The sequence below is a fragment of the Periophthalmus magnuspinnatus genome, chromosome 23 (assembly GCF_009829125.3).
Source record: "Periophthalmus magnuspinnatus isolate fPerMag1 chromosome 23, fPerMag1.2.pri, whole genome shotgun sequence".
Lineage (NCBI taxonomy): Eukaryota > Metazoa > Chordata > Actinopteri > Gobiiformes > Gobiidae > Periophthalmus > Periophthalmus magnuspinnatus.
The window spans coordinates 8,838,436-8,982,614 of record NC_047148.1 but is presented as its reverse complement, the minus strand read 5'-3'; the positions used below and the strand labels follow the sequence as shown (position 1 = coordinate 8,982,614).

The following is a 144,179-nucleotide window of genomic DNA, read 5'->3' as shown; positions in this document are numbered from 1 at the left end:
TGGCCACACAATAATATAATACATGTATTATGTTACTGGACCTCAGGTTACTTTGCCCTGAAACAGGGAGTTCTAATTGATACACAAAAATATTTTTAGTGTTAAAGTTTGTCAGAAAGTCCTGCATAATACACCTTGCATTTACTTTGCTTTTCTGGGCATAGGAGGTTTAGAGGTGACAGTGTGTTTTATAGTACTTAGTAGTACAACTACTTATGACTAATTAGTATTTGTGTGACACAAAAAAGACCAAAAAAAATGCTGCAGTAGTAGTAGTCAGATTACATTAAATTATATTACCAATGCAGCAGTTATTTTGAAGAGTCCAGAGCGTGACTGGCTTTGGGGTATTCTGACCCTGCTTTAGACCCCACCAGCCCAGTGCAATACTGACCTTTAACCAACAGCTACCACGGCTAATGCAGCGCCCCCTTCTGATGGACTGAAGCTAATTCTGCTCAAACACAGGCAGTGAGGCCATATTCTCGACAAATATCTTGCATAATAACTGAGTGAATAATAATAATATATAGAGATGTGACTCTGTTCACTAATTTTCTCCCCGTTTACATTGTGTTCAAATTGCACTGTCTGATGGTAACGTGCCATTTCAAATACAATAGGCATTTTACTGTAAGCCTTTGTAAACCGTCTCTTTGGAGATTGTACATATACTGACTTGTACTGCGATGAATGATTGAATCTGGAGATGTGGGTTTGTTCACTGACTCACCGGTCAGTGGGACACTCCCTGCTTCTCGTCTTTTTGTTGCTGTGTTTTTTTTTGTTTTTTTAATGGTTAATTTTAAGCCTTTGTAAACAGTCTGATTGTAGACTGTTCAGAAACAGTGAATTTAATTGTTTTAAATGATTGTATCTGGAGATATGGGTTTGTTCAGTGACTCACCGGTCAGTGGGACACTCCCTGCTTCTCGTCTTTTTGTTGCTGTATTTTTTTGTTTTTTTAATGGTTAATTTTAAGCCTTTGTAAACAGTCTGATTGTAGACTGTTCAAAAATAGTGAATTTAATTGTTTTAAATGATTGTATCTGGAGATATGGGTTTGTTCACTGACTCACCGGTCAGTGGGACACTCCCTGCTTCTCCTCTTTTTGTTGCTGTTTTTCTTTTGTTTTTTTAATGGTTAATTTTAAGCCTTTGTAAACAGTCTGATTGTAGACTGTTCAGAAACAGTGAATTTAATTGTTTTAAATGATTGTATCTGGAGATATGGGTTTGTTCACTGACTCACCGGTCAGTGGGACACTCCCTGCTTCTCCTCTTTTTGTTGCTGTGTTTTTTTTTTGTTTTTTTAATGGTTAATTTTAAGCCTTTGTAAACAGTCTGATTGTAGACTGTTCAGAAACAGTGAATTTAATTGTTTTAAATGATTGTATCTGGAGATATGGGTTTGTTCACTGACTCACCGGTCAGTGGGACACTCCCTGCTTCTCCTCTTTTTGTTGCTGTGTTTTTTTTTGTTTTTTTAATGGTTAATTTTAAGCCTTTGTAAACAGTCTGATTGTAGACTGTTCAAAAATAGTGACTTTGATTGTTCTGAATGATTGTATCTGGAGATATGGGTTTGTTCACTGACTCACCGGTCAGTGGGACACTCCCTGCTTCTCTTGTTATTGATTTATTTATTATTTACATGATGGTCACATAGTGAAACAGAAGCTGCTTTTGGATGTGTATGTCTTAACACGTGTATGTCTCTCTTTCTGTGTCTTTAAATGGTGACTGGTTTGGAGGGGCCAGTTGTGGTCCTGTGATCTGCTGAAGCTGACGAGAAGAACCATGTCTCCAGAAAATTAGGAACAAGACCTGATCATAAACATGAGGTAAAAAATAATAATTCCATAAAAGTTACTTATGAATGATTACGGTACTCAGTGTCTTAACATTGTCTCTTTCTGTTTTTCCATGGTGACCGATTTGGAGGAGTCAGCGGTGATCCTGTGATCTGATGAAGATGACAACAAAAAAGTAAGAAAATAATAATAATGATTCCATAGATGTTGCTTCTGAATGTTTAGTCAGTGTCTTAATATTGTCTCTTTCTGTTTTTCCATGGTGACCGGTTTGGAGGCACCAGCTGTGATCCTGTGATCTGATGAAGCTGACGACAAAAAAAACGTAAGAAAATAATAATAATAATTCCATAGAAGCTGATTTTGAATGTTTACTGTCTTAACACTGTCTCTCTCTTTCTGTTTTTCCATGGTGACCGATTTGGAGGGGTCAGCTGTCGTCCTATGATCTGATGAAGCTGATGAAAAAAAGTAAGAAAATAATATTAATAATTCCATAGATGTTGCTGCTGAATGTTTTCTCAGTGTCTTAACATTGTCTCTTTCTGTTTTTCCATAGTGACCGGTTTGGAGGGGCCAGCTGTGATCCTGTCATCTGATGAAGCTGACGACAAAAAAACGTAAGAAAATAATAATAATAATTCCATAGAAGCTGATTTTGAATGTTTACTGTCTTAACACTGTCTCTCTCTTTCTGTTTTTCCATGGTGACCGATTTGGAGGGGTCAGCTGTGGTCCTATGATCTGATGAAGCTGATGAAAAAAGTAAGAAAATAATATTAATAATTCCATAGATGTTGCTTCTGAATGTTTTCTCAGTGTCTTAACATGGTCTCTTTCTGTTTTTCCATGGTGACCGGTTTGGAGGGGCCAGCCTTGATCCTGTGATCTGATGAAGATGACAACAAAAAAGTAAGAAATAATATGAATAATTCCAAGCTGATTTTGAATGTTTACTGTCTTAACACTGTCTCTCTCTTTCTGTTTTTCCATGGTGACTGGTTTGGAGGGGCCAGCTGTGATCCTGTGATCTGATGAAGCTGATGAAAAAAGTAAGAAAATAATAATTCCATAGAAGTTTGCTTCTGAATGTTTACTCAGTGTCTTAACATTGTCTCTTTCTGTTTTTCCATGGTGACCGATTTGGAGGGGCCAGCTGTGGTCCTGTGATCTGATGAAGCTGATGAAAAAAGTAAGAAAATAATAATTCCATAAAAGTTTGCTTCTGAATGTTTACTCAGTGTCTTAACATTGTCTCTTTCTGTTTTTCCATGGTGACTGGTTTGGAGGGGTCAGCTGTGATCCTGTGATCTGATGAAGCTGATGAAAAAAAGTAAGAAAATAATATTAATAATTCCATAGATGTTGCTTCTGAATGTTTTCTCAGTGTCTTAACATTGTCTTTCTGTTTTTCCATGGCGACTGGTTTGGAGGGGCCAGCTGTGATCCTGTGATCTGATGAAGCTGATGAAAAAAGTAAGAAAATAATAATTCCATAGAAGTTTGCTTCTGAATGTTTACTCAGTGTCTTAACATTGTCTCTTTCTGTTTTTCCATGGTGACTGGTTTGGAGGGGCCAGCTGTGATCCTGTGATCTGATGAAGCTGATGAAAAAAAGTAAGAAAATAATATTAATAATTCCATAGATGTTGCTTCTGAATGTTTACTCAGTGTCTTAACATTGTCTTTCTGTTTTTCCATGGTGACTGGTTTGGAGGGGTCAGCTGTGATCCTGTGATCTGATGAAGCTGATGAAAAAAGTAAGAAAATAATAATAATTCCATAAAAGTTTGCTTCTGAATGTTTACTCAGTGTCTTAACATTGTCTTTCTGTTTTTCCATGGCGACTGGTTTGGAGGGGTCAGCTTTGGTCCTGTGATCTGATGAAGCTGACGACAAAAAAAACGTAAGAAAATAATAATAATAATTCCATAAAAGTTTGCTTCTGAATGTTTACTCAGTGTCTTAAAATTGTCTCTTTCTGTTTTTCCATGGTGACCGGTTTGGAGGGGCCAGCTGTGATCCTGTGATTTGATGAAGCTGATGAGAAAAAACATGTCTCCAGTAAATGAAGGACAAGATGGAGCTGACCCTGAAAGAGTGTCTGGAAATCTGTCAATAAAAGGGAATTTTTTTGGAATTGTCTTTTGGAATTTGTTTTTTTTTTTTTTTAAGAATTATACGAATGTAAATATTTTTAGTACAATTTACTTTTCTGGTAGGGAGTCCGCTACATGGTTGTCTACTGGAAAGCTACACTGTATATCACTAAACTTACCTTATAAATTATGTTTTTTTTTACGTGGCATGCATTTGGGGATGTAGAAGCTAGCAGGTGGTGTCCCTTTGCCAGATTTTTTTATTTGATTTGCTTAATTGCTATGACAACGGAAGACGTTGCCTTAGTTTTAAACCATGAATATGAATACTATTGGTTATAATAAGTAATAAGTAAAAGATCGGAGACTGGTATACATGTTGTTGTTTTATCCAGATAGCGTTCACAGCCTGCTTTCTCAATCCCATAGCACCAGCCACAGTTTAACTCAGAATCATAAAAAGATGTATTGCCATTGCCATCGAACAAAATTCACAAAGAACTTGCTTCTGTGGGTTGCTGCAGAAAGTCCTCCAAACCCTCTGATGACTGTACACTGTACCGTAGGCCTGCCTCTTATCATTCAGCAGTGAGAGCTCCCTCCAGTAGACTCTGCTGAAGCGACAGTACTGAAGTAGGCCTGTGTAGGACACTGAAGCCATGCTTTTGCTCTCCTGATGTGCTCAGGGACTGCAGGCCAAGGGCTTTGGAGAAGATGAGTGAGTTCTGTGAAGACATGGGAGATGTTCACACTGCCAAAGAACATCTTTTTTATAAACTTTGGAAAATCACACTTATGGACATTTATTTGTGTTTTAATGTAGGCTTAAATGTAGGTTATATTCTAGGCCATTGTTAGATGTCTGGGTTGTACACGTATTGGTGTATTCAGTGTATATTTTTGCGTTATGATCCAGAGTATGAATATTATTAATATCACAAACACTTGTTTGAAGGGTTCAGTGAATCCTTGTACCCAGTGTGTCCAGAGGAGCAGTGCTATTTGGAGGGGCCTGGACATCCTCAACTCCCTGGTCTCCATGGTGACTGTGTGTCACCAGTGTAAGCAGCAGGGCATGGACATGCTCTCCTCCAGAGATGCTGGCAGGTACTCTAGATACTTTAGGTACTCTTGGTAGGTATACTAGGTATATATAGGCATGGACACTCGTGTAGAATTTTTACATAAAAAATTTACACATGCAATATTTAATGTTTATTTAAATATTTATAATAAACTCTTATCAGTTTTACACAGGTCCGATTTGTTCTGTATGGTACATTATATTTTCCTGGGGCTCAGTCTTCCCCCCAGTTTTTCAAAAGTTTAGGGCTCACACTTTGCTTTTGTTCCACTTCTGTGTAGCCACTGTCCTCCAGGTCTCCCTCATATACCTCTTCATCTGGAAGCACATGTTCAGATTATCACACAGGTTTTATGTCATACAAAGGTTGATGTGGTCCATTAGGTGAACACTGGCTATATCTTTGCAAAAATGATAAATTAGAGAGTTAACTGAACAATGACTAAAAAGTAAAATGTTAATTACTGTCCATGTCAAGAGTCATATTTCCTTAATGGGTGCTCATGATGAGGGCGAATGACCAACAGGACAATATTACGCCACTGCTCCCCCGTGTGACTGAGCTCAATACAACCTAAGCCTCTGTACGTGTTTGGAGGAGCAGACCAGACCCGTCCTGGCTCAGTTTGACCATTAGTTTGTCCATTAAGAAGAGGTGGATTTTTGACAGGCTCCCACTGAGAGCTCCAACCTGAGGATAGAAGGCCCAGAGCAGGGAGAGGGGCACAGCCACACACCACCTGCACACACACGCACACACACATATATTGGTACTTTGCAGCTGATGTCATCAACATTCCCTGGGGGTGTGAAGCTGTGATGCAAATTGGAGAGTCTGCTCAGCTCTGCTAGTCAAATTAGGCTTTCATAATTAGATGCAATTATATATATATTAAAAAGAATGTCCTCCTCACCCTCCGCGGGTGGTCTCATCCCCTCTTTTCCATGCTCGGGACCTCTACCAGAGGCCTGGGAGCTTGAAGGTTCTGTGCAGTATCTTTGCTGTTCCTAGTAATGTACTGTACTTTTGTGGACTGAGATTTCTGGTGTTTTTCCTGGGATCTGTTGTAGCCACTCCTACAGTTTCGAGGTCATTGCCCTGAGTGCTCCACGCCTGATGCCCTCACCTTCCAGGCCTTCTCCAGCTCTTCTTTGAGCCCCTGGTATTTCTCTAGTTTCTCATGTTCCTTTTTCTTCATGTTCCCATCACTTGGTTCTGCGATGTCCACCACAACGGCTTTGCTCTGTTGTTTATCCTCCACCACAATGTCCGGTTGCTTCGCCATCACCATTCTGTCAGTCTGTATCTGGAAGTCCCATAAGATCTTGGCTCAATCATTCTCCACTAGCTTTGGAGGTGTTTTCCACCTTGATTTATGGGGTTTCCAGTCCGTACTCTGCACAGATGTTTCTGTACACTATGTCTGCCACTTGTTTATGCCGCTCCATGTATGCTTTGCCTGCAGCATCTTACGTCCTGCAGTTATGTACTGGATTGTGCAGAACCCTCAAGCTCCCAGGCCTCTGGCAGAGGTCACGACCGTGGAAAAAAGAGGGGATGAGACCACCCGCGGAGGATGAGAATGATATTTTTTTGTATTTATTTGTTTTATGTATGTGTAACAGAGTTAAAATGCACTTATTATTATTTTTTATTTATGTATTATGTTTCTTTTGATTTTATATGTGAATTTTATCATTTTGACGTTTTATTTTGAAAAACCGGAAGTGCGCATTGCTCCCTTGGATTTTATTTTGATAACTTCCCTTCCCCTCTCAGTCGCATGTTGGAGACTGCAGAGGGTAAGTTCTGTTGCTGTGGAAAATAATATATTTTATGAGAATAATTTAATGTTAGCAGCAATACAAGAACACATGTTAATTAGACAATATTTTCACATACAATTAATGTATTTTGAAATGCTAATTCTAAATTATGTAACGTGTGCCTATATGTCTGTCACAGGTATGGTTGATTTAAGTTTATTTTTTTATGTATGTAAAATAGTAACTGGTGCATTTGTTTCTAACAATATTTATTCCACTACCACACATTTAAATTCAAAATAATTTAGCTGTTCAACTCTCATTCGCATGTTGGAGACTGCAGAGGGGAGTCAATGTGAAGACATATTAACGTGTGTCTATATGTCTGTCACAGAGAGTGAATAAAGCAGAGTGGCTCCATCCTATGTCATGTTATTTGTATGTGCTATAGGTCAAAACATCATGGACAAGGACAACCAAAGCTTCTCTGTTCAGTATCTACCTTTGAGAAGCACTTCTCCGTGAGTCCTCAGGAGGTCGCTCTTCTCCACACGCTGCAAACAGTGTACAGTGAATCCCAAATAACTTACACACATTTTTCACTGACAAAATACTGAGAAATTATTTCCACAATATCGGCTATATCTGGCAATATCTGTCAATTACTATTGGTATTTTTGTCTTGAATGAATTAAGAATATCAGCCCAGTGCATCGGTTCTTTGTCACTGGTTCTGTTCATTTTCAGAAATCCTACATGCAGACAGATGGGTCAGACTTCCACACTATAGCAATAAACCTGACTCTCCATGGAGACGAGCAGCTAATGGCACCAGGCCAAGTTACATCTCAGATCTATGAAGAGGTGAGCCTGCTCACAGTAATAATGCATGTTTAAAAGAGATTATCCAGCAATAATAATAATAAAAAAAATCTGTAACAGAATAAATACAAAACATACAAGTTTAAGGCTATACTGTGGAACATTCCAGGCAAAGCAATGACATCTCCATGGAGAGAAGTAGCTGTCACCTTTCTGGTGATTAGACGTTAGTTAGTTAGTTAGTTAGTTAGTTAGTTAGTTAGTTAGTTAGTTAGACAGTAAATTTAATCAAATAGTGAGCTAGTGTCAGGGCCAGTTTGAGTGAAATGGATGAGTATGATGCAGCGTAATATAATGTAAAGTTGGTTTGATTTTAGATATAAAACGAATGTAACCCTAATATATTTGTTAAGGTGTTTTGGACAGAAGTATCTCTTCATGACTGGGAAAAATTATTCTTTACCCGGTTGAGTATTTATTATTTAATACATATTTATTTAATACAACATTTGCATGGCGCAACAGCGGCCGCACAATGTGAGCGCCATAGGGAGAGAAGAGAGCGTGCGCATAACAGACATTCCTGTCTACAAAATAAAACGCCTCTTTTACACAGAGTAAGAGTGCTGCTTTTATGAACAATACTTAACACCCCCACTCGTTGTTAACTCATTGGGTAAAACAAAATTACAATATCTGAACAATATCATAACATTTTCACATAATTAATGCCATTTCATTTCTTTAAGTACCAAATATTTTCTGTGCAAAACCTTTTAGCTTCTGCTTTGTGGCTGGTTTTGTTAAGATATCGGCAATCATTAGATCTGTAGGACAATATACCAATAATACTCTTCCAGTATTAAAAATATCTCTTATGAAGTGGTATTTCACATCAATATGTTTGCACCTTTGTCTGTTAACAATGAAATGGATAAGTTTGATAAGTCTTATAGGTTGTGACTTTCACTCCAGGGTTTCATTTCGAATAATGGTGTAGTTGGTGAAACCGGTCTAAATATATCAGCACGAGTGCAAAATCAATATTTAACATCACATTTATGGGAAATGTGGTTTGTTTTCTGGTGTAAATTCATCAAGGCTTGAGTGGTATTTTGTGAAAAAAGATGGCACCAGGCCAGCCCTTCTAAATTGGAAAGTTTAAAAAAATGCCCTGAAAGTACTTTCTGATCTCTATAGCAACGCTGTTGTATTGCTGTAGTTTGACCCTTTCATTTGAGGTTTAGATGGTTTAACACCATAAACATGAGTTAAAGAGTATAAATGTCTATGTAGCTGACTGTGAGCCTATAAACTATAAACTAGCCCAGTGGTTCCAAGTGGTTCCACACTTTCTGTAGTGGTGAACCACTGAGAGTCACGTGTCTGGTACTGCCACACGCTTGTGTTGACTCTGCACACATAAAGGCCATTACAGTACAGTGTTTTGAAGGGGATACATGTGTGGAAATACATGCAAGGACATTTTAGACGTGCAATATTAGATGTAATAAGTTTCATAGAGCAGCCTAGAGTCGTGTGCACCTGCTGTGCTCAGGGCCTCATTTTCATACAGGACAAAAAATAGACAAACAATATAAACATTAACGCAGATATAAAATGCAGACATAATGCGACATGGCCACAGCCACTGTGCACCCTCAGGAGATCGAGCCCCACATGTTGTACCCCCTACGACACTTCACATACCCCGGGGGAACCACGTAGGTGTTTAACATTGTCAAACCTGTTGCAGAGCCTGCGGACCCTGTGCTTCTTCCTGACGATGAGTCCGATGAATACGACGCAGGTGAGTTTGGGGTACGGGGTTTTCGGCCTGAACATTGGTCTTCTGATGAAGAGGACTGGAGCGATGGCGCTTGATCGGCTGATGAAGTGGACTGGCTGGGCATAGACGTGAGTTTCTCCGAAGAGAGTGAAGAGGAGGAGGCCGAACAGTTGTGGGATGTCATCCGGTTTCCGATTTTTCCGCCTTCTGGGCGTCTCCCAACCCCCAGCAGCCGCAAGCGCGCGAGAGATGAAGAGGATGAAGACCTCCAACCCAGCTCCAAGCGGCCGTGCCTCTCCTCCTCCGACCCAGGCCACTCCTCTCCTCAGCAGCGAGCAGTGAGGCCTTCTGTTGGCCTCAGAGCTCTCTTCTGTGCTGCATCCTGCTCTCGGCCTGCTTCTCGCCCTCCTCCTCCTGTGGCTCCTGCTCTGGCCTTTATTCCCCTCAGCAGACCCAAGCACGACGGATGAAGAGGATGAAGACCCCACCTCCAAAAGGCCGCACCGCTCCTCCCCTGATCCTGGCCCCTCCACCTCTGCTGGGATGTCCGGGGGCTTCTACCACCACCTCCAAGACTCTGAGTCGGATGAGGACTGAACTCAGCCTCCGAGACTTAGAGCTTGGTTCACTGGGGCATCACTTTAGCACCTTCAGCACGCCCCCACCCAATGATTTCTTGATTGATTTCTTAATTGATTGATTTTTTTTTTTTTAAAAAGGAGTAGATTGAAGTTAAGGAATACTATGCAGGATTTCATAAAACAACAAACTTTAATGATAAATACATAACTTTTACTTATTGACTTTACTGTAATTACTATTCTGAATTGAATTTGAGTATTACAGTTTTACAGAAATTCCTGCATAGTACGCCTTGTACTTTCTGGGCATAGGAGGGTCAGAGGTGAGAGTGGTTTTAGTTTAGCTCCAAGGGTCCAGGACTCTGAGTCGGACGAGGACTGAACTCAGCCTCTGAGACTTAGAACTTGGCTTAATGCGGCGACTTTACCACCTTCAACCACGCCCACCATCCATTGATTTCTTGATTTTTTGATTGATTGATTTAAAAAAGGAGTACATTGTCATGAGGCATGTATCTCTGCTCCTGTTCTGCCTCCCTGTGTGCTCTCCCCCCTCCCTCACCTGCCTGAACCTGGAGCTGGGCGGAACTCTCGGCTCCTCCCGCGCGCACCTGTGTCCCATCACGGTAATCATCACCACCTGCCGTGGATAAGAGGAGCGGGGAGAAGACACTCGGTGCCGTCCGCCTGTCAACGTATATGCCTCAGCCTAGCTTTGTATTTATGTTGCCTGTCTGCCCGTTACTTACCGGATTTCTGCTACCTTCCAGATTCCTGCTCTCACTCGTCCCTGTTCCTGCCTCTGCACTCCAGCTCCGATACAGTCCTCCTCACTGCCTTTCCTCCTGTCCCGTCTCGGCCTCCGGCTTGCTTCCCGTCTCCGGCCCTGTCTCCCGCTCTCTGGACTATCCCTGCTGGGTCTTCCCTGGCCCTGTTCCTGATCCCGTCGTGCTCTGGCCCTGGCTGTCTTCGTGCTCGCTCTGGACATCTCTGCCTGGTTTATGTATTCCCCCATTTCCTCGTCATACATTTTTTGGCTGCTATGAACATCACTTTTACAAGGCATTTATCGCATTCAATAACACTGTCATCCCGAAAGTTACATAGGTACAGAATTTCTGGTTTCCATAATATTGTGTATCCCAGTACTTCACTTATCACTGTACACACATTTTTCCAAAATTCCAAAAGTGTTGAGCATTTCCAAAGTATGTGAATGGTCAACATTAATTTCCCTGCATTCTCTAACATTTCTGAGGTACCTGTAATGATTTACTTTTTAGCTGAGGTGTAAGAAAAAAATCAAATCTTTCCAGGCAAACTCCCTCCATGCCCGAGAGCTGGTAGTTGTATGGTGGGCTCTCCACATGTTTAGCCAATTTTCATCCCCAATTTCTATATTAAACTCTTTTTCCCATTTTAACTTTACTTTTTGGGTTGCATGCTTATCTTCACATAGCATGGCTTTATATATTACTGAGATTATTCTAATATTGCTATCCCTGTAAGCTTTAGTCACTATTTGGATCACGTTGCTCTCTCCCATGGAGGGTTCCACCTGTATTTCCTTCTTATAGTATTCCCTCATCTGTAGATGGCGAAAAAAGCCATATTTTGTAAGTTGATATTTTGTGTCAAACCTTGGAAACTCTCCAGCTTCCCATTGTTTTCCAAAGCACACCAAGCTGTAATTCCTTTGATTGTCCAATTTTTAAAACTTTGATAAAATTTAGCTGGCTTGAATTTGTCGTCATATGCTATCCATTTTAATTTTTTTGCATGGTTTTGAATTTTACTTGTCCGGAGATATTTAAACCAAACTTCAAATGTGTGTTTGGTTATCTGGTCAAGCTGGCTTGTATTTTTTTCATACGCATCTTTATCTCCGAGAAGGTGTTGAATAGGCATTTTCAAGTTTTCTATTTCTTTCCACTTTTACCACTATAATATGGATTACACCAGCAATAAATGTATTTCAATTGTGCTGCTTGATAATATTCCTTCATCTTTGGTAGTGCCATCCCTCCTTTCTCTTTGGGAAGCTGGAGAGTCCCATATATCACCCTGGGTCTCTTACTCTCCCATACAAACCTTGATATGTTTCTGTCCCATGCTGTTAATTGAATTTGGGTGACCTCTACTGGTAGTGCATGGAATAAAAACAGAAACCTGAGTAAGATATTCATTTTTACACTTTCGATCCTGGAACTGAGATCTAATGTTAATGTATTCTATCTTTCAATATCTTTTTGTACTCCATGTTCCAGTTACATTTGTAGGATTTTTTTAATATCTTGAATTTTAAAAGTTGTGTCTTTGAAATATTTATTTTATACTCAGATAAATATTCAAATGTTTCCAAAAGCTTCATAAATTCAGGCAAAGATGTATTTGGTTCTTCCAGATATGCAATTACATCATCCGCGAAAAGTCCAATCTTATGATCTACTCCATTTATCTTAACTCCTTTAATTTCTCGATTTTGCCGCCTGTGCTAGAGGTTCGATAAAGATTGAGAAGAGCGTGGGCGAGAGGCTACATCCCTGTCTAGTTGATCTTTGTAAAATAATTTTATCTGTAAGATTGCCATTTATTTTTATTCTGGCAGATTGGCTAATGTATAATATTTTGATGATTTGTACAAATTTCTCATTAAAGCCCATTTTCCCCAAAACTTGGTACAAAAAATCCCAATCCATGGAGTCAAATGCTTTTTTGGCATCAATACTTAACAAAACTGTACTTCTCTTTTCCCTCTGTGCCCTTTCAATTATATGTAGAGTTTTCCTAATATTATCATGTGTCTGGCGTCCACTCATAAACCCCGTCTTGTCTTCATCGATTAAGTCTGATATGAATGTTTTTAGTCTTTTAGAAATTATTGATGTGTATATTTTGTAATCAATATTCAGTACAGAAATGGGTCTATAATTGGCACAGCATTCCCTGTTTTTGCCTGGTTTAGGAATTACAGATTTTATTGCTTCGGACCAGGAAGCTGGCATTTTATTTTCTTTCAGAGTCCAGTTTAAGGATTTACATAGAATTGTTGCTAATTCAGTCTTATATATCTTGTACCATTCGGCTGGAAAACCATCACTACCTGGCGATTTGCCATTTTTAAACAAATGTATGGCTTTCAAAATTTCCTCCTTAAAATGTATTTTTTCTTTTTTCAGTTTTAGTAGTACCTTCCCTCTCTTTCTGGAGGTAGTTAACCCATTCACATTCAATGAAACAATATTTAAATTATACATGTCTTCAGCTTTGAAAAAATCGTGTGCTCCCAGAAAACAAGAACAATATAAAAAAACATTAGGAACCAAATATGAACAGTAAACATATGACTTCCGTGGTGGAGATGCCACTAAACCTCTCCCAGTTTCCCCGTTGGTGGGTGGGCAGGAAATCCCCACTGCAGGTGAGGGCCGCCACTAGACACAGTAGTAGATTGACTCTGCACACATAAAGGCCATTACAGTACAGTGTTTTGAAGGGGATACATGTGTGGAAATACATGCAAGGACATTTTAGACGTGCAATATTAGATGTAATAAGTTTCATAGAGCAGCCTAGAGTCGTGTGCACCTGCTGTGCTCAGGGCCTCTTTTTCACACAGGACAAAAAAAAGACAAACAATATAAACATTCATGCAGATATAAAATGCAGACATAATGCAACATGGCCACAGCCACTGTGCACCCTCAAGAGATCAGGCCCCACATGTCATAGCCCCTACGACACTTCACATACCCCGGGGGCACTGTTCCCTCTAAGCTGCGCGCGTGCGCAATTGCAGTCATTCATTCTGCGCTATTTTTCAATGTGAGTCAGTGAGTGTGACCGGGGACGAGCTGCTCCAGCCAATTATGTGATTCACACACGTATTTGCGCAGTTCATCAACGTCATTGACAGGCGTCCTCATGTCCTGTTCCCAGTGTTTTAGCCGATGTGACCGATGTGGAGTGAAGACTCGCTAATGATTCGAAGTGCCGTTTAACCCCTTAACGTTCCGACGGCCCGCCCTCGGGCAAAGATCCGCGCGTAAAATTACGCACGCGTAAAATTACGCACGCGTAAAATTACGCACGCGTAAAATTACGCACGCGTAAAATTACGCACGCGTAAAATTACGCACGCGTAAAATTACGCACGCGTAAAATTACGCACGCGTAATTGCGTAATTTTACGCACTGTTTTGCAGCAGTTTTGCGTTTTAAACATGACGAAACGGACAAAAGAAAGGAAGTACACGACCGAGGACACTGTGGATGTTTGTACAAGTTAAACTAGAGGCATCGTGGAACCAAGTGAAGATCTCATGATGGACTCAGGAGCAGAGGACCTTATGTTTTGATGGACTGGATGCTGTTCCTGATCGGTAAGTGTGGTTTATTCTGCTATTGACTTAATTGTGGGTCAAATGTGTATTATGTGTAATCATTAGTATTAGCTAATGCCAATCTGCGCCCCCCGACCACCACCGATCATCACGCACACACCACTTGGGCGAAGTGTCTTGCCTAAGGACACAATGAGAGAAGTTGGTCCGAGCGGCACTCGAGCCACCAACCCCCTGTCACAGAATGACTGTCACACTGTCACATGTACAGTGTATTATTAGTTTCCAGTGTGTGTTTGTTTACATTTTGAAGTGTGTGTGTTTGTTCACTGTTTGTAGTGTGTGGTTTGTAAATATATACCACTTATTTTGAATATACAATATATTGTATATACAAATACACATTATATATTGTGTTTTGGTTATGATATGTAAATGTACAGTAATAGAGCAGCTGGGTGTGCAGATACAGATTCCTCTCAGTGTATATTGGTCATTGAAAACTGTCACTAGTTTATGAGTTGTGAAAATCAAATGATCGTGTCATATACTGAAAAAGAGTTACCGGACTGTGTCCCAGACACAGTAGGACAATCTCACTCAGTCACAGCAAAAGCTTCTCACAATGGCTTATACTCATAATACAAGTCAGAGCTTTATATAAAAATGTTAAGTGTGTTTTCAACATTGGAGTTTAACAGTTGGCTTGGTTTTGGGTTGGAAGTTTGGTTGGAATGTTTTGCCATAGTTAAAATGAAATATTTATACTTCCAATAGATTAACACACTAACACAGGTCATGAACAAAATTTTTGTCATTTTCATTGTATAAGTGGCTAAAGCACTTACGGTAATTAAAAGTCTTATAACAGAAATATAAATGTGGCAATTTGACTCTTTTAATAAACCATTTAACGATGCAGCATGACCACAGTGCGCACGTCTGATGTTGCTCACAGTGGTCCATGGGACCACTCAGGGAGTTTGTGTGTTTGCTCAGACTCATGAAAAATTAGAGGGAACATTGGTGTCCCAGCGATGGTCACTGAACGAGTCAATATAGACCATAATGCATTACAAGAGTTGTAAAAATAACAGCAGAACATCAGGTCTTTAAATGGACACATCACAATTCAGAAAGTGCTGTTTAATCACAGTCTGACCCGTGATTATTAATAAAACACAATCAAATAAACTTTAAGGTGTTTAGCACAGTAAAAAGCACGGTAATTTCCACATCTTAAAAAAAGATGTTCATGTGAGATTCATCTTGACAAAACTTGACTGACGGGAAAAGACCTGGGCCCTGTCCTGTCTGTATCGGCTGTTACAAAGAATACACTTTTTTCTGTCTTTCAAAACTCACCGGGCTTCACAAATGGATTTCTAGATCTAGAATTGTCATTTTTTCCACAACACCCCCATTCCTGTGTAAGGAGGGATTGTCTTTCCTAACAAAAACAGCTTCTTTCCCTAAAAGGAATGGTTTGAGAGGGGAGTTAAAGAAGCTATTTTAGTCTATTGTGTTATTGACTCCTTCATGTTTGTGACGTGTCTCAGTCAGGAGCTGCTCCTGCACCCGGACCTCCAGAGCTCAGACTTGATACAGCACATAGACCTGGTTCTGCTGAGCGACTGGATCCAACAGGCTCAAGACAAACTTCTGCAGTTCCTAAAGGTACCGTACGTCTGCCGTCAGATCCTGTTTGTGAAAGGAGTAGCACAGGTACATTTTAAGGCTGGATTTGTTTTAGGAAGAAGTTTCCCCTCAGTTGCGTCAGATCTTGAATCTAGAGACAGATCATCAGCTTTGTAACACTGAAGAGCAGTTTGTCAGGACCTATGTGGACGTGATCCAGGTACAACCAGGTTGTTTTGAACCTTAAGCTTTTTTGCTCATTTTAAGACCTATCAACATTATTGTTTGTTTGTTTTTGTATAAATATGTAATGGTCTGTCTGTATACTGTATGGGTTTATAATAACCCAGTCTATATGTGGACTGTATTATGATGTGTCCAGTGCATTGATGCCACTCCCTCTGCAGTTAAGGCTTTCAGTTCCTCTCTCTCTCTCTGAAACTGTCTCATCTTTGTCTGCAACAGCTGCTCCCATTCACAAAAAGGTAAATCTTATTCTATATTTAAATACCTAATATTCTGCAAAAATGACCTTTCTAAGCCTTCAATCACGTCACATTGTTTTTCTTCATACAAATATATATTTGAGTTGTGCTCACATAATTGTGATTCTGATTAGAAGAGTGAACTTAAAGGTGCACTATGTAACATTTCCGGTGGGTGGTCTGCCACCTGCTTGACTCCATGTAGATGTTATTGCATTGCCTGGTGTTTCACAGTTTGAATTCAACTTATCTACAGTTTATTATTTATGGGTTCTTGCAAATGAAAACACAACAATAAAACAAATAATAAAAAAACAAGCATTCTCCAAAGATCTTACCTGTGGCTTGGTGGCATCTATTACTCTGCTGCAATTTTGTTCTAAGGCCTAGATATTCCCCCCCCCCCCCCCCCCCACCCCCCCCTAAAAATAGCACTAAAAGAACTGAGTCCAAAGCTTAAAAATGTCTCAGTGACACACCATAATATATATTATATTTTTATTTTTGTATTTTTATAGTAGCAGCATTATCTTTGAGTGCTTTTCTTTGCAGTTACAAATAGCAGTGGTTCAAGTGGTTAGAAATGCTGCAAAAGAAGAAAATGGCTGAGAAACAAATGCTGCAGTTTTTCAGGACCCTGCAAATCTGCAAAGAACTCAAGTGAGAACAACATGACTTCATTTATAAATATTTCACTGTCTTCTGATGCTCTGATGGTGAATTGTATTGTAAGGCTATGGCCATTTCTGATGTACTACTTGAGTCATTTTTAAATGTTAAATGTAGAGTCAGTGTGATGTTTTTTTTTTTTTTTAAAAGAGTGGGAAAATGACTGCTTTGACTATGGATGGATATTTGGATGTATTTTAATTGTATTTGTTAACCTGCCCGGGGATTGCAGATGGAAAATAGCTTTAGTTGAATCTGTTGTAAAAACAAATAAACTAAACGTTGAAATGATGTTTTGTCACAGGGAGTACCTCACAAAGACCAAGTTCAGAGGATGTGCCCAGGAGGTCCAGGACATCTCTGAAGAGGTGGAGGCTTTACTCACGGAAACTGAAACATTTACCCAAACAGTTATACTGAACACTGTGGAGGTGTTTGCCAAGGTACAGAAGGTTCATTCAATTCATGAATTTTATGTTTCAGCTATTGATTATCACGGCTTTTTCCCAGAATGGTTTTAAAAAATACTTCAAAAGGAATCAGATGCTATTGCAAAGGAATCAGATGCTATTCCCCAATGACAGACTTGGAGAGGCTGTTCAGACCAGAGCTGTGGCTGTGTCTGAAGAAACACAAGGTTGGTTTATTTAGCTAGTAGCTAACAGTAGCTACACTAAATACATCACAGAGGGTGAAAAGACACAAATAGAAATGAGTAGTACTCAGGTACTACTCATTTCTATTTCCAACTTTTTAGTTTCTCTGTAGTCCCTATTTACTTCCTTTAGAGCCAGTCCTTGTAGCTTTCTTGTTGTATGATTTAGAGAATGTGTGTGTCACATTTCAGTTCTCCATGACAGACAAAATATTCTCATCACATTCAGTGTTTAAGAGGCCGCAGTGGAACAATGTCATATTGTAGCTACAAGCTGCAGTGTATAAAATGTTTATCACTGCGTTCATCTCACGGTCGACTCATACACATCAGGAAGCAGCGGTACACAGAGTTCCAAAACCTCATTTGCTTGTAAACTTATGAAGGTTGTAAAATAAAGAAATATCCAACCCCATATGAACCACTGTCCATGTACGTTGCCCACAGTCCTGCTGTTTGTGACGAGGCAGCGGTCTAGGAGTCTGAGGAGGATGTACCAGGAGCTTTGTTTATTAGTAATCCTGCTAATTATCTTCTGCCATAACTCAAGCAATGGCCAGAATGTCACAGACAAAGTAAAAATGTGACATGAGGTGAAGAGTATGTCTTGCAATGAAAATAAAGGTTTATTCAGGGATGGATAGTGGCAAATGTCATTTTGAGTCGTGTCAGTGGATGCGTGACTAGGGCTCACATACAAATGATGTTAAAGTCATTCTCCATAATAGAGTTCTCAAATGTTTATTTCTTGATATTTCTCCTCACCTGTCAATTGTTAGCCATTAGCTCAGATGCTTGTTTTCAGGCAAATTATGATCTAAAATAAAACACCTAAAGATTTACACACTCAACAGTAACTTTTAGCGAGGCTTTGACCTCACATAAATGTGGTTGATGGATTAGTCGACCCTCTGGACTGTTCCTGATTAGTGTTTTTTGCAGGCCTAATGCTAACAGCTATTGGTAAAAACTACAGAAAAACAGGGCTTTCCAGGTTTTGGAAAAGTGATGAAATTGGTCCCCTCTGGCAACCTCTCTGAGTATCTAGATTCCCGATTTGCACAGCCCCCAACAGCAGCGCTTGGTTCTGAAGTACTGTAGCTTAATTCAGATGCAGCCCTGTAGGACTAATTTTAGAAACCATGAAAAGTGCTATTCAAAATAAGTCAATGTAATTTCCCAGTTTATTCTCCATTGTTGATATTTCAGTGATGAGGAAGACTCTTTGTGTTTTCTTGTCAAAATCCCCTGGAGGGATTTTGGAGGAAAGCTCAGACATAATACTGTGGAAGTAAAGCTGCGTTTTCAACACCTGTCTTCAACCAAATATTGAATAGTTTTATGTCTAATAAAGATGTTATAGAATGTTGCGATTATCCCCTGTGAAGCTTTGAGGTCCCAACCCCTTGGTTAGGAATCACTGCCCTGCAGGGACAATGTACCTGAAGCTCAGTGACGTGACCTGTGTGTTTCTCACCTGTGGTCTTAGATGAACCTAATGTTGTCTACTTGTCTACCTCTCTGTTCAGGGTACGCTAGATGAATGCTACAAACTGATAGTGAGCCTTTATGTCAAACATGTGAGCAGCCATAAAACTGGACAGACTCAGGAAGAAGTGGAGTGAAAACGTGGAGTCGTCTGTGTTTGAGAGACGCTCGGTGCATTCACGAAATCATCTCCAACCTGGTAAAACAACCTGGCCGTATGCATGTTAAGACCATTTACGAGTCCACACTTTTGATATTAGATTTTCAAGGACAATATATAGACAGATGATATAAGGTAACTTCACTTGGATTAAAATCAAATGGCATTATCAATAGAAACAGTAGTAGACCATGCCATTCTATAATGAATAATGTCTTTTCTTTGTGCTGCTTTTGTGCTGCCTGTGGCTCTGTGCTTAGTGCTCATCCTGTGTCATTGTTGTTGACATGTGTTGTTGTATAAGTCTATGTCATGTAACTGAATGCTGTAACACGTTTCACACAGTAATATGTTTTACTTGGCTTCTCAACTTTTATATCGTCACACTATACCTTTTTTGTAATGTAAATTTAGTCTTTTGTGCTGGCATTTAAAGTTTACATCTGTTCTTAGTGCCCTGGAGTGGAAAAACTGGAACTTTCCATTGTATTTCATCAGTGATTTGTTAAAGACAGAAGACATAAACTCCATCAAAATATCGAGTGGGGACTTGTTGAACAGATACAAAGAGAATGGGTAAGACTATGTGGCACAGTGGACTGTGGATTAAACTCCTGATCTTTGTTTGTTTTCAGTCTTACAGTGGATACGTCTATGCCATTTGCCCTTCTACAGTGGAAAGGTTTGTCCCGTAGAAACATGAGAGAAATCCTGACATCTTTGCTGGATGTGGAACCAAATCTTGTCATTCCTCAGCACAGATCGTGTATTATTGCATAAAAGTGTCTATTGTTTACATTTAGCATTTCTGATAAAGTAACTGTATGTACGATTTACATTTTAAATGTCATGTTCAAATCAATATAGCTTTTACTGATAACAATTCTAATGCTAATTTATTCTTAATTACAAAATGATGTTGTATTTTGGTGTTTTGGTTCATGATGATTGTCCAATCAGAATCAGAATAAGCCTCACTGAGTCTCTCATTTGGGTTGCCCACTTTCAATGCTGAAATCTAGTCGATTTAAACCTAAAAGAACTTCCGGTATATACTGAGAATGGTATGTGTCCTCTAACCAGCAATCCAGGTTTAGTTGTGATTGTAGTACCTTTTACAAACAGGCTGCATCCAGTTCCTTTAAAGCAAACCTAATGTGCTTGTATCTGCTCTATAGTTATAATCCATGACACCCTCGGATCATTATGTTATCATTTGCACATTTTAAATCACGATATTAATCTAAAATGACTTAGTAAAAGAGGCAAGTCCATTGACATTCACTTTAGAAAACTGCGGTGGCCAATAATAGGAGGTGACGTCTCTGTAAACCTCATCACAACAAAGAGTGGGCGCCTCCTATGGACAGCTGCAGATCACACTAGCACATTTATTTATTTATTTTGGTACCAAAATGACAATGCAGCATTGCTGCATATCACCAAATAAAAGTTTAAAATTGGAGAATGAAGTAAGTACAGAGCAAGTGGCTTATGCCAGTGGTGGGGAAAACGGGGACTGGTCGACAATATGGCGTCTTGAAAATAAGTCATTAAAGATTGCTCAAACATGCATGAATCACTTCAAATACAACTTTGAGGGGGTAAATGGTGAGGGCAAACAACTGTAACATGGCTAAAGCTCTAAAAAGTCCATTTTGCAGAATAGGTCTGCTTAAAAAAACTGTTGAGCTATATTAGCCTTTTCTTCTTTTAGATGAGAGAAATGCAACTAAACAAGCACTAGAGGGGAGCCACATTTAACACAAAGATGTACTTTTTTATCACTGTAATGCCATTTTAATGCACTGTTTATTACAAGCTATTTTCTCAAGTATATTATATTTATATTTATTTTAGTTTAGGGGAAGTTGGTTTAACTTTGGTCTGACTTTTTTGCATAGATCTACTATCTATTATCATGTGACTTTTGTATAGGGAAATGCTGCCTTTGCACTGTATACTTTTAAAAGGGACCAAGCATGTTGCCATAAATATGTTGACATTAAATTTGTTGATCTCAGAATATGTTAACTAATTTCATTATTTCACAGACTCATTAATTTTGAACCCTGATATTAGTGTAGTTTTATAAAACATTGGATTTTTATAGCATCTTTCAAATCACCCAAAGTGTTTTACATTTTATTATTCATGCACTTCATACTTGACACTTCCATAGCCACGGCTGCCCTGAGATAAATCCACGAAAGTGAGGCTGCCAATTTGCACCATCAGCTCCTTTGACTGACTCCAACATTCACACATCACATTCATACAGGACGTAGCGTCTATTGCTTCTGCAACGATGAGTGCATGAGCTCGTCTGTTTTTGACGACGTTGCGCTCGAAGTGCTCATGTCCCCAAACACACTCTTTAATACAATATTTGCATGGCGCAACAGCGCGGCATAGGGGGAGAAGAGAGAGCGCAATAGACATCACATCCTGTCTACAAAATAAAACGCCTCTTTTACACAGAGTAAGAGCGTTGCTTTTATGAACAATACTTAACAATATTGTTCTCACAGTCCCTTAAGGGAGTGGGCATGGTGGGTTACAGTTAGATTTAGTATAATGTATTTTCTTGCTCTCTTCCTTGCTTAAATAGACAACAGGCAGGACAGTGTACAGCTCCTCTCTTTATTCAACAACTCAACTCCGCGCGCTCTGTGCGCGTTTGCACTTTTTTACATTTATCAGTGCGTAAATGCGCTGTACCGTAACAATAATAGGAACCAATATTATTATTAAAGTAAATGTAATTTATCAAAACATAATATAAAATGTTAATAAAATAAGTACAAAGTAATACAAAAATACCAATTATCCAAATAAAAGTTAACAGATAAAATAATATAACTCAAAAGGTTACACAAATATTGACGCACGGTGCGTCTGTGCGTCGTGCCATAGCAACAGAACGTCCTGAGCACTATATAATCAGCCCGCTGCGTCAGTTACTCACTTTTCACTTGATCGCTGAGTTGACCGCTGTACGTAACATTGGTATTCATCTCTCATTAAGCCCTGGCGGGTTTTAAAACATAATCACAACACTTTGTAACTCTCTTTTATCACTTTTTTGAAGTTTGAAAAGACTGAACAGTGAACACGATGGGTCGCGACATCCCCCGCCCGCTCCCCGACAACCTGCACCACCTCGTCGTCGCCGTCGCTGAAGGTAAAATCTATCAAATCTCATTCAGTTGTAATAAATGATGATAAATATGAATAATATAGCCCACATACTTAAGAAAAGTTTTGTCCACATTCTACGGCCGAGTTTTCAGGTTTATGAAAATGGATAAGTTTGATCATTTTGGTTGTGACTTTCACTCCAGGGTTTCATTTCGAATAATGGTGTAGTTGGTGAAACTGGTCTAAATATATCAGCATGAGTGCAAAGTCAAAAGTTAACATCACATTTATGGGAAATGTGGTTTGTTTTCTGGTCTAAATTCATCAAGGCTTGAGTGGTATTTGTGAAACAAGATGGCGCCTGGCCAGCCCTTCTAAATTGGAAAGTTTAAAAAATGCCTTCTGATCTCTATAGCAACGCTGTTGTATTGCTGTAGTTTGAGCCTTTCATTTGAGGTTTAGATGGTTTAACACCATAAACATGAGTTAAAGAGTATAAATGTCTATGTAGCTGACTGTGAGCCTATAAACTATAAACTAGCCCAGTGGTTCCAAGTGGTTCCACACTTTCTGTAGTGGTGAACCCCTGAGAGTCACGTGTCTGGTACTGCCACACGCTTGTGTTGACTCTGCACACATAAAGGCCATTACAGTACAGTGTTTTGAAGAGGATAAATGTGTGGAAATATATGCAAGGACATTTTAGACGTGCAATATTAGATGTAATAAGTTTCATAGAGCAGCCTAGAGTCGTGTGCACCTGCTGTGCTCAGGGCCTCATTTTTCACACAGGACAAAAAATAGACAAACAATATAAACATTAACGCAGATATAAAATGCAGACATAATGCGACATGGCCACAGCCACTGTGCACCCTCAGGAGATCAGGCCCCACATGTCATAGCCCCTACGACACTTCACATACCCCGGGGGTACCACATTTGGGAACCACTTAATTAGCCTATAAAAACGGGCTTGGGTCCATTTAATCATTCATTACTATATTCATAATTATTAATTAATGTAGGCATCAAATAGGCCTACATGAACCAAGCAAAATTTAGTGTAGCTTAATGTTAGGTTATTTTCAAAACTACAATTATGTACAACAACAACTTCGATATGTTATTTAAGTAGCTGTGAGTAAAAATAATAGTAGTAGTAATAGAGCTCACGGTAGTTGATTTGCTCTTTCTACAATTTAAAGGGTGTTTAACATTGTCAAACCTGTTGCAGAGCCTGCAGACCCTGTGGTTCTTCTCGATGAAGACGACAGAGGTGAGTTTTGGGAATGGGGTTTTAGGCCTGATTGGTTGAATGAGGAGGACTGGAGCGATGGCGCTTCGTCTTCTGATGAAGAGAATTGGAGCGAAGGAGCTTGGTCGGCTGATGAAGTGGACTGGCGGGCCATGAGTTTCTCCGAAGGGAGTGACGAGGAGGAGGAGGCCGAAGAGTTGCGGGATGTCATCCAGTTTCCCATTTTGCCGCCTTCTGGACATCTCCCAACCCCCAGCAGCAAGCGCGAGCGAGATGAAGAGGATGGAGACCTCCAACCCAGCTCCAAGCGGCCGTGCCTCTCCTCCTCCGACCCAGGCCACTCCTCTCCTCAGCAGCGAGCGGCGAGACCTTCTGTGGCCCTCAGAGCTCTCCTCTGTGCTGCATCCTGCTCTCGGCCTGCTTCTTGCCCTCCTCGTCCTGTGGGTCCTGCTCTGGACTTTATTCCCCTCAGCAGACCCAAGCGCGACAGGGATGAAGAGGATGAAGATCCCACCTCCAAGAGGCCGCGCCGCTCCTCCCCTGATCCTGGCCCCTCCACCTCTGCTGGTACGTCCAGGGCCTTCTTCCACCACCTCCAAGACTCTGAGTCGGACGAGGACTGAACTCAGCCTCCGAGACTTAGAGCTTGGTTCACTGGGGCGTCACTTTATCACCTTCAGCACGCCCCCCACCCAATTATTTATTGATTGATTTATTGATTGATTGATTTAAAAAAAAAAAAAAAAAAGGAGTAGATTGAAGTTAAGGAATATTATGCAGGATTTCATAAAACAACATAAATTAATGATAAAAACATAACTTTTACTTATTGACTTTACTGTAATTACTATTCTGAATTGAATTTGAGTATTACAGTTTTACAGAAATTCCTGCATAGTACGCCTTGTACTTTCTGGCATAGGAGGGTCAGAGGTGAGAGTGGTTTTAGTTTAGCTTCAAGGGTCCAAGACTCTGAGTCAAACGAGGACTGAACTCAGCCTCTGAGACTTAGAGATTGGTCCACTGGGGCGATATTTACCACCTTCAACCACGCCCACCATCCCATTGATTTCTTGATTGATTTTTCAGTGATTTTATGATTGATTGATTTAAAAAAAAAAAAAAAAAAAAAAAAAAAAGTAAATTGAAGTTAAGGAATACTATGCAGGATTTCATAAAACAACAAACGTTAATGATAAAAACATAACTTTTACTTCTTGAGTTTACTGTAATTACTATTCTGAATTGAATCTGAGTATTGCAGTTTTTCCAAAATTCCTGCATAGTACGCCTTGTACTTTCTGGGCATAGGAGGGTCAGAGGTGAGAGTGGTTTTAGTTTAGCTTCAAGGGTCCAAGACTCTGAGTCGGACGAGGACTGAACTCAGCCTCTGAGACTTAGAGCTTGGCCTAATGCGGCGACATTTACCACTTTCACCCACGCCCACCATCCCATTGATTTCTTGATTGATTTAAACAAGGAGTAGATTGAAGTTAAGGAATATTATGTAGGATTTCATCAAACAACAGACACCTTTAATTATTGAGTTTAGTGTAATAACCATTCTGAACTGAATCTTAGTATTGCAGTTTTACTGAAACTCCTGCATAGTAAGCCTTGTACTTTCTGGGCATAGGAGGTGAAACGTTAGTTTTTAAGTGGTAAAAAAAATGCAAGGATTATTATATAGGATTTCATGAAAACTTTAGAAACCTTGATGAAAAAATGTTAAGTTTTGTCATTGTCATCTTAACCATATGGCTGGAGCCCATGGCCACACAATAATATAATACATGTATTATGTTACTGGACCTCAGGTTACTTTGCCCTGAAACAGGGAGTTCTAATTGATACACAAAAATATTTTTAGTGTTAAAGTTTGTCAGAAAGTCCTGCATAATACACCTTGCATTTACTTTGCTTTTCTGGGCATAGGAGGTTTAGAGGTGACAGTGTGTTTTATAGTACTTAGTAGTACAACTACTTATGACTAATTAGTATTTGTGTGACACAAAAAAGACCAAAAAAAATGCTGCAGTAGTAGTAGTCAGATTACATTAAATTATATTACCAATGCAGCAGTTATTTTGAAGAGTCCAGAGCGTGACTGGCTTTGGGGTATTCTGACCCTGCTTTAGACCCCACCAGCCCAGTGCAATACTGACCTTTAACCAACAGCTACCACGGCTAATGCAGCGCCCCCTTCTGATGGACTGAAGCTAATTCTGCTCAAACACAGGCAGTGAGGCCATATTCTCGACAAATATCTTGCATAATAACTGAGTGAATAATAATAATATATAGAGATGTGACTCTGTTCACTAATTTTCTCCCCGTTTACATTGTGTTCAAATTGCACTGTCTGATGGTAACGTGCCATTTCAAATACAATAGGCATTTTACTGTAAGCCTTTGTAAACCGTCTCTTTGGAGATTGTACATATACTGACTTGTACTGCGATGAATGATTGAATCTGGAGATGTGGGTTTGTTCACTGACTCACCGGTCAGTGGGACACTCCCTGCTTCTCGTCTTTTTGTTGCTGTGTTTTTTTTGTTTTTTTAATGGTTAATTTTAAGCCTTTGTAAACAGTCTGATTGTAGACTGTTCAGAAACAGTGAATTTAATTGTTTTAAATGATTGTATCTGGAGATATGGGTTTGTTCAGTGACTCACCGGTCAGTGGGACACTCCCTGCTTCTCGTCTTTTTGTTGCTGTATTTTTTTGTTTTTTTAATGGTTAATTTTAAGCCTTTGTAAACAGTCTGATTGTAGACTGTTCAAAAATAGTGAATTTAATTGTTTTAAATGATTGTATCTGGAGATATGGGTTTGTTCACTGACTCACCGGTCAGTGGGACACTCCCTGCTTCTCCTCTTTTTGTTGCTGTTTTTCTTTTGTTTTTTTAATGGTTAATTTTAAGCCTTTGTAAACAGTCTGATTGTAGACTGTTCAGAAACAGTGAATTTAATTGTTTTAAATGATTGTATCTGGAGATATGGGTTTGTTCACTGACTCACCGGTCAGTGGGACACTCCCTGCTTCTCCTCTTTTTGTTGCTGTGTTTTTTTTTTGTTTTTTTAATGGTTAATTTTAAGCCTTTGTAAACAGTCTGATTGTAGACTGTTCAGAAACAGTGAATTTAATTGTTTTAAATGATTGTATCTGGAGATATGGGTTTGTTCACTGACTCACCGGTCAGTGGGACACTCCCTGCTTCTCCTCTTTTTGTTGCTGTGTTTTTTTTTGTTTTTTTTAATGGTTAATTTTAAGCCTTTGTAAACAGTCTGATTGTAGACTGTTCAAAAATAGTGACTTTGATTGTTCTGAATGATTGTATCTGGAGATATGGGTTTGTTCACTGACTCACCGGTCAGTGGGACACTCCCTGCTTCTCTTGTTATTGATTTATTTATTATTTACATGATGGTCACATAGTGAAACAGAAGCTGCTTTTGGATGTGTATGTCTTAGCACGTGTATGTCTCTCTTTCTGTGTCTTTAAATGGTGACTGGTTTGGAGGGGCCAGTTGTGGTCCTGTGATCTGCTGAAGCTGACGAGAAGAACCATGTCTCCAGAAAATTAGGAACAAGACCTGATCATAAACATGAGGTAAAAAATAATAATTCCATAAAAGTTACTTATGAATGATTACGGTACTCAGTGTCTTAACATTGTCTCTTTCTGTTTTTCCATGGTGACCGATTTGGAGGAGTCAGCGGTGATCCTGTGATCTGATGAAGATGACAACAAAAAAGTAAGAAAATAATAATAATGATTCCATAGATGTTGCTTCTGAATGTTTAGTCAGTGTCTTAATATTGTCTCTTTCTGTTTTTCCATGGTGACCGGTTTGGAGGCACCAGCTGTGATCCTGTGATCTGATGAAGCTGACGACAAAAAAAACGTAAGAAAATAATAATAATAATTCCATAGAAGCTGATTTTGAATGTTTACTGTCTTAACACTGTCTCTCTCTTTCTGTTTTTCCATGGTGACCGATTTGGAGGGGTCAGCTGTCGTCCTATGATCTGATGAAGCTGATGAAAAAAAGTAAGAAAATAATATTAATAATTCCATAGATGTTGCTGCTGAATGTTTTCTCAGTGTCTTAACATTGTCTCTTTCTGTTTTTCCATAGTGACCGGTTTGGAGGGGCCAGCTGTGATCCTGTCATCTGATGAAGCTGACGACAAAAAAACGTAAGAAAATAATAATAATAATTCCATAGAAGCTGATTTTGAATGTTTACTGTCTTAACACTGTCTCTCTCTTTCTGTTTTTCCATGGTGACCGATTTGGAGGGGTCAGCTGTGGTCCTATGATCTGATGAAGCTGATGAAAAAAGTAAGAAAATAATATTAATAATTCCATAGATGTTGCTTCTGAATGTTTTCTCAGTGTCTTAACATGGTCTCTTTCTGTTTTTCCATGGTGACCGGTTTGGAGGGGCCAGCCTTGATCCTGTGATCTGATGAAGATGACAACAAAAAAGTAAGAAAATAATATGAATAATTCCAAGCTGATTTTGAATGTTTACTGTCTTAACACTGTCTCTCTCTTTCTGTTTTTCCATGGTGACTGGTTTGGAGGGGCCAGCTGTGATCCTGTGATCTGATGAAGCTGATGAAAAAAGTAAGAAAATAATAATTCCATAGAAGTTTGCTTCTGAATGTTTACTCAGTGTCTTAACATTGTCTCTTTCTGTTTTTCCATGGTGACCGATTTGGAGGGGCCAGCTGTGGTCCTGTGATCTGATGAAGCTGATGAAAAAAGTAAGAAAATAATAATTCCATAAAAGTTTGCTTCTGAATGTTTACTCAGTGTCTTAACATTGTCTCTTTCTGTTTTTCCATGGTGACTGGTTTGGAGGGGTCAGCTGTGATCCTGTGATCTGATGAAGCTGATGAAAAAAAGTAAGAAAATAATATTAATAATTCCATAGATGTTGCTTCTGAATGTTTTCTCAGTGTCTTAACATTGTCTTTCTGTTTTTCCATGGCGACTGGTTTGGAGGGGCCAGCTGTGATCCTGTGATCTGATGAAGCTGATGAAAAAAGTAAGAAAATAATAATTCCATAGAAGTTTGCTTCTGAATGTTTACTCAGTGTCTTAACATTGTCTTTCTGTTTTTCCATGGTGACTGGTTTGGAGGGGTCAGCTGTGATCCTGTGATCTGATGAAGCTGATGAAAAAAGTAAGAAAATAATAATAATTCCATAAAAGTTTGCTTCTGAATGTTTACTCAGTGTCTTAACATTGTCTTTCTGTTTTTCCATGGCGACTGGTTTGGAGGGGTCAGCTTTGGTCCTGTGATCTGATGAAGCTGACGACAAAAAAAACGTAAGAAAATAATAATAATAATTCCATAAAAGTTTGCTTCTGAATGTTTACTCAGTGTCTTAAAATTGTCTCTTTCTGTTTTTCCATGGTGACCGGTTTGGAGGGGCCAGCTGTGATCCTGTGATTTGATGAAGCTGATGAGAAAAAACATGTCTCCAGTAAATGAAGGACAAGATGGAGCTGACCCTGAAAGAGTGTCTGGAAATCTGTCAATAAAAGGGAATTTTTTTGGAATTGTCTTTTGGAATTTGTTTTTTTTTTTTTTAAGAATTATACGAATGTAAATATTTTTAGTACAATTTACTTTTCTGGTAGGGAGTCCGCTACATGGTTGTCTACTGGAAAGCTACACTGTATATCACTAAACTTACCTTATAAATTATGTTTTTTTTTACGTGGCATGCATTTGGGGATGTAGAAGCTAGCAGGTGGTGTCCCTTTGCCAGATTTTTTTATTTGATTTGCTTAATTGCTATGACAACGGAAGACGTTGCCTTAGTTTTAAACCATGAATATGAATACTATTGGTTATAATAAGTAATAAGTAAAAGATCGGAGACTGGTATACATGTTGTTGTTTTATCCAGATAGCGTTCACAGCCTGCTTTCTCAATCCCATAGCACCAGCCACAGTTTAACTCAGAATCATAAAAAGATGTATTGCCATTGCCATCGAACAAAATTCACAAAGAACTTGCTTCTGTGGGTTGCTGCAGAAAGTCCTCCAAACCCTCTGATGACTGTACACTGTACCGTAGGCCTGCCTCTTATCATTCAGCAGTGAGAGCTCCCTCCAGTAGACTCTGCTGAAGCGACAGTACTGAAGTAGGCCTGTGTAGGACACTGAAGCCATGCTTTTGCTCTCCTGATGTGCTCAGGGACTGCAGGCCAAGGGCTTTGGAGAAGATGAGTGAGTTCTGTGAAGACATGGGAGATGTTCACACTGCCAAAGAACATCTTTTTTATAAACTTTGGAAAATCACACTTATGGACATTTATTTGTGTTTTAATGTAGGCTTAAATGTAGGTTATATTCTAGGCCATTGTTAGATGTCTGGGTTGTACACGTATTGGTGTATTCAGTGTATATTTTTGCGTTATGATCCAGAGTATGAATATTATTAATATCACAAACACTTGTTTGAAGGGTTCAGTGAATCCTTGTACCCAGTGTGTCCAGAGGAGCAGTGCTATTTGGAGGGGCCTGGACATCCTCAACTCCCTGGTCTCCATGGTGACTGTGTGTCACCAGTGTAAGCAGCAGGGCATGGACATGCTCTCCTCCAGAGATGCTGGCAGGTACTCTAGATACTTTAGGTACTCTTGGTAGGTATACTAGGTATATATAGGCATGGACACTCGTGTAGAATTTTTACATAAAAAATTTACACATGCAATATTTAATGTTTATTTAAATATTTATAATAAACTCTTATCAGTTTTACACAGGTCCGATTTGTTCTGTATGGTACATTATATTTTCCTGGGGCTCAGTCTTCCCCCCAGTTTTTCAAAAGTTTAGGGCTCACACTTTGCTTTTGTTCCACTTCTGTGTAGCCACTGTCCTCCAGGTCTCCCTCATATACCTCTTCATCTGGAAGCACATGTTCAGATTATCACACAGGTTTTATGTCATACAAAGGTTGATGTGGTCCATTAGGTGAACACTGGCTATATCTTTGCAAAAATGATAAATTAGAGAGTTAACTGAACAATGACTAAAAAGTAAAATGTTAATTACTGTCCATGTCAAGAGTCATATTTCCTTAATGGGTGCTCATGATGAGGGCGAATGACCAACAGGACAATATTACGCCACTGCTCCCCCGTGTGACTGAGCTCAATACAACCTAAGCCTCTGTACGTGTTTGGAGGAGCAGACCAGACCCGTCCTGGCTCAGTTTGACCATTAGTTTGTCCATTAAGAAGAGGTGGATTTTTGACAGGCTCCCACTGAGAGCTCCAACCTGAGGATAGAAGGCCCAGAGCAGGGAGAGGGGCACAGCCACACACCACCTGCACACACACGCACACACACATATATTGGTACTTTGCAGCTGATGTCATCAACATTCCCTGGGGGTGTGAAGCTGTGATGCAAATTGGAGAGTCTGCTCAGCTCTGCTAGTCAAATTAGGCTTTCATAATTAGATGCAATTATATATATATTAAAAAGAATGTCCTCCTCACCCTCCGCGGGTGGTCTCATCCCCTCTTTTCCATGCTCGGGACCTCTACCAGAGGCCTGGGAGCTTGAAGGTTCTGTGCAGTATCTTTGCTGTTCCTAGTAATGTACTGTACTTTTGTGGACTGAGATTTCTGGTGTTTTTCCTGGGATCTGTTGTAGCCACTCCTACAGTTTCGAGGTCATTGCCCTGAGTGCTCCACGCCTGATGCCCTCACCTTCCAGGCCTTCTCCAGCTCTTCTTTGAGCCCCTGGTATTTCTCTAGTTTCTCATGTTCCTTTTTCTTCATGTTCCCATCACTTGGTTCTGCGATGTCCACCACAACGGCTTTGCTCTGTTGTTTATCCTCCACCACAATGTCCGGTTGCTTCGCCATCACCATTCTGTCAGTCTGTATCTGGAAGTCCCATAAGATCTTGGCTCAATCATTCTCCACTAGCTTTGGAGGTGTTTTCCACCTTGATTTATGGGGTTTCCAGTCCGTACTCTGCACAGATGTTTCTGTACACTATGTCTGCCACTTGTTTATGCCGCTCCATGTATGCTTTGCCTGCAGCATCTTACGTCCTGCAGTTATGTACTGGATTGTGCAGAACCCTCAAGCTCCCAGGCCTCTGGCAGAGGTCACGACCGTGGAAAAAAGAGGGGATGAGACCACCCGCGGAGGATGAGAATGATATTTTTTTGTATTTATTTGTTTTATGTATGTGTAACAGAGTTAAAATGCACTTATTATTATTTTTTATTTATGTATTATGTTTCTTTTGATTTTATATGTGAATTTTATCATTTTGACGTTTTATTTTGAAAAACCGGAAGTGCGCATTGCTCCCTTGGATTTTATTTTGATAACTTCCCTTCCCCTCTCAGTCGCATGTTGGAGACTGCAGAGGGTAAGTTCTGTTGCTGTGGAAAATAATATATTTTATGAGAATAATTTAATGTTAGCAGCAATACAAGAACACATGTTAATTAGACAATATTTTCACATACAATTAATGTATTTTGAAATGCTAATTCTAAATTATGTAACGTGTGCCTATATGTCTGTCACAGGTATGGTTGATTTAAGTTTATTTTTTTATGTATGTAAAATAGTAACTGGTGCATTTGTTTCTAACAATATTTATTCCACTACCACACATTTAAATTCAAAATAATTTAGCTGTTCAACTCTCATTCGCATGTTGGAGACTGCAGAGGGGAGTCAATGTGAAGACATATTAACGTGTGTCTATATGTCTGTCACAGAGAGTGAATAAAGCAGAGTGGCTCCATCCTATGTCATGTTATTTGTATGTGCTATAGGTCAAAACATCATGGACAAGGACAACCAAAGCTTCTCTGTTCAGTATCTACCTTTGAGAAGCACTTCTCCGTGAGTCCTCAGGAGGTCGCTCTTCTCCACACGCTGCAAACAGTGTACAGTGAATCCCAAATAACTTACACACATTTTTCACTGACAAAATACTGAGAAATTATTTCCACAATATCGGCTATATCTGGCAATATCTGTCAATTACTATTGGTATTTTTGTCTTGAATGAATTAAGAATATCAGCCCAGTGCATCGGTTCTTTGTCACTGGTTCTGTTCATTTTCAGAAATCCTACATGCAGACAGATGGGTCAGACTTCCACACTATAGCAATAAACCTGACTCTCCATGGAGACGAGCAGCTAATGGCACCAGGCCAAGTTACATCTCAGATCTATGAAGAGGTGAGCCTGCTCACAGTAATAATGCATGTTTAAAAGAGATTATCCAGCAATAATAATAATAAAAAAAATCTGTAACAGAATAAATACAAAACATACAAGTTTAAGGCTATACTGTGGAACATTCCAGGCAAAGCAATGACATCTCCATGGAGAGAAGTAGCTGTCACCTTTCTGGTGATTAGACGTTAGTTAGTTAGTTAGTTAGTTAGTTAGTTAGTTAGTTAGTTAGTTAGACAGTAAATTTAATCAAATAGTGAGCTAGTGTCAGGGCCAGTTTGAGTGAAATGGATGAGTATGATGCAGCGTAATATAATGTAAAGTTGGTTTGATTTTAGATATAAAACGAATGTAACCCTAATATATTTGTTAAGGTGTTTTGGACAGAAGTATCTCTTCATGACTGGGAAAAATTATTCTTTACCCGGTTGAGTATTTATTATTTAATACATATTTATTTAATACAACATTTGCATGGCGCAACAGCGGCCGCACAATGTGAGCGCCATAGGGAGAGAAGAGAGCGTGCGCATAACAGACATTCCTGTCTACAAAATAAAACGCCTCTTTTACACAGAGTAAGAGTGCTGCTTTTATGAACAATACTTAACACCCCCACTCGTTGTTAACTCATTGGGTAAAACAAAATTACAATATCTGAACAATATCATAACATTTTCACATAATTAATGCCATTTCATTTCTTTAAGTACCAAATATTTTCTGTGCAAAACCTTTTAGCTTCTGCTTTGTGGCTGGTTTTGTTAAGATATCGGCAATCATTAGATCTGTAGGACAATATACCAATAATACTCTTCCAGTATTAAAAATATCTCTTATGAAGTGGTATTTCACATCAATATGTTTGCACCTTTGTCTGTTAACAATGAAAATGGATAAGTTTGATAAGTCTTATAGGTTGTGACTTTCACTCCAGGGTTTCATTTCGAATAATGGTGTAGTTGGTGAAACCGGTCTAAATATATCAGCACGAGTGCAAAATCAATATTTAACATCACATTTATGGGAAATGTGGTTTGTTTTCTGGTGTAAATTCATCAAGGCTTGAGTGGTATTTTGTGAAAAAAGATGGCACCAGGCCAGCCCTTCTAAATTGGAAAGTTTAAAAAAATGCCCTGAAAGTACTTTCTGATCTCTATAGCAACGCTGTTGTATTGCTGTAGTTTGACCCTTTCATTTGAGGTTTAGATGGTTTAACACCATAAACATGAGTTAAAGAGTATAAATGTCTATGTAGCTGACTGTGAGCCTATAAACTATAAACTAGCCCAGTGGTTCCAAGTGGTTCCACACTTTCTGTAGTGGTGAACCCCTGAGAGTCACGTGTCTGGTACTGCCACACGCTTGTGTTGACTCTGCACACATAAAGGCCATTACAGTACAGTGTTTTGAAGGGGATACATGTGTGGAAATACATGCAAGGACATTTTAGACGTGCAATATTAGATGTAATAAGTTTCATAGAGCAGCCTAGAGTCGTGTGCACCTGCTGTGCTCAGGGCCTCATTTTCATACAGGACAAAAAATAGACAAACAATATAAACATTAACGCAGATATAAAATGCAGACATAATGCGACATGGCCACAGCCACTGTGCACCCTCAGGAGATCGAGCCCCACATGTTGTACCCCCTACGACACTTCACATACCCCGGGGGAACCACGTAGGTGTTTAACATTGTCAAACCTGTTGCAGAGCCTGCGGACCCTGTGCTTCTTCCTGACGATGAGTCCGATGAATACGACGCAGGTGAGTTTGGGGTACGGGGTTTTCGGCCTGAACATTGGTCTTCTGATGAAGAGGACTGGAGCGATGGCGCTTGATCGGCTGATGAAGTGGACTGGCTGGGCATAGACGTGAGTTTCTCCGAAGAGAGTGAAGAGGAGGAGGCCGAACAGTTGTGGGATGTCATCCGGTTTCCGATTTTTCCGCCTTCTGGGCGTCTCCCAACCCCCAGCAGCCGCAAGCGCGCGAGAGATGAAGAGGATGAAGACCTCCAACCCAGCTCCAAGCGGCCGTGCCTCTCCTCCTCCGACCCAGGCCACTCCTCTCCTCAGCAGCGAGCAGTGAGGCCTTCTGTTGGCCTCAGAGCTCTCTTCTGTGCTGCATCCTGCTCTCGGCCTGCTTCTCGCCCTCCTCCTCCTGTGGCTCCTGCTCTGGCCTTTATTCCCCTCAGCAGACCCAAGCACGACGGATGAAGAGGATGAAGACCCCACCTCCAAAAGGCCGCACCGCTCCTCCCCTGATCCTGGCCCCTCCACCTCTGCTGGGATGTCCGGGGGCTTCTACCACCACCTCCAAGACTCTGAGTCGGATGAGGACTGAACTCAGCCTCCGAGACTTAGAGCTTGGTTCACTGGGGCATCACTTTAGCACCTTCAGCACGCCCCCACCCAATGATTTCTTGATTGATTTCTTAATTGATTGATTTTTTTTTTTTAAAAAGGAGTAGATTGAAGTTAAGGAATACTATGCAGGATTTCATAAAACAACAAACTTTAATGATAAATACATAACTTTTACTTATTGACTTTACTGTAATTACTATTCTGAATTGAATTTGAGTATTACAGTTTTACAGAAATTCCTGCATAGTACGCCTTGTACTTTCTGGGCATAGGAGGGTCAGAGGTGAGAGTGGTTTTAGTTTAGCTCCAAGGGTCCAGGACTCTGAGTCGGACGAGGACTGAACTCAGCCTCTGAGACTTAGAACTTGGCTTAATGCGGCGACTTTACCACCTTCAACCACGCCCACCATCCCATTGATTTCTTGATTTTTTGATTGATTGATTTAAAAAAGGAGTACATTGTCATGAGGCATGTATCTCTGCTCCTGTTCTGCCTCCCTGTGTGCTCTCCCCCCTCCCTCACCTGCCTGAACCTGGAGCTGGGCGGAACTCTCGGCTCCTCCCGCGCGCACCTGTGTCCCATCACGGTAATCATCACCACCTGCCGTGGATAAGAGGAGCGGGGAGAAGACACTCGGTGCCGTCCGCCTGTCAACGTATATGCCTCAGCCTAGCTTTGTATTTATGTTGCCTGTCTGCCCGTTACTTACCGGATTTCTGCTACCTTCCAGATTCCTGCTCTCACTCGTCCCTGTTCCTGCCTCTGCACTCCAGCTCCGATACAGTCCTCCTCACTGCCTTTCCTCCTGTCCCGTCTCGGCCTCCGGCTTGCTTCCCGTCTCCGGCCCTGTCTCCCGCTCTCTGGACTATCCCTGCTGGGTCTTCCCTGGCCCTGTTCCTGATCCCGTCGTGCTCTGGCCCTGGCTGTCTTCGTGCTCGCTCTGGACATCTCTGCCTGGTTTATGTATTCCCCCATTTCCTCGTCATACATTTTTTGGCTGCTATGAACATCACTTTTACAAGGCATTTATCGCATTCAATAACACTGTCATCCCGAAAGTTACATAGGTACAGAATTTCTGGTTTCCATAATATTGTGTATCCCAGTACTTCACTTATCACTGTACACACATTTTTCCAAAATTCCAAAAGTGTTGAGCATTTCCAAAGTATGTGAATGGTCAACATTAATTTCCCTGCATTCTCTAACATTTCTGAGGTACCTGTAATGATTTACTTTTTAGCTGAGGTGTAAGAAAAAAATCAAATCCAATTTTTCCAGGCAAACTCCCTCCATGCCCGAGAGCTGGTAGTTGTATGGTGGGCTCTCCACATGTTTAGCCAATTTTCATCCCCAATTTCTATATTAAACTCTTTTTTCCCATTTTAACTTTACTTTTTGGGTTGCATGCTTATCTTCACATAGCATGGCTTTATATATTACTGAGATTATTCTAATATTGCTTATCCCTGTAAGCTTTAGTCACTATTTGGATCACGTTGCTCTCTCCCATGGAGGGTTCCACCTGTATTTTCCTTCTTATAGTATTCCCTCATCTGTAGATGGCGAAAAAAGCCATATTTTGTAAGTTGATATTTTGTGTCAAACCTTGGAAACTCTCCAGCTTCCCATTGTTTTCCAAAGCACACCAAGCTGTAATTCCTTTGATTGTCCAATTTTTAAAACTTTGATAAAATTTAGCTGGCTTGAATTTGTCGTCATATGCTATCCATTTTAATTTTTTTGCATGGTTTTGAATTTTACTTGTCCGGAGATATTTAAACCAAACTTCAAATGTGTGTTTGGTTATCTGGTCAAGCTGGCTTGTATTTTTTTCATACGCATCTTTATCTCCGAGAAGGTGTTGAATAGGCATTTTCAAGTTTTCTATTTCTTTCCACTTTTACCACTATAATATGGATTACACCAGCAATAAATGTATTTCAATTGTGCTGCTTGATAATATTCCTTCATCTTTGGTAGTGCCATCCCTCCTTTCTCTTTGGGAAGCTGGAGAGTCCCATATATCACCCTGGGTCTCTTACTCTCCCATACAAACCTTGATATGTTTCTGTCCCATGCTGTTAATTGAATTTGGGTGACCTCTACTGGTAGTGCATGGAATAAAAACAGAAACCTGAGTAAGATATTCATTTTTACACTTTCGATCCTGGAACTGAGATCTAATGTTAATGTATTCTATCTTTCAATATCTTTTTGTACTCCATGTTCCAGTTACATTTGTAGGATTTTTTTAATATCTTGAATTTTAAAAGTTGTGTCTTTGAAATATTTATTTTATACTCAGATAAATATTCAAATGTTTCCAAAAGCTTCATAAATTCAGGCAAAGATGTATTTGGTTCTTCCAGATATGCAATTACATCATCCGCGAAAAGTCCAATCTTATGATCTACTCCATTTATCTTAACTCCTTTAATTTCTCGATTTTGCCGCCTGTGCTAGAGGTTCGATAAAGATTGAGAAGAGCGTGGGCGAGAGGCTACATCCCTGTCTAGTTGATCTTTGTAAAATAATTTTATCTGTAAGATTGCCATTTATTTTTATTCTGGCAGATGGCTAATGTATAATATTTTGATGATTTGTACAAATTTCTCATTAAAGCCCATTTTCCCCAAAACTTGGTACAAAAAATCCCAATCCATGGAGTCAAATGCTTTTTTGGCATCAATACTTAACAAAACTGTACTTCTCTTTTCCCTCTGTGCCCTTTCAATTATATGTAGAGTTTTCCTAATATTATCATGTGTCTGGCGTCCACTCATAAACCCCGTCTTGTCTTCATCGATTAAGTCTGATATGAATGTTTTTAGTCTTTTAGAAATTATTGATGTGTATATTTTGTAATCAATATTCAGTACAGAAATGGGTCTATAATTGGCACAGCATTCCCTGTTTTTGCCTGGTTTAGGAATTACAGATTTTATTGCTTCGGACCAGGAAGCTGGCATTTTATTTTCTTTCAGAGTCCAGTTTAAGGATTTACATAGAATTGTTGCTAATTCAGTCTTATATATCTTGTACCATTCGGCTGGAAAACCATCACTACCTGGCGATTTGCCATTTTTAAACAAATGTATGGCTTTCAAAATTTCCTCCTTAAAATGTATTTTTTCTTTTTTCAGTTTTAGTAGTACCTTCCCTCTCTTTCTGGAGGTAGTTAACCCATTCACATTCAATGAAACAATATTTAAATTATACATGTCTTCAGCTTTGGAAAAAATCATGTGCTCCCAGAAAACAAGAACAATATAAAAAAACATTAGGAACCAAATATGAACAGTAAACATATGACTTCCGTGGTGGAGATGCCACTAAACCTCTCCCAGTTTCCCCGTTGGTGGGTGGGCAGGAAATCCCCACTGCAGGTGAGGGCCGCCACTAGACACAGTAGTAGATTGACTCTGCACACATAAAGGCCATTACAGTACAGTGTTTTGAAGGGGATACATGTGTGGAAATACATGCAAGGACATTTTAGACGTGCAATATTAGATGTAATAAGTTTCATAGAGCAGCCTAGAGTCGTGTGCACCTGCTGTGCTCAGGGCCTCTTTTTCACACAGGACAAAAAAAAGACAAACAATATAAACATTCATGCAGATATAAAATGCAGACATAATGCAACATGGCCACAGCCACTGTGCACCCTCAAGAGATCAGGCCCCACATGTCATAGCCCCTACGACACTTCACATACCCCGGGGGCACTGTTCCCTCTAAGCTGCGCGCGTGCGCAATTGCATTCATTCATTCTGCGCTATTTTTCAATATGAGTCAGTGAGTGTGACCGGGGACGAGCTGCTCCAGCCAATTATGTGATTCACACACGTATTTGCGCAGTTCATCAACGTCATTGACAGGCGTCCTCATGTCCTGTTCCCAGTGTTTTAGCCGATGTGACCGATGTGGAGTGAAGACTCGCTAATGATTCGAAGTGCCGTTTAACCCCTTAACGTTCCGACGGCCCGCCCTCGGGCAAAGATCCGCGCGTAAAATTACGCACGCGTAAAATTACGCACGCGTAAAATTACGCACGCGTAAAATTACGCACGCGTAAAATTACGCACGCGTAAAATTACGCACGCGTAAAATTACGCACGCGTAAAATTACGCACGCGTAAAATTACGCACGCGTAATTGCGTAATTTTACGCACTGTTTTGCAGCAGTTTTGCGTTTTAAACATGACGAAACGGACAAAAGAAAGGAAGTACACGACCGAGGACACTGTGGATGTTTGTACAAGTTAAACTAGAGGCATCGTGGAACCAAGTGAAGACCTCATGATGGACTCAGGAGCAGAGGACCTTATGTTTTGATGGACTGGATGCTGTTCCTGATCGGTAAGTGTGGTTTATTCTGCTATTGACTTAATTGTGGGTCAACTGTGTATTGTGTGTAATCATTAGTATTAGCTAATGCCAATCTGCGCCCCCCGACCACCACCGATCATCACGCACACACCACTTGGGCGAAGTGTCTTGCCTAAGGACACAATGAGAGAAGTTGGTCCGAGCGGGACTCGAGCCACCAACCCCTGTCACAGAATGACTGTCACACTGTCACATGTACAGTGTATTATTAGTTTCCAGTGTGTGTTTGTTTACATTTTGAAGTGTGTGTGTTTGTTCACTGTTTGTAGTGTGTGGTTTGTAAATATATACCACTTATTTTGAATATACAATATATTGTATATACAAATACACATTATATATTGTGTTTTGTTATGATATGTAAATGTACAGTAATAGAGCAGCTGGGTGTGCAGATACAGATTCCTCTCAGTGTATATTGGTCATTGAAAACTGTCACTAGTTTATGAGTTGTGAAAATCAAATGATCGTGTCATATACTGAAAAAGAGTTACCGGACTGTGTCCCAGACACAGTAGGACAATCTCACTCAGTCACAGCAAAAGCTTCTCACAATGGCTTATACTCATAATACAAGTCAGAGCTTTATAATAAAAATGTTAAGTGTGTTTTCAACATTGGAGTTTACAGTTGGCTTGGTTTTGGTTGGAAGTTTGGTTGGAATGTTTTGCCATAGTTAAAATGAAATATTTATACTTCCAATAGATTAACACACTACACAGGTCATGAACAAAATTTTTGTCATTTTCATTGTATAAGTGGCTAAAGCACTTACCGGTAATTAAAAGTCTTATAACAGAAATATAAATGTGGCAATTTGACTCTTTTAATAAACCATTTAACGATGCAGCATGACCACAGTGCGCACGTCTGATGTTGCTCACAGTGGTCCATGGGACCACTCAGGGAGTTTGTGTGTTTGCTCAGACTCATGAAAAATTAGAGGGAACATTGGTGTCCAGCGATGGTCACTGAACGAGTCAATATAGACCATAATGCATTACAAGAGTTGTAAAAATAACAGCAGAACATCAGGTCTTTAAATGGACACATCACAATTCAGAAAGTGCTGTTTAATCACAGTCTGACCCGTGATTATTAATAAAACACAATCAAATAAACCTTTAAGGTGTTTAGCACAGTAAAAAGCACGGTAATTTCCACATCTTAAAAAAAGATGTTCATGTGAGATTCATCTTGACAAAAACTTGACTGACGGGAAAAGACCTGGGCCCTGTCCTGTCTGTATCGGCTGTTACAAAGAATACACTTTTTTCTGTCTTTCAAAACTCACCGGGCTTCACAAATGGATTTCTAGATCTAGAATTGTCATTTTTTTCCACAACACCCCCATTCCTGTGTAAGGAGGGATTGTCTTTCCTAACAAAAACAGCTTCTTTCCTAAAAGGAATGGTTTGAGAGGGGAGTTAAAGAAGCTATTTTAGTCTATTGTGTTATTGACTCCTTCATGTTTGTGACGTGTCTCAGTCAGGAGCTGCTCCTGCACCCGGACCTCCAGAGCTCAGACTTGATACAGCACATAGACCTGGTTCTGCTGAGCGACTGGATCCAACAGGCTCAAGACAAACTTCTGCAGTTCCTAAAGGTACCGTACGTCTGCCGTCAGATCCTGTTTGTGAAAGGAGTAGCACAGGTACATTTTAAGGCTGGATTTGTTTTAGGAAGAAGTTTCCCCTCAGTTGCGTCAGATCTTGAATCTAGAGACAGATCATCAGCTTTGTAACACTGAAGAGCAGTTTGTCAGGACCTATGTGGACGTGATCCAGGTACAACCAGGTTGTTTTGAACCTCAAGCTTTTTTGCTCATTTTAAGACCTATCAACATTATTGTTTGTTTGTTTTTGTATAAATATGTAATGGTCTGTCTGTATACTGTATGGGTTTATAATAACCCAGTCTATATGTGGACTGTATTATGATGTGTCCAGTGCATTGATGCCACTCCCTCTGCAGTTACGGCTTTCAGTTCCTCTCTCTCTCTCTCTGAAACTGTCTCATCTTTGTCTGCAACAGCTGCTCCCATTCACAAAAAGGTAAATCTTATTCTATATTTAAATACCTAATATTCTGCAAAAATGACCTTTCTAAGCCTTCAATCACGTCACATTGTTTTTCTTCATACAAATATATATTTGAGTTGTGCTCACATAATTGTGATTCTGATTAGAAGAGTGAACTTAAAGGTGCACTATGTAACATTTCCGGTGGGTGGTCTGCCACCTGCTTGACTCCATGTAGATGTTATTGCATTGCCTGGTGTTTCACAGTTTGAATTCAACTTATCTACAGTTTATTATTTATGGGTCTTGCAAATGAAAAACACAACAATAAAACAAATAATAAAAAAACAAGCATTCTCCAAAGATCTTACCTGTGGCTTGGTGGCATCTATTACTCTGCTGCAATTTTGTTCTAAGGCCTAGATATTCCCCCCCCCCCCCCCCCCCCCCTAAAAATAGCACTAAAAAGAACTGAGTCCAAAGCTTAAAATGTCTCAGTGACACACCATAATATATATTATATTTTTATTTTTGTATTTTTATAGTAGCAGCATTATCTTTGAGTGCTTTTCTTTGCAGTTACAAATAGCAGTGGTTCAAGTGGTTAGAAATGCTGCAAAAGAAGAAAATGGCTGAAGAACAAATGCTGCAGTTTTTCAGGACCCTGCAAATCTGCAAAGAACTCAAGTGAGAACAACATGACTTCATTTATAAATATTTCACTGTCTTCTGATGCTCTGATGGTGAATTGTATTGTAAGGCTATGGCCATTTCTGATGTACTACTTGAGTCATTTTAAATGTTAAATGTAGAGTCAGTGTGATGTTTTTTTTTTTTTTAAAAAGAGTGGGAAAATGACTGCTTTGACTATGGATGGATATTTGGATGTATTTTAATTGTATTTGTTAACCTGCCCGGGGATTGCAGATGGAAAATAGCTTTAGTTGAATCTGTTGTAAAAACAAATAAACTAAACGTTGAAATGATGTTTTGTCACAGGGAGTACCTCACAAAGACCAAGTTCAGAGAATGTGCCCAGGAGGTCCAGGACTTCTCTGAAGAGGTGGAGGCTTTACTCACGGAAACTGAAACATTTACCCAAACAGTTATACTGAACACTGTGGAGGTGTTTGCCAAGGTACAGAAGGTTCATTCAATTCATGATTTTATGTTTCAGCTATTGATTATCACGGCTTTTCCCAGAATGGTTTTAAAAAATACTTCAAAAGGAATCAGATGCTATTGCAAAGGAATCAGATGCTATTCCCCAATGACAGACTTGGAGAGGCTGTTCAGACCAGAGCTGTGGCTGTGTCTGAAGAAACACAAGGTTGGTTTATTTAGCTAGTAGCTAACAGTAGCTACACTAAATACATCACAGAGGGTGAAAAGACACAAATAGAAATGAGTAGTACTCAGGTACTACTCATTTCTATTTCCAACTTTTTAGTTTCTCTGTAGTCCCTATTTACTTCCTTTAGAGCCAGGTCCTTGTAGCTTTCTTGTTGTATGATTTAGAGAATGTGTGTGTCAAATTTCAGTTCTCCATGACAGACAAAATATTCTCATCACATTCAGTGTTTAAGAGGCCGCAGTGGAACAATGTCATATTGTAGCTACAAGCTGCAGTGTATAAAATGTTTATCACTGCGTTCAATCTCACGGTCGACTCATACACATCAGGAGCAGCGGTACACAGAGTTCCAAAACCTCATTTGCTTGTAAACTTATGAAGGTTGTAAAATAAAGAAATATCCAACCCCATATGAACCACTGTCCATGTACGTTGCCCACAGTCCTGCTGTTTGTGACGAGGGAGCGGTCTAGAGTCTGAGGAGGATGTACCAGGAGCTTTGTTTATTAGTAATCCTGCTAATTATCTTCTGCTATAACTCAAGCAATGGCCAGAATGTCACAGACAAAGTAAAAATGTGACATGAGGTGAAGGGTATGTCTTGCAATGAAAATAAAGGTTTATTCAGGGATGGATAGTGGCAAATGTCATTTTGAGTCGTGTCAGTGGATGCGTGACTAGGGCTCACATACAAATGAATGTTAAAGTCATTCTCCATAATAGAGTTTCTCAAATGTTTATTTCTTGATATTTCTCCTCACCTGTCAATTGTTAGCCATTAGCTCAGATGCTTGTTTCAGGCAAATTATGATCTAAAATAAAACACCTAAAGATTTACACACTCAACAGTAACTTTTAGCGAGGCTTTGACCTCACATAAATGTGGTTGATGGATTAGTCGACCCTCTGGACTGTTCCTGATTAGTGTTTTTTACAGGCTAATGCTAACAGCTATTGGTAAAAACTACAGAAAAACAGGGCTTTCCAGGTTTTGGAAAAGTGATGAAATTGTCCCCTCTGGCAACCTCTCTGAGTATCTAGATTCCCGATTTGCACAGCCCCCAACAGCAGCGCTTGGTTCTGAAGTACTGTAGCTTAATTCAGATGCAGCCCTGTAGGACTAATTTTAGAAACCACGAAAAGTGCTATTCAAAATAAGTCAATGTAATTTCCCAGTTTATTCTCCATTGTTGATATTTCAGTGATGAGGAAGACTCTTTGTGTTTTCTTGTCAAAATCCCCTGGAGGGATTTTGGAGGAAAGCTCAGACATAATACTGTGGAAGTAAAGCTGCGTTTTCAACACCTGTCTTCAACCAAATATTGAATAGTTTTATGTCTAATAAAGATGTTATAGAATGTTGCGATTATCCCCTGTGAAGCTTTGAGGTCCCAACCCCTTGGTTAGGAATCACTGCCCTGCAGGGACAATGTACCTGAAGCTCAGTGACGTGACCTGTGTGTTTCTCACCTGTGGTCTTAGATGAACCTAATGTTGTCTACTTGTCTACCTCTCTGTTCAGGGTACGCTAGATGAATGCTACAAACTGATAGTGAGCCTTTATGTCAAACATGTGAGCAGCCATAAACTGGACAGACTCAGGAAGAAGTGGAGTGAAAACGTGGAGTCGTCTGTGTTTGAAGACGCTCGGTGCATTCACGAAATCATCTCCAACCTGGTAAAACAACCTGGCCGTATGCATGTTAAGACCATTTACGAGTCCACACTTTTGATATTAGATTTTCAAGGGACAATTATATAGACAGATGATATAAGGTAACTTCACTTGGATTAAAATCAAATGGCATTATCAATAGAAACAGTAGTAGACCATGCCATTCTATAATGAATAATGTCTTTTCTTTGTGCTGCTTTTGTGCTGCCTGTGGCTCTGTGCTTATTGCTCATCCTGTGTCATTGTTGTTGACATGTGTTGTTGTATAAGTCTATGTCATGTACTGAATGCTGTAACACGTTTCACACAGTAATATGTTTTTACTTGGCTTCTCAACTTTTATATCGTCACACTATACCTTTTTTATAATGTAAATTTAGTCTTTTGTGCTGGCATTTAAAGTTTACATCTGTTCTTAGTGCCCTGGAGTGGAAAACTGGAACTTTCCATTGTATTTCATCAGTGATTTGTTAAAGACAGAAGACATAAACTCCATCAAAATATCGAGTGGGGACTTGTTGAACAGATACAAAGAGAATGGGTAAGAACTATGTGGCACAGTGGACTGTGGATTAAACTCCTGATCTTTGTTTGTTTTCAGTCTTACAGTGGATACGTCTATGCCATTTGCCCTTCTACAGTGGAAAGGTTTGTCCCGTAGAAACATGAGAGAAATCCTGACATCTTTGCTGGATGTGGAACCAAATCTTGTCATTCCTCAGCACAGATCGTGTATTATTGCATAAAAGTGTCTATTGTTTACATTTAGCATTTCTGATAAAGTAACTGTATGTACGATTTACATTTTAAATGTCATGTTCAAATCAAATATAGCTTTTACTGATAACAATTCTAATGCTAATTTATTCTTAATTACAAAATGATGTTGTATTTTGGTGTTTTGGTTCATGATGATTGTCCAATCAGAAATCAGAATAAGCCTCACTTGAGTCTCTCATTTGGGTTGCCACTTTCAATGCTGAAATCTAGTCGATTTAAACCTAAAAGAACTTCCGGTATATGCTGAGAATGGTATGTGTCCTCTAACCAGCAATCCAGGTTTAGTTGTGATTGTAGTACCTTTTACAAACAGGCTGCATCCAGTTCCTTTAAAGCAAACCTAATGTGCTTGTATCTGCTCTATAGTTATAATCCATGACACCCTCGGATCATTATGTTATCATTTGCACATTTTAAATCACGATATTAATCTAAAATGACTTAGTAAAAGAGGCAAGTCCATTGACATTCACTTTAGAAAACTGCGGTGGCCAATAATAGGAGGTGACGTCTCTGTAAACCTCATCACAACAAAGAGTGGGCGCCTCCTATGGACAGCTGCAGATCACACTAGCACATTTATTTATTTATTTTGGTACCAAAATGACAATGCAGCATTGCTGCATATCACCAAATAAAAGTTTAAAATTGGAGAATGAAGTAAGTACAGAGCAGTGGCTTATGCCAGTGGTGGGGAAAACGGGGACTGGTCGACAATATGGCGTCTTGAAAATAAGTCATTAAAGATTGCTCAAACATGCATGAATCACTTCAAATACAACTTCGAGGGGGTAAATGGTGAGGGCAAACAACTGTAACATGGCTAAAAGCTCTAAAAAGTCCATTTTGCAGAATAGGTCTGCTTAAAAAAACTGTTGAGCTATATTAGCCTTTTTCTTCTTTTAGATGAGAGAAATGCAACTAAACAAGCACTAGAGGGAGCCACATTTAACACAAAGATGTACTTTTTTATCACTGTAATGCCATTTTAATGCACTGTTTATTACAAGCTATTTTCTCAAGTATATTATATTTATATTTATTTTAGTTTAGGGGAAGTTGGTTTAACTTTGGTCTGACTTTTTTGCATAGATCTACTATCTATTATCATGTGACTTTTGTATAGGGAAATGCTGCCTTTGCACTGTATACTTTTAAAAGGGACCAAGCATGTTGCCATAAATATGTTGACATTAAATTTGTTGATCTCAGAATATGTTAACTAATTTCATTATTTCACAGACTCATTAATTTTGAACCCTGATATTAGTGTAGTTTTATAAAACATTGGATTTTTATAGCATCTTTCAAATCACCCAAAGTGTTTTACATTTTATTATTCATGCACTTCATACTTGACACTTCCATAGCCACGGCTGCCCTGAGATAAATCCACGAAAGTGAGGCTGCCAATTTGCACCATCAGCTCCTTTGACTGACTCCAACATTCACACATCACATTCATACAGGACGTAGCGTCTATTGCTTCTGCAACGATGAGTGCATGAGCTCGTCTGTTTTGACGACGTTGCGCTCGAAGTGCTCATGTCCCCAAACACACTCTTTAATACAATATTTGCATGGCGCAACAGCGCGGCATAGGGGGAGAAGAGAGAGCGCAATAGACATCACATCCTGTCTACAAAATAAAACGCCTCTTTTACACAGAGTAAGAGCGTTGCTTTTATGAACAATACTTAACAATATTGTTCTCACAGTCCCTTAAGGGAGTGGGCATGGTGGGTTACAGTTAGATTTAGTATAATGTATTTTCTTGCTCTCTTCCTTGCTTAAATAGACAACAGGCAGGACAGTGTACAGCTCCTCTCTTTATTCAACAACTCAACTCCGCGCGCTCTGTGCGCGTTTGCACTTTTTTACATTTATCAGTGCGTAAATGCGCTGTACCGTAACAATAATAGGAACCAATATTATTATTAAAGTAAATGTAATTTATCAAAACATAATATAAAATGTTAATAAAATAAGTACAAAGTAATACAAAAATACCAATTATCCAAATAAAAGTTAACAGATAAAATAATATAACTCAAAAGGTTACACAAATATTGACGCACGGTGCGTCTGTGCGTCGTGCCATAGCAACAGAACGTCCTGAGCACTATATAATCAGCCCGCTGCGTCAGTTACTCACTTTTCACTTGATCGCTGAGTTGACCGCTGTACGTAACATTGGTATTCATCTCTCATTAAGCCCTGGCGGGTTTTAAAACATAATCACAACACTTTGTAACTCTCTTTTATCACTTTTTTGAAGTTTGAAAAGACTGAACAGTGAACACGATGGGTCGCGACATCCCCCGCCCGCTCCCCGACAACCTGCACCACCTCGTCGTCGCCGTCGCTGAAGGTAAAATCTATCAAATCTCATTCAGTTGTAATAAATGATGATAAATATGAATAATATAGCCCACATACTTAAGAAAAGTTTTGTCCACATTCTACGGCCGAGTTTTCAGGTTTATGAAAATGGATAAGTTTGATCATTTTGGTTGTGACTTTCACTCCAGGGTTTCATTTCGAATAATGGTGTAGTTGGTGAAACTGGTCTAAATATATCAGCATGAGTGCAAAGTCAAAAGTTAACATCACATTTATGGGAAATGTGGTTTGTTTTCTGGTCTAAATTCATCAAGGCTTGAGTGGTATTTTGTGAAACAAGATGGCGCCTGGCCAGCCCTTCTAAATTGGAAAGTTTAAAAAATGCCTTCTGATCTCTATAGCAACGCTGTTGTATTGCTGTAGTTTGAGCCTTTCATTTGAGGTTTAGATGGTTTAACACCATAAACATGAGTTAAAGAGTATAAATGTCTATGTAGCTGACTGTGAGCCTATAAACTATAAACTAGCCCAGTGGTTCCAAGTGGTTCCACACTTTCTGTAGTGGTGAACCCCTGAGAGTCACGTGTCTGGTACTGCCACACGCTTGTGTTGACTCTGCACACATAAAGGCCATTACAGTACAGTGTTTTGAAGAGGATAAATGTGTGGAAATACATGCAAGGACATTTTAGACGTGCAATATTAGATGTAATAAGTTTCATAGAGCAGCCTAGAGTCGTGTGCACCTGCTGTGCTCAGGGCCTCATTTTCACACAGGACAAAAAATAGACAAACAATATAAACATTAACGCAGATATAAAATGCAGACATAATGCGACATGGCCACAGCCACTGTGCACCCTCAGGAGATCAGGCCCCACATGTCATAGCCCCTACGACACTTCACATACCCCGGGGGTACCACATTTGGGAACCACTTAATTAGCCTATAAAAACGGGCTTGGGTCCATTTAATCATTCATTACTATATTCATAATTATTAATTAATGTAGGCATCAAATAGGCCTACATGAACCAAGCAAAATTTAGTGTAGCTTAATGTTAGGTTATTTTCAAAAACTACAATTATGTACAACAACAACTTCGATATGTTATTTAAGTAGCTGTGAGTAAAAATAATAGTAGTAGTAATAGAGCTCACGGTAGTTGATTTGCTCTTTCTACAATTTAAAGGGTGTTTAACATTGTCAAACCTGTTGCAGAGCCTGCAGACCCTGTGGTTCTTCTCGATGAAGACGACAGAGGTGAGTTTTGGGAATGGGGTTTTAGGCCTGATTGGTTGAATGAGGAGGACTGGAGCGATGGCGCTTCGTCTTCTGATGAAGAGAATTGGAGCGAAGGAGCTTGGTCGGCTGATGAAGTGGACTGGCGGGCCATGAGTTTCTCCGAAGGGAGTGACGAGGAGGAGGAGGCCGAAGAGTTGCGGGATGTCATCCAGTTTCCCATTTTGCCGCCTTCTGGACATCTCCCAACCCCCAGCAGCAAGCGCGAGCGAGATGAAGAGGATGGAGACCTCCAACCCAGCTCCAAGCGGCCGTGCCTCTCCTCCTCCGACCCAGGCCACTCCTCTCCTCAGCAGCGAGCGGCGAGACCTTCTGTGGCCCTCAGAGCTCTCCTCTGTGCTGCATCCTGCTCTCGGCCTGCTTCTTGCCCTCCTCGTCCTGTGGGTCCTGCTCTGGACTTTATTCCCCTCAGCAGACCCAAGCGCGACAGGGATGAAGAGGATGAAGATCCCACCTCCAAGAGGCCGCGCCGCTCCTCCCCTGATCCTGGCCCCTCCACCTCTGCTGGTACGTCCAGGGCCTTCTTCCACCACCTCCAAGACTCTGAGTCGGACGAGGACTGAACTCAGCCTCCGAGACTTAGAGCTTGGTTCACTGGGGCGTCACTTTATCACCTTCAGCACGCCCCCCACCCAATTATTTATTGATTGATTTATTGATTGATTGATTTAAAAAAAAAAAAAAAAAGGAGTAGATTGAAGTTAAGGAATATTATGCAGGATTTCATAAAACAACATAAATTAATGATAAAAACATAACTTTTACTTATTGACTTTACTGTAATTACTATTCTGAATTGAATTTGAGTATTACAGTTTTACAGAAATTCCTGCATAGTACGCCTTGTACTTTCTGGGCATAGGAGGGTCAGAGGTGAGAGTGGTTTTAGTTTAGCTTCAAGGGTCCAAGACTCTGAGTCAAACGAGGACTGAACTCAGCCTCTGAGACTTAGAGTTTGGTCCACTGGGGCGATATTTACCACCTTCAACCACGCCCACCATCCCATTGATTTCTTGATTGATTTTTCAGTGATTTTATGATTGATTGATTTAAAAAAAAAAAAAAAAAAAAAAAAAGGTAAATTGAAGTTAAGGAATACTATGCAGGATTTCATAAAACAACAAACGTTAATGATAAAAACATAACTTTTACTTCTTGAGTTTACTGTAATTACTATTCTGAATTGAATCTGAGTATTGCAGTTTTTCCAAAATTCCTGCATAGTACGCCTTGTACTTTCTGGGCATAGGAGGGTCAGAGGTGAGAGTGGTTTTAGTTTAGCTTCAAGGGTCCAAGACTCTGAGTCGGACGAGGACTGAACTCAGCCTCTGAGACTTAGAGCTTGGCCTAATGCGGCGACATTTACCACTTTCACCCACGCCCACCATCCCATTGATTTCTTGATTGATTTAAACAAGGAGTAGATTGAAGTTAAGGAATATTATGTAGGATTTCATCAAACAACAGACACCTTTAATTATTGAGTTTAGTGTAATAACCATTCTGAACTGAATCTTAGTATTGCAGTTTTACTGAAACTCCTGCATAGTAAGCCTTGTACTTTCTGGGCATAGGAGGTGAAACGTTAGTTTTTAAGTGGTAAAAAAAATGCAAGGATTATTATATAGGATTTCATGAAAACTTTAGAAACCTTGATGAAAAAATGTTAAGTTTTGTCATTGTCATCTTAACCATATGGCTGGAGCCCATGGCCACACAATAATATAATACATGTATTATGTTACTGGACCTCAGGTTACTTTGCCCTGAATCAGGGAGTTCTAATTGATACACAAAAATATTTTTAGTGTTAAAGTTTGTCAGAAAGTCCTGCATAGTACACCTTGCATTTACTTTGCTTTTCTGGGCATAGGAGGTTTAGAGGTGACAGTGTGTTTTATAGTACTTAGTAGTACAACTACTTATGACTAATTAGTATTTGTGTGACACAAAAAAGACCAAAAAAAATGCTGCAGTAGTAGTAGTCAGATTACATTAAATTATATTACCAATGCAGCAGTTATTTTGAAGAGTCCAGAGCGTGACTGGCTTTGGGGTATTCTGACCCTGCTTTAGACCCCACCAGCCCAGTGCAATACTGACCTTTAACCAACAGCTACCACGGCTAATGCAGCGCCCCCTTCTGATGGACTGAAGCTAATTCTGCTCAAACACAGGCAGTGAGGCCATATTCTCGACAAATATCTTGCATAATAACTGAGTGAATAATAATAATATATAGAGATGTGACTCTGTTCACTAATTTTCTCCCCGTTTACATTGTGTTCAAATTGCACTGTCTGATGGTAACGTGCCATTTCAAATACAATAGGCATTTTACTGTAAGCCTTTGTAAACCGTCTCTTTGGAGATTGTACATATACTGACTTGTACTGCGATGAATGATTGAATCTGGAGATGTGGGTTTGTTCACTGACTCACCGGTCAGTGGGACACTCCCTGCTTCTCGTCTTTTTGTTGCTGTGTTTTTTTTGTTTTTTTAATGGTTAATTTTAAGCCTTTGTAAACAGTCTGATTGTAGACTGTTCAAAAATAGTGAATTTAATTGTTTTAAATGATTGTATCTGGAGATATGGGTTTGTTCACTGACTCACCGGTCAGTGGGACACTCCCTGCTTCTCCTCTTTTTGTTGCTGTGTTTTTTTTGTTTTTTTAATGGTTAATTTTAAGCCTTTGTAAACAGTCTGATTGTAGACTGTTCAGAAACAGTGAATTTAATTGTTTTAAATGATTGTATCTGGAGATATGGGTTTGTTCACTGACTCACCGGTCAGTGGGACACTCCCTGCTTCTCCTCTTTTTGTTGCTGTGTTTTTTTTTGTTTTTTTAATGGTTAATTTTAAGCCTTTGTAAACAGTCTGATTGTAGACTGTTCAGAAACAGTGAATTTAATTGTTTTAAATGATTGTATCTGGAGATATGGGTTTGTTCACTGACTCACCGGTCAGTGGGACACTCCCTGCTTCTCCTCTTTTTGTTGCTGTGTTTTTTTTTGTTTTTTTAATGGTTAATTTTAAGCCTTTGTAAACAGTCTGATTGTAGACTGTTCAAAAATAGTGACTTTGATTGTTCTGAATGATTGTATCTGGAGATATGGGTTTGTTCACTGACTCACCGGTCAGTGGGACACTCCCTGCTTCTCTTGTTATTGATTTATTTATTATTTACATGATGGTCACATAGTGAAACAGAAGCTGCTTTTGGATGTGTATGTCTTAACACGTGTATGTCTCTCTTTCTGTGTCTTTAAATGGTGACTGGTTTGGAGGGGCCAGTTGTGGTCCTGTGATCTGCTGAAGCTGACGAGAAGAACCATGTCTCCAGAAAATGAGGAACAAGACCTGATCATAAACATGAGGTAAAAAATAATAATTCCATAAAAGTTACTTATGAATGATTACGGTACTCAGTGTCTTAACATTGTCTCTTTCTGTTTTTCCATGGTGACCGATTTGGAGGAGTCAGCGGTGATCCTGTGATCTGATGAAGATGACAACAAAAAAGTAAGAAAATAATAATAATGATTCCATAGATGTTGCTTCTGAATGTTTAGTCAGTGTCTTAATATTGTCTCTTTCTGTTTTTCCATGGTGACCGGTTTGGAGGGGTCAGCTGTGGTCCTATGATCTGATGAAGCTGATGAAAAAAGTAAGAAAATAATATTAATAATTCCATAGATGTTGCTTCTGAATGTTTTCTCAGTGTCTTAACATGGTCTCTTTCTGTTTTTCCATGGTGACCGGTTTGGAGGGGCCAGCCTTGATCCTGTGATCTGATGAAGATGACAACAAAAAAGTAAGAAAATAATATTAATAATTCCAAGCTGATTTTGAATGTTTACTGTCTTAACACTGTCTCTCTCTTTCTGTTTTTCCATGGTGACTGGTTTGGAGGGGCCAGCTGTGATCCTGTGATCTGATGAAGCTGATGAAAAAAGTAAGAAAATAATAATTCCATAGAAGTTTGCTTCTGAATGTTTACTCAGTGTCTTAACATTGTCTCTTTCTGTTTTTCCATGGTGACTGGTTTGGAGGGGCCAGCTGTGATCCTGTGATCTGATGAAGCTGATGAAAAAAAGTAAGAAAATAATATTAATAATTCCATAGATGTTGCTGCTGAATGTTTTCTCAGTGTCTTAACATTGTCTCTTTCTGTTTTTCCATGGTGACCGGTTTGGAGGGGCCAGCTGTGATCCTGTCATCTGATGAAGCTGACGACAAAAAAACGTAAGAAAATAATAATAATAATTCCATAGAAGCTGATTTTGAATGTTTACTGTCTTAACACTGTCTCTCTCTTTCTGTTTTTCCATGGTGACCGATTTGGAGGGGTCAGCTGTGGTCCTATGATCTGATGAAGCTGATGAAAAAAGTAAGAAAATAATATTAATAATTCCATAGATGTTGCTTCTGAATGTTTTCTCAGTGTCTTAACATGGTCTCTTTCTGTTTTTCCATGGTGACCGGTTTGGAGGGGCCAGCCTTGATCCTGTGATCTGATGAAGATGACAACAAAAAAGTAAGAAAATAATATTAATAATTCCAAGCTGATTTTGAATGTTTACTGTCTTAACACTGTCTCTCTCTTTCTGTTTTTCCATGGTGACTGGTTTGGAGGGGCCAGCTGTGATCCTGTGATCTGATGAAGCTGATGAAAAAAGTAAGAAAATAATAATTCCATAGAAGTTTGCTTCTGAATGTTTACTCAGTGTCTTAACATTGTCTCTTTCTGTTTTTCCATGGTGACTGGTTTGGAGGGGCCAGCTGTGATCCTGTGATCTGATGAAGCTGATGAAAAAAAGTAAGAAAATAATATTAATAATTCCATAGATGTTGCTTCTGAATGTTTACTCAGTGTCTTAACATTGTCTTTCTGTTTTTCCATGGTGACTGGTTTGGAGGGGCCAGCTGTGATCCTGTGATCTGATGAAGCTGATGAAAAAAAGTAAGAAAATAATATTAATAATTCCATAGATGTTGCTTCTGAATGTTTACTCAGTGTCTTAACATTGTCTTTCTGTTTTTCCATAGCGACTGGTTTGGAGGGGTCAGCTTTGGTCCTGTGATCTGATGAAGCTGACGACAAAAAAAACGTAAGAAAATAATAATAATAATTCCATAAAAGTTTGCTTCTGAATGTTTACTCAGTGTCTTAAAATTGTCTCTTTCTGTTTTTCCATGGTGACCGGTTTGGAGGGGCCAGCTGTGATCCTGTGATTTGATGAAGCTGATGAGAAAAAACATGTCTCCAGTAAATGAAGGACAAGATGGAGCTGACCCTGAAAGAGTGTCTGGAAATCTGTCAATAAAAGGGAATTTTTTTGGAATTGTCTTTTGGAATTTGTTTTTTTTTTTTTTAAGAATTATACGAATGTAAATATTTTTAGTACAATTTACTTTTCTGGTAGGGAGTCCGCTACATGGTTGTCTACTGGAAAGCTACACTGTATATCACTAAACTTACCTTATAAATTATGTTTTTTTTTACGTGGCATGCATTTGGGGATGTAGAAGCTAGCAGGTGGTGTCCCTTTGCCAGATTTTTTTATTTGATTTGCTTAATTGCTATGACAACGGAAGACGTTGCCTTAGTTTTAAACCATGAATATGAATACTATTGGTTATAATAAGTAATAAGTAAAAGATCGGAGACTGGTATACATGTTGTTGTTTTATCCAGATAGCGTTCACAGCCTGCTTTCTCAATCCCATAGCACCAGCCACAGTTTAACTCAGAATCATAAAAAGATGTATTGCCATTGCCATCGAACAAAATTCACAAAGAACTTGCTTCTGTGGGTTGCTGCAGAAAGTCCTCCAAACCCTCTGATGACTGTACACTGTACCGTAGGCCTGCCTCTTATCATTCAGCAGTGAGAGCTCCCTCCAGTAGACTCTGCTGAAGCGACAGTACTGAAGTAGGCCTGTGTAGGACACTGAAGCCATGCTTTTGCTCTCCTGATGTGCTCAGGGACTGCAGGCCAAGGGCTTTGGAGAAGATGAGTGAGTTCTGTGAAGACATGGGAGATGTTCACACTGCCAAAGAACATCTTTTTTATAAACTTTGGAAAATCACACTTATGGACATTTATTTGTGTTTTAATGTAGGCTTAAATGTAGGTTATATTCTAGGCCATTGTTAGATGTCTGGGTTGTACACGTATTGGTGTATTCAGTGTATATTTTTGCGTTATGATCCAGAGTATGAATATTATTAATATCACAAACACTTGTTTGAAGGGTTCAGTGAATCCTTGTACCCAGTGTGTCCAGAGGAGCAGTGCTATTTGGAGGGGCCTGGACATCCTCAACTCCCTGGTCTCCATGGTGACTGTGTGTCACCAGTGTAAGCAGCAGGGCATGGACATGCTCTCCTCCAGAGATGCTGGCAGGTACTCTAGATACTTTAGGTACTCTTGGTAGGTATACTAGGTATATATAGGCAAGGACACTCGTGTAGAATTTTTACATAAAAAATTTACACATGCAATATTTAATGTTTATTTAAATATTTATAATAAACTCTTATCAGTTTTACACAGGTCCGATTTGTTCTGTATGGTACATTATATTTTCCTGGGGCTCAGTCTTCCCCCCAGTTTTTCAAAAGTTTAGGGCTCACACTTTGCTTTTGTTCCACTTCTGTGTAGCCACTGTCCTCCTGGTCTCTTTCATATACCTCTTCATCTGGAAGCACATGTTCAGATTATCACACAGGTTTTATGTCGTACAAAGGTTGATGTGGTCCATTAGGTGAACATTGGCTATATCTTTGCAAAAATGATAAATTAGAGAGTTAACTGAACAATGACTAAAAAGTAAAATGTTAATTACTGTCCATGTCAAGAGTCATATTTCCTTAATGGGTGCTCATGATGAGGGCGAATGACCAACAGGACAATATTACGCCACTGCTCCCCCGTGTGACTGAGCTCAATACAACCTAAGCCTCTGTACGTGTTTGGAGGAGCAGACCAGACCCGTCCTGGCTCAGTTTGACCATTAGTTTGTCCATTAAGAAGAGGTGGATTTTTGACAGGCTCCCACTGAGAGCTCCAACCTGAGGATAGAAGGCCCAGAGCAGGGAGAGGGGCACAGCCACATATTGGTACTTTGCAGCTGATGTCATCAACATTCCCTGGGGGTGTGATGCTGTGATGCAAACTGGAGAGTCTGCTCTGTCTGAAGCTCGGCTAGTAAAGTTAGGCTTTCATAATTAAATGCAATTATATATATATAAAGAAAATGTCCTCCTCACCCTCCGGGGGTGGTCTCATCCCCTCTTTTCCACGCTCGGGACCTCTACCAGAGGCCTGGGAGCTTGAAGGTTCTGCGTAGTATCTTTGCTGTTCCTAGTACTGTACTGTACTTTTGTGGATTGAGATTTCTGGTGTTTTTCCTGGGATCTGTTGTAGCCACTCCTACAGTTTCGAGGTCATTGCCCTGAGTGCTCCACCCCTGATGCCTTCACCTTCCAGGCCTTCTCCAGCTCTTCTTTGAGCCCCTGGTATTTCTCTAGTTCCTCATGTTCATTTTTCTTCATGTTCCCATCACTTGGTTCTGCAATGTCCACCTGTGGGGAAGCTGGCCCGAGTGATCAAAATAGGAGGCAGACTCAAAAGAAGTCCCATTAGACACATTTATTATGATGAACACAAAAAAATAATACATATTTACAAAAATTAACGGTGCTCAACGAAAAACTAAGCAACCAAACTTAAACAACTGAGACAAAAGCCACGTGTACCCTGGCTACACTGGTGTTCTCCATCTGTTGTTGTTGTGGTTATTTCTGGCAGACTGGGCACGGTTAGTGCATTGCTGCCCTCCACTGGTCAGGAGATTTCATGTGGATTTTACTGCGTGGTGAGTGCTCGCCTAAGGAAAAGAACGTTACTTCTGAGCACTATATACTGGACAGTGCAGCATAACATGCACCACGGTCTCAGAGACTCCACACCACTCACAACAGCCATCGTCGTGTTTCCCAATGAGGAATAGCCCACTAGCCAACCCACAGCGGCCTAATCGGAGGCGTGTTAGTTTAGTGTCATCCTGGCGTGAGAGAGCAGGCCTAGAAGGGTCATTAACTGTTGGAACTATGCTGTGCATCTGTCTCCCCTTTGTTTCATCATCCCACTTTTGTTGCCACTGATTTTTAACACTGGCCTGTATAATAGATCGACACTCCATCCTGCCAAGAGGTACTCTGAGGTGTATTTCTGGCTTCTTTAGACTAGCCTTGGCAAGACTGTCTGCAACATCGTTTCCCTCAAGACCAGCATGAGCTGGGACCCATAAAAACCCCACATCATATCCAGCTAGCTCAAGTTTATACACCATTATTAAAATTTCATTCACCACATCCGGACGTCCCTTACTTCCTTCGCCCCCTTCCAAGGCCATCAACGCTGACAGTGAATCAGTGCATACTACCGACCTCTTAACTCCTGCTTCCTCCAGCCACCACAGTGCCCACAGGATTGCGATCAGTTCAGCAGAAAAAATAGACATATCATCTGGGAGCCGATGACTTTGCTGGATACGGAACTGGGGAACCCAGAAGCCAAACCCCACTTTACTATGTTCGGGGTCTCTAGACCCATCTGTGTATATTTGGGTGACCCCCTCCGACTGGTTCCCAAGATAATCTCTCACATAGGGCGCCAGATTTCCCTTGCATCCACTTTTGGCTAGCTTCTTTATTGATAGGTCAATTATAGGCTCATGCCACAGCCACGGTGGAATCACAGGCCACTGCACCAGAGCCACAATTTCACTGCTTTTAACTCCTAGTTCCCTAAAACCTCCCTCTACACGTTGTATAAAGCTATATCTATTAATTCTGCTTGCACTCTGGCTAAACTCCCAGCTTTCTTCCAGCACTCGGGTGGACAGCAGTGATTTTTCAGCCCCTTTTAATTTCACTAAATAATTGAGAGCCAATTTTTTGCGTCGCAGGGTCAAAGGTATTTCACCTGCCTCCACCAACAGTGCAGAAATTGATGTCGTTCTCATGGCCCCGGTGCACAATCGAAGTGCTCTTGCCTGCACTACATCCAACTTTGCCAATGTCGACTGGGCTGCAGACCCATATACTACACATCCATAATCAAACACAGGCCGAATCATTGCCTTATAGATCATTAAAAGCGCATTCCTTCCTGCACCCCAGGTTGTGCCGGTAAGGCACCTCATTATGTTTATCACCTTGCAGCATTTATCCACCGTTCTCTGAATATGTTCCCCATATGTCAATTTTTCATCCATCCATACACCAAGAAATTTAAACACTCGCACTCTCTCAACAGGCTCCCCATAAAATTTCAAATTATGGCACCCAATATTCTTTTTCCTTCCAAAAATGACAAATTTGGACTTAGCAACTGACAGTCTAAACCCCCATCTATCTGCCCATCCCTGGACTTTATCAAGTGCTGACTGCATCTGACTAAAGAGCAACGTTGTGTTCCTTCCCCTCTTCCAAAGGGCACCGTCATCGGCAAACAGGGACCTCCCAAACCCGCCTCCCAAAGCACTAAACATGTCATTTATCATTATATTAAATAAGATAGGACTGATTACACTACCCTGTGGGGTCCCATTATCCACACTATAAATTCCAGAAAAACATCCCCCAACTCGGACCTGTATACTCCGTCCACTCAGGAAGCTCTTAATCCAGTTAAACATTCTGCCCCCAATTCCTGCGTCATACAGTTTAATAAGCAAGCCTTCCTTCCAGAGCATATCATAGGCTATCTGCCAAAATCTGGGCACTCACGATCTCCCCCAAAACCTCTTTCAGTGTCTTAGCAAGACGGATGGGGTTAACTGAGCTGAAGCTATGTCCATTCACAAACTTAAGGAAGATTCGAAGGTCTTTATTTCCATCCACTCTCTGAATTTTAACTGTAGGACCTCCCCCCTTATTGCTATTGCTAAGATTTCCATGAGCAGCGTTACCCCCATGGCTTCCCTTTCTTTTCCTGGGCATCCTCCCTTCCTCCTCTTCCTCCATCTCTATGGCAACTGACGCCACCTAGCCAGCGGGAGTGGCAGGCTAACTGCTAGCTATCTAATAGCAAGGAGTCACTGCAGCTGTGTCCCTCTAACTACCTGTCCAATTATCTAACTAATCTCCCCCCCTAGTCTTCAGAGAAGTACTTGTGGTGGGTTGTTATGCACAATAGTCTGTAAGCCCGGTAAGGCAACCGAAGCGGCGACCCACCTGCAGCCTCGGAGTGCTCCCAAGCAGAGCTTCAGCCACTTTCCTCCCCACTCCCACCCCAGCGATTTCCACCAGGAAAGCGCTCTTAGCCTGACAGGGACAAACTTACAGCAACTTACCTTACTATCCAAGCCTCTCCTCCAAAGAGTTTTTAAAGGAACCAGTGTAAACTAAAGAGAAACAAACCACGAGACCCTGTTCCCGCCTTTTTCCTCCGGCCCACTTGTTCGTTCTCCATCTGTCTAATTACCCAGACTAAAATACTTTCCTGTACCGGAAGCCCCGCCCCCGGTCTACTCCATCTCTTGTCCAGGGGCTGTGGGAGTAACATAAGCACTATGTTCACTATAAAAGCATCTCACGGGCCCAAGTCCCTTTACTAAAAGTGTTTAACTAAATAAACTATAAACACTTAGTTCATGAAATGAAAATACACAAGACATTAACACAAAGAAATAAACAAACTTAAACCAGTTTTTCCCCCTCCACATGGTCCGGCCCACGACCCCACTCAAGCCTATAAAATGGCCGACATAGGGCACGCCCCCTCTTTGTCTGGACCATGTGGAGATGCAGGTAAGATGATTATTGGATTGAACTGAATAGACACATTTAACTGAATAAAATATATTTAACTAACAAATGTGTGGTTATTTAAACTGATTACAACTAAACAAAACAAACCCGGGATAGAAGTTATTGAAAATGAACAGACATTTGCAAAACCAAATCATAATACTATTAAAAGGGACAAAGGCCCACTTTGTCACACCACCACAACGGCTTTGCTCTGTTGTTTATCCTCCACCACAATGTCCGGTTGGTTCGCCATCACCATTCTGTCAGTCTGTATCCGGAAGTCCCATAGGAGCTTGGCTCAATCATTCTCCACTAGCTTTGGAGGTGTTTTCCACCTTGATTTATGGGGTTTCCAGTCCGTACTCTGCACAGATGTTTCTGTACACTATGTCTGCCACTTGTTTATGCTGCTCCATGTATGCTTTGACTGCAGCATCTTACGCCCTGCAGTTATGTACTGGATTGTGCAGAACCCTCAAGCTCCCAGGCCTCTGGCAGAGGTCACGACCGTGGAAAAAAGAGGGGATGAGACCACCCGCGGAGGATGAGGATGAGATTTTTTTGTATTTATTTGTTTTATGTATGCACGTGCTATAGGTCAAAACATCATGGACAAGGACAACCAAAGCTTCTCTGTTCAGTATCTACCTTTGAGAAGCACAGTTGCCATTTGACTCTCCATCACCTGCACTTCTCCGTGGGTCCTCAGGAGGTCGCTCTTCTCCACACGCTGCAAACAGTGTACAGTGAATCCCAAATAACTTGCACACATTTTTCACTGACAAAATACTGAGAAATTATTTCCACAATATTGGCTATATCTGTCAATTACTATTGATTTTTTTTTTGTCTTGTATAAGTTAAGAATATCAGCCCAGTAATGGTGCATGTTTAAAAGAGATTATACAGCAATGAAAACATCTGTAACTGAATAAATGCAAGACATACAAGTTTAATGCCATACTGTGGAAAATTCTAGGCAAAGCAATAACATCTCAGTGGAGACAATTAGGTGACAAACTCTCCACCACAAAATTTGCAGTTCATCTTGAAGTTCATCTTCTACTTTGAAATAGTTTATATTAATTATAGTCGCTACATTTGACTCTGCTGTTTGCACACTCGCCTCCTGTGAATTTGGTCCAAGTTTCCTCCTTCTCTTCCATCTCTTCCTTCTCCTTCTTTTCTCTGTCCCTCCACCTCCTCTTCAGTTCTCAGTCCAGAACAGCACCTCACGGAGCAGCACTCTCCACCGCACGTTGTTGTCCTTCAGACTGGGGTAGATTATCTTGTGCAACTTACACACATCCGAAACTCAAGTTATGTAGAAACTTAACTAATAAAATCAGTGGTCCCCAACCACCGGGCCGTGACGCATTTGCTACCGGGCCGCACAAAAACAGTAAATAGTTTATCAGCGACCGCATCTACTCCGACTCTAACTTTCGGCCGTCCCTCATGACGCGCTAATGAGCTCGTCCGTAGTGTTGTGAGGTGTGTGTCTAGCTCCTATGTGCTTTAGTTCAGTGTGGTGCGTGAGCGTGAGTGAGAGGTGACGTGCGCGTGCATGTGGCGCATAGTGTGGTTCAACCCGCGGAGAAGCGGAGAGTGTGAGTCTACAGATGCACTTGGAAAAAGACAGTGTGTGAGTTAGAGCAGAAGTGATGCGTTATTACAGTGCAGTACAGATAATAAAGCCACCAACTCTTGAGCAACAGACTGGGGTGGTCTTTGAGCTCGCACCACACTCGAAACAACTTTGAGGTTAAGAACAGGGAGTTAAACCCCGGAGGAAGAGTGACCCTTCGGCCCTGGAGAAGACGGATCTCCCCTGTGCCTCCCGACCACGGTCAAGGGACCGAAGCAGGAAAGGTTTAACAGTAGATATATAATGAAAATCCTGATAGGAAAACGCCACCGACATCTATTTGATGTAGTGGCAAGTTTATTATATCTGTGATAAATCTGCTCTTGTCTCCGTGATGACGTATCACGTATAACACGTCAGACACGACGCACAAAAGTAGAGCCACAAGAGAGTGAAAATGAGCCAAAACAAAAGTCTTTGGAGAGCTTTTTAACAAATGAATAAAGGACAACTGAGGAGCCAGAAGAGGAGACTACGACCTCTAAGAAAAAGAAAGATAAATTTAACAGACAATACCAGGAGTCCTACTTAAAATATGGGTTTGTCGCTACAGGTGACTCACGTGCAGAGTCCGCTCTGCATAATATGCAGAATTGCATTTGGCACATGGAGACTAAGCACCTGGGATTAAAAGATAAGTTTTAGAGTTTTTTGAAAGAAACAAACGTGAGCAAGAAGGAAAGAAGAAACAAGTGCAGGGCTCCCACTGATGCAGCGGTATACTGTGGTGAGTTTTATTTTTTATGCACTTAACTTATTTTTGCCATATTTATCTGCCACGCGTAGAAGGCCGGTCCGTGAAAATAAAACCTACATTGTTCCGGTCCGTGGTGCAAAAAAGGTTGGGGACCACTGCAATAGACCATATTCTGAGTTTAAGATGCCCCAAGAAAAAAATAATCTACATGTGTGAGCATGTTTGATTATTTTTCAACCAATGTTTCAGAGTGTTCTTGAAGGTTGAAAAGGACCCACAGTTCCTGACATGGGCTGGTAATGTGTTCAATGACTGTGATCCTCTGACAGATGTCACCATTTGGCCAAATTTGGTCCTGCCTCTCTGTATGTCACAGTCTCCTCTGGTCAATGCTCTGGTATTAACTCGGTCAGTCGTTTTTTTACTTATAAAATCCATTAATGGTGGAGGAGCAAGTCCAAAAAAAACTTTAAAACTTAAAAAAAATAAGGCAAGCATCCATAAATACCTGATAACTTTCAAGATCCAGAATATTATATTTACTTAAGATATTACAATAGACTGTAGAGGCTTTTTGTCCAGTGTTTTCAATGTTTTTTTGAAGAGGGACTTTAGGGGCTTCAGGACGGCCTCTGATGTATGAGACCATGTGGTATAGCCGTAAGATATGTGACTAAATATCATGGCATGCATATACGCCTTTGCTGATTCTGTTGTCAGATAAGGTCTTATATGTTTGAAGTTTGACAGATTTAATTTAATTATATAAGACATTTTTTTTTAACACGCTGTTTAAAATTTAGGTTAGAGTCAAAAACTACCCCAAAGTATTTAAATTGTTATCTCTCCCCATTGACCAACACAGATGGTTGCTCACCCCCTGCTGGCTGTCGAGAGAAAAACATAGAAACTAGATACTCATTTGAGCAGGATACTAAAAAGTCACATTCACAGGACAGAAATGAGCCTTTTCTGAACAGCTTTAGAATGATCTTGAGCTGTATCAGAACAAGTATAAGACACATAGACTAGAATACACCCATGGACCACTGTGGAACCTAACTGGACCACTGAGGGATTACACAGATATAAGGCCATGTGGGAACAGAAGACAAAGTAATACTATTTAATGCTGAAAATCACATTCTACTGTCTAAAGAGTGTTTTTATTATCATCCTTCTATTGAGTCTAATCCTGAGTATCGAAATCAAGTTTGAAATTTTAGTATCTTGACAACACCGCTCGTTATCGACACAAACTTACTAACATGTTTCATTCTGCTTTTTGTTTATTGAAGCTCATGATTTCGACAATATTATACATTTAGAATAGTCTTTAGTGTTTTCTTAACAATACATCAGAGGATTTATTATCTTGACAGGCCTGATTTACCAGGACGGGCACTGCACCCTGGTTCACTCGAACTTGTGGTCTGGGTGCCTGAAGCCAGTGAGCCCAGGGAACAGATGGTTGAACTCAGAGTTTGGGGTTCTGTTGATGACGTGTACAGGGGCCATGTATCCAAACAGGACGTCTGAGAAGCGTGACACATTGGGAAGAAGCAAGTGCTTGATACTGACGGACATAAGGGACAAAAATAATAAATTAAAGGGGATGTACTAGATTTTTTTCATGTAATAAAGTAAAATTGGTTTTGCCCCGGTACAGATATATTGGAAAAGCAGCTCTTGGAGTCAAAACTAGTCTTTTTTATTATCTGCAAACCAGGAAAATAATGGTGGATTGTGTTAGCATGCTAAATCCACACTGGTCTCTGAAAATTGTGAAAAGAAATTATAATCCCATCACAGTGAATAATTAGGATGCTACCTAGGAATGTGTTCAGAAAGTGGCGAAGACTTTGGAAATAGTTTAAAGAGCTATTTTTTCGCATTTTTAAGACACTAGAAATTAGGTACAGGGTCTTTAAAGAGCAGGTATTGATTTTTCTTTTTCTTTTTTTCCCCAATAGAGATATGTTGAATAAGCAGCTCTTGAGGTTAAAATAAGTCAGCTGTGTACTGTCTGCATTTTATATTTAATTATGAAACGTTTTATTGTCCGATAATCGAGACGTGCACGGTTAGCATGCTAATTGTTGTTAGCATTACTATAACAATAAAACTGTGGTTTGGCCTCTGAAAAGTTGTGGAAAGTGCTTATAAACTCATAGCTGTGAGTAATTAGGATGCTTGGAATGTATAAGGTGCAAACCATTTAAAATGAACTAGCTTTGTTTTTCATGCTTTTAAGACAATAAAAATATCTCAAATACTGCCCTGCTCAGTGACAACACCTCTGTCTTGGATTACATGGACACACTCACTCACTTCACCCAGTGGTGCACTGATAACCACCTGCACCTCAATGTCAGTAAAACAAAGGAACTGATCTTCAACACCCCCCGATCACAGCATTCCATCATCATTAATAACCAAACAGTAGAGACAGTGGACAGCTTTAAGTACCTTGGGGTTACAATTGACAACTCACTCACATTTGAACATCACATCACAGACAGACATTCATAAAAGAAGTCAACAAAGACTATCAGTAATAAGAAAACTCAAAGGACTCTATGTTTCTCAACATCTGTTGTTACTACTGTATAAATCTATCATTCAGCCCATCCTACTGTACTGTTCCACCTGCTTCTCTAACATGCTTACTCTTAAAAATTGGACCAAACTCATAAAAGTAACAGATCCCAGGAGCCATTGCTTTCTTAAACAACAGGCCCCGCTGAGGCATAATGTCTGTTTTGTAATGTGTTTATGTGACTGTGATGTTTGGTGTTTATCTGTCTATATGTCAAATGAGCTCTGTGTATGTGGAAAAGAATCTCCCCTCGGGGACAATAAAGTAAAGTCTAAAAGTCTAAGTCTAAGTCTAAAATGAGATGACAAATACAGCTCCAAACACAGCTGCTCAAAGCCAGGCTGTAGGTAGTCTGTGGACAGAGGGGCCAGAGCATGCCTGGGAAAACAACAAGGAGACAGTTTTTTTTTAGTTAATATATTCACTTATCGTTCAGTAAATTAAAGTTGGAACTAAAGCTGCAAAGGTTAATCAATAATCGTAGTTGTGTTTGGATCATTTTAATTGTTATATAGACTGTAAAGGGTCAAATAATTTACTTCTATGACTAGTTATCCATCCCAAGTACTACAGTTCTTCTTTTGTTTATGTATTTTTTGCAGCTCATGTTTTTGTTTTTTTACAAAATTGTACATTTTTGTAACTGTTTACTGGGATTATCCTGCCTCATGGGAATCAGTGGCCGTAGTAGTTTCAGTATTATTGTTTATTCAGATACTTTCTGTAGCAAAATATCGCACTTCAAAATGTTATCATGATAGGCCAAATTTTTATGCTGTTTACTATGTCTGTGTAGACCCTCAGTCATTCAGGTCTGATTCATAGCAAACAATGAAGTTAATTCTGTCAACTGGACAAATCTTGTAGGAGTAGCCGCTTCTTCAGTTCTGGTCAGAATACTGGTGGCCACTGCCTTTAAATCTAACTGAGGGGAGGGGCTAACTACACTGAAACTGTAAACAGCTATTGTCTCCAGTTTCAGATGAAACTACGCTATTCAGCCCTTAACGACCCTGCTATTGTTCTCATTGTTCTGGGTCTGAGGATGGAGTTGTAGATGGGGGAGAGATTATGTCTCAGGCCCCCATTTCTGTTTAAGGAAGGCCTCTCTGCTTGTGGATATTCAAAATGGGCCTTCAATAGATCTAAGAGAACAAAAAAACAGGACAACAGGGAATCGGAACCTAGAAGGAGAGGTGTTACCATCCCTTACACTGCGGGTGTGTCTGAAAAACTTCAGAGAATCTTCAGACAGTATGAGATTCCTGTCTTTTCAAACCCACAAAAACTTTAAGGCAAAAATTGGTTCACCCTAAGGACAAAACTCCGAGCCACAAACAAAGTAATGTAGTCTACTCCATTCAGTGTAGTGAAGAGTGCAGTGAGCGTTACATTGGAGAAACTAAACAGCTACTCCATAAGAGGATGTACCAGCACCGGTGGGAGAGTTCCTCTGGACCCCAGTCCGCCGTGCATCTCCATGTTAAAGGCACTAACCACTCCTTTGAAGATAGTGAAGTTCAGATCTTAGCCAGAGAAAAGAAATGGTTTGAGAGAGGAGTTAAAGAAGCTATTTTAGATAGGAAAGAGAATCCTTCCTTAAACAGAAATGGGGGCCTGAGACATAATCTCTCCCCCATCTACAACTCCATCCTCAGACCCAGAACACTTAACATCTGTCACGTTTCCATTCTGGATTTGAAATTGGCAAATCTGCGAGACAAGTACAGCAAAAACATGTCCACATTCGATTATCTGAATGTAGTCCGAACCAAGCCAATTCCTGAAACACACTCTACATTCAGACTGTTACCTGGAAAACGCCTTCTCCTTCTGGGCAGTGCCGTGGATCAACAGCTGGGACAGAAGCTCTTGTCCTGTGGACAGAGAAAGACGGATTTAAGCTTCAAATCTGGCAACCTCCATCACAGTTTGTAGCAGATGCGCAGCTCAAATTGTTTTCTTCTAAAGTCGAATCTTTATTATCGGAGTTGTCCAAGTTGGTACCAGATTTATTCACCCCATTTGAGAGTATCTCCAAAATGTCAGTGATGCCGAGAAAGTTTAAAATCTCATATTTGAGGAACTGGGCCCAGGAGAAAAGCACAACCACGCCACCTATGGTCTGGTACAGGTCATTGAGATGAGCAGTAAGTAAAGATAGCTTGGAAAACAGAAAAAAAAAAGAAGTGTATGAGTCGTTTCTTATTATACAACGAGGTGGTAAAACAATACAACATAATCTGATTTAAAAGATACAGTATGTAACTTTTCTGGTTGTCAAGAAAACTGTTCTCGATGCGCTGTTTTACCAATAAAAGACTCAAAACAGGTATTAGACTTTCTTACTCTGATCAGAGGGGATCAGAGGGAAGGAGCACAGAGGAAGAAACTACACAGACTGCTTCCATGAGGTCTTCTTCTGCCTTCTCCACCATCTCCTCCTCAAACCAGCCTTTTTATTAACAGCTTAACATTCCTCTACAATTTCCTTATTTGTCAGTAGAACAACATCCCAGTCCACTTCCCATATTCACACGGCCTTTCTGTTTTTTTAGGTTACACACCTGTTGACCCTTTTCAACTCAGTTCAGTTACTTTATGACTTGTTTATACAGACTTGTAGTTTTCCATCACATCTGGTTAGTCTTCTAACACAATAACACAATAAGCATACAATTCATTAATGATAAAAAATAAAAGCATGATTTCATTCACAGATACCAACAGGCAAATGCTTTTTAAAGTAACTAATTCATAAGTTCAAAATTAAGGCTTTAAAAGTGTACTATCATGTGTGATAGGTATCTAGTACATCATTAGTCAAACCGTACAAAGGCATAAACTACAGAAAATACTCTAACATAAGTGAGCACATAATCCAATTCAATTATCCCATTTGAAATTTGTAAACAAGTCCATACTCTTTTAGGAATGTTAACACAAGGAATCTCCTGAAGTAGTTTCTCATTTTCACGTGCCAAAGTGAAGTATTATTAGAAAAAACAATTTAACTTCGTTTAGGCCACAAAGTGCAAAGGCTCCGTTTCATGCCAAGTACTTGTACAAATTGTGTACATTCCAAAAACATGAATATGGGGCTTCGACATCATGGTGAAATCAAATTGCATTGATAATGATGATACTGAGTTTCTGAAATGTGGTCCTAGCAAACCATTTGGATAAAAACTGCTAACATAGTCATTTTAAATTATTAAGAGGAATTTCCAAAAAGTTATTTATTTTTTTCTGAGATATTATGTCACATTCTTTTCCTGTGACTTGTAACATAAAAACTTTGTGCCTAAATTATCCAAAACAGTATTACTGCTTGAGAATAGGAAGCTCCCTTGGTTTGAAGAAAGCCTGTGCCATCCCCATGGCATAGATGTACACTTTTGCATCTACTATGATCTTCTCCTTCTTAATCAGCTCTAGAGAGAAAACAAAACAGAATTTATTAATAACATTTTTAAAAACTGGTTTGTGAGGGCAATACTTGGCTTACCATCTATTTTGCCTTGAAATTCATCAAGAGCCAAGAGTATTACTTCCACAAACTCTGAAAAAAAGATAAAATATTAAGATGAAAGGCAATATACAAGAAGTACACATTGTTTAGGAAATAAGCAGACAGTTCTAAACTTTTTTGAAACAAATCAATATTTGCTTAATATTTGGAGTATCTTCAGGTGAATTAGCATAATGTATTTGGTACTTTTATGTAACAAATTGTGTAACCCCAAATGTAACTTTGCTAACAGTAAAGAAACAAAATACTACATACCTCCTTCACCTGTGCAGGAGCAAACAACACAAACAGCAGATTAGTCAATCGTTTGGTAGAATATTAAAGATGTGGTGACTATTTTGGGAACAAACCTAGCTGTTGAGTTGGGTGAATATTCTCAGAGTCATCCCCATTGATGTTTACCATGACTATCTGAGTGGTGCAGTTGGACAGTCCAGGGTCCAGACAGGTCACTACAATGACCAATGAATTAGCATCAAAAACACATTTGGCACTATAAAGTATTGGTTGTATTCAGATTGTATTCCTGTATACATACAGTACTATTGCATTTGTACAGTACTGTACAGCATAAACCTTAAGGTAATGGTGTTTTTTTCCAGTGTAGTTTGTATTGTGCCATTTGACTATTTCAATAGCTTTGCATGATTTTTTTTTTTTTTTTGGTTTTCTCTTCTGTGATGTGATAGATTTTCTCTTCAATTCAACAAAAAAGTCTTAACTACGCAACAAATAAGATAAAAATCAACAAAGTCTAACCAAATTATACAGTTAATTTCACCTGGAGTGACTCCCACTACTTCTCCTTTGTAGCCAGTTTCTTCCTTCAGTTCCCTGAGAGCAGCCGCCTCAGCAGTCTCTCCCTCGTCAATTAACCCTGTACACAAAGGGCATGCATTAATGACATGCACTGATGTCAGTGCAGTTAATTACAGCTATAGCAATAGCAATTTCACGGGTGTGTTAACATTTCAAAGTTTCTCTCTAACATTTGCTCAATGAGCTTCCACAACAAGCCCCATTTGAAATCTTATTTTGCCGCTATAATCATAATTTAACTCTAAGAAGTAAATACATATAAAATCATATGAATAGGTTTTGTATCAAATTTATCATAGTGAAAATTGAAATTGACTTGAAAATTGAAACCAAAACATCCTAAATCAGATGTTGGCCAATGTTTAAAATTAAACTCCCATAGTGGTGAACAGGGAACACACTTATCTAGATCACTAGTAAACTATTCATTAGTACTAACCTGCAGGAAACTCCAGTGAGTATGCACTCATAGGAGGACGAAACTGCTTCACCATCACAACGCAGTCTTTATGGAGTGTCCTCTTTAATAAAGCAATGATCCCAACACCTGCATGAGAGCAAATTTATAATTTGCAGTGATATGACGCTGGGGGTGTCATACATGTATTTTTATAGTGGAATGTTCATCAAGTTACCATAGAGACACAATGCACACATTATTTATTTTTTTTACTTTTTAAGCATATCCTTTTAACTTTCTGCATGCCCTTATTTATATTTGTAATTATTCAGTGTGTTATGTTGCACCAAAGTAAGTTCCTAGTTTGTGAACTGTGTTCACAGACGATGGCAATAAAAGTCTTCTGATTCTGATTAGCAAACACTGTCAAAAAGTTTTAAGATCTGTTTGTGAGTCAGAAAATGTATTCAAAAATAAAAATTGATTCAAACAACGATTTCTCAGGAGCCTGTCATCAATAAAAGTGTTCATGGTCCTGTTTAGGACTGTTTTTGACTTTCATCAAAAAGGTGAAAATGAGTGAAAAACTGTTGGCTAATACTAGCTATCTTGTGACTGTAATTTTATGTGAAACTTGTTTAACAGTACAAATAAGCTCACCTGTTGTAGTTTCAACTAAGTCAATTATTTCTGGTCAGATCGTGTTAAAATACAGCTCAGATTAAAGTTTAATATAGCTTTTGACAGAGTAGTGCCTTCAGTTAGCATCACAACCCTACAGAATGTTGATGGCATTAGCTACAAAGCATCAATTCAAGACTGCCCCACGTTGAAAGAAAATATGCTATCGTACTATGCTACTAGTAAGAATCCTACCATCTGCTTGTGTGGCTTGCCTGGTGGTCCGTTTCACAGTCTCCCATATTCTGTTGGATAAAACATAGTATTAAGAAAGGTAAGGATGTAAAAGTATTAAGAGTTTATATTAGAGACATGTTGTACCTAGTGTTACCAAGTGGGTCAACATACGTGGTCTTCTCCAGCTTCACCCATTTTCCTGAAGCTATCACCTAAAACAACAAAAGCAGTGTAAATCTTGATAATCAAAGCACATTATTAGAGCAATTCATCTGTTTTTATCCACCTCTTCTTTGACTATATGGGGTTCAGTGGTCACGCTGGGTTGTTCTCCGTTACTCATTTTTGCAACAGAATCCCTAAAGTTAAAAAATAGGCAAGATAAAGTAAAGTTACAGGTTTAGCAAGTACTCGAAACGATATTTTCAAGGGGATGTTTGGTTAGTTAACATTTAGATGGCTGTTGTAATTCCCAATCCATTATTTACTAAACCAAAATTAGATTTAAATACTTACATAATCTCAAATAAGGATATTCGTTTAATACAGCTAACAGTGGTATTTTACGCAAGATTGTAGAAGTATTTAAAAATGGTAAAACAAAATTTAACTCACGTGAAAGTCCAGCGTAGTGTAAGTTGAGGTGAAGATATGAAATGGAGGTAATGCTACCCACTCCTAGGGGAAAAATCTAATAGACCCATGGGAAATAAGCATGAGCCAAATAGTTTTGATAGTTTATTAATAGATGATTATGTTGATAAATAGCTGTAAATTGGTTAAAATAGCGATTATATAGGATGATATACAGTCGAAATTATAACGTATAATGCTTGGTGAAAGTAATTGTGCTATCAATAAACGATCTTTGTAACAAGGCAGATTTGGTCACACCTACTAGTACGTTTTAAAAAGTCTTCCGTGTTTTGTAAAATAAAAACAAATATAATACACATATTGCTTCTTCTTATAGTATTAATTTACAACATTACGGGTGTTATTTACAAGACTCAATTGCACGTGTTTTTCCTGAAGAAAATATATGTAGAGATGCGATCGTGGGGCACTATTTTGTCGTCGGACACACTTCCGTTACAGGATATTGCAGCATGAAGAAGGAGCAAGTTGTCAACTGTCAATTTTCGGTCTGGTATCCACTATTTAAAAAACATACTATTAAAAGGTAAGTGTCTTTTAAACGTGCATTTAGTGAGAAAACCAATACTACATACACAGGGGGTAAAAGACAGCTGGTCGGTTTGTTAATGTAGGTTAGCATCCAATGTATTCTATCATCACTGCTACACAGAACATGAATGAACCAGTTGTGTTTTCATCTTGATCTCACTAGTAATTTATGTTTTACACTGAAACAGGTTTTATGCTTAGAACATAAATCTTGTTTTGTGGTTTTATTATTTGTTTTGTCTCGTCTTGCAGTCTGATCCTCCCACTGCCTCAAAATGTAATAGATTACTTGCTAGACGATGGTACATTGGTAGTGTCTGGAAGGTGAGAAGAAAATATAAAATTGCAATATATATAAATATAGCAGAAGGTAACTGTATAAACCCATGCATTGCTTAACCCCTGTAATCTTCTGCTCTTCAGTGATCATAACACAGAGCAGATAAATATTAACAGTGATTTAGACACAGAAGAAGACGTCCAGGTAAACATTAAACACTCAAATTGTGTTAGCGTTCTACAATTAAAAAGATTTATTGATTTATAACATGGCTTTGTTTCTCTCTAGTGGTCAGATGATGAAACAACAACTACAGTTACTGTAAGTAAAGTGGAATAAGGAAAGAAATTGAAAAATGCAAAAGGAGCAGCCTTAGTTTACTAAGGAGCTAATACAAATGTTTGACCAACATTTATATAAAACTAAATTAGAGTTCACAAAATGAAAGATAAACTTTGAATAAATAAAATTACATAAACATGGATGAACAGTATAACATCAAGATAATGTATATAATAGGCAGCAGATTTTTAGGTAGGCCAATTTTTATTTTAGTTTTGACTATCTAAAAAGAAACATTACATTACATTTACGATAAAGAAGGTATAGTGATGTTAAGTATTAATTGTCAGTTTAGTATCAAGCCATGAATACGTAAATGTAAAAAAAAATTTAAAAAAATCCTTTTAATATCTCAAATATTAAAATGTTAAAAATCTCTGTTTACTACAGGCTCCAGAGTTCCCAGAATTCACCTCTAAAGTGTTGGAGTCAATAAATGCTCTAGGCGGAAGTGTGTTTCCTAAACTTAACTGGAGCTCACCACGGGTACAAACATGATCACGGCTATGCTGTAAAAATTACACATAAACTAAACACATTTTATCTGTTATGTTCAGGATGCCAACTGGATTGCCTTGAACAGTTCCCTTCAGTGCAGCAGCCTCAGTGACATATTTCTTCTGTTTAAAAGTTCAGACTTCATCACCCACGACCTCACTCAACCGTAAGCCTGTCTCTGCAATACACCCACACATCAATTCAACTTTCTGATGACAGCCAATATCAAAAATAACCAGGTTTTGGCAGGAAGCACTGATTGGGCTGTGCCGTGAAAAAATAACAACAGGCATTTTGCAGACAGCTCTGAGATGTGGATTTATGCTTCAGACTTTGAGCTGAGCATCACAATCATTTGACCCTCTATGATTTATTGCACTGCACAGCCCTCTGCAAATGTTTATGAGATGGAAAGTAATTTGATTCTACTGTGACTACTTTTACTAGATTTAGACATCTTAAGCTTGGGTGTGTACAGTGTTCAGGTATCTTTTTTCAGTTTCAACCAAACAACGCATAAAATCTTTGTTTCATAATAATTTTCACTGTTTACTTTTAAGATGGTAAAATTAACAGTGCATTCAGAAAAGGCCATTCATACCTACACTTTACATTTTTATTAATATATTTGTCCAAAATATGAACACAATTTAAACAAAATTTATACAAAAAATATATATTGTATAACTGTTTGTAATAAAAGGGTAAGGGCTTTATTTTTTATTATACATGCATTACATAGATCAAATTGATCTAATCCCACGGAGCTGCCATCAATATGGGCTAAACTGATCCATGTGTTTTTGGAAATGTGGCCCAAGATGTAAATATAATGCATACAAGCTATGTTCCAGTACCATACAATACCTTTTATTCAAAATGTAACTTGTGTTATTTTAAGCCAGAAATGTTTGTTTCCACTTAAAAATACATCAAAACAGCATTTCAGATTCCTCTTGCTGTTGTCTTTATAGGTTTCTTCAGTGCAGCGACCAGGACTCTCCAGATCCTGTCATCAGCTATGAGGTGCCTAAAGTTTTATGACTGGACCAGATGTTTGAGCTGTCATTACTGATCTGATTTGCTGTTGTCCTCAGCTTGTCCTCCGGAAGTGGAGTGAGCTGATTCCTGGAGGAGAGTTTCGCTGTTTTGTCAAAGAGAATAAACTCATTGGTAAGCATTGCTACACTACATTCCAGTTATCATCAAAAAGGTAGTTTGTATAATAGTGATAATGCTGTATGTTTTTTATCTCCATATTAAAATACAAATACATAATGCATCATACTTTAAAGTGACATGGCTGGCTGGGGTTCTTTTGAGTAGTAGCAGTAGTATTATTTCCTTCGTCAACCCAAAAACATGTGAAATTGGCTCATCCTCCAACTAAATGTGAGAATGCAAAGAATAAAATGTGTTTTTCAAATCATGTTGTAACACTGTGAATAAAAGGACAACATTGCTGTTTGCATCATATATTGGTTAATAGTGAATAATCGTAAAGTTGTGATGTTTCTTCACAAAATAATTGTAACAGTAAAAATATGTGACATCCCTAACATGTTGTGACTTTTTGCAGCCATTTCCCAAAGAGACTACACTCAGTTTTACCACCACATCCTAAAGCAGGAGGACATCATCACTTATGCTATTCAAGACTTCTTCAGCAAAAACATTCAGTACACCTTCTTAGACGAGGACTGTGAGTAACTACAACATAATTACAACTATGTATCATGATTGAATTATTGAGCTAGCTTTCTTTTCAGCTAAAGCTTACATTATTGATGCAGCGTATGTGGCATATACATGCTAAGGACTTTTTCTTATGCTGTGTTACAGTTGTTTTTGACGCCTACAGAGACAGCCAGGTAAGACTTTTTTCATTGGTTAAAATTTTTTCTTTAGTCGCAAAAATCCCAGATGTTTCAACAAAAGCTTTTAGCAGTTCTTGTGCATGTAAACAGGCTTCACAATTTAGCGGTAAAAACATTATATTTATGACAATAGTTCACATCAATTTGTCATCACTCCGGAAACATACTTAATAAAAATAAAATATAAATAGGGATTTGAATAATTTGTATTTTTTGCAGGGGAGAGTGTGGCTCATTGATTTTAACCCTTTTGGTGAAGTGACGGACTCACTCCTGTTCACCTGGGAAGAGCTGTCTTCTGGAGAAATCACACAGCAGCAGGTTTGCAAATGTTTAGAATGTTCAAATGTACCTAATCAGATGATGTTGAGCTCATGGTTATCAAACTATTCTAGTGATTTTATATCTTTATTTATTATAGTTTAGGAAGTATTTTTAGTGCTGTTTTAGTTGGGTTTAAAGTTAATTGAGTCCTTGTGTACACCAGATTTCAACTGGTGCAATTCTGTTTTGGATACATCATGGTTCTTCAGTTGAGTTCTGTGTTTTGAAATTTGTTGGCGGAAAAAGTTTGAGAACAACTCTAAACTGGATTTAAATATACTGTATTTTGCCTAGGAGGGCCCTGCTTTTCGGTACACCACTAGTGAAGTGACTGTTCAACCCAGCCCCTGTCTTAGCTACAGGATCCCTCGGGACTTTGTGGACCTCTCAACAGGAGAAGACGCATACAAACTCATTGACTTCCTCAAGCTGGTAAATCAGTTTGCCTACACCTGACCTACCCTTAATTTTCCTTTGGCTGGACTTAAAAATCTAGCTGGCACTTAAAGGTTCACTATGCAACTTTTCTGCTAGAGAGTTTCCATGGAGATGTTATCACTTTGCCTGAAATGTTCAACAGTAAGACATTAAATTTGTCTAGTATTCATTTCTTTACTCTTGCTTTTACTGCTCAAAAATACCTTGAAATATATGCACTGTTACTGTGAGTGGGGTCACCTCTCCTCAAGATTGACCTGGTGGTGTCACCTGCTTATCACCATGGAGTTACAGGTTTAATGCTATGCTGTGGAACATTCAGGGTAAAGCAATAACATCTCCACAGAGACAAGCATAACAGAAACAGTTTTTTTCCTATTTTACAAAGTCCTAATTTGTAAGACTGAAGTATTCAAGCTTTAACATCCGTTGGCCTGTTTCTTGTTTCTCTACAGACGAAAAGTCAACAGGAAGAGTCAGAGGACGACGAAGACGAGAGCGCTCCACAGTGAATCAAAATCTCATCTAATATTAACTTCACCCATATGCCCAATAATATGCTCATGCGATATCCACTATTTATCGAATTATCCTTGTGTTAGTTTAGTATCACACCATGTAAAATCTATTGGAACTTTTTTTTTTTTTTATTCATGGCCTTTTCTATGAGTTTGTTAACTGACCCTTTAAAACCCCTTTACTGTAAAAAATATATTTTTTAATGATTTTCTTATTGTTTTGTAACTAAGCCTGAATCCTAACTGCAAAATCCCACTACTATAATTGATCCATGTTTTTGACTTCCTTACTTACCACGAATCTTGTTAATATTTCAGCAGCCATCAATGCTACTCCATCTTTCTCAACCAATTTCCTCCGAGTGGTTCTGACACACTCATTGCTCTTCGTATTGCGGTTTTATTTTCCCATAATGCAGCACTGTAGACTGTAGACTGATTATTAAACTTGCTGTGCCTGTATCGACTGCTGCCTTTCTGTCGGGGGCTGTAAACTAGCACATTAGAAATTGATTGTGCCTTTGCGCAACACTTCTCATTAGGCTAGCAGCTAAATGGCATTGCTCTTTATTACCTTATATTTTTCCTCCTTTCAGTAGATGGAGAGAGCAATTACTGAGAGATGGAAGGAGCTGCTGTGTTGGGAAAAGTTATGGCTCCCACTTTGAAATGAGGCAAATGAAAAAACGCAAATGAGGCACATCAAGGCACTGCTGAATAGTAAATACCATTTTGAAATTACAAAATAGTTTGAGCCTTCATCTTTCAGACCTGGATACTGCATCCTACAGTGACCCATGTGTCATGAAAAGCTATGCAAGCTTGAGGTTATCAAATATTGAAAGGCAATACAGTGCAGACTGCAATTTTCTCTTATGAGCAATAAAAACCTCAAAAAGAGCAGTTTTGCTGCAGTATTATCCATGTGATGTAATGGCTTCAACAAATAATGTCATAGGAAAGCTCAGTGCAGTTCAACAGTAATATTTTAATTATGTATGGTCGCATGGCAAATGATTCTATAGTTCACAGATTGGTTTCCTGTTTCAAATCCCAGACTATTAAGTAAGCAATCAAAGTAAGAAACTGCCCAAATGAGCATCTTTATCACATCATATATATGATTTGTGGGATGTCTATTTTATTAAGTTGGAATATTCTCACTTGAGTAAAAGTACTCTATCCATTGCCAAAAAGTCATAACTTTTATGTTGACAATTTTAAGTAATTTGAACAATACCTTGAGATATTTTATGTTTTAGCTTAAATTCTCTGGAAGCTCAGATATTATTGTATATTAAAAGTGTAATTATTTTACATTTAAATCTTAAATCAGCTACTTAATACTTAAGAAGGTAAAATTATTATTTTACAACATGCATTTGTCTTCAATATTTTGTCCACATGCTAAACAACCTTTTGAGCGCTAAACATGTTCTTCTCACAAATTATTACCTCCCCATGACTGTGCTGTCTTCGACCAAAAGTAACAAAACAATAATGCTTAAATGCATTTTCAAGGTCATAATTTTTTATAATGTCTTCTTTATCTAAGCACCACCTCTTCCACCTGTCACTCACCTCGCAACAAAGCCCAGTCTTTACTAACACCATGCAAAGCCAATACCTACATTGACCTTCAGATGTAATTTTACATCTCTCCACCCCCACCTCTCTCTCTCTCTCTCTCTCTCTCTCTCTCTCTACCCCTGTCTCTCTTTTTAATCATCTTTATAAGTGGTAGGTCAAATGTGCTGACTCAGACATAAAGGGAGCCAGTAGGAGAGGAGGGAGGGAGAGAGGACAAAGAGAGTGGAGTTTCCCTGCAGTAGTTTGCAGACAGAATACTCATGAGTTTTTCAGACTGCAACAGACATGCACTACACTATCTCTCCTTTACCTCAGTGTCTGGGACTAATAGAGGAGATAGGAAAAGGGGAAGGCAGTGCTAAAATGTGGAAATGAGGTTTGTAGAGATTACGTGCTCACGGCTGTTAAGTTAGGTTATAGGTATGCCAGAATGTTGAAGCATTTTAGCAAAGACTGCTTACAAAGATGGCAATGGAAAGATACTGGAAAAGAAAACAAACATAACCGTTGCCATATACCGTAGGCCTATCATATTGTAAATGTATTTTCACCCCTAGTTTATAATGCTATGTAAAATCAATATGGTGACCCAAGTGAGGAGGTCATAGGAAAGGATCATCTGAAATTGCTAAATCTACTGCAAGCTTTAAACCCTGTGGCTCTATAGTCCAAAATTTACAGTAGATAATAAAAATGCATTTTCATGGATCAGTAGGCTGTGTTTTTACAAATGGCAAACAAGAAAAGTCAGCATTTGTCTATTAGCCCATCTTCTACCATACTTTGTGACATTTTGATAGTGTATATCCTACACACAGCTTTATGATGAGGGCAAATAAAAAGGCTATGTTTTGAAGGGCTTTTCCATTGCTCTGCCATGGCCTCTTTGCAGCTGTTCTGATGTAATCCAGGGGTTATGCGGCCTTTAAACCTGGAAACATGCCTCTGTTCTGGGTCACCTCTGATGCCAGTCCTCTCTGTTGTCAACACAGTGGCGCAATGCGAATTTACGGCTGCCTCGTCCCAAACAGGGATAGACTGTTCAGACATCAGTCCGGACAACAGAGAGGAGCTTAAACGCTTGACATATTGAAACTTGTATAAGGATAGACGTATCTAAGTGGTAAATGTGCAAAGTCAGAGGCTTAATTAATGGGCTAAATAAATTAAGACTCTTCCCATGGCTGGCCCAGCCTATAAGCGGACTAAGTAGCTGCTCCACCAGTGGACCACCAAGAACCCAGGCATTTAGATTGAAAATTATGATTGGAATGTTTTGGGTTTTTTTTGTTTTGTTTTTTTACTAAATGATGCTCAGGTGTTATACTAGCCTAGATATCCATCTAAAAAGAATATAGGTGTTTTTTAATGAAGTTAATTATAGCCGGGGCAATGCATGAAGCGGAAGATAGTTTTGGGGAAGAGTGACTTTTCAGACAGGACTTGAATTTTGTCACCACTTTACACCATAAGACATGCTGAGACAAAACAGTGGACTGCTGGACTATTATAATTATTAATTATATTATAATGATTAACAATGTTGACTATGGCAGAAATGACCTATGAAGACTCCTGAATGTGTTCAAAATCCTCATTAATATGCACATTTATGTGAAATATCTGCTAATTTCGTATGCAATTTTATGTTCCCTATGTTGAGATGACAGCGGTGTTTTATCTGTGTAATCCCTCAGTCGTCCTGATCCAGAGTAAAAACCAAAGTTTAAATCTGTCAACTGGACAAAACGTTGTGAAGACGTTTTGCTGCTCATCCAAACTGCTTCTTCATTTCTAGTCAGATTACTGGTGGACACTGCCTTATATCTAACTGAAGGGAGGAGCTACCTACACTGAAACTGTAAACAGCTATTGCCTCCAGTTTCAGTCTTAATGGCTGCAATACAACCTTTAATGGTCCTACTGGCTCATCCTATTGTTCTTTGTTTGCTTTGGGTCTGAGGATGGCGGTGTCTAAATTTGGTCAAATATGTCTACGTGGCACTGAAGCAAGGGCTAATTGTGCTTAGGGCGCCCTGAAGCCTAAGGCCGGCTCTGCTTCTTCCCAATCAGGTGGAACAATGACAAATTGTGGCAAACCAAGTAGCTCCAATTAACAGTGTTGGCTCTAGCTCAGGTGGCAGGGAGTCCTGGTTAAGTGTGTCTACAGAGTGAGGAGGGAAGTCCATGGTTTGCCTTTCAAAATAAACCAGCTAAACATAACATCATCAATTCTCAATTATTTAAAAATGTGTAATAAAGTTACAGCCTTACAGCCAGTAGTATTTTTTCTTGACTTGTTTTTAAATGCATTTTCTGAAGGCTACAGTCAATCTATTTATAAAGAGGCTTATTTGAAAATAATTGTAACTGCATTGGATTTAATTGTCCGTGGTCGTGAAATAGCACATTTTTCGTTTTATTAGGCAATTTGTATTAGCACTAAGATTGACAGGTAATGTTAAGCACTTTTAACATGGCTTTTATTAAGTCCTATGTCACACTGTATTTATGCAACGTCTGGTAGACAAAACACATCTAAATCAATCAATCAACTCTCACTTATTCACATGCGAATTCGACATTTAGTAAGACAACCCTGACAGGAACCAACCATATTTGTGTGCGTAATTTTGATGGCGTTTACGCAGCGGAGAGCTGGGGGCGGAGAGAGGCGGGAGAGCGGGCTGCAGCCGCGGGAGGAGCCTCTCGTGGTGCCGCTGCGGCTCTCCTCCACTCCTCCGCTCTTCATTCACGGACACACACCGCTCCTGTCTGTCTCCGTGTGTCTCTACCGCTGTTGCCCTTGCGCTCCCTCCCCGGCATCCCTTCACCTTCCTCCGCCGCCTCCTCGCGCCATGGCTCGGGAGAACGGAGATATCGGTAGAGGGGAGACGTGGAAGAAACAAGTCGACGATATAAAGAAGATATTTGATTTTAAAGAAGTCCTGGGCACGTGAGTACGCACTGACAGCAACTTCTGGCTCTACACTCTCACAATTACCGCATGGTTCAGTGCGCGCACGGGACTGCGGACTTGAGCGTGTCCAAAGGTGTCAGATTATGTCCCCCATCACCATAGCTCTTTAAAAAATGCTCCTTATCAAATGAAGCGAAAAATGTCCAGCTTTTATTATCTGATTTGGTATGCTTTACTCTGGCTGTTGATTGTGTAGATTTAGGCTACATATAGTGGTTAGTTTTTGAGAAATTACTTAAGGTCAATGTGGTATTTTGCTGTATTGAGTGAGTGAGCAGCCTTGCAGTCTTTTTGTGACAGAACTGTGGTGGTATGTAAAAGAATGTAAAATATAGCAAGCTGTTATTCTGTACATATGTATAATTTTGCTACTTTCTTTTCTAAATAGATTCAATTCTATTTATATACCACATTTAAAAACAAATTCAGCTTCCCAAAGTGCTTCACATAAAAAAGTCAACAAAACCAAATAAACAAATAGATGAACAGGTCCAAATCTAAGTGTAAATATTCCCTCAGATGTATGCTTATTATTTAAAGGAAAGAGGTTAATTTCAAGTAGTCACAGAAATTAACTTTATTTCAATTAAATTAAATTCATTTTTGTGACGCGCAAAATCACAACAGCAGTTTCCTCTTAGGGCTTAACAAGATCATTGATTTAACCAACAGAAAGTTAGAAAATCCAACAGTGAAACAGACATCGGTCAATAACAGACAAGCAAATTAATCAACAGAAAACAGGTAAATGGATAACTGTCCCAGAACATTCCCTGTCCTAAGACCCTCCTTCTCAGTGAGGAAAATCTCAAAAACCCCAGTGGGAAAAAGAAACCTCGAGGAGAACCACAGTGAAGGAGAGGCTGTGGACGGGCAGGCTTCAGATGTGTCCAGGACTAATGCGCATCCATTTGCACATAGAGTTCTGTAAATCTGTAAGGCCTAAGCCCACTCAAGACTAAGGGACGGAGGGGGGCTTATCCATGGTAGTGTAGGGGTCATTCTAGCCAGGTATTGGGTCATCCAGCCAGGTGAGGGAAGGGGAGGATCCAGGTCCACAGAGCAGAATCAGTATATAGGAAGGGCATCTTGGGTTCAGTCATTGCCAGGCGGTCAGCAGCCAGGCATTTGAAACAGTTGCACTGCCCAGGGGGGAGTGGGGCAGAGAACAACATGTGAATATCAATGAACAAACTACAGGTGAACTGAATAATGAATGTTTTTGACAGGGAAAGTAAGAGGAATCAGAGGATAATGCTCAGGCTGCAATACTTCCTCCAGCAGAGATCCTCTTAAGGCAGCTTTGCTAAAATTGTGGATTTTATTTCCACAAACTGGCCTAGCCCTAAGCTAATTCAAAGAGTCTGATCTTTGAATTCAAAGAGCCTGGTCTTTGAATTAGCTTTGGTTTTAAGCCTGGTCTTAATTGTTTGTGGGGGCCTCTTTAACATGAGCAGGGAGCTGATTCCATAACACAGTAGCTTGGTAGCTGAAAGCTCTCCTTCTTACTGTGCTTATAGACATTCTAGGAACCACAAGCAGTCCAGCATTTTGAGAGTGGAGCGCTCTGTTTGGCTCATATGTTACTATAGCATCTTGCAGATAGGATCGGGCCAGGTCCTTTATGGCTTTATATGTCAAGAGAGAAACTTTAAATTTAATTCTAAACACAACAGGAAACCAGTGAAGGGACTACAGAATCGGGGTGTTGTGTTATCTTCTTTTAGTTCCTGCTGCTGCATTTTGAACTAGTTGAAAGCTTTTTATAGAGTTTTTAGGGCACGCTGCTAGTAGGGAATTACAGTAATCTAGCCTTGATGTCAAAAAGTAACGCTGAAAAAAGTGTCCATGAATTTGTTACAAGATTTTTTCTGATTTTGGCTATATTATGCAGATGGATAAAGGTTGGTTTATATGTGGTGTGAATGAGAGCTCTTGATCAAATAAGACTCCAAGGTTCCGTATAGTAAAGCTGGAGGCTAGGCTGACATTTCCCAGTGTGACTACCTGGTCAGATAGAGTCTCGCAGGCCTTTTGGGTCTACAACAATGACCCAACAAGGAGAATGTTGGGTGTGTGAAACTCTCTGAAAATTGTTTGGCTTTAGAGAGATTGCGGGTGTTTGTTATGCCCCCTGATGAGAGAAGAAAGAGCAACAGTCATGTCCTGCCAGATACATGGGAAAAGTTCAAACGGTCCCAGGTGGATCTTTGCTGGGGCTTGTCATGGTGGAATGATGTATTGGTTTTCCTTTTGTTTGGTGTAAGAATTGAAACTTTACAAAATGAGTATGTCTAAGGAGAACCTTTATTAGTCCCACAATGGGGAAATTCCCATGTTGCAATGAAGGAGAATAGAAATGCAATGAAAAATAAGATAAATAACTATTGACAATAAAATGTAGATTTAAATCTAACCAATGTAACCAATGTCTGGAATATCAGAAATATACCATATATACAATAATGTTACATGTTATACAACATTGTACAAGTCGAGTAAAAATATAATGCAAAAGTATTATGTATATAAAATGGCTATGATGTTTCAGTGTAGTATGGCATGGTAAAATAAATAGGCAAAGTGAGTATTGTAGTGGTGATGATTCACATTATCTTAAAGCAGTGTTTCTCAAACTGTGATACATGTACCACTGGTGGTACATGAGCTGCTTCGGGTGGTACTTGGACAGCTCTTCGGTATTTGGGTTTGCCTAAATTAGAGTTTATTGTATCCACATTTTACTCCTCTTTTGGAGAATTTCTTGTTTAGAACTACAGTGGAAATGATGCAATCCCCTTTCAGACCTGGTTAAGCCCTAGATTAGACCTGGAATCATTCCATCATATACTTGATTTGGTGGTACTCAGAAAGGCAAATCATTAATTTGATGTTTTTTGGTTTGAAAAGTTTCAGAGGCACCGTGTTTAAGTATTGCACAATAATAAAACATATTGAAAAATGTAGAAATGCACATGGTATACGGTGCAGTGTATATAGGTGGGTAGAAAGATGCTGAGATTAGAGCTGGAAACAGGAGGTGTAGGGGAAGCATAGTTAAGGTAGTTTGTGTGAAAGACAAGGACAGTGAAATGAACCATTGAGGGTGCTCTATTTTGCTTTTACCATTCATACTACCATTTATTACTCTTGTTCATTTATTCCCAGCTCACCTAGCAATGATATTTCTGTTGAATATAAAAGCGTCTACTATTCCTTCTAATCATTCTTACAGGCGCTGCGTGTATCTCACTCTAGCCATGCCATATGAGTGCTTAGACTGGCGTTTTGTATTAAGGTGCATGCACGCTCACATAATCACTTCACAGGCTGCTACCGGATTACAGTAATCATAGGTAAGTGTAATATTGTGTTGGATGGATGTAGTGGATTTCCCAGGACAATTTTTTAAATGCACTTATCTCTTTTTCACTCTATTCAATCACGGCTGTCATTGCATTAGTGCTTTCTTGATAGGCTTGAGATCGACCAGTATGGGGTTTTCTGTGGATGATACCATTGTTTTTGAACTTGAGCATAGAGTTGCATGATTTTGGAAAATAAAATTGTTATTAAAATTTCAGTTACATTGGAAAATATGTTGGAAGTTGGGCTGTTCAGGGTGTGCATTGTATAACTCCGGCTGTATCAATATTTGATAGAATACTGAAATATGAACTGATAAACTAATACAAGGATGTGAGTATAAAGGTTTGTTACCAGATTTATGTATTGCATTTGTGGCACCAAAGTATCCAATTTTGCTTGTCCCCATGACGGTATTCAGTAATGATGGATGGATCAATGCCAAAATGTAAATATATTTTTTAAACATTGTTTATACTTTAGTTTATCTGTACATATTGTTAATTTCTAGATCATTTCAAGCTGGAGTGGAGAAAAGATAATATTGTGCCAAGATACATTTCTTTATAGTTTCAATGCACTTTAGTAGGAATTATTTTAAAGCAATAAACCTTCACTTCACAACACATAAACTTCATTTAGACTCATTTGTATTTATTAATTTGCTTATTTATTTTGAATGGACGACCTGCTTGTGACTGCAATATTATTTAAGACGGACACCACAAATCAGCTTACCTGTTGTAGTTCCAGCTAAATCAGTCATTTATGGTTAGATTGTGTTAAAACAAAACTTAGATTAAAGTCAAACTTGAGTAACAGAGCTTCAGACAGAGCAGTGCCTCACTTAGCTTCAACCCCAAGGGAATCTTAATGGCATCAGCTGCAAAGTATCCATATTACAGTTGCTATGGTTAAATAGATACATACAAATAGAGATCAGGTATTCTCAAGTCAAAGGTGTCAGTGCAGTATAAGAGGAGGACTCGTCAGGTAGAGTCAGCAGATTCTGTGTCAGGGCAGTTCGAGGAGAGGAACTGCTCTCTGGACAAAAAATGTCCCTCCTCTGTGTCCTCTATGTCCTGCAGCATCACAGTAGTGTCCAGGAAGAGCCAGGTAAAAACAACAGGAAAGCCTCTGCTAAGCCTCACGCTCACTCTGTTCTGTTGTTGTGGGCGTTGATGAAATTGTCCATTCCTTGTATTTCCTCTGGAAGATCTCAGAGTATAATTGTTATAATTCATTGCCACATTATTAATCACAAGTCAGCTGTGAAATTAATTTATCCGCTGCCAAATAATGGTGATAGTGGGGCTGGGCTAATGAGCAGACTGGACGATAAAGACAAGAACTACAACTCGAACTACATACATACTGTATATTACTATCACGTTTTAGTTAGCAACTTGTATCTGTAAAAGGTACCTTCAAATATGTCATAAATGATAGTAATCCTAATTTATGCATTTCAAAATATGTTTACAGAGGTCTAAACCACTGGTACTGGATTATTTTGTTTGTTTTTTGCAGAGGGCATTCTATTATTCATATATTTGCAGCATATTTCCATAGTGATGATTTTTATACATTGTCTGACAGCCCTGTCCTGCTGCAACAAAAATCAAAAGATGAAAAAATATCGACCACCTGCTCTATCTCTAATAGCCACTAATAGACCAGCCTGTTTGCTTTGGCAATCAAAGAAACAAATGAGCGAGTCCAGACATGTTTGTATTGATGTTTGTAATTTAATATAGGGTCATACAGTGTAAATAGGGCATCGTGTATTGTGTCCTGTGCAGCTAAAATGGCAATGGTATAATTGTTCATTGATGCTGACAAAGATGTGTTCAATTACAGTATGAACCAATGCAGAGAGTTTATGTTTACAAGGAAAAATTAACCAACATAAGAGAACCAAGCTGTGTTGTTTAAAGGAAGTGGTTCTCAAAAAGTGGCCAGAGATTTTTCTGGCGAGTTTGTTTATAATAAGGATGTTTAAGATTAGATTTTTTTGCAAATGTCATAAAATGTGTGTACTGATACCGGAATATTCGGTCTGATGATGCTGATCCAAAGAATATAAATACTGTGCTGTAATCTTAAAACATCTTTATTTACAGTAATCACTATTATTATGGATGTAATATTGTGAAAACCACTTATCATTTCAGTTCCACAGATAACTGACTTAATGGGAGATATAATCTATATTAGCCTTTAAATGTCAGATCATGAGATAACATACTTAGACAACCCATGACCTGTATGTAGACGCACATGACTGCTCCCTGCTGCACTCAATTGTGTTAGCGTAGCATAGTCACAAGGTCCATTCTGAATGTTTATTATACCACATTGTTAAGTTCGTAATGATAAATAAACTATAGAATCTGACATACAGGGGGCTTAAGACTTGATCAACATTTCACATCCAGTAGGTCTTATTTATATCGTAGCCTTGTGCATATGTGTATTATCAATTTCAACCAGGAGGGACTGAATATAGTTGCAGATAATGAAAATTAAAGATGCACTAACTACTTTTCTGCTGAAGGTCCACCACTTGTTCATATCAATTGAAATGTTATTTGTTTTGAATTGAGCTATCTCTATGGCGACGAGCAGCTAACGCCACCAGGCCAGGTTACAGACTGTATGTTTTTCAAGATATTATAGCAATAAAAACACCTGTAATGATCTGGATGCGATAAATGTTAATGCCATATAGACCATTCTATACAAAGCAATAACATCTCCCTGGATGCTGGATATGTCAGTGATGCTAGTCTAGATTGCAATAGTAGCAGGCTTTGATTGACTGACAACAATAGTAAAGGTTTGAGTAGGAAATATACTGTTTAGGTTGTCTTGCTCTTAAGCTTCTTGTGTCTTATGTTCACCTCAAATTCAACAGCACTGCTCGTTTTTCTGCTGATTTTACAGTTCAGTTGTAGTTAATGTGTGCTTTGAACATTGCTACCCAAGGGAACCACAATAACATGAGATAGTGTCAGTACAAATTTCAACTACCCAGTCCCATTCATTCACTGTTTACCTTAGTGCATGGTAAGGTTGTCAAAAGGCAATACAGAAACTAGTATGAAAACTAGATCACTCATTTGAGCAAGTGTCAATAATGGAAAAAATACATGAATAGATTTCCTAGATTGTTTGCTTGTTTTTAAATCACCATTGTGGTATCAAACATTGGCTTTGGATATCAAGCCTTTTCTTAGCATCAGAATAAAGTTTGAAAGTTTAGTATTGTCCATTTTCCTGTTCCCCAAAGCCCCATAATTCACAGTGGGTGCTACTATTTTCCTGTAAAGATAGTGCACAAGACAAATACATTTTTTCCATTTCTATGTCTTGTCTAGACCACACAAATTTGCAATGGATACTTCTGTCATACTAACCCTGTGTTTGTATCTGAACGGATCAACAGTTCCCATGATACTCAAACCAGCCTGCTATTACCAGGTCAAAGAAATTACATACACTATCCATTGTGTTAATATGGACATAAATGCACGCAGCCTGTTCAGTGCCTGCTGTCATCAAACTCCATCAGGAAAGTGACAGGAGGAGCTAAAAATACAGTCATTATTGTAGGCTCACCTGTCTGAGCATGTCCTTATACAGACATATACTATGGTGGAAATAGTGGCATTACTTTACTAGCAAGACACCGTATGGACTTGTGATCGAGTTCGAATCTTGTTTGTTATAATATAATTTATCTGTTATAATCAACATGTAGCAAAGAAATGTAACACTACCCACAGCCTCCCTGCCATGATGCCCTCGAATGCAATTCACCCACGTTGCATGGATGTTTTATTGTGAATGAGTAATTGGTAGTGGCAACTGTGATCTTGCAGAATGTCAGTGTTTACAAAAGGGTGAAGTTAGTTTGTGAACTTAACTTGAACTTAACTTTACAATTTGTGGGCCTTGCCATTAGAGAGAGTCTGATATTGATTTTTTTTTCAGCCAATACTGATATGTGATGTTTGCTGTTGTGGCTGTTAACTGATAGTTGCTGATGCCAATATTAAGCTTTTAAAATGTATTGTACAGACCAAATTTATGTCAAGTTATAGTGAAGTTTACACATGAATTTCACTTTTATAAAAATACCAACATTTTATCTAGAATATGAATTCATATTTTCACAAATTCAATCTGCGCAAAAAGACAATTCTGATGCACTGAAGACAAACTGGGAATGACACATGGGCACACAGAAATACTGAAGAAGAAATACCAATATCATCAATATCGCAGATAATCCTTACTTATATTCTATTTTCAAATATTGATTATATTCTAGTCCAGAAGTCTCAAGAGGCATGTAAACTGTATGGTTATTGCAGTTAGAAAACATACTTGAGTCATTATAATCAATCAACTGAATTTATGAATTATAAAAATATAAAAAAATTAAGCGCTAATTTCTAATCCATCAACCAGTAACCATATGTCACATTTTGGTAGATTTTCTCAGCGCAACTTAAAAATATCTTTATTCCAATGCTTACCCCCAGTCTTACTTGCCCCACCTCTTCCTTGTCCCCTTTAGTGTCTGTGCTCTCATTGGTCGTTCCCCTGCCCGGTGTTATCCTATGGGGCAGGCAGGTGTCCGGTTCCCTGTGCTCTTCTGATATGACAGTGCAGCCCGTGTCTGTGTGTTGCCTCTCAATAATTCAGGAGTAACGGCCTGTGCTTTGAGAGTGTCAGGTGAGTCGCGGCCCGCAGTGGGAGACAGGTCCTGTATGTACAAGTACAACAGGCTGCTTTAGTGAGTGAGGGGGAGAGGGTTTGGTAAGGTTAATTGGCTACTGTGTATATAAGACTTGCAGACTACAGAGGGTAAAAAGATGCTGAAACATATTACAGAGGTTAAACTATTAGTAAAGTTTTCTGTTCAAGTTTTGAGTACAGTCAAAGTAGGTGAACAACATGCATAGATTAGATGACTAAGTTAGTGTTGTCGCAATATTAAAATTTAAAACTTGATTTTGAAAGTAAGTAAAAAACTTGATACTTGATTGATATGCCAATTTCAATACCATAATGACTGTAAATTATCTTGAGTTGAGTCTATCGTCTCAAAATGTAAAGGTAATATCCTGGTGTTACCATGTGGTCTTATGGTATACTAGTTCTGATAAAACTCAAGATAATTTTGAAACTATTCAGGAAAGGTCAAATTTTGCGCTCTTTATGTGTTTTTTGTTTTTTAGTATTGATACTTCTTCATATTAATATTTTGTTTCAATTTAATAGACCCATCTGATTTTGAGACTTTTGAGACCCTGCTTTGGATGGTCACTTAAATCTATATGTAACTTTTCAGAGGGGGAAAATCTGGTTTTATTTTCTTGATGTTTCAGAAACTTTGTGCCAGTAGTCAGTAAGGTATTTCTCTCTTTTTTCTCTTTTTCTTTCTTTTTTTGAATATATTTGTGTAATTCCTCAGTCATCTAGGTGATGAAGCAAAAGAAAGTTGAATTCTGTCAGCTGTACAAGACTGTCAGTAGTAAATGTTCTGCCACTCTCCCAAGTAGCTCTGGTAAGGGGCTATCGTAAATATCTCTTATATAAGTGAGACACTTACCAGAGCTTATCTAATTTCCATCCTTGAAAAAGAATTGTACTTAATTTATAGTGCAAAATGTTATAAGAATTGTTTGCATATTACAAAATTCCAAAACAATTCAATCATAAGTAAAGAGATTTGAAGAAAGATTTGGTATAGAATTAGTATTTCAATGTGATAAAGATATCAAAATTCACAGCCGCACTGAGAGCCTGGGGAAAAATTGATATCTGTATACAGACTTTTGCAGTATCATCAGGACTCAAGATCTAGTCCAATAGGTTAGCTAGGGTCCCGACTTAGTGAAAGTTCATATTAGTTTCCTCTGATAGAAGCTGTTGCAATGGTGCATTGTGGGACATGACAGTACCACTGAGGTTACAGTGCCCTTAATTGATGCTCTACTTCTGCTGCTGGCGCTGTTCCTGCTTCACTGTTTCTGGGACTGAACACAAAGCCTTCTGTTCAGATATGTTCAAAAAGATGTCCCTCCTGCTGTCCACCCGAGGTGAGAGAAAAAAAATCTAAACAAGTTCTGCTAAAAAGTACTGGAACTTGGAAATAATTTGCTCAGCAAGAATCACTAAAACTCTACAACTACTACTACTACTACTACTACTACTACTACTACTACTACTACTCAATTTGCTGTTAATTTTGCTATTCTTTTTCTAGTAATGCTGAGCTTAAGTATATTCTTATTGAGAGGAATGAAGTCCATTTGTTCGTGTTTGTTCTTTGATCCCAGTTATAAATATCATCGTATTCAATGACAAAGGGATTTTTATTTGCAGAGATCAAAGCAGCTTCAGTGAATTTCTAAAAGTCCCGTTTTTGCTGCTGGCTGTTTGTGACACTTTTATCACCATTTGTCTGTAGTAGCAGCTCATAAATGTATGCATTGTTTTGCATTATGTGCATATATTGCCAAGTTATTCACTATTGTAAGGGCATAGATTAGCCTGCAGGGTTATTCGTAAACATGCTATTGCTTTAGTTTGTGCTTTGAACTACTGGCAAATGTGTTGCTTTTAGCTCAGCTCTGGCCACACTGCCAGTATGCAACCTTGCCATATGGTGTTTGTATGTTTTTGTTTTATGTTTTCACTTGCACTGGCATGTATTTACAGAACATGACAAGAGCATGTTTTTTTGTGTTTTTTCTTAATCAGTTTGCCAGTTTAATTGGCTTTGGAGCCTCGCGAGACATCAGCTATGAGCCAAAATTACACCTCTTTGATCCGATTTTGGGGTAGTAGCCTTAACTGGCCCATTTAGCCATCAACACATTTTAGCCAACTTAACCTCTGCCAATTTGGACATGCTATTTTAACCTCATTTTAAAGCCCAGAACCTCTTGAATCCAGTGGTTGAGTTTGTTTAACAATCTGCTATTTTTGATCGGCATGCAAAAGTTTTCAGATCACACATTGCCTAAAATGGCCAGTTACGACATGAACACATTTTTACTTAATCCAGCCAAATTCAGCTCTGCCAATATGAACATACCATATCACAATTTGCTTCATATTTAAAATGCTTAGAATTCTTATTGACTTATTGAATTCAGTTAGTCTTTGTCATTCTGTCCCTTAGTAAATTAGAGACATCCCAGTGGAACAACAGGGCATAATAGAATCAGTAGTATATTTCAATGGGACATATGTAATAGTTGGAACATAACCATGACAACAAGCAAACTCCATTCACTTAAGACTTGTGGCACTGCTGGGTTAATCTAATTGGGACATGTGCCAATATATAAGGAAATGTCAACCCTAAACATAGTAACTGTAATAGAAATAGAAAAGTGAAAAGTCTGGTGCTGCTGTCATCAAAACAAGAGGTTGGTCAGACTTTTGTTTGTCTTCTTTTGTAACAGTTCTTTAATCTTAATCTAATCTTAAACCACTCCAAATCCAACCCTTCCTATTTGCAAATACACACTGTCTGGGTCATAGACTTCTCATGTTGACTCTAAAACAAGTGGAGAGTGTACTGGAAGATATATGGAAAAATTCATAATATTTTTGGAGATATACCAAATTTGAATATTGTGTTTTGTCTATAATAAAGGCAATTTTACAAAACAAAAACCTGCCGTGTAAACTTTTAAACAAATGCATTAAGTGTTATTTTTGTACTTTTTTTTGTTACTTTTATGATTCATTCGCATTTGTGTAATTCTTGAACCTCTTTTTTTCTGCTAACATACTGTCTGTTTATTGTTCTTGTATAGCAATTGTTTGTAGTGTAGTATTGAAATAAATATCGATGATTAATCCATTGGTACTGTGGATGTTCAGAAGGAAAAAATCTTCAAGCTATTCTCATACCTATTTCTATTTGACTGTGGTTCTTTAGTCACTAAATAAATACACAAAACATGCCAAATAAGATAATAAAATCAATTTTCTAATCATTAATTCACATTCACACCATACTATTTAGATACAGTTGCTCATATTAAGAAGAATTTCAATGGGCAATTGATATGCCAGCCCCCTCTATTAATTATCCAGACATTTAACCCACCTTGTCTACATGGTGATGTAATTGTGTTGTGGTCCACTTTTCTATTGGTTTGTCCTAGGGCAGATATGGCTGAAGAAATAGCTTTCAGAGGAGGCAGAAAAGTGAATACATATCCGCATGTGTTTTTACAAGGTCAACCTTATATAAAGTAACTAGTTTGCTGACTTTGAATCTTAATTTACAAAATAATGAAATTTCTCTCCTAGAAAACTGTGTTTGGTTAAAGCACGATTTACAACTTCACTCTAGCACGATGACATTGGTCCCTATTGTGAGTGTATAGCTGGGAGAGTGATCATATCTGAGTGTTACACGTGTGCTGCTATGGAGTATTAATGATCACAAACCTGCGTCCATTATAGGATCAGATCTATTTTAAGCCTCCGGCCCTGGGCTCAGAGACAGCAGTAGTGCACATGCTGCAGTGGACAGTTCAAACACACCCCTCCTCCTCCCTCTCTTCCTCTCCCCTCCTCTCTCCAATAGCATCAGCAGCAGCAGTGGGACAGTGAAGGTGACTCAGGGGAACACTGGGACCATGTGGGGGATGCCCTTGTAGCAGTTTTATCCTGTTATTGAAGAGCATTTTGAGCATTTCCATAGCACTGTGACTATAAAATTAGTGTGCATGATTTTTTTTGTAAACATGACAAAAATAACATTTCAGCAGGTAGTCAACTGCTTTGTCAGTTTTGAAGATGTTTCATCTCTCACCAAGAGACTTTTGAAAATTATTCATTAAGTCTTATTACTGCACCTGAATGGCTTGGATTTCATAGATGCACTCGTTTAGACAGAAGGTTGGTTTGTTGGTTTTAATGACTGGCGGCATGGTTCAGCAATGTAGGTTGCAATGTATGGTGACGCGTGGTAAATGGGGCAGGTGGAAATGTCTAAAATATAATCTGTGAGACTTATGGATTTTTATATATATTTTTAAGTATATGTAGCCGACAAAAGCATGTTTTTAAAAATTTATAAAGAATATTTTCAAAATAGTTTTCCTTTCATAACACAAAAAAGAAACGGCCATAAAACTGTCACATTTTCAGCCTTCCACAACTACTCCTCAGTCCTTTAGTTTGCATTGCAGGTCAACATGTCCCGTAGTCCTGCTGTGTCTCCAGCTCATTGACTTTAGTGGGACAAACACTCCCTCCTCTTGACCCATAAACAAAGAAGTGTGCTTTCTGACCGTACACCGTGAATCTGGATGTCCACAGCATGTCAAACTGGAGTGTTAGATTATTGTGAAGAGAAACATGGCAATTTAACTATTTAAAAAAAAGAGTTTATGTTCATATTGTACATTGTAGTTTATGTTGATTCTAAATGTCTTACGATCTAATATAATCATAATTAATTTCAAAATTGATTAAAGCCAACAGCCCTAATCTAGCATACTACCCACGGACATTGGCATTTGCTGAGGTGAAACTGGACTTTCAATAGCACTGCACACTTTGTATCCTCTCTTCACCAGAAACAATGTCGGGTGTGGTGCACAATCTTGAATAGTTTGGACAGCCCCATGTGTGGCTACTGGGAAAATCAGAACCAAAGGACAAAACATAGCTTGTTTTGATGTTATAGTTCTGTATCATGGTTGTTTTGGGCTGACCCCATGGAATTGAGTCAGCTTGGGATAATGTTACAGCCATAAAAGGCAGAATCTGGAGTTTATACCTGGAGATGCAGTGGCACGTAACTATAATAATATTAAAAATAAACTTGATTTTTTTTTTTTTTAATGCAAATTGCACAGCCTGCACTAATTCACATGTGTAAACCACTCTTGTCTAATTGTGTTATGGATAAACCCAAGACATCACCTTAAGATACATTCTACTGTACTGTAATAGTCTAAAGTGATCAAAAACCAAAATAATACCTTAAAACCTAAAGCCTATACTTTTCTTTCATCCTGAGGTGATTTAAACAATAATTAAAAAACATACTGGCAGCTCAAGGTAGTGAGCAGCTAATTTTTTCTGCCAAACCTTCCCATGTATCACCACTTCTGAGTGTGTTTAGGAGGTTGATTAAAACTGGAATTTTCAGAGCAATGGCACCTCTAAAACACAACAATATAGATTACTCAAACATACTTGAATCATTCAAACTACTACTTTGAGCAAGTTAATGATTAGAGAAAACCATCATAACATGGTTAAAAGGTTGGCCCTGTTATATTCTCACATAACATCATTAGATGCTATCTACGTTACTGCTGTCTGATGATGTCCCAGCTCTGGCCTAATGGAAGAAGACCAGACAGCCCAGGTGCCCCTGAACAAAGGCCAGGTGAGAGGAGGGGGAAAAGGGGACAGGTTTCACACCTGCCATCTACTGGTAAAAAACAACAAAACAAATAGACTTAGGTCGCTTTCACATGTCTTTGTGTACTCTGTGGACCGACCCCAGTGCTCACTAGATTTAGTTCTGTTTAGTTCTGTTTACTTTTCTTTTGGGTCAACCTTGTTCACATACACATCAGCTCCCAGACTTATTTCCATGACAGCAATTCAATTAAATTGATCCAAATTTCCTCGTCAGGGGAACATGTCAAACAGCAGCTCTGTAGCGCCCATTCATACAAATATATATTCATATATACATGATCCAAGAGCTTTTTTGCCCAATTCCAAGCACTTTTACTGTCACCGAGGTCAGTGCTTTCATACCACACTCGCCCCGCTCCAGAGTGTGGTCCAGAATGCGACTACTGAGTTCACACTGGCCCAAGTGCACTGCTCTTGGCGAATTCTCTTTTACGTTGACCCAACTAGTGACAATGACAAAACGACCTTACAGATGGTATCTTTTAAAGTAATTTTTGGACATTTGGGTTGAGGTTTACCTAAACGAGATCTATTATACAAACTGTGCTATTATTGCAACAGTATTAGCTATAGACATGTTGATTTAAATTACTCAAGCACTTCTTTCTTTACACTGCACAAATTTATAAAACAACACAATGTTGTACTTTGTAAATTGAATCTCTCAGGCCATGTACAAGTAAATAGCTTAGTTTTTTTTTCTTCTCAGCTTTCTAAAAGAAGACCCACTTCTCCTTTACATTGTGTGTGCGCAATCTTGTGCTCTCTGGAGTTTAATCAGTATGCAAGAGAAAGAAAGCAATTGTCTGATGTAGTGCCAGGTCAGTAGTTTATTTCTATTCACACTTTGAGAAGAAAACAAAATTGTGATGGTTGCGATACCTGCTGACACATTGTGTACTGAAGTAACACTGAACAAAATGGTCTCAAAGAGGCTTAGCATATTTCCCCAAAGGCTCAGAATCTTCCAGCTGAGAGCTACGACGAACTGTAGCAAAATATTGAAAAAGGAGAGAGAGAGGAGTAGGAGGTATGGAGGGATTGGGAATACAAAATTATATTGAAAGGGTTGGGGCGGGGGTAGAGGGATGTATTAGGCCAAGGGAAGCTTTAGGGGGCCATAAGGCTGTCACAGAGGAGAAATATGTCACAGGATGGTTGGGTGAGATTGTCTTATGTGTGCGCTCAAGTGTTATAGAGGTGAAATGGTTTGACCTTCAATTGAATGGGTGAGGTAACAAAGCCAGTGTTTGCATAGTTTAGAATAGGTATTGGAAATGGACAGTGCTCGGGAGAAAAAAGGTCTGAATGAAAGATAAGACTGCAAGAGTAATTTTACCTGATCAAAGGAGGGCTGCATAATATTGCAATTGAATTAAGATCGCAAAGTGAGGAGACTCTATTATTAAATGACAAAGGCTGCAAATATTTAGAAAATAGAATATCATCTGTAAAAAACAAAAAGATCTTGTACCTGAAGTTAGACTTGCATGGGTTTCATGTATTAGTTTATCAGTTCATGTCTGTCTTCTATCAAATCTTAATGCTCCTGAATGTGTTTAAAATGTGCACTCTGAACTAGTGATGGGACGATTATATGATAATATCTTTAATCACCATAAAAAAAAGTCTGCAATTAATCGTTCGTGCCATTTTTTTTAATAATCGTGATGCCTCATGTTTGCAGTTTTAATACAATGTTTAGATGTTAGTTCTGGTGTTTGCCCATGAGGGGGGCCTCTATCATAGCAATGACACTTTTTAGCTTCTGTGCCTATTCTGATTTGGGGATGGTTCTTCATCACTGTCAGTCACCGTCATGGCTAGTGGGCAGGCAGTGGATCTGCATATTGCCAGCCCTAATAATTAAAAGCTTAAATAACTCCCTCTAAATTAAGACTCTGCAATTAATCCAAATAATACATTGTGATACACCCAACAATTACAAGAAAAAAACTGAATAACTGAACAACTGTGATTTCCATTATTGTGCAGCCCCACTCTAAATATTCCAGTAGTCATACGTGCTTCCATGTGATCACACAGATAAGTGATGGTGCATTGACATAGCTGTAGACAGGCCATAGCTTCACACTGTTGCATTGAGCTGTTGCCTGTCAAACTGTGAGTGATGGCTGCTCTTAATAGAAGCAGTAAGTCCACGCTCTCTCTATCTTTCGGACAGGTAATTCAGAGCAGACTGCAAGCACACATAAAATATAGACCTGCGCAATAAATGATGCAAAATACACCCACACACTGTAACATGGAGCAGGATTCAGGGACAGAAATTGCATTGCCATATTATTAGGAACACCATAGGGTTGTTTTGTCTAATCGAGATGGGGACAGGCAAAATTACCCTTATAAATATGCAGATTTGTGGTTGGAAGCACACTATATTGTTACAGAGAAATACTGCAATAAACTATGATATTGAAACTACTTTATGCCAATGATACAATAATGCAAGATAATCCCAGTAAACCATTTTTAAATAGACAGTAGTATTAAGTGGCATGAGCTGCAACAAATTAATAGCAACATGAACCAATAATTTTAAGTTAATATATGAGCTGTTAACAATTGAAAAAGTATCATATTAAATCAAAAATCCTCCCAAAGAAAATTTGAGAGCAAAAATATATTGTTTCAGCATTCATATATTGAAAGTTGATATAGTAATTATCATGACAGGTCTATCACAGACTAAACATGACTTATAAACTAATTAAGCTAAACTTATTTTTTTCCTTTTCTTTTATACATCACAAGAACATGCACCACAGGAACAACTGGCCTTTCCCTTTATCACTTACAAACACGTCACTGACTTTGCAAACATGTCTAAGCATCACAAAAGCCAATAAAGTGTGTCTTATTTTCCTCTGAATGGCTGTCGTCTGACGTCAGTTTCGGTGCTTTTCCATTGTAGACATGTTTGGAGCTCGTGTCCCTCTCAAACAGGTGTTTTGGGCCTTCTGCTCTGTTTGCTCCCTGTCTGACTGTGTGCCTAGCTCCTGCAGCCGTGACGTTAGCGCTGATTAAATGAATGTGTAATAATCTACTGAATGGGGCCAAGATACGGCTTAATGAGTAACAGTCTGTTGTGATAAAAGCACCGTAACACCCGTTTTTAGCTGAGCAAGTGTTTGTCAACTGTGAGCTGGGACAGAAACATTTAAGTACATGAGAAAGTTAATTCCAGGCTTAAGCGGTGTAGCAATGGTAAAGAGCCAACGGCGTAACCGTTAATTAATTTCCCTATAACTGAAAGTGAAATGTATTTGAGCCATTATCAGTCCCAGTATATTGTATGAGTAGCTCTTGAAGTCAAAATAAGCCAGCTGTGTGTAGGGATGGGACACCATATTTCAGTATCGTCCCATGCCTAGCTGTGTACTGACGTCATCTAATTATAAATTACCGGTACTTTGGTTGTTGTTAGCATTACCATAGTGACAAAACTTCACTTTAGGCTCTGAAAGTTGTGAAGAACTTATAAACTCAAATTGCTGTGGATAATTAGGATGCTTGGAATGCATAAGATAAGTGTAGGGTCATTTTGTACCAATGCAAACCGTTTAAAATGAACTAGTTCTGTTCTCACATTTTTTTTATTGAAATTAGGTCCAAAAAAGTCACTAGCCTCTACAGGAAAACTATATTGCCAATTGCTCGTCACCATTATAAAAAAAAAAAATTGACCTTAGGTTGACATAAATCTGTGTATATCACTGTATTAAATTTAACGATTTTTTCCCTGACAAAAGGCGCATGATTGACAGAAGAGGAAATCCACCCTGGCCACGCCCATGACGTGCAGATTTATAACAAAACATGTCTAAGCCTGCGTGTAAGAGTTATGTCGAAATGCCCCTTTCAAATGTTCTATTCTGACTAAGGAAGTTAAATATTTGAACAGGTGTGTTCAAATAAGCAACACTCATTCCATTATAATAACTTAATAATATGACTGAGTACTTACTGTAAACATTTATTGTAGCTTCTTAATGTTAAACCAATAGAGAAGCTGAATGACAGATAAGCTAAATATAAACATGTCTGCTGAGGTTATAGACATTATTGTTATTGTAAGAAAATAGTTATAAAATAATTTTTCCATTTTCTGTGACCCCGAGAATGGATATTACATATATATTTTTAGTCAAATGAAGTCAAACACATCAGATTGTTACCTCATGCAGTAGGACTATTGATCTAACCTTATTGTGACATCTATATCATACATAGAAAACATACAAAGTGCATCTTAAATTATATAGATAATCTTGCCATCCGCTTTTTGCAGACAGAAGCTCACAAATGAACTAGTATCTGTTGATATAACCTCTTGCCGACTCTTTGTATAGCAATAGTTCTGACATTTGCCCCTCCATTGCGTCTTGTCCCTGGGGGTGGGGGTGTTTATGTGCTGTGCTAGCTCTGATCTCAGCTGTTTTAGAGCTGATGGACTCCCCCCTCTGCTGACTTGTTTATTCACCTGCTCTGTCTGATACTACAACAACAGGCAGACAAACCAATCCTCAAACCTCCAAGGTCAGAGGACAAAATGCTGATTCATGCTTTTGTGTGCCATGGAAAATGCTCTGTCCCAACCGCAACAATTATACAGCTGCTTCCAATGTGACTCATAGATGATTCATGAGTAAAACAACACGTTGGTATCAGCAGAGATTAGTAGTACTGTATATTCACTGAAGTACTTTTACTTGAGTAACTTTTTAATAAAATTGTAGTTCTTGGAGTTGTTTTCACCATACCATAAACATGTCATATCACCATGCTCTTGAGTGATATGTTTTACATTGTAACAGTAGTCATAGATGAAGAACAGTTTTGGTTAGTTTAAAGACACAAAATTAGTAATTTTTCTTGTCCCTAGTCGCAATATCCATTGGCCATTGCCATTTCTACTTAGTGTTTGTCTTAGCTTTTTATATATATATATATATATATATATATATATATATATATATATATATATATATATATATATATATATATAAATATATATAAAATCTCAAACCATTGGACATCCCCACATGGCTGTCTCTATGGTGACTAATGTAAACGAAGTCTCGGGCAGGTTTCCATGGTGAATCCATATCTCCACCTCTCCTGGGCCTCCTGTGCATCGGATACAATAATGTTATGGGCGAAAACCGGAAGACCCCTCTCTATTCTCCACTCAATTGGTGGAAAAAGCATTGATTTATTCTTGTTCCTTGGTATTCACACCATGTTTCATTGGCACAGAAGTCATAAAATATTGTTGTGGAGAGAAAAAAGCAGAAGCAGTACACACATGTGAAGTCCTTACTAAAGAAAACAGCCTTGGGATATGAGTTGTATGCTATAAAACCTGTCAATAAGTGTGTACGTAAGGGTGCTTTCATGAATTTATAATGAGGCCAGAGCATGGTTTTCTTTTAGCCTTAAAGGGCCCATTTTACACTATTTTCTTATCTATTTTTTAATGTTGTTTCCTCATCAAAAATCCACTTAGCATAATATAAGAGCTTTTAATATGAGAATTAATTTGATAGACATGACACCTTTTTAACCATCTTTTCTGTGGAAAGGAAAGTGACACATTTCATTTCACATGTTAAAATGGCTACATAGTATTGCATTATGCAGTGAGCTGTATAAGTGTACATAGTTTAGAATAGGACTTAATGGATAAAACGGCATGTTAGATTAGCCCATGTCAGCTTAATCTAATACTATATGGAAAAATTAAACAATACATTTATTGTAGCAGGTTTAGGACTGTCAGTCTGTGTTAACCTGTAATTCTGTTAGTTATACATTATTTGTACTTTTGTCTGTCACAATAACGCACTCAGAAATGATTATTATACCAGTGACACAACAACTCATCTTATTATATACTACAAAACAGTCCTTATTGTCCAGAGAAAAGGTACATAGAATACATTTTGAGTCCCACAAAATATTGTTCCCTCTATCCTTTAATTCACAAACAGAAATGTGTTATCTTCTAAATAACCTTCTGACACATTAACAGTCCATCCTCGAATCCCCATATTACCCTCTCAGCTGCATGACTATTATTTTCCCAGTGACCTGAATGCGTGGGCCTTCATGTGTTTGTCTTCATGTTTAATTCGGTCCTGCTGCGCTGTCCATAGCTCCTCCATCTGCTCTGTCATCACTGGTGGGAAAACTGCCCATTCTCCCCAGCCTCGAGGTGCTGATCCTTGGATCTCTCTATCAGCAGCTACGGTTGTCTGGATTCATAGATTAAAAAATAAAAAATAAAAAATAAAAAATTTGAAGAATTTGAATAACGATTTTTCAATGCAGTTTTACAATAGTCCAGTTATCAGTGGATGTTTATTTTTGCATTGCCCAAAATCCCAACTGCAACAGCCTCACAGGGCTTAACAAGATTGATTTGAAAAAATTTTTTTTAAATTGATTTAACCAACAGAAAGTTGTCATTGGTCAATAACAGACAAGTAGATTGACCAACATTCACAAAATCTTAGCGTTATAGGTGACTAAAGCCATCTGTTGAGATTTCATACCCCGCTGTTTTTGATTAAATCCTCCTGTCAGTCACTCAGAGCATGACTGAGGCTGACCAAAGGAGTGCGGGGATAGTTGCATAATTAAACAGAGAAGACCCTGATTACAATATAACGTCTCAGATCAACACAGAGACAGATCAGTTTGATTTTATGTTCTCCTCCTCTGTCTATATGCATCACTTAATGAAAAGCAGCTTGCTATATATAGGCACCATTTTAAGTACCGGTACTTTTCACCATACATAAGATGGCAATTAACAATTAAAAACGGAATATTCTAAGGCGATTGATATGTTTGTGTGTGTGTATATACATATATATATACACACACACACATATCAATATATCAATCGCCATACACCCCCCCCCCCACACACACACACATACATATATATATGTGTGTGTGTGTATATATAGATGTATATGTATATATGTATATGTATGTATGTGTGTGTGTGTATATGTATGTGTATATATATATATATATATATATATATATATAATATATTATATATGTGTATATATATGTGTGTATATGAAGGATAGTACCAGTTTGATACCATTTGGACATACTCGCAGCTTCTTGACTGCACATGGGGTAATGGCGTGCAGTGGACTACATGGTCTTAATTGCACAGTAGACAGCATACAGTCATCTCCCTTGTATGGGTTTTATCATGTGCGCTTGGATCCACAGTGAGAATACAGGCTATTATTGGATCCTAATTGCTGCCAAGGCAACAGTGCTATTTCAGCCTGTAACAATGGCATACAGGGCACGTTTTCAAGGAGGTATCATGCATGATGTAGTCTAGTTTGATGAAAGCTTCACCTTAACTTTCATTGCCTTCTTTATATACCCCATCTGTTTTTGAACCTGCATGAGTGGGCTTCTAGTTGTACGCTAGGTAAATGGCAAATGGTCACATTTTTATATGGCGCTTTTCCACCTTCAAGGCACTTTACATCAAGGAACCATTCACCCATTCACACACCCATTCATACACAAGGTCCTCAGCTTCTTTTTTTAGTCAGTTTTATTGACGTTATTGTTCTTGGTGGAAGGTGGGAAAGTTTTGATATACTTTAGCCCTTCCCTAGCCCTTGATCTAGATTTTAGACCTGCATGCTATAGGTCTGGTGGTACCCAAGAACCCCAAATATTTTCTGGTGTGGAAGCTTGACAACAACTTCTCTGTACCACCAGAGGTACAGGGTCTTCTACAATTACGTAAGGGTAATTTTAATTTTTCATTTCTGAATAGGCCTACCAACTTCATTTGTTTGATTTAGTGATTGATTGTTGAAAAGCGTCGTAGAACTACACTTATTATTCACAGTATGGCTGTTAATGCTGATTCCTCTGTATGAAATGTATTCTGGTCTTGTAGTTTATAGTGACATTTTTCTAACACAACATTTTCATGATCTGTGCATTTTGTGTGCTGTTCCCATGGTGATTCACATTAGCAAGTTTAGCCTTAGGGAAAAAAACAGGCTTTGTGCTTTAGAAGAAGATCAGAGTTTATGTCCAGCCTGTGGGCATTAGAGACGTGATGGGAACGGGTACAGAAATGGGACTATAGATCTAAAAGTCAGGTTTAGGTCTATTTCTTTGCCTTTTGTAGGTAAATAACTTGACCCCTCTATGCACCTGTTCTCTGAGCCCTCAAATCTTTCAGGGGCAGTTGGCTTCCACATATCAACACCTATAGGGGCCTTTCTACAGATCTTGAACAACAACTGGGCCAGAAGTGACTTCAGATTAGCCAGACTGAGTTTCAGTTTCTGGTTATATGGAACATTTTGAGAACTTTTTCCCCCATTCTAAAGATATAATATTATGTTTTGAATTGTTGTTGAATTGTTGTGGCAGTGGTCCTAATTCTCATCATTCTATAGCCCATGTATTGTGCTTCTTTTAGGTTGATTGAAATTCTCTCATTCATGGAGATCAGATTTAAGTGTTAAGCATTTAATGTTACTGGTAAAATGTTCCATCTTTTGTTGCAGGTAAAAATCTAAGCATTCGCTAAAACAATATAAAAAGTAAATATTAGAGCTGTGGATCAACCCAATTAATTTTGAGTTGCTTACTACATGGGGCTATATAATTTCACAATAAGTAAGATTATTAAAGTAATAAGCCTGAGTAAAAAAAATGCGTTCTAAAATGCATCATGTGTTCCATAAAAACATACAAACTTCAGGGAACATTCATATAGAAGTAGGTTCTTGTTTTTGTTGTACTTTTCACTTCACTGTTTATGCTTTCTCTGTTGCATTCAGCCATGTATTATTACTAATGTGGGCAATGGGGGTTGAACCATCTTCCCTGTGGCTTACACTAGGTCTCATAAACTGTTATGGACAGAAATAGTTCAAAAGTTAATGAGATGAACTGTTGATAATCAGACTGTAACTGTTTCAGAAGCCTACTCTTCAATCAATTCAAAAGCCTCTCTTAAAGTCTGATAAAATATTGTTGTTGTTGCCATAGTGATGTGTGAGAATCCACCCGCTGTATATTCATCTGTTTCAGTTCAGCACGTTGGTTCACACTCTCACTATGTGACAGGGGTAACATCAGATCTGAACAAAACATGCCCCCACCAACAGGCTGTGAGAAAACAAAACCATTTAGTATTAAACATTTATTGATGATTATTTTACATCATGTGATCTGTAAACTGTAATATGGATTTAAAACAACTTAATAAAGCAAAACGATCCATTGTCTGGAATAAACAAACAAAATCAAAACAAAAAAACAAAAAAAACAGCAGAACGCATGGGTACCACCTCTTCATAGTGAAATTTCATCATTGCAACAGTGGATTGTCATTTACTTGTGTATGACCTGGAGTCTGAATATTTTAAATAATAGCAAGTAAGTCCAGAGCTGTGTGTGGTGTTAGGGGTAGGAGAAAACAGACATTTTCTTAAATGTAGGACAATACAGGATTACTCAAACATGCATGAATCAATCGAAATACCACTTTGAGTAAGTTAATAATGAAGGAACATCATTATAACCTTCTTAAAAGCTCATAAAAGTTGATTTTACGTATGTCCCTTTTAAAGAGAGGAGACGCTTGTAGCTCGAAGTGTCATGGGGGCTGACTAATCACAACGGCTTAACTACAGTTTGTCTTGCAAATTCAAAGGACATTTCTCAACTATCTCAGTCTGTAAGCTATAACTCCTCTTACCTCTTATTAACTGTGTATATTGCTAGTGCTAGGTTTGAGCAGACCAGGGAAAGGTTAATTTTCTTGTATAATTGGTTAAGTTTAAAAATAAATGAAGGTGGTGTTATGCCAGATCTAAATCACAATTCTACACTGCACCTGCCATAATGCACCTGCCACCAACAAATCCAAATCTTTGCAAAAACATATTAATTCATGTAAAGCAGCAAACGTACCGATGTTTAAACTACAGAAAACCGTTGTAATCCCCACATCTGCTTGTAGTGCCACTGTGTGATCTCAAGCCTTTTCACCTCTGCAGAAGTGAAATCTCTCTCTTTCACACCTCCACCTTTACTTCAGCAAACTTTATACTATTAATATATGTGGGAATGTCACTTACAAGTCACGGAGCAATTATATTATAAAATGTGTCAAATCAACACAGGTTTGCATAAAACTTTAGTTTCATTAATCACAATAACACTTCGAGATTTTGAATTTCAGTTTCTCTCACTAATTAAACTCTATGCCAAGTTTAGAATCACCGTGTGCGCACATGTGTGAATGCAGAGTTTTGCAAATATAGTTACAAAATACAAGTATTATAAATAGGCTTCAGTATGGGCAGAGATAGAATATTAGCAAGAGAATTTTGCAAGTCAGACATTGTATGGGTTATGTCTAAGCAAGTGTTTTCATACATCAAAAAATGATATACCATGCAGTTCCCCACCTATTCCAACTATTCCCAACTATACCTAGCTGTGTATGTTTTAGGTTGATGACACTAAGCACAGTCTAAGGGCCTAGTTGTTAGTGGTCATGCAGTAGAAGCAAAACATAGTATTGTTGTGGGGGTTATTTTAACTTTGAATACCCTTTTCAGACTTCAATCCCGATTAATGTATTTTAGTGTCATACAGCACATAATTCCGGAAAAAGTCCCAGCTACCATCAAACAGCTCACAAATCCATCATTTATTTTGTACAAATGTTTGAATTATTTTACTTCCTCCATTTTGTTCCCATTCTGTGGCTGTCATCTCCTTTGTGCGTGCCTCAATTAATGACATTTTGCTGAAGACACTGGGACAGGAGCTGTGTCTGTATCAAGCTGCAGTGGAGGACGTGATGATGTTAGCTGGTCCCTGTCTAATTGTCCTTGGTGCTGTGTCATTACCAGTGCTCTGTTCTATGAGAGTTCAGGTCGAATGGCGATTACACTCTTCATACTGATTACACACTGACGTATTTTCTTAGTAGTTTATGCCAGATATCTCCTCTTGCAATAATAGATATTTTACAGTAAACAAATATCTGTTTGAAGGGAGGAGCTAACTAGTTAATGCCCTACAGAACTCTGCCAGAATTGAAAAAAACAACTTGGATAAATGGCGAAATGTATTTGTTTATCAATTGACATATTTCAGTTTTTCTTTTGCGACGCTCCATTTTCATAATAAATCACTATAGATTTTTATAGTAGTTTTCTCTGTAGTTCCTCAGTTGTCTAGGTGATCCATAGCAAAATAAAAAAAATCTGTTCTGTTAACTAGACAAAAGTTTTAGAGTTAAGATGTTTCGCTGCTCATCCAAGCAGCTTCTAGGTGGGTTGCAGATAGACACTGCCTTATAGTACAGTTGTCAATAAATCGATACCCAGATACTGAACTATTTGGTACTGAATCAAACCTATACCTATTTGAACATATATCAAAACTTAAATTACCAATTTCCAGAATAGCAAACAACGAAGTTGAATCTGTCAACTGGACAAATCTTGTAGGAGTGAAGACGTTTCGCTGCTCATCAAAGCCGCTTCTTCAGTTCTGGTCAGAATACTGGTGGCCACTGCCTTTAAATCTAACTGAGGGGAGGGGCTAACTACACTGAAACTGTAAACGGCTATTGTCTGCAATTTCTGCTGAAACTACCCTATTCAGCCCTTAACAGCCCTGCTATTGTTCTCATTGTTCTGGGTCTGAGGATGGAGTTGTAGATGGGGGAGAGATTATGTCTCAGGCCCCCATTTCTGTTTAAGGAAGGATTCTCTTTCCTATCAAAAATAGCTTCCTTAACTCCTCTCTCAAACCATTTCTTTTCTCTGGCTAAGATCTGAACTTCACTATCTTCAAAGGAGTGGTTAGTGCCTTTAACATGGAGATGCACGGCGGACTGGGGTCCAGAGGAACTCTCCCGCCGGTGTTGGTACATCCTCTAATGGAGTAGCTGTTTAGTTTCTCCAATGTAACGCTCACTTCACTCTTCACTACACTGAATGGAGTAGACTACATTACTTTGTTTATGGTTCGGAGTTTTGTCCTTAGGGTGAACCAATTTTTGCCTTAAAGTGTTTGTGGGTTTGAAAAAGACAGGAATCTCATACTGTCTGAAAATTGTCTGAAGTTTTTCAGACACACCCGCAGTGTAAGGGATGGGAACTCCTCTCCTTCTAGGTTCCGATTCCCTGTTGTCCTGTTTTTAGCTCTCTTAGATCTTTTGAAGGCCCATTTTGGATATCCACAAGCAGAGAGGGCTTTCTCTACATGTTTCTCCTCCTTCACTTTTCACTCTGTGTTTGTAGGCACCACTTGAGCTCTGTGGTGTAGTGTCCGGATCACTCTGAGTTTGTGCTGCAGTGGATGGTCACACCATCCACTGCAGGCAGTGGCCACCAGCATTCTGACCAGAACTGAAGAAGCGGCTTGGATGAGCAGCGAAACGTCTTCACTCCTACAAGATTTGTCCAGTTGACAGATTTAACTTTGTTGTTTGCTATGGATCAGACCTGGATGACTGAGGGTCTACACAGACAATTTCCAGAATAGTTATATAATGGTCTTTATCTTTCTCAGAAGTAGTGTTGAAAGTTACAGTCTTGTGTCATTGTAGTATCAAAATGGGTATTAAGTATTGAGCCTTTTCCACTATTTTGATGTGAATACTGTCAGTGAGGGTAGAGAACCTGATGTTTGATATGAAACTGAATTGGTTCAACCTGAATTTGAATGCTGTTTTGCCCTGGCTCACAGTGCCACATTAAATGGATCTAATTATCGTTCATTACAGCAGTGGTAGACCCTGAGTTTTGTCCTCAGCTGAATGCTTTGTGGGCTGTCAAAAGGCAGTTAATGGGTAATCACTGAATTTGTTAAATGAGGTTCATTTACATGTGCATAATGACAGAAATGGCAGCTGCTAAATATGTATTTATTTCATATTGCAAAACTGTTTTTGGCTAATGTTATCATTTAAATCTGAACTTTGTATAGACACAAGATTTGGCTGAAAACATTTTGTCTTTACCCAGAATATTGCACAGTTTTATAGTAGTAGCTCAAACTAGGGGGTGGGTGATATTGACACAAATTAATATCTTAATATTTTGGATTATTGTAGTGATGATAAGCAGAACATATTTTAACAATCCACCAAGTATTGCTCAAAAAGTAGACTGTAAAATTCACCAAACAAGTGTGAAAGTTACCTTGTTACTATACAGTGGACTTGATATTAGGGCTGGGCAATATGACAAAAAAAAATTATCCAGATTTTTTATTGATCTTGATTGAATTAAATTATGTCCTATTAAAACAAATAAAATAAAAAAGTCAGGTTGGAAAGTGTGAAATTATTGAATCTTAATCTTGATAAAAATCCTTATTTATTATATCTCCAAAACAACTATTTTGATCTATTTTTCTCAAACATTGTAGTGGGTCCAGATGAAAAATGGTCTCTAACAGTCCCTTTTGTTCAGTTACGATTGTGCAAACTGACTGTAAAGACAAACAACAAAAGGGGTAAAATCCTATACAACTATCCCATACTTTAGCGCTCCCTAACTTGATTGAAATCTACTGTTGGCTCTGTGTTAATTGTGTCAGTGTCCCCTCCTCATCCTATTCTGGTCTCTTTTCATTTGTTCCCTTTTGTGTTGGATTATTCCCCACCGGAGCAGGCCTTGATGAAGAAACTCTCTCTCTCTTTCTAAACTCTAAAATCTCGATACATTTCTCTTCAGTGGTGGCCAAGTGTGACTGACACAATTACATGACTTCATATGAGAGGAAATCCAATCAGAGTGTGTGCCACGTGGGGAACTGTATCACTGGTGAGAGGTATTGACAGTTTGGCGTGTGGGGAGCCAGATGTTGTACAAACCGTGATCGAATAAAGCCTATGCAGTGATTTACTGTCGCCTGCGGTGAAAGTAGTTTGGGCTGAGTGTGTTGTTGTGCACGTAGAGCCACTTGTGCACCTGTCCAATATGCTGCTGCTAGTCATATTATCTCTCTCTACCTCTTTCTCTACCTTCCACTTGTACATTTTCTCTCTCTCTCTGTCTCTCTCTGTGCCTCTTTTTCTCACTCTCTTTCTCTCACGGTTTTGCCCTCTCTCTCTTACACTTTCCACCTCTTTCTCTATCCCTCGTTTGTACCATTTCTTTGTCTCTCTCTCTGTCTCTCGCTTAATCACTCTCTCGCTATTACCCGTTTCCCTACCTATCTGTCCATTCTACCTCTCTCTCGTATTAGCTCCATCCAGCTCTAGTACCATTTCTTTCTCTCTCCTACCTCTATCTCTCTCTCACCTCCTCTCCCTCCTACCTCTTCCTCTTCTCTCCTACCGCTCTCTCTTTCAGTAGGTCTTTGTCTAGCCTTCACTTGTACCATTTCTTGTCTCTCTCCTCTTATCCCTCCCCTTCCTGACCTTTACAATACAATCCCCTGTCTCTTCTCTCATTCACATGCAGCAGGTATGAATAATGTGAATGAGTACAGCAGGCATTTACATTTTGTGATAACTCTTTTGTCCTATTGGTGTCATTTAATTTAATGAGTCACTAATCAGGTTTATGTCAAATAGAGATACAATATGTCAAATAGAGATATACACATAATGCTTTATTTAAACACTGTGAAGAGATCTTATGGTAAAACAAGGCTGTAGGTGAGTTTTATGATAGTTAAAATTACAGAATTTGGGGAAAATAATTAAAATCAGCCTTACATACCCGCCCAAAAATATCAGCAGAGTTTATTCGCCATCAGTTTCTCTTGATGCGAAATGATCTGCATCGGCTATGAAAAAACCCATGAAGCTGTTTTATCAGTCAGTGGTTTCTCAAGATCTAACTCTTGCGATTCCTCTGTGCTCAGGTTTTATCTGAGATGTGAGTATTGTATCCTTTTTATTAAAGAAGTGGTTGTCTTAATTAGGAGTAGGTCTACCATAGCGGACACTTGTTTATTCTAAGGGACCAGCCCTTTTCAAATGCTATTTCTGCGTCTTGGCCAGGTCGTCGTTGAAAATGAGAATTGGTTCTCAACCGACCTACCTGGTAAAATAAAGGTAAAATAATAAAATAAATAAATCTACAGGTATCATATAACTTTGATTAATGCATCAGAAGAGACTTAGTTCATAAATCCACGGCCCATCTTTAAATGCCATCTGTTATTACTAATTAATTCTGCCCTTTAGGTTTTAGCAAGATTCTGTTCCTGTTTTTTACAATGTACGGTGGCATATACAATTTAGACCACCTCAACTTGCTCAAATTAATGTTAGTGTAGGATAATTAATTATTTTCTTTCCCCCCAAAATGCGGTGGGTATATCTGGCCATACCGTCAGAAGCTAAGCAGGTTTAGGCATAGTTACTATAAGAGGGGAGACTGTTGGGAATATCAGGCGCCACAGTGGGGTAGCAGTAGCTCTATTGCATGCTGTGGTTGTGTCCCCTGGCAAGACATTTCACCCACCTTGCCCAGTATGACTGTAGTAATTGGAGGGGCAGATGGTGTAGATTGACAATGCCACTTACATCAGTCTAACCCAGGGCATCTGTCTGGAAAAGCACTATATATGATTTAGTAATTATTATCTGTAATATTTTATGAATGCTGCATTAACATAGATCTTAATTTATTTTCTAAATGAACATATAGACATAATCTAGACATTTTAGGATTACATGGATTAGTCCCACCTGTTTTAATAGTGGGATTATGGACAGACTAGGAGATTAGGGGTCATCTCACTGCTGCCGAGTGCTGTCCGGTTAGATCTGCAGGAGTTTCCTTTTTTCTGAATGGATGCCCTTTCCTGCTCAAAAGCTTCAATGAACAATTGTGTGTGTGTGTGTGTGTTTTGTGGGTCCATTTTGCACGTGTGGACTGAACAAACAGCACGACACGCTAATCTTGTCTGGCTTTGACATCACTAAAACCAAAACAGCCATTATCAGTACAAGCAGGTGTTTGCTGTATGCGCATGTTATGTGTGTAGGGGTGTGTGTGTGTGTGTGTGTGTGGGTGTGTGTGTGTGTGGCAGAATTAAGGGTACACGATTGGTCTAAAAAGGAGGTCCACAGTCATCACCAGGGCAACGGGCCATATGATCAATTGTGGATGTGGAAGATGCGATGATGGTAAAGGGAGAGATGTACAGAACAAAGATATAGGAAACACTGAAGACTGGACGTTGTCAACTGCCCTGTGTTATATGTTATGGTTACCTATGGCTAAAGGCAAGGGTCCAACAACTGCTTATCTTTGTGGATATGTTATTGTGTTGCCTGGAATGTTCCGCAGTATGGCATAAACATATCTATCTTGTATTTATTCTGGTGTCTTATTGCTTGAAGAAATGTATTGGAAAAACATGCATTCTTACTGTGAGCGGGCTTGCCTGTCCTCAGATCTGACCTGTAACTTGGCCTGGCCTGCTCGTTTCCATCGAAAAAAATTGGATTTATTGCTATACTGTGAAACATTCCAAGCAAAGCAAGAACATGTTCATGTACACAAGCAGGCAGCAGACCTACATGGTTTTAGCAGTTTTTGAAATTGTTTTTATTTAGCAGTATCTTGTTATTGCTGTAATTGGGTAAAACATTTCTGATCAAAGTTACATGCTAATGTTATTTGCTCTGCCATATCTGTCTGGCACTTACTGTGTTCTCATCCCCTCTGGCATTTAAGTAGACCCCAGTATATTTTTTTTCTTTTTATCAGCTTAACAGAATGAGCAAACCTTTTCTAAAATCTTATCTTATCCAACCTTATCGTGCAGCATATTACTATTGATTGAAGATCTTAGATAGCAGCATAATTTTTCAATCTCTGTGCTGTCTTGTGCTGAATGGTGTGAAAATGCCTTCCCCCTCTGGTCTCTCTTAATGTGACAACCATTCACAAGCGCCTCCTGCTCTCCTCCACATGAATGAATACAGCCAGGGACACACAACACTACAGAGCTACACAACTATAACACACTGCATCAATGAGCAAGAAAATTTATGTCATTTTCTACATATGTGTGCATGTGTGGGGGTGTGTGTGTGTGTGTGTGTGAGAGAGAGAGAGACACGGGTTGAGGTGTGACTGTTAGTCTACGAAGATGGATATTGAAGTCTTGAAAGCAGCCTTAACGGGTTGGACAATTTATGATGTTCATTTTGTCTGAGGTAATAATCAATAATATCTTTGAATGTGCTGTGCCGTGTATTGAGCGACTGAGAAGTGTGTGCATGTCCTCCCTGATGATGTGGAGGATTCTTCTCTATTGAAGGTCACAGCCTAAACAGTCAGGTAGATTTATTATTATGTTAGCACAAAACCAATCAAGCACTGAATTATGTCTACGTGTTTAAAGGGTCTACATTACACTATTTTCTGATCCTTGTTACGATGTTGTTTCCTCATCAAAAACAAACCTGGAGTTTTTTTCATTCAGACACAAATCCTGCATATTTAGGCTGTATTGTTTTCTCCAAAAAATCATGTGGTAATACAAAAAGTGCCCCACTGTGTTTTTAAACTCCATACCTTCACTAAAATTCTCTACTGAACTAAAAGTTAAAGGTAGCTGTTAACATGAAAACTACCACTACATGACATCATGATGTGGAAACAGAGCATTTTTTTTTTTTCTTGGAGATGGACTAAATAAACAAGATTACTCAAACATTTGTGAATGAAACAAAACACAACTCCGGTATGTTTTTATGTGTGGTATTAGTTATTAGCACATAATGTATTTCGATCACCATGTTACCTTTTTATTGTTTTGAAAATGCTATATTTGCCAAAAACTGCATATTAAAATGTTTAATTCATGTTTAATTTCAGTTTTTGAGTCTTGGTTAAGAACACTGGGTATGCTAACCAGAGGGATCAAATAGTGCCCAGGAGAGATCACAAGATTACTCAAACATGCATGGATGACATAAAACTACCTGCTTTTGATGAGGCAAGAACATTGTAACATGGTTGAAAGCCTCTTTAAAGATTCTATATTATACAATGGGTTTTTTCCTTTTCAAAAACATTAGGCTGCTCAATTCTTTCTCCTGATGCCACTTTGTAGTAATCTACGAACTATAACTTAAGCAGACGACTGTTTCATCTCTCAATCACTGATAGGTGCTATGTTTAGAGAAAATTCACTTTTCATAATGCTATGCCTGATTGTGACGTTTTAGTGAAGGATTTTGCATTTCATATCAGCATACGACTCTTGGTCTAAATTGGTTGTGTATTTGCTGGTTGAAGGTTATAGTTGAAGATTCTTAGGAGAGAAAACCACGGCATGGAGGAGATAAGACGATGTTTACTCTGATGCCACATCAGTGAATCTTCAGGCTCAATGATAAAGGAGCTGCCACAGTTTGAGCAGATTAATGTCCTCATCCCCATTCAATACACACATACACCAACAGATAAATGTAACAGGCAGACAGGGCTGAATTACACATTTCAATTACCACAGAGAAAATGGTGTCATAGGATCAGTGGTTTATGTTAATGAAGAAATGGTTTTCTGCCATTACAGGATGGTTGGGTGGTTAAAATATTGCTGATGTTTACATTTTGAGTTTTGAGTGAAACAGATAAATATTAAGTTATGAAGAACAAATAAGTGGGCACATGCCTTTGAGGCTGTATCCCCCAGACTTTAGTCAGTGGATGATTGTTTTAAAAAGAAGTTGACATACTTCAAAATATTGACCAAAAATTGTTTATATGGAATTGATAGATTAAAGATAATAAGATCTGCTCTATTTTATTCAAGTCATTTCACAGTGTACATTTAAACACATCTGGGAGCACACTAATCTAACTCTAATTGAACTGAATTAAAATCTAACTGTGGTTTGAGAACACAATCTTAAACTACAATGTTGGTGCAGATGTTTTATATATGGGATGATATTTAAATAATTGTAGCCTTTGTGATTTACTCAAAAAACTACAAAAATAACTACAATTGTGGAAGGGATTTCATCTCCCCAGATGCCTCCAACAGGAAAAACGTCCCCAAAGGGACATCCATCCATTACCAAAACAGATGCCCAACACTCAGCTGGCTTCTCTACTCTCAGCAGTTTATTTCTAAGAGAGTGCCCTTGCATTTTCAGGATAGATGCAGATCTGCATTAAACTAAATGCATTTGTAACTCATGTGTTGTCTTTTCTCTGCAGAGGGGCCTTCTCTGAGGTGGTGTTGGCACAGGAGAAGCTGACCGGGCGGATGTTTGCGGTGAAGTGCATCCCCAAAAAAGCTCTGAAAGGAAAGGAGAGCAGCATCGAGAATGAAATAGCTGTTCTGAGGAAGTGAGTGCTCACACACATGTTGGGTTTGTGTCTCTTATGAGGACGTTGTATCAGTTCACATTTATTTTTAGAGTTTTTCCTCATTTCTTAAATTTCAGTACAACTACTGCTACATATTCAGTTAGTCTCCCTTCCCAGAAATGAAATGTACACATGCAACAGCATCAATAGCAATTTTTACTATGAAGTTTTTAGCATGCACTTGTCAATGCTCTTGGAGTAGCAGTCATTGCTCCTTTTGGTGGTATTTTGACCAAGGAAATATCAGGGCTAAGAAAGTCCAGAGTAACTAAAATAATGCATGGTACACATGTGGTAAACATCATTACATAATTGGTTACCCATAAGTGATCGACTGAGTCCTCACATAACTATATAAACATGAACACACACACTCTCTCTTCTCATTCACAAACGCGGAGACACACATGATGCAGCTAATACCTCGTTACCGCGGCAACCAAGCATCTCCGTCCGAAAACCCGGTCCGCCCCCAGGTCACGATCCACAGCTCACCAACCAGAGCCGCACCAGCACCAAACCAGACATCACGACTGCAACTTCAGAGCACAACATTTTTGGAACTAGAGTGAGGGAAGAGAGGAGCACTGGAGTCTATGGTATAAACATGGTATTGGTGAAAGGTTTGTCAAGATAACCAGTGATGTGTAGTATATGTGTATGTATATGTAGATGTATATGTAGATGTATGTATATATATATATATATATATATATATATATATCAAAACTAGATACTAATTTAATCTGATTCAACCTTTCTTGATAGTTCTTATATAGATCAAAAGCATTCTAAAACAGAGGCCTCATTGTAACATTAAAGAAGCTACTATTTTGTGTTGAAAATTACATTAAAGGTGTGGTTTTATCTTTGATATATTGAAATTGACATCAAATAAGAATTTTTTCCTTAGTATCGGAATCTGAGTCATGACAACACTTGTTCTTGTGACTCTCTCTGGAATAAGATCATACATGTTTTGTGGTGCAAGCATATTTGTTCTGCGTCTACAGACCTGTGTTAAATGCACAGTCCGTACAGGGAACTCAAACTGCACAGGGTGAAGAGGCTGTTAACATAATTTATTCTCTCTCTATAAACTTGTGATAATATCTCTTTGGCCTCACTCACAGTTTAGATCTGTCGGGTCTGTGTGAGCTTTAACAAGTCAATGCGATATATACCGGTATGTAGGTAAATTTATAATGGCAAATTTTAAAGTGTGATATATTGCAGAAGAAAATATAGACGATTATAATGAAACAAAATTGGTCAACTGACACAATAACCCAAAAGCAGGATTGTTCTTAGTATATTGTTATTGGATGAGCTGCAATAATTAAATGGCAGAATGAAACGCTTTAGAATTTAGTTTGTATCTATATACCGAGTCATAGAAGTTATTTATTCAAACATTTACCGCTCAAAGCTAATGTAAAAATAACTAAGAAAAAGTACCCACAATAAAGAGCAAAAAATAAATAAAATTCTGTCCACTGAACAAAAGTTTAAGAGTGAAGATGTTTTGCGGCTCATCCAATGGGCTTCTTCAGTTCTGGTCAGGTTTCTGGTGAACACAGCCTTATATCTGCTTTACATCTGAAACTTGAATTTTTCTTTTGCTTTGGATCATACCTGGACGAATGAAGGATTACACAGATACCCACAATCATCGTGACATGCTTATTAGAGGCAAGATATGCAAATTCAGAAAGAACTTAAATGTTTTAGTGGCATAAAACAGAAGTCTTGAGAGTACACCCAAGTCCAAGTCAAAGTACACCCAGGTTTAGGCCCATTACATGGCTCTAAACTTAGTAACCAATTAAGGGAGGTGCTCTATAAAAGGAGCCAACCTCAGTCTGCTCAGAAGGAGGTGCAGTGTGTACAGGCTGTTACTGCCATGCTAATTTTAAATTTTGCTGTTAATTTTATAAATATTCTTCGGAGTTGGAAATAAATGCACTTGGATCTGCACTGGACAAATCGTCTCAGCAACCTTAGCGGTTTTGACGAGCAACAGAGCAGAGCTATCCGGGGGACTGCACTTTGTTTCATTAAAATTGAACTTACATTGTAATTTGCTTTGAACCTACATTTTAATTTTGAACTGAAAATATGAATTAACAGCAGTCATATTTTAACACCTGTTGCTAAGATTTTATTGTCTTCTGTTACAAAGCCTTTTACCCTCTGTGAACATTACATATTGCTGAAATATGACTAGCCTTGTTAGTTATTGGAAAAACACTTAGCATGTTGTTTACACAGAGGAAAATGGCTCTAAAGGGGCAAAGGTCTAATGCATTTTAATATGTCCATACTGCCACAGCTGCTACAGGGCTTTTGTGAGCGATGACAAAACAGCCTTATGTTATTAAATACAGTCATTTAGCTAATTCGACTGCACTGTGCAAATCAGACAAAATGAGAACTGCTCCCAGCCCAATTATACAAATGGAAGCCATTACATTAAAATGACAGTGGGTAAGTGGATGGAGCGGCGTAATGGGTCTCTGAGTGAGCGCCACTCCCTCGTGTTGTTACAAGCTCCAAAGACAACAGTTCAATCTAGATTTATAGAAAGCACATGGTCTGAATTTAAGGGGATACAGGATACAGTTTAAAGTTGATTCAAGCTGGTTTCTGTTCCCTGGAAGTATGATGGTTGTGTAAATGTTAAATAAAACTTAAAGGCAACATAAAAAATAAATAAATTAATAAATCCAGATTTAGTCTATTTTGCACCAAGAGGGAACTTTCAGCACACTCACATATTGGAGAAATGTGCAAGGTATGTGCTGCAAAAATATATTGGCCAAAACAAACACAGATTTGGAAATTTGAATGTTACTTGAATAAACAAACTTTGATACACACAAGGTAGAATATTAATACATTTTAAGAAATGATCTCCCTTCTGGGTTTAGACTCAAGAGAAGGATTTGGGGACACTACAGTATGGGGTAGAGCAGGGTTGTAACACAAGATGATAGAGGGGAAAGGGAAAGCATTCATATGAATGAGTTGAGATGGGAGAGGGCGTTGATTGGTCATTACACAGGTTGTAGGAAGGATCAGGGTTAAGAAATCGATAATATTCCTGGTTGAATTTACACATCAAGTTGGCCTCTCTTATTATTATTATTATACTAATATAAATATAATTTACATAATGCATCCATCTTTGGACCCACGCTGCGCACTTTCTGTTCTCTCTTCATTAACAAATCACTCCTGTTTTGAAACAAGAACTTTTGTGCAGTGTTAATCATGGGTAATTGCACTTTCTTCACAATGCAAATATGAGTGATCCTCAATGCTTTTCTGCAGTGGAAGAGATCTGACAGTATGGTTTGTACATAATGCAGTCTGACAACCTAACCAGGGTTATATGAGACTGAGCCAAAGCAGTATAAAAATAGTGACTGGATATTTTGAGTTGATCATTTTCTATTTATACAAAAGCAAATATTAAAGCAAGTGGGAGGGTTAACATTGTATTTATAGAGTGATCTCACCTGCTGCTAACTTGGCTAGTCATAAAGCAAAGTGTAACATTTGTTCTATGCCAAGAATTATTGGAGCAACTGCAGCCCCAGGCACAACATGGTAGTAATTGTTTGATTGGTGTTGAACAAGTCATTTATTTAATATGATTTTAGTGTTTGGCTGCTCCAAGGTTCCATGGTGATTTATTTGGCAGATTTTTATGCCAGATGCACTTATGACCAACGACCTTCACTCAACTAATGGGTGGATAAATGCATCATTGCCTCCACTTTTAAATTTTACACTTTGCGTTACACTGACTGCTGTACCTTCCCTTAATATCTTAAATACATTTAGCATCTAGAAAGGCAGGGGATGAGGTGCAAACCTCTCTGGCTCTGCCTATGCTTCCTTATGCTATCCTTATTACTAGATCTCTCAAATCTCAGTTTGAGTCAAGTGAAATTGGTTGCTTGAATAAAGCGCAAGAAGTAGTAGCTTTTTGAGTTGTTTTTCAAATGCAGTATAAACTTGTCTCGAACTTGACTTCTCCAAGCCAGATGAGTTTGTTGATGAAATTCTTTCACAGAGTCAAAATAATTAATTTCTTACTTGTTTTGTTTTTGTGTTTGCTTTTCAGAATTAAGCATGAAAATATTGTGGCGTTAGAGGACATCTATGAGAGTCCTGACCACCTCTATCTCATCATGCAGCTGTGAGTACAACGCCTGCTCTATTCATGGAATTCAACTTCCTGTCACACGGCGACATTTTGAGGACTTTTTTAGCATTGAATAGGTCTCAAATTGCTATTGCAACAGTGCAGACATTCATCATTCTGAAATCCATTGATACCCAAACTCATTAAAAAATTTTCTTTAAATTATACCAAATATTCCTCACATTACAACTGACATGCTTTGCTCTCACATTCTATCAGGTTTTAATTTCAGTATGAATTAAGTAAAATGACCTTGGAACTCAGGTCAAGTTTCCCACTGACATCCTGCGGTGACCAGGTCTTACATAACACTTAATTTGGGTTTGGATCACATCCTTAGATTACATAATATGGCTGTATTTACTCCTTGATGACTAGAATACAACTGCTTCCAATAGTTCAATAGTTCAGCAGCCTTCATGTTAGTGGCCAAATCCTTTGCCAGTGAAATGCTGACACTTGATGAGGGTTTTTTTTTTACCATTTCCAAATTTGTTCTGATCTTTTTTGAGTAAATGTACAGCAAGCAATAATGTCCTAAGTTTTCTTTTGGTTGGCACTGAATGCGTCAAGACGGGGTCTTTCCATAAACCTGAGGTACAGCCACTCCATATACAGAGGAGAGTTGGAGGATATACAGTATACACTCTATATAGTATATACTATATAGTGTGTATACTCTAACCAGGATATAGCAAAAACATACTAATGTTTTGTTCTGGCTGCACTTTTAAAAAGAGATAACTGTAAATCCCTTTAAGTCTATTAGGCTTAAATGGAATAATCTGTGTGGCACCACAAGCAAGTGACAGACAACATGGGACTAGAACTATACTTTAAAGGGGAGGGCAAAAGGTTAAATCTGTAGCCTTTTCAATATCTGGGTTTAGTCTGTCCAATAGTAAGATTACTGCACACTGAATGTCATTATCTTTCTAGAATGTTTCAACCTCCTTTCATGGCTATAGACAAATGTATATGTATTAGATCTGAAATAAAATAAAACATATCTTAAGTGCCCTGTTATTATAGATGATGGCTTTAAAATGTCAGTATGCAGTCCCATGTCTGCAGATAAGCATAATAGTATCTATATGACATGGAGAATGTCATATAGATGGCATTGTGTCCAAAAAAATAAATACAAAAATAAAATAAAATACAAAATATATCCAAGGAGTAAATGGTGCAGACTTGTGTCCATTCAAGAGGCAATGCAAGCTACAAATGAACAACTCTGACTGGATTGCCATTAAAGTAATAAAGCTTTCATACTTCTTCCGATTACTGGATGTGAGATTGCTTTTCTCGAAAATGATTAGTTAAGTGCTATTTTACACGTTGTTGAATCTGGTTAAAGCTTGGAAACTGAATGGCAAATTCCCAGGAAGAATGAAACACTCTGAGGTGTGTGTGGATCCAGGTGATGAGAACCACTTCAGAAAGAACACTGTGTTAGATTGACTGAACTTGTGCCAACTTAAAAAACACACCAGGTTCTGTGAAGATTTTCAGATGAGTGTTTTTTGTTTTTGTTTGTTTGAATCTTGATTGCTTCTTATTGGAAATCAAATCAGGGCAAAGATAACATTAAAAAGCACTATACACGTTTGACCATACATCTGAACAAACTTTGTTGTTGATCCGCAAAGGGAATTTACTAGAACATAACAGATCAAAAACTGGCTAACATTTCCACTATCAAATGTTATGTTTAAATCTTGCAGGCAGTAAACAAAGAGAATTGTAAAACACCACTGCCCTCATTGAGTCCCGCTGATGGAGCTCTCCTAGCAGACACACTGACACACACACAAGCTTTGATAGAACTCAACTCACTACCATGTTTTCATTTTTGTGCATGAAAGTAACTCTTCATCTCTTCCTTCATTCAAACATCTAAAAGCAATGGTTTAATTGAATTCATAATCCAACCATAATGCGATTTCATGTATTCTTTGTCATGTATTACCCCCTGGTTTACTCAAAGCTTTTACGTGTTTTTGTTGCGATCTAATTGTTTTTAATTTGTGCTTTTGCTGCTACGTGCTCAGACCAGTAATGAGAGGCAAAGACTTCAGAAAGATACCCAATGTTACAATATAAACGAGGATCGAGAATAAAAGGGTTCAGACTTGCTCTCATTTGACTATTCACTGCAGGCCATTTCTCATGTATTTACTATCAAGAAGGGCTTAAAGAGTCACTTCAATCAATCAATCAATCAAACTTTATTTCTATAGCACCTTCCAACAACCAAAGCTGCCCAAAGTGCTGTACAACATTAAAAACACGATTATCACTAGCTAATCACAATCTCTGTTCAGCTCGAGTTCAGTTCATTACAGTGAACAAAAACTGTATTATTTTATGTTAAAGAAAAGTTTTTATGCTACTTTTTATATACTGCCAATTTTGTTACGACAGTGATAATAAAAGAGGCAGACAGTATTTGTAGATTTCTTAAAGGTGCCTTACATTTCTTATGCCACCAGCTTAGAATGTTCCACAGTATGGCATTAAACTAAAGCAGGTGACGCCACCAGGCCAATTTACAAGTTAGATGTGTGGACAGGAGACTCCATTCACGATAAGAAAGCACACGTTTTAATATATTTTTGAACAGTGAATGCAAGAAAACTATTCTGTTGAACATTCTGGGAAAAGGCAATAACATCTCCATGGACACAAGCAGGTCCCCCTTGATTTTAGAACATAAATCTCATTACTAATTATCAAACATCTTGGGCCATCAACCCATCGGGAAAATCACATTACTAAATGACATATAATGGCACAATTTTATATCATTCACTTGGTGTGATTGAAAGCGTTTATTCACATTTTGTCTACTTGTGTCCAATTAATCCAGGCTTGGTGAATATTTAGCGAGTGATTACAAAGTGGCAAATCAATGAGGCTTGCCAGTATCTCCCGGTTCATCACAGTTCAACTTATGTAAGCTCAGAAAGAGGAGAGAGGGGTAAAAGAGAGCAGGAAAAGATAGAGGGAGAGAGAAAAGACAGGGGGAGAGAAAGGGGGAGCTAAAGCGGGTGAGAGAATGAGGGAGGGAGCGTCGTAGAGAGGAGAGGAGAGAGCTAAAGAGACGGAGATAGACTAAAAGAAGAGAGGTGAGAGAAATAGAGTGGCCAAAGAGGAGGATTGAGACGGAACAGATAGAAAGCATATAGAGAATATGTAGGAAGAGAGACAAGAAATAGATGGGGAGATAGAGAGAGTCTGAGAAAAAGAGCAAGGAAATGAGAGAGAAGCCAGAGAGAGAGCCAAAATCACATGCAACCTTGCGTAATGTGGGTACTGCCAGTTGTGAATTCATGCGTTTTGGAAGCGGTTGCGTTTGGATGCTCAATTAGATCAACACCAGGCCAGTTAGCAGGCACAAATCTTTCAGAAAATGAGACGTGTTCTGAAGAAAAAGAGATAAGGATGCTCTGTTTGTTGATGGAGAGGATGAACAGGATGAGGGAGACGTCATTTATTTGAAGAGATAATTTTAGATTTTCTGGAGATAAAGTTTAGATTAAGATTTGCAAATGAACAGAGTGGTGTTAGAGAGCAGTGAATGATGCTGAGATTAGACATACACAAAAAAGATGCCAAAAGATCTTCTTGAATTGGAACACTCAGAAAAGTATACATTTTCATAAAACTGACGTCCTTTGTACGGATCTTGTATTGATCTTGTAAACAGTTCATCCATCCTCTCACAAACTCACCACAAAAAGCTGTCAGGGTGTGATGCAGTGCCAGATCTGCTCCAGGAGTGATGCATTCTGGGTAAATCTGGGCGTGAGGATAAGACAGAAGCATAGCAGTGATGGAGAGGGGGCCAACAGCTGTATCTGTCCAAGGCAATGTGCTGATGCAACCAAACTATTCCTGCAAACCAGGGGCTGTTGACAGACTGAATGTAATGCAAAATGCAATGGGTTATCGCAACAGGATGCTCTTTACTAGGAAGAGTGGCACAGGTTATGAAATTTAACAGTTTAATCTTCTACAAGGAATGAAAAAATCAAGGTGGAAATAAAATAAAATGCAGTTGGGTGTCAGACATGTTGCAGTTATATAGATATCATAACGAGGTGACCAGGACAAACCCGGGTTGGGATGGTCGGTATAAATAAAATTGGGAAAAGAGCATACAATACTGTCTTTTGACTAAACAAATGACATATATTGGCCAATTTACTGTTGGCGGCGATCAACTTGGTCAAAATAGGGACACGTGGGATATGTCTCGTATAAAACTGGGGCAAATCCATGGTTTTGGATGAATCTACTTGGACAGGGGACACAGGGCTCAAAACTACTGGTCACCTATATCACAGGATACCCAGAATTTTAGAAACATTATGATTTCCCAGCTCAAAATTCAATGGAAGAATTTGATGATTAATGGTCATAGAGATATGTCTGTATATACTGGGCTATTATAAAACTAGACCTGGCACAAATTGTAACATCTTTTATGTTGGCACAAATGAAGATTCGAAAAAAAGTTACGTCATTATGCAGTTATGTTGAACCTAACACATTCAGGGTTTTGGCCCAAATCCCTTGGTACTCCAGCCTTGACTGTACTTGTTTCCACTTGCTTCTCTGAGTTAATTTAAAATGGTTCTTTAAGATAGTTTTCCTGTAATTGTATACTTGACTACAGCAGCTCTCCTCCTTTCTGTCTGACCTTTTCCAGTGGTCCCAGGACATCACTGCTCTTTTTGTAAAGTCTCAAAGAGGATTAGCAGTTTATTCTGATCTTTCTTTTCTGCACAAACTTCATTAGAGTCCAACTTCCTCAAGATCTAATGTAATCTGTCACTATGGCAACGGACTCCTCCGCCTCCAAGAGACTGCCTTACGGATTAGTCTTAACACTTCTTTAATACTTGTAACCTACTATCACTGCTAGTCCTACTGTTACTACTGCTGCTACTACTACTACTACTAGTAGTATTACTACTACTACTACTACTACTACCACTACTACTACTACTACTACTAGTCTTAGTACCAGTACTACTAGTCCTACTACAACTAGGCTACTATGGCCTCACTGCTACCTTTAGGTACTCGCTCTAAGTATTTGAAAAAGTAGACATCGACTAGGCTTAATTATAACCGTAAGGTAAAAAATAAAAAATAAATAACAATAACCATTTGACAGTAGCAAAAAATTCTTTCAAACTCCTTTAATGACTCATAATACTGTCTGTTTTCCAAGAAACCATGAAACTCAAACTTGCCTATTAAGGTATTAGACTATTAGCCTATTAGCTTATTTACTGACATGCAGTGTTTGATATTTTGACCATGAATTCCACTGACGAGCTAACAACACTGTACAGTATTTTCCCACCAGAGGGAGCTATTTGCATATGCAGCTTGTAATGAACCAATGTGCAACTTAATGTGCAAAAGCAAGTCACCTCATGCTGCTTTTCTTCAATATAAAATATTAATTTGAAGAATCTGCCAGAGGGAAGAAACATTACACCTTTTTACAGCCAAATCCAGCTTATTCTCAGGTGTATTTTGACCTGGTATGCCCTCAGAAGAGAACTTTGTAAGTTGGGAATTTGATTGAAATGTTGCTGTAAGGTGTAGGCTCATGCTGTAGATCATGTGTGCACAAGATACACAATTATTTTTCTCAAGCCTTTGTTCCTATTAATTATTATTAATTAATTATTATTAATAATTATTAGAGAACTGTCTTAAGATGTTTTGCTCCTAAAACAAAGGAAACTTGACAGATTGATTTGAAGAGTTAACTTGACAATTTACATTACAATCAGGGAATACAACTCTTATTGCTTTACCCCTTGTGTAATGATGAAAGATGTCTCTGCTTTTCTCAACTATTGTGACGCTTCGTCCAATTACCTTCAAATATTTGTCTGGATATTGCACTTTTTCCTGACCACTTTCAGTGAGCGTGATCCCAGATTGAGTCTAAATTGAGTTCTGCACCATTTATCAGAGTGCTACTCCACATACCAAATTGGCATTAGCTAGGTTAACTGTATGATTTTATTTAGATTAATTTAGGGTAATTTTGTAATTTCTGCATACGTGTACACAAAATAAGAATAATAAATGTCAATTCGTCATTTTATTACAGTATAAAGCAAATCTAAATTGATAAACTGAGCTATATGTGTTTTCCCTCTTTACTTGCACCATTAATTATTTATTCACTAGGGGCACTGCTTGTCTGTTTGAAACAATTGGGTCATGTGGGATTTTTTTCACCTTTTATGTCTGCCTGGAAGCGTAGGTCAAAGGTGACGTGCTGGTGCAAGCTGTACTCGGACTCTGTAGCATGTGCCGCTCTGTTTGGTCCACATTTCTGCAATCCGCTTTAGCCGCTGCAGGATACAGGGCTGTGCAGTGTGTGTGTGTGTCTGTGTGTCTCTGTGTGTGTCTGTGTGTGTGCAGCTTGACTCATGTACAGCTCATAACTGACCAGAAACATTGACCCTGACCCTCTCCAGGCTGTTACTACTCATTGCCAGGTGTAGTGTGAAAAAACACTTGGTCTGCATGAAAGCACTTTGAATGATGCTGTTGTTTTGTCTGATTTTTTTTTTTTTTGCAGTGTGTCCGGAGGTGAGCTCTTCGACCGAATTGTGGAGAAAGGGTTTTACACAGAGAAAGATGCCAGTACACTGATCAGACAAGTACTGGACGCTGTCAACTACCTGCACAGAATGGGAATAGTCCACAGAGACCTTAAGGTACAACACCAAACTATCTACATTCACTGGTTCCATACCTAGGTGACTGCAAGAGCTTTATCTGGTCAGAAGGTCAGGTCATTTAATTAATTGTTTTTGGAAATTACATGATAAGCATTATGACTGGAAAACTATTTGAAAATGTTGAGAACTATTGAATAGATTATAATATAGTTTATGTAAAAGGTACATGTGTCAGTGCAACATAAATTGTATTTTTTTGTCTTTTTTTTCCAACATGAAATAACATATACACTAGTTACAACAATATCTTAATATAGTTTTAAACAATTTAGTTTTAACAGGGTAAAAGCCACAATTATGATGTTTTTGTTATTGCAAATTTTGAGTATAATATTGTACTGACCTGTCCAAGTCCCTGGTCACACTAAACATTGACAGTCTTATAATGTTTTCACCTAATGTTTTCTACTTTATACATTTCTGACGCAAAGTGAGTTACCGATGCAGTTAGATGATGTTCACTTTCTTTAGATGAAAGTTTCAGCAGTCATATGGATTGGCAAGATTTTTATTATTAGTATTGGGACTTGATCATATATCTCTAGTCTCAGGATCATTTTAGAATATGATTAAAGGATAGAAAATGTTTGAATGCAGTGTTCTGGATGGCATCAATGGGAGGCAGGTCCTCCACTGCCCTGTATACTATTTCCTGGTATTCATTTTGTGCTGACAGCCTGTGATTTACCACTTCAATAAAGCCCCTGCTCCTCACTTATGGTGCACTGGGGGTCAATGCAGCGTGTGGCAGATGTTTGGAGTGATCCAATTGGTCAAAACCACCTCCTCTGAGTTTAGTGATGACAGGATACTGGTCTAATATATCTTGGAAATGTCCTGTATATGTCTCTGGCAGTCAAGGTCATGGGTGAATGTGTGCGTATCCAACATGGAGATCGTAAATGTGATGATTTAGAGAGCTTTGAGGTTAACTGTTAAGGCTTGTAGCTTAATGAGGTAGTTTTAAAGTGTGGCCTCATGCCATATAGGCCACAGCCATTCCAATATGTCCAAGGGTTTAAAAACTGTTATCATGCTATTTTAGATCATTCTTTACCCTCAGTATAGGTGTGCATGTATATATATATATATATATATATATATATATTATATTATATTATATTATATTATATTATATTATATTATATTATATTATATTATATTATATTATATTATATTATATTATATTATATTATATTATATTATATTATATTATATTATATTATATTATATTATATTATATTATATTATATTATATTATATTATATTATATTATATTATATTATATTATATTATATTATATTATATTATATTATTTTATATTTATATTTATATTTATATAAATTAAATAAAACAACTATAATAAACAACTGCTAATGTATATTTTCTCTATTGCATGTTTTCTATTTGTTTCTACAGCCAGAGAACCTGCTGTATTTTAACCCTCAGGACGAGTCTAAGATCATGATCAGTGACTTTGGTCTGTCCAAGATGGAGGGCAGCGGAGACGTCATGTCCACCGCCTGTGGTACGCCCGGTTATGTGGGTGAGTGAAAGCTTCTTATTAATATGTAAACAAATATGTCAACAGTTTGATGCTTGGAACCCTTTGTTATTCAGGGCAAGATGGATTTAGATGTTCTACCTTGCCTATTTTAATGTTATAAATACAAAAAAGTAAATGAAATGTAAAGTAAAAGAGGATAATGTATTTCTTCATGTTTTACACAACAATAGAAGGGTCTGTCAAAGTATTGAACAGGTGACCCTCTAAGAAGCAAACAACTTACCGCATCACTCTCATTTTTAGATAAGAAATTGCCTATATACTATGAATCTACATGGATAAGGCACTTTACATTACAAACATTTAAATATATTTCTCAGTTAAGTAATGCCAGTCCAATTGCCATTTTTAAATTGTTTCTCATTGCGATCCTGATTCACAGAGCAGCCCTTCATTGAGTTTTCTTTGACACTTGTGTGCTACACTCTTTACCACTTGACATTACACGCTAGAATCTGTCTAATTTAAATGTAAATCAAATTGAGTTTCTGACTTCGGGCTCTAATCCCAGAGAAAACACATGGGAATTCAAATGAGCGCTTTTCTCTGCATTGGACACAGTTTTGGTTCGATGTGATCTGTCTTATCAGTGGCTTACAGCTGCTGCAGTGCTGTTTATTCATACATGACTGGCATATTAAGCTCAGCTGACCCAGAAATGATAGAAAAATATTACATTTAAGATTTTAAAGGTCTTGGTCTCATTGTTGTACAAGTAGAGATGTAGGTCAGGACACTTGGGTCAGATTTTAATTTGGGCCAGCTGTAACTCAGTTGGTAGAAAACATTTTCTGTCTAACCCCATCTTTATAAGTTCATTATGTCCAAGGTTACTACACTGCGCCCTACCTTTCCTGACTGATGTTGTCAGTGTAATCATATTATTGGTGGGCTCTTGGCACACTTTTCCAGTCAAGCCTTTTGAGTGGGAATTTAAGTCACACATTTGGAAATTTAAGTATTACAGTGGCATGAATGTATGAAAATAGTATATACTTTATTCATCTTAATGATTGATGATTAAATCTTATGACTTGAAACAAGGAATGGTAACAAGGAAAAGGAACTGGCTTGAATAGTTATCTTTATGTCAAATGTCCTCTCTTCTTACATATCAATACAGTCCATTTGCAGGAGTTTATAAACCAGTGAAACAGTTTGACTTTCACAGCTGTAATTGTGGTGTTATCAGACCCAGATGTTCAATCCAAACAGAGCAGTTATATCTGACAAACCCATAATCAAATCCCATGTAAAGACAAATAAATGCTTGACGGCTTATATTTAACTGCAGAGGTTTTAGTATTGGTTTAATGGGTGAACTGACTCACTATTTAACCTCCTCGTGCATGATCCAACAGCATCACTGCAGCCAGACTAAAAATGGTCTGATTTTTCACTGTTTACCTTTGTTTCCTGCTGCGGCGCCTCCTGTGGAGATGTTGGTAACCACAATGTATTTCTGCACCACTCAAATGTGACTGTTAAGATATCCACTAAAGTCTTCCAATCAAAATCTTGTCAAAATGATTCACAGCAGGAAAGAACTGTGTTTGTGATGTTATTATTTCCACAGCACACAGCATACGCCTGCTATTTATTGCAATATTATGGGAAGACTGCTTGAGAACTGTAGATTTTTTTTTTCTTTTATAATAACTCAAATACCCGGACAAGCGTCTGGTATTACTGTTGTTCAAAGGTTTAACATCTAGAGGTGTTTCATATCACTTTCATCATGTTTGCACCATGGTGGACAAAGGACCATGGTTACATATGATAACATATATCCAAATATACTGGTTTTGAAGTAAAAAAAAATGTTACTTAAAACATAAAGATGGTAAAATAATATAGAAATCATATAATATAATAGGAACAGATCATTTAACACTATGTTAAAGGTGTAAAAAAGACTTACCGATCACTCTGTGTATGTATATGTATAGTGCCAGTATTTTGAACCATGGCCTATTTCTCATGTATATGTGTATTAATGTGTTATAGAGTGACAGGCAGAGCTGAGCTGACCTTCCTGTGCACACTCATTTTCTTTGTCCAGTCTCAATAATGAGCTGCACAGAGTTCAGGCAGGGCCATCCCTATGCATAAAAATATAATTTGTTTTTAATTATTACTACAAGAAACTACTATTAGATTTTTACTGTGGCAAAGTTTTGAGCATTCTCTCATCATAACAAGGCAGTCCCAAGTCTGATTCCTTTACAGTGTGTTGGGCGTTTTAATGTGGAGTTTGGGTGTTCTTATTGACTAGAAATGCTACAATGTTCAACTTTAATGTGAGGGAAACAGCAAATCTGTTTGAATGTAAAGTTCATGTGACATAAATACAGATAAAAATGGCCTTTGCCTTTGAGGGTGAATTAAAATTGTCACTATTATTATTATAATTTTTGTACTTGAATTATATTGTGACTTGAATATCTACAATTATCATTTAATGAAATCATTTTGACATCCTCAATTTTGGCTCAAGCTTTGAGGAAGGGTTCGGGCACTGAACTGCGGTCGCCCACTCATTCTGACATATTACCTCAATGGCATTCAACAGTGGCTTGAAATGCAATTTATATATTGTAGCATTCTGGGATAAGGAAACACACCCATTTTTTCTGGTTATTTATTTTCTGAACACAAGGGCTACTGTTGGCGGTAAGCCAAGCCAAAAGAAGGGCAAAACAACAGCAGTCTCAACTCACTAGAGCCAGTCTCAAAAACAGACCAGTAACTCAAGAATAGAGCCTTCACATCCACTTCGTCGTTATAGCAACCAAATGTCACATACAAAAGTGGTTAACAACAACACAAACAGTTACAAGAACAACAAAAGGTTCCAAGCCTGAGCTAAACACAAAACACAATTACAACATTTTGTGGATAGAATTATAATTTTGTCAATGTAAACTATAACCAGTACCTGTGACTACTTTGCATGTTCATTGGTTAATTGGTCATCCCAGGTTTTTACAATTTGAGTGCGCATTTTCACCTGCATCAAATTATCTGTGATTAGCCAAGTAAAAAAGGTGTGGCTTTTCTTCACTTTATAGGCAATAAAAAACACATAGAGGCAGACAGTAGCTCCAACCAGGCATCATGCAAAGATTGAGACAAGTAAAAGTCTCCCACTACACCTCTGTAAAATGTTTTAAAATGTTTTGGCTCAGGAGCTACATGTTTCTTCTGTGTTTAGTGCATGAGCGATACTCCAGCAAAGCAAAATGCAAAAATAGCATTGGTTATTGGGTTATTGTGACTATAGATATCACAGTATTAACCAGTAACCGACAGCATGATTTAATACACCTAAATGTAAAGCGTGGCACAGGAAAGGCATTGTTTCAGAACGAGACAGTTTCATAAACAGGGTAGTTAGGCAAGGCAAGTGTATTTGTATAACACAATTCGTACACAAAATAATTCAAGGTGCTTTACAGAATAAGAAAGAAACATTAAATCACAATGCAAAACATAAATAATTATTGTAAAATTAACATTAAAAGGGAAGAGTGCAGAATAAAAAACAGTTGCATAGCTAAACAGAACTGTTTTGAGACTAGTAGTTTTGTTGTTTTTTTTTTTTCATTTGACATGGTAACATCCCTAATGCAAAATTTCAGTCTGTGTATCAAGTAAATCTGCAATAATCCAAATGTATAATTGTACTAATATGAATGTACTGACCATGTGTTACAGCTCCAGAGGTGCTGGCTCAGAAACCCTACAGTAAAGCTGTGGACTGCTGGTCCATCGGAGTCATAGCATACATCCTGTAAGTATCCTTAGATCAGCCAGCAGTCAGAAGCTGCAGAAGTATCACATACAAACTATAAAACCAGAGATGACAGTGCTGTTGTGTCTATAGTGTAGAATGCACTCCCCTCCAAGCTTTAACATGTTCAAAACGTGCCACTTGTTCCTTTAGCCATGGAACAGTGTTATTGTTTAATTTTTGTAATTTTATAACAGAATGGTATTATTAACCTATTTAGCTGGGTATATTAGGAGAAAATTACAATTTGTTTTGGTTAATTGTTTACAGACCATAAAAACCTGATCTGTGAGGATGGATTTACAATATTCATTTTGTACTTATTGCTTATTGAGAACCTGTCAAAAAAAAGAATTACAGTAAAGAATTACATGAATTACAGTGCTACAATAGGTATAATAATGTGCACATGCTCTATCCATCTTTTTGAATGAGTTTGAGTTCACGGCTTCAGTGAGTCACCTCTGTGTGTGACTAACTGTAGAGTGGCAGAATAAGCAGCAGCATGTGTTCAATGTGAAATGTTCTGAGTATATCATTACGAGCTGCTTTGTGCTGTCTCTCAATACAGATGGGGAGTTCTGCAATTACCATTTATGGACATAGAGCTGGATTATTGTTTTGGCTGCGTCACTCCCTTCTTCTGCACAAACACATGTTAAAGGCCAATAAATAGTGATATATTTTACACTAATGCTCGTAAGGGAACACACACCATGGTAAACTGCAAAGCCCCTTTGCTGTTTTCAGTCCTGGCTTTTACAACCCCAATTCCAATGAAGTTGGGACACTGTGTAAAACTTAAAAAAAACACAGAATACAATGATTTGCAACCTATGTTGCACTGAAAAAACTACAAAAACATGATATTTAATGTTGAAACTGATGCACTTTATTGTTTTTATGCAAATATTCACTCATTTTCAATTTGATGCCTGCAACACGTTCCAATAAAGCTGGGACAGGGGCATGTTTACCACTGTGTTACATCACCTTTCCTTTTAACAACAATCAATAAGTGTTTGGGAACTGAGGACACTAATTGTTGAAGCTTTGCAGGAGGAATCCTTCCCATTCTTGCTGAATGTACAACTTCAGTTGCTCAGCAGTCCGGGGTCTCCGTTGTCGTATTTTACTGTTCATAATGCGCCACACATTTTCAATGGGAGACAGGTCTGGACTGCAGGCAGGCCAGTCTAGGACCCGAACTCTTGTACTACGAAGCCACGCTGTTCGACGTTCATGATTTCCAAAAATGATTTGAAATCTGGACTCGTCAGACCACAGCATACTTTTCCACTTTGCGTCAGTCCATCTCAGGTGAGCTTGGGCCCAGAAAAGCTGGCGGCATTTCCTGGTGTTGTTGATATATGGCTTTCGCTTTGTATAGTACAGTACATTTCTTTTCTTTGGCTAAGATCTGCACCTCACTATCTTCAAAGGTGTGGTTTGCAGCTTTGAGATGGAGTTGTACAGCAGATTGGGTTCTCAAGCTGCTCTTGGGATGTGTTTGTACATTCTAATGGTGTGGCTGTTTTGTTTTTCCAATATAACGCTCACTGCAGTGTTCACTACAATGAATGGAGTTGACCACACTGCTTTGATTGTGGCTCAAGGTTTTGTCAATACGACTGAAGGATTTCCCAGACATAAGTTAAATGCTTTTTTCTAGACCATTCTATGGAAAACAATAAAGACGAGCAAGTGGTGAACCCTCTACCAGAAAAGTTACATAAAGGTTGTGCAACTTTAATGCAGAGGTCAACTTACATCCTTGTGTTTATGTATTCAGAATCCTTCAGTAAGTTGTAGTTTAAATTAATAGTTGTTTGACTTGTTCGACCTGTAAAAGTAATCTCGGTGTGAATTAATGGGATCAGCCTGTACTTGTGTCAGATCTTAAGGGGAACACACTGCACCTTGAAAACATTTTCCTTTGGGATGGAAAAGCTTTTCGTGCACTATAATGCTATTATAGCTTTTTCCATGATAAATATTCAGAAGCTGCACCCATTTACAAATAAATCTAAAATGAAACACTCACTCATCCAGCCCAGGTGACTACCAATAGACACGCATTGGCTATGTTTACATACATACACTCCAAAAATTAGATTTCTGGAGTTTTCAAATTAAATGGTATTTAAATTGCTAAATCTAATGAGAGTTATCTGATTTCTTTCTTATTTTTCACTTTATGGTACGAGGAAGAAGGAAAATACAGCAAATGGGAAAATGGGCAAAGATAAATGAAAAAAAAGTGTTATAACTTTTTGACAATTATTAAAGAACTGGTGCATACAGTCACATAATTATTGGGCTATCTAATTACTCAGTGTTAATACACAGTTTGTATTATTTGGGGAATTTTTTAAATAATCAAACATAATTATTCATTACTGTAAATAGGACAGAAATGGCGCTTAATTTCATGTAAGTTGTCTTAAGTAGCTTTTTGGGTTGTTTCTTGTGATTTAATATTTTAATTTAGCACATCTGTTAAAAGAACTGTTATATTAATGTAGACAATAGATCTTATTGTTTTAGTGCTTGTAATCTTACCCAGCTCAAAAGGCCAGTACATTTGGGACGTCTGTCATTTTTACTATCCCATTAACAGTCTGCTCACAGCACTGTAAAAATGTGTTTGTTCATGTGTAGCTCTTTTTATTGGTATTTGACCTCCACCTAATGGTTTCATTATTACCGTAGCTGGGCCTGAGTTCAAAGGTCAGGGGTCGAGAGCAGGTTAACAGGCCGCAGAGGGTGAAGGTGTCACATGTTTGTTTCCAATTAGGCACAGTCCAAATGAGAATGTGACATATGACCTTTCTCTTAGTTTGTCAATATAGGTACAATTGACTCTAACAAAATACTGTACTGAAGAAATGTATTGTTTGACGTAAGTAATGAGATACGTGTGTGAACTTGTATGCAGCATGTAGGATGGATGTTTTTTTCAGCTTAGATCCTGTTTTTCTGTTTTTATTTGAATATTTTTAAAGAAAATATAATCAATCAGACTATATTCACACTATATTTATATAACTAGACAAAATATAAATATTGCTAAAAGTGATTTTGACTGCTCCTCTTTTATATAAATGCTACAGTACAGAATGATGTAACCTAAATCACAGCCATATGCTTAATATGTCCAGAAACAACATATGTGCAAAAATATATTTAGATATTATTTACTATTGTATTGCATATTACAATCTGAATAAAACAAAATGCAAGGAATCCACATCTGTCTTACAAAAGCCTCCACAAAAGCACTGTTAAAATGTCCAAACTGCTGATTTTGTTTCTTAAATATACATTTTAAATTAATTAATTAATTAAAAATAGTTGCTTCCTTGTAGTTTGAGGGCTTTGACATCTTTCTCGCCCATCACTTAGTAGCTTCACCAGATTATATAGAGGACACTGGTGATTTTCATGGCTGATTAACTATAGGGATCCTTCCACCCGAGCTGCTGCTAAGGCTAAGTAGATCTGAATGCAGACACTAATTGGGCCAATTACCAGCGGGGAGCCAAGGTTTTTCTCACCACAAAGGTGAAAGCTATTTTGTACAAAAACCTGACATTAAACATGCCAAATTGACAGTGAAATTTTCTAAACGACAGCTGATAATTATTAGACCATAGAACATACAATGCACTATTTGTAGTCTGTACAGTTTGTACTAAAGTCTCTCATATTCCTCACAAAAGAAACACAAAAGTAGACTTTGAGAATTCTTCAATCTAAAATATCTACCACTTGCATACTGCAGCATATAAGCCATTCTTAAACAGCTGTTCCTACTTCAATAAAACATGATAAACGAAAAGAATCTATTGATGTCATCTAAAAAACTCTTTTATTCTTCAGGTTGTGTGGTTACCCTCCGTTCTACGATGAAAACGACTCCAAACTGTTTGAGCAGATTTTGAAGGCGGATTATGAGTTTGATGCTCCGTACTGGGATGACATTTCCGACTCAGGTTAGGTGCTGAGTAGTTTTATACCCAAAACGGGCATAAAACTATAATGATTTTTCTTCTTATTTTACCTTTTTATGAATCTATAGTAATACTGATGAATTGATTGACACTTTTACAGTCCACCGTGACTGCCACTTTAAACCAGTCATTTTAATTTAATTTTTGAGTGGTTGGGTCAGATTTTCCATGAAATCTTTGGATATGACGAGATCTGCTTTCATGTATTCTCCATAGCAACATGTTAGAACTGTTTCAAAGTCACTTAAATTTTCCCCTGTATCACACCTCAAGCACAGACCACTGCACAGATGGAAGCTGCCATTTAATTTAACCATGTGGAGTCCAGAACAACACATGACAAAGATATGCGACTGGTGTTTAGGAATTCGTACAATGCCGATAAAAAGCATTTAACACACGTTGCAATGCTTTTCTAGTCAGGTCAGGCTTTCACATATCTACATCATGAATCATTTGTCTGCATCCTTTCTTTTGCATTCTTTTTTGCATTTCTCATTTTTTATCTCCCTCTGTTTCCTAGCATCCTTCTGCTCATATTTTCAAAACCATTTCAATCTGGACTCATCTAACTTTATGTCTACAGAGTTCACACTATCTGTTCTTCCTCTGTACTTGTTTGTTAAAAAAATTACTTAACATAAAATAATAATAGCAATAACAGACTTCAGAGAATTTTTAAATGTATGATTCAGTTTGCTATTTGTACCAGAATATACAAATGTTGTGCATACGAAAAGTTTTTTAGTAAAAGTTTCAAATACCACTTTATAATTACTAAATCTAACCTCAATAATGCATCAACAAGTAAGTCAGTGGTGTTTATTTATGTGTTAAAGGGCCCATATTACACTATTTTCTGATCTATGTACACACAAATCCTGCATATTTAGTTCTTTCAAAGGGAAAACACCTTGTGATGTCATGTGGTAGTACAGGAAGTGCTCCACTATGTTTTTAAACTCCATTACTTTGTAGACTAATAAACCAGGATTACTCAAAAATGTGTGAATGAAACGAAACACAACTCCAGGCATGTTTTTGATGAGGTAACAGTATTATAACATGGCGTAAACCAAATACAGTATGGTTGGCTTGCAGTTACAGTTCATCTCTCATGCTTTGAAATCTTTTGTGGTCTGAGCGTAGCCATGTGGACACTATGTTCATTTCGTCATGTTTCATTCACAGCCAAGGACTTCATCGGCAGACTCATGGAGAAGGACCCGTCCAAGCGGTACACGTGTGAACAGGCCCTCAGACATCCCTGGTACAAACACAATTCACTTCTATGGAAAAACACATTCAATCAATACTCACTCATATGATACTGACAAACTGCAGATTGAGATGCATATTTTTTCAGGTTTTTTATTTTATTTATTTATTTTTTTAGGATTGCTGGAGACACGGCGCTTTGTAAGAACATCCACGAGTCCGTGAGCCGGCAGATGAGAAAGAACTTCGCCAAGAGCAAGTGGAGGGTACAGGCCCATTTGTTATTACGTTATGTTCATTCTTAATCATTGTTGTGTTTGCAGTGGGTTGTGTTGTGTTTAATTTTTTGTCACTTTGTTTCTTGCCAGACCAAATTTGTTTGTGTGTGCTATTTGTGATTGATAAGCCAAACAATTCATATCACAAGGAAACTAAAGCAATCTGCTGCTTCTAAATTGTGTGTCTTTGAGTGTTTAATTGAGTGTCTCTCACTCAGAGCACTATGGAGGCTGGCCAATAGGAGAAGTGGGTAGTCCTGTCACGTGAAGTATATTGCTGAAGTAAATATTGATGTTTAAGGATAATATTGAAGCCAAATCATAAACCATCAAAGTATTCTAAATGTACAACATTCTTAAAAAAGTATGAGCTGCAATGTTGCAGACTGCAACAGTTAAGTATCTAAAATGGGTTCATAATTCAACCTTCTATAGCTCAAATCTCATTGTAGTACAGAAAAATAAACCAAACTTTTCAGACTAGTACATAGAAAAATTACCCACACTAAATATTGACCCCTAAAAATAATTCTTCAATTTATCTATAGTTTAAATATGTCTACATAGACAGATGGACTTTAATACAACCACACTTAAGGCAGTCCTCAGATCTTTCATACCGATATTTAAAACCTCATATTTTATCTACCTGTGGTATTGAAGTCTATCTGTTTCCAATGATTCAACATGTGCTGCCCATATATACTACATACAGTCCTTGCACTTCATTTCAAACACCTGAGCTGCAGTATTGACACCTGCAGAGGAGATGAGAGACAGAGACTGAGTTAGAAACTTGAGTATCGTGATTTTGTGAATTCTTCTATGTATGAGGACAGACAAAACAAAGTTGCTGAATTGCTTAAGTATTGTATCTTACCTTTCCTCTCATGTTTTCCCTACAGCAAGCCTTTAATGCCACAGCCGTAGTGAGACACATGAGAAGACTACAGTTGGGCAGCAGTATGAACAGCAACACAGTCTCTGCAAACAGACAGAACCAGGTCCAAAAAACAGTCCCAAACCAAGTCCAGATCCCGGGAACATCTGGGCCAAACCAGACCAGTACCACCGCAGTCACCGTGACAACAGCAGCAGCTACTGGGAGTAAGGGCGCTGTCACAGAAAACAACAACACGACTCCTCGCAAAGAATGTGAGTATTTAGTCCACAATTTTACCATTTGATTTGCTATTATATATTAAAGTCAAGATTAACTTCACATTGCACATTTTAAACATATCTAACAGGATTAACATTTGAGAGACTGCATGTAGCTGAACTTATAGAAAAAGGGTCTGGGGTTTTATTACTTTTGCAAATGGACTCTCAGCATTACATGGGCAATCTCAGAGTAGTGAGCCATGCTTTGTCATCAGAAAACCATGTACTCTACAGTACACTGTACTGTTTGTGTCCAAACCACTACAAACTACTATGACACAGCCTTGTTATACATAACCATAATAGTCTTTGCTACTCTGTATAAACAAATTATGAACTGGTAGAGACATGCCAGGATAATTTTCAACCTTTGATAGAACACCACAAATTACTCTGACACTACAGCATGGAAAAGACAGGTGTAACAGTTTTTTATTCACACTAATTATGTGTCCACAGATGTCTCCCAGCTTGCTGCAGGTTGCATATTAAGTTTAATGATGAATGAATGGTTGCAAATACTAAACTACACAGGCCTGAGTCTACAGGGGTAGAAAAGAGAGCATTTGAGGCACAGTAAAGAATTATACTTTAAGGAAAAGCATTCATTCTGCACCCCTTTGAAACTGGTGCATCAGTCAGTTTCGACCCAGTCCTGAAACTGCACAAGGAGCAGCAAATCCTCATATGTTGAACTCGGTAATATTTTGGATTGGTTCCATAGTTTGCTCTTTTAATCTTGTGACTTATAGTTATTTCAACAAGTGTGCCTCTGTATTGGAAGAATGCCATCACATTTTAATACAGTTGTGAACAAAATCTTTAGCTTTGGTTATAAGACTTTCAATGTATAAAAGTTTTAGTGTCATGTGGTTGGCTAGTAATTACAAGATCTTAACCATAAAGTAGGGCAAAGTGTCTACATTTTGTCTGTGAATAGGCAAATTCTACCATAGAATTCTTGTGTGCCCTCCATATATATTATAATCATCTGATATTTTGTGTTTAGTTGTGTTGTGTTGTTTCTAATGTAACTGCTTTTGTTTGTGACATCTGGTTGCTATGGCAACAAATTGAGATGAATGGTGCCATTTGTCAGGTACTGGTCTGTTTTGGAGACTGGCTCTAGTGAGTTGAGACTGCTGTTGTTTTGTGCTTGTTTTGGCGTGAGTTGAAGCCTACAGTAGCCCTTGTGTTCAGAAAACAAACAACCACAAGAAATTCAGCTGCGTGTTTCCTTTCACCAGAACTCTACAATATATTAAACCATTTGTGTTGTGATTTCACATGAGTAGTTTTAGTGGTATTGCCATTTATGGTACAGTTATGTTTTGTAATGACTTGAAGCAAACAAACTTTTTTTTTCCCTCTTCTTGTTTCCAGGTGTTCCAACCCCAGCCACTCCCTGCAGCCTGGCCTCCACAGCCGCTTCCTCCTCGACTGGGACAGAGCTGAGCCGGCCCCTTCCCTCCACGGTCCCTGCACCTGTCCTGCAAGAAACCAAGTGACGCCAAGTCCCGCGGGGGACCAGCTGGGAGGCCACTGCGCTGTAGACCTGCAGGCATCCACACATGAACCCGAAGAAACAGAGGAGATCTTAGGAAATGTCTCCTCTGGATACTGAGCCTCCAACTTGTTCCCCGCCCTGCTCCTCAAAGGGCAGAGGACTGGACATTTTCCCCAAAAAAACAGGCACTCAAAACTGTATGGAGGAGAGTTAAGCGGTGCACTCCAGTTTGGTGTGACTGTTTACATTGTTCAGATAGTGCAGTAGAAAGTAAAAGCGATATGACATTGATAAGACATTTCTAAATGGTCAACAAAAATATAAAAATTGTTTATTAAGATTACAACATTTCTTGTAAATGATAAATGATAGTGGTACTTCACTTTTACATTTTTATAGTTTACTAGTAGTACCATGTATACTACTTTTAATGCTCGCTTTAGGCTATTTACCAAAATTATTGCCACAGTCACTTGGATTGGAAAAATGTTTTGCTAAATTTACAATATAATAAAATTGTGCGAATGCATAGTTTGGCAATTCAATCAGGTAATTGTGTAAAATATTGCATCACAAAGAAGCACAGGTCCAAAGTTCATTGACAGGTTTTTGCAATTCTCTTTGGTAAACAATGGGTAAGGGATATATAAACAACTTAATATCCATAATTATCCAATGCTTAAATTCTGGCACACCTTCCAAACCTCCTCAGAAATCACTCCTCAGCCTCCCTGGTGAGGTCTAATCCAGGGTACTGGAGAGAAGAATCCGACCGATAGTCGCACCTCAGATTCAGGAGGAGCAGTGTGGTTTTCATCCTGGTCACAGAACACTGGACCAGCTCTATACTCTCCATCGGGTGCTTGAGGGTTCATGGGCATTTGCCCAACCAGTCCATATGTGCTTTGTGGATCTGGAGTAGGCATTTGACTATGTCCTTCCTGGTATCCTGTGGGGGGATATGGGGTCCTGGGCCCTTTGCTAAAGGCTCTTCGGTCCCTGTATGACCGGAGCAGGAGCTTTGTTCAGATTGCCAGCACTAAGTCAGACCTGTTACCAGTGCATGTTGGACTCCGCTAGGGCTGCCCTTTGTCACCGGTTCAAAATTTCTAGATGCAGCCAGGTGCCGGAGGGGTTCTGCTTCGGGAACCACAGGATCTCGTCTCTGCTGTTTGCAGATGATGTTGTCTTGATGACTTCATTGAACCAGAACCTGCAACATGGTCTGGGGCAGTTTGCAGCTTAGTGTGAAGCAGCTGGGATGAAAATCAGCTGCTCCAAATTCCCGGCCATGGTTCTCGACTGGAAAATGGTAACTTGCCCTCTCCGGGTGGGTGGAGAATCCCTGCCTGAGTATCTCGAGGTCACAAGTGAGGGATGAAGCGTGAGAATGTCGGGTGGATCGGTGCAACGTCTGCAGTGATGTGGTCACTGTATTGGACTGTTGTGGTAAAGAAGGAGTCGAAAGGCAAAGCTCTGAATTTATCAGTCAATCTACGTTCCTACCCTCACCTATGGTAATGAGCTTTGGGTAATGACCGAAAGGACAAGATCGAGGATACAAGTGGTTGAAATGAGCTTCCTCCGCAGGGTGGGTGGGTGCTCCCTTAGAGATAGGATGAGGAGCTCAGTCACACAGGAGGAACTCGGAGTAGAACCGCTGCTCCTTCATGTCGAGAGAAGCTAGCTGAGGTGGCTTGGGCATCTGTTCCAGATGATGTTCCGGGCACATCCCACTGGGAGGAGGCCTCGGGGAAGACCCAGGACACGCTGGAAGGACTATGTCTCTAGGCTGGCCTGGGAACGTCTCGGGATATCCCCGGAAGAGCTGGAGGAGGTGTGTGTGGAAAGGAAAGTTTGGGCTACCCTGCTCAGACTGCTGCCTCCGTGACCTGGCCCCTGATGAAGTGGAAGAAAATGGTTGGGTGGATATCCAATGCTTTATCTTCAGTAACAATCTCAGCATAATAACATTCAGAAACCAATCAAACCAAACTGCACTGTACTACTTGATATACACCCAGCTCTCCTCCATTACAGTGCCCCCTTCAGTTGCAGAGTCGTTGTCGCCCTGCAGAGGCTCTGGGACCTGCTGTCTTTATGATAAATGACTCTGAGCCACGCTGAGGTGAAGGACTAATCGCTGGCTTGAGACTGGGCTAATGCTTCGATATTATTCAATGTCAACTTCCCTTTTCAATCTTCAGTCTTTCCTGCAACACCTTTTTTATTAAATACTTAAGACTGTTGATAACTGGGTTCATTTTTAATGTCAGTTTGAAGGTGTTATGTGTTTGACATAGTGGTACATTGAAACTGCCTTCTCAGTGCAAGTTTTGTTGCTTCTTTAAGATTTTTGGTCCATGTGGGCACCCATATAGTCTATACAAATCTCAGCATTTTTAGTGTAGATGTGCCATGTTATGGGTTACACATGACACCTGTTTTTCTTATTTATGTGTTGTTTAATATTGGCTTATTTTATCTTTGTTTCTGCTTTAAAAAAGTGCTTTAAAGGTACCACATGACTGTTGATGTGTTGCTGTTTTGGAAATGTGGTATTTACATGGAGTTTAGATTGATTCAGGGAGAGAATTCAGTGTGATCCTTTTTTACAAATCAGGACTTCTGCTCAATATGTTTGGAAAAGACGTCATCGAAGAATTTCAGTATAAAGATATTTTGGCAGAATTTAACCTTAAAACCATAAAAGGTTAACTACACAAAACAATGCAATTACTGTGCGTTAGAACACATTTATAGAGGAAAAGGATTGTCAAATGTATAAATGTTAAGTATGTTCTGAATTTAAAATGGATCCAGATCATACAGAGGAGATACAGTCTAGTCTTTATCTATATACACTAATCATGCCCACTCATCCCCTCGGATTGCTGCTGAACTCCATGTGAATACAGCATTATTGTTTTATCTATTTTGCACAGAAGCTCAGACAACCTGTATACACTTATCACACACATTTAAGATTGTAAAAATTAAATGGTGGATGTCAAGTGTATTGTACAGCTTATAAATGAAACTGTATGAGTATGTCAAATATTTTTACCTATTACTATATTAGATGCAGAATTAAAAGCACACTATGTAATCTTTCCAGATGGGAGGCCCACCACTTACTTGGCTCCATGGAGATGCTGTTGCTCTGCTTGGAATGTTCCACAGTATGGCATTAAACTTATCTATATTGGATTTATTCAGTTGTCCACAAATCTTACCTGTAACTTGGCCTGTTAATATCACCTTTTTTCACCATGGATATAGAGATGTGTAATTCCATACTGTGAAACATTACAGGCAAAATAATTACATCTTCATGGAGACAAGCAGATAGCGGTTCCTCCACTAGAAAAGTTTCGTAGTGCACCCCTAAGAACATAACTGGGAACTAGTGTGCATATTTACTTTAACTGCCTACTACTGAGAATGTTGACTTCCCATAGCAGTACAATGCAATCCAACTTGGCTCCAGACAGAAAAGCATTGTAGATGTGTAGTTATCAGATTACTGGAGTCAAATGTAAGCCATGAGTTCTCTCTTTTCGCACTTATTCCGCTGCGCGCCGTTCAGAAGTGCTCAGGGAAACTGCAGCCCCACTGTGTGCTGGCTAGTACTGGCTTTCAGTTACAGGTACATTATATGATTGTAATCTTATGTTGTCAGTATTGCCAAATGTACAGGCTTTACAGTCTACTGTCCAGGGCTAAAATTGCAAACCAACTGTTTGTTTTTTTTTTCCTAATAATCAATGCACCTTTTCAAATCATTATTCATCTGGAGCTTTTGGATGGGCAAGATTGTTTTATATGTATAGTTCACTGATAAGCATCAAAAGTAAGGGTATACTTTTTTTTCTCCTTGTATCCTGTAATCTTTTACTGCATTTGATCCACCCTTTAATCCCACTGGAGTGGTCAGGAACAGTCAGTCCTGGTCAGCCATGGAAAAAAGATAAATCCAGATTAAGTCCACCCTGTACCATACAATTCAGTCCAAATATGTACTAAGTTGGCTCATTTGCTTATGTTTTACTTGGTTGACAGTGTTTTTTCCAGCTTTTGACTCAAAACCACAATAGATTAGGTTAACAAACATATTTCCTGAAATCTTTAAAAGCCATTATGCTTTTATGTGCATAGGTAGCTTAATACTAGTGTAAAACACAACCTTGTAAGTATTTTAAAATTATTCTAGGTGGAAATCTAATCTTATTTTCAGTTGTGTTGGTACAGGTCTGGCTGCTCATTTACATATCAGATTGTTATGTCTGTATTGATGCAAATCTGCCGATCCCTTTATCGTGAAGTGTAGCCAAAGACTAGATACAAGTCTGTTGGTCTCACAGATGGGTAGCCACTATGTATGTCTTGATTGATGTTTAATGCTGGAAATATTGTCTATATTGTCTGTTTTTAAGCTTATGTCCACATTGATATACATTTTTATTGTAGTAAATATGTTCCTCGCCTTTTGTTTGCTCATGAATTAGAAAATGCTAAAAATCTGTTGTGAGCCTAACCTATTACAGGTCTTACCCAGATAATCATTTGTTCTAATTCACCCACTTAGAGTGGAGTACCACTCTAAGCTCTACTCTACCACTTGGAGTACCAGGAAGCACATATGAATACCAGGCAAATCTAAGCTTATTTATTGTTTGGTTGATTACCATATTTATTGTTATTATTACATTATACTTATACTAATAAAAAGTGGATCCATGTGGACATATTTTGGAGTTACTGTTGAATGTGCTGTGTTTTGTTTGATGTCAAGTGAATATTTTGTGCACTGAAATTCCCTACATTTAATTTCTGACTTTGTTAAATGCCTGCTGCAAAAGATTAAGCACTTCTGGACAATATGTATTTGTTTTATAAAAAAAAAAAATCTCACATTTACTTTTAGAACGTGTGTAGTAATAGAAAATAATTTGTATTTCATCTTGTTCGTTGGCCCTAAAGAGTTTCAGCCTTAACTAATAGTTGGAGAAGCAGACAGGAGCAATAGACTGTACTGAGTATTTGGGTGCAAAGGAGGACATTTAAAACACATATTCACATAGAATAGATTGACACGTTTGGGATTTGTAAGAAAACATGCCAAAAATGTAATATAGTTGGCCAGTATTTCCTATCAGTTAAAAGTTAAGAGAGTTAAAAGCAACAAAATTGACTCTCGTTAACAAAATTAACTCACTGGTTCATATGAAAGTGCATCATTTAGCCTTTGTACCTGTCTGTTTTTCATATGTATGTATATGTATATGTATATGTATATATATATATATATATATATATATATATATATATATATATATATATATATATACACATACACACACACATACATACACACACAAATATACCAGTGAGCTATACAATACAGTCATATACAATTAGTGAATCTACATTATTTTGAAGCATTTAAGGGCTTTTAAATCATTTACCACTGATTTCTATGCATTTGAACTCCTATGTATTCAGCTCTTTCACACCAACACTGGAATCATTCATTAATTATTAATTTTAGAGTCTTTCTTGTGATATTGTTTAAAATTTATTCCAATGTTCTTGTATCTGGTGTAGCAAAATGTTTAAATCTTTGAGCCATTGGACGTTTACTGTGAGGCAGACTCTTTGTTTCTATT

The 144,179-nt window shown here is 38.5% G+C and overlaps 3 protein-coding genes across 3 annotated transcripts; 2 read left to right on the top strand and 1 right to left on the bottom strand.

Annotated features, from left to right (window-relative positions):
• Positions 1 to 68,386: 68,386 nt before the first annotated feature.
• On the bottom strand, positions 68,387 to 71,339 carry nudt5 (nudix (nucleoside diphosphate linked moiety X)-type motif 5). The gene is made up of 10 exons (XM_033989759.2): positions 71,287 to 71,339; positions 70,958 to 71,030; positions 70,816 to 70,883; positions 70,690 to 70,739; positions 69,853 to 69,960; positions 69,376 to 69,471; positions 68,945 to 69,046; positions 68,850 to 68,858; positions 68,571 to 68,624; positions 68,387 to 68,496 (listed from the first exon to the last, which is right to left on the bottom strand). The coding sequence occupies exons 2-10, from the start codon at positions 71,012 to 71,014 to the stop codon at positions 68,387 to 68,389; spliced, it is 654 nt and encodes a 217-aa protein (XP_033845650.1). The 5' UTR covers positions 71,015 to 71,030; positions 71,287 to 71,339.
• Positions 71,340 to 71,735: 396 nt separating this feature from the next.
• cdc123 (cell division cycle 123 homolog (S. cerevisiae)) lies at positions 71,736 to 76,598 on the top strand. The gene is made up of 13 exons (XM_033989758.2): positions 71,736 to 71,854; positions 72,112 to 72,183; positions 72,283 to 72,343; positions 72,428 to 72,460; positions 72,872 to 72,967; positions 73,039 to 73,145; positions 73,954 to 74,005; positions 74,077 to 74,152; positions 74,559 to 74,681; positions 74,822 to 74,850; positions 75,076 to 75,177; positions 75,475 to 75,612; positions 76,074 to 76,598. Exons 1-13 carry the CDS (start codon positions 71,781 to 71,783, stop codon positions 76,128 to 76,130), a joined length of 1,020 nt encoding a protein of 339 aa, XP_033845649.1. The 5' UTR covers positions 71,736 to 71,780; the 3' UTR covers positions 76,131 to 76,598.
• A 3,887-nt stretch (positions 76,599 to 80,485) lies between these two features.
• On the top strand, positions 80,486 to 143,271 carry camk1da (calcium/calmodulin-dependent protein kinase 1Da). The gene is made up of 11 exons (XM_033989516.2): positions 80,486 to 80,682; positions 113,820 to 113,951; positions 118,105 to 118,179; positions 124,808 to 124,946; positions 126,390 to 126,516; positions 130,255 to 130,330; positions 134,213 to 134,325; positions 135,535 to 135,613; positions 135,740 to 135,827; positions 136,745 to 136,994; positions 138,387 to 143,271. Exons 1-11 carry the CDS (start codon positions 80,585 to 80,587, stop codon positions 138,509 to 138,511), a joined length of 1,302 nt encoding a protein of 433 aa, XP_033845407.1. The 5' UTR covers positions 80,486 to 80,584; the 3' UTR covers positions 138,512 to 143,271.
• Positions 143,272 to 144,179: the final 908 nt, after the last annotated feature.

Excerpts from the sequence above, each read along its gene's own strand:
- camk1da (XM_033989516.2), top strand. The coding sequence starts at position 80,585 with ATGGCTCGGGAGAACGGAGATATCGGTAGAGGGGAGACGTGGAAGAAA. Across the intron at positions 113,952-118,104 it reads GAAATAGCTGTTCTGAGGAA|AATTAAGCATGAAAATATTG; the intron begins GTGAGTGCTCAC and ends TTTGCTTTTCAG. Across the intron at positions 134,326-135,534 it reads GGATGACATTTCCGACTCAG|CCAAGGACTTCATCGGCAGA; the intron begins GTTAGGTGCTGA and ends TTTCATTCACAG.
- cdc123 (XM_033989758.2), top strand. The coding sequence starts at position 71,781 with ATGAAGAAGGAGCAAGTTGTCAACTGTCAATTTTCGGTCTGGTATCCA. Across the intron at positions 71,855-72,111 it reads AAAAAACATACTATTAAAAG|TCTGATCCTCCCACTGCCTC; the intron begins GTAAGTGTCTTT and ends CTCGTCTTGCAG. Across the intron at positions 73,146-73,953 it reads ACCCACGACCTCACTCAACC|GTTTCTTCAGTGCAGCGACC; the intron begins GTAAGCCTGTCT and ends TTGTCTTTATAG.
- nudt5 (XM_033989759.2), bottom strand. The coding sequence starts at position 71,014 with ATGAGTAACGGAGAACAACCCAGCGTGACCACTGAACCCCATATAGTC. Across the intron at positions 70,884-70,957 it reads CCCATATAGTCAAAGAAGAG|GTGATAGCTTCAGGAAAATG; the intron begins GTGGATAAAAAC and ends TTGTTGTTTTAG. Across the intron at positions 69,047-69,375 it reads AGTAGTGGGAGTCACTCCAG|TGACCTGTCTGGACCCTGGA; the intron begins GTGAAATTAACT and ends TGGTCATTGTAG.